The following is a 144,179-nucleotide window of genomic DNA, read 5'->3' as shown; positions in this document are numbered from 1 at the left end:
CATCAGTGATGTCACTGACCATGTCATGAGTGATGTAATATGTGACGTCATCAGCAGTGCATTGCGGGGGCGCGAGTTATAGTTAGCTGAACTAATTATAACAGGGGAATTTCTAGGATTTTGTACGAGGGAAATGTCCAGCTAACTATAACGCCCCTGAAACCTATGGTTTTTTCAGTGAATTTCTAATGTTTTTTAAATGCTAATTCCTAACTATAATGTGCCTGAAACCTATGGTTTTTTCAGTGAATTTCAAAGGTGTTTTTAAATGCCAATTCCTAACTATAACGTGCATGAAACCTATGGTTTTTTCAGTGAATTTCGAAGGTTTTTTAAATGCTAATTCCTATCTAGAACTTATCTCTAAAGATATCATGCAAAGCATTGTTTTTGAAAAGTAGGGTGCACATTAGTTTTGTGGAAAAGCATCTTTGTGATTGGTTAAGAAAAAGCAGTTTCAACGTGGAGTACATATCATAGGATAAAATTTGCTCAGCTCAACCACACCTGCTACTTGCATTTGGAAGGCACTGTTCGAACTTAAAACAATCGTCAACTTTTAACCTGCACGTGTCGTTAAATGTTCAAGAAAATGTTCCAAAAAATATCGTTAAGTTTAAAAAAATTGATGAACTTTGTTTTTCTTTTTTTTATTTTTAGTCCTCATACATACCACCAGTCACCAATAATCTCTAGATGGGATTCCCCTGCGCCTTCAAATCGGACATATTCGATGTCCTCCCTTGTGGATATCCTGTAACAGGCTAGCAGCGTTCACCCAGAGGTAGGGCTGTCTCCTGGTCCAACTCCCGTTCACCGCGCCTGCCCAACCCTATGTTACTAGGGAGGACCGGACAACAATCCTCTGGCATAATCATCGGACCCATCTTGATTGGCCCTCCAGGTCTCTAATGCCGCCCAGATTTGATTAACGCTTGATTTATCACAGGCCATATCTGATTGACTAATCATGATAATGTTCCTGAGACAATCTGTAAATGAGGGTGAAGTCTCAGATTTCCATAGTTTACAAATTTCCCTTCTGGCAATAACTATTACATAGAATACAAATTTCGAAGCCAGAGCACTAATACGGAAGTCCGGCAACAAACCGAAAAAAATTAGTTTGGGGCTTACTTCAATCGGCATCTGCAGCACTTCCTCCAGGAAACCACATAACTCAATCCAGTAAGGGCCGATCTTCGGGCAGTCCGCAAACATATGTTGATCATCGGCAGCAGGGAACTTACATCTGGGACAGTGATATATCTTCGCAGACCACTTAGACAATGTCCCAGGCGTCCAATATACTCTATAAGCAGTGTACAGTTGATTTTTCCTGAGAGACGCTGGTTTAATCACTGTCTGCGACATAATAAAAGAGCCACACCAGATTTTCCGTACTCCCTCCCCATCGACCATAAAAACACTGCCCCAGCGATTCCCCAGTTCAAGGTCTAGAGATCATCTGCACCCACCATTGCCCCATACCAAAATGAGACTTCACGTTTCCATGTGACCTTTCTAGAGACAAGATTAGTGATCATACTAAACACCTCGTTGTCCCAAGACTGTGATGCCCACCATGCAGATAGCTGATAAAACTTAAATCTAGTTAATGTCCCCTTGGTCAAGTTGCGCAAAGACTCCCAACTTATAAGTTGAAAATCCTCACTCAAATCACCCCACAGCTCCATACCAGCTAATTTAAGTGGCTGACATAATTGGTCCTGTAAGCATTCCGGGGTACCCGGTGAGTCCCAGATTGGAGCCTGTGCTGTATAGTATGGTATTTTCAGAGCTCTCTTTATATACCCCCAATTGTTAAGTGCAGCCAACAAAATCTTAAGCCTGACTTTTTTGTAAAACTTGGGATCACCAAAGAACTCTTGTCCCTGCGGAACATCCTGTAGCATTGCCTGGAATAGAAGGCCCAACGAGGAAGAGTCTAATTTATTTGCCAATATTCTGAAGTTCTTGAAGTGGAAAGCATGACAATAAGAAAGCAAATCTGGTAGGGCCAACCCCCCTAACCTTAATCCCCTCCTAAGTTTTTTCCATGCTATTCTGGGCGTTTTTGTAGCCCATATAAAAGACCCGATTTTACCTTGTAGGGTAGCTAGGTCCCTAGTGCTAAAAGGTAATGGGATTGTATTAAACAAAAAAGTTATTTTGGGCAAAATTATCATTTTTACAAGATTGACCCGCCCATATCTATTTAATGGCAAGTTTGCCCATATCAATAAAAGCTTGCCAATCTCTTTAGTCACCTTCTCCCAACTGTTCTTGGATATATCTGTCAACTTTTGGGCTAAATAAATCCCCAGATATCTCATCTGCCTCTTTGCTCCCTGAGTTATGTTCACACAATTCCATCCCATTATTTTGTTTTTTTCTCTGTTGATTTTATAACCCGAGATATTACCGAATTCCTCAGCCAGTTCAAACAACCGAGGAATTGCTTCAGTATGATTAGAGGTATACAAAAGAAGGTCGTCAGCATACAGAGCGATCTTAAGATCTAAATCAGCAATTCTAAAAGGCCTAATACTAGGGTCCGCTCATACAAAGGGTTCAATATATAAGTCGAATAGTAAAGGTGACAGGGGGCAACCCTACCTAGTGCCTCTTGAGATGTCAAACCAGTTGGATAAGGCGCCATTAACCAAAACTTTTGCCCGGGGGTTCAGATATAAAGATTTAACCGCCTCAACAAAATTAGTTGGAAAGCCAAACTTATCCATAGTGTCCCATAGATAACGCCAGCTCACCTGATCGAATGCCTTAGCAGCGTCAATTGCAACGATAGTGAGTGACAGCTTTTTTTCTGTTGCAACGTCTATTGCCCCAATGACTTGAACGGTAAGCTCGTTAAGCTGTCTTCTGGGTATAAACCCCCTCTGATCCGAATGAATAATGGTTTTAATAATTTTAGCCATCCTAGTGGCCATTATCCCAGAAAAAATCTTAAGGTCCGAATTTAACAGCGAAATTGGTCTGTATGTTTCAATTGTTTGAGGGTCCTTGTTCTGTTTGGGAATCAGTGATACTGTTGCTTCGGACCATGACGGGGGAATGCCCTCACCTTGTAGATATATCTTATTGAAAAGTGATCTTAATACTGGCACTACCCTATCTACAAGAACAAGATAAACTTCAATTGGTAGCCCATCTGGGCCGGCGGCTTTACCCCTATTCATTTTTTTAAGTTGTTCCCTAATCTCCCCCTCAGAGATACTGGCGGCTAGGTACGGCCGGTTGGATTCAGACAATTGAGGGAGGTCCTTCTGTTCCAACCATGCCTTAACTTCATCTGATCTATATATAATATCTTCCTGATATAGATCATGCATAAAGGATCTTGCCTCCTCTCTGATTTTATCATCCTCCTGAAGCAGGACACCTGAACCCCTCTCTACCAGACACTTAATCTGATTTCTCACCCTATCTGTTCTTGACTTCCATGCCAAAAGGGAGCCGCTTTTTTCGCCATAAGCAAAATGTTGTAACTTGCTGGCACCCCATTTATCCTTCAAGATCTTATCAATTCCTGCCTGGAAGTCTGCCTGTAGGATAACCAATTCCCTCTCCAGTTTAGGGACAAGATTGCGGAAGGATAATGCTGCTTGTTGCAGCTCTGTCTCCTTATCCTTAATCTTCTTAAGGCCATCTTTTTCTGCTTTTTTAATAGACTTTCTTTTATAGATCATGAGGGAGCTCAGAAGCCGCCTCAAGTATGCTTTAAGAGTCTCCCAGACTATTTGATCGCTGGCAGAGCCTTCATTGAAACTAAGAAAATCTCCTATTTTACCATCCAACCCCGCCATCGCGTTTTCATCCAATAACAGGGCCCTATCAAGGGTCCATCTCCTCTCACACATTTTGAGCTTAAAATTCAGCGCCAACTCAACGGCCGAATGGTCAGATAAGGTCGCCGGGGTATAACTAATGGATTTAAGATCTGAAAGCATACTCTGATCCACCAAAACATAATCTATCCTTGAATACTGTTTATATTTTTTACTATAGAAAGAAAATTCTCTGGCACTGCCGTTATTTAATCTCCAAATATCTAGCAGGTTAAATTCTTTAATTACGTTCTTAAGAACAGAAAATGTCCTGGTTGGAGCATTATACTTAACTTTTGAAGTCCGATCTACTATCTTATCAAACACCAGGTTAAAATCCCCGCCGAGTATAACTGGGGCAGATGTCTGTAACAGGCAAGCCTCAAGATTTAAGAGAGGGCCCGGATTATCGTCGTTAGGTCCATAATAAACCGCACAAGTTATTAATGATCCACAGAAAGACAGAGTTGCCACCAGCCACCTTCCAGACTGATCTGTATCCCATTTCTCCAACTTAACCCCGGAATTGGCTCTTATAATTATCGCTATCCCCCTTGTACAACCTCTTTGTTTAGAGCAAACTACCTCTTGAACCCAATTGAGCTTACTAAAGCCCTGTTTACATTCCAGGGCTTCTAAGTGAGTTTCTTGCAACAAATAAATATGGGCCTCATTATTTTTAAGAAACTCACACACTCGGGATAGTTTCCTACACCCCCTAAGGCCATTCACGTTCCAGGAGAGGAGTTTGATCTCAACTGATCGACTCATGACCTACCCATAAGACTACCCGTCTAGAGCGAACAGTACCTTCTATGTGTTGTATAAGGACACATTTTTCATTTTTACCCCTCTTGCCCCCCCTACCCCCCTTTCCCTGTGTTTCCCACCCTTTCCCACCCACGAGGAACCCACCTTCCATACCTGGCGTTGGAACCGCCTTTTGGGACCTCTCCTGAGAACGGCACAACATCTTAAAAATTGTTTTATTTTTTTAAATGAAACTTTTAATTGGATTTTCAATTACTAATGGTATTACCCATCACCCGTGATGTGCAAGGATATCCTAGTTTCTAAAATACACAAATTAAACCCCTTCTTCCCAATTCGGACCCCCCCCCCTTTTTTTTCCTATTTGTTCCTCTTTCCCTTCCAGCTTTCCTGCTTTCATTTTCCTGATTCATACTAACTGAGATTCATCAGGACCCCCATCTTCACCTATACTTAGTGTTGACACTAACCCTAACATCAGATACTAGCTTTCAGTACGTAACGTACCATTGAACTCTTAACTACTCTCTCATCTGCGACAAAAAAGTATCTACGTCTTCAGGTATACTGAAGTTGTGCATCTTATTTTTCCACATTACTTTCAGCAATGCAGGAAACTTCATTTGAACCTGTGCCCCCAAACTCCTCAATTCAGGCATTCTGGAGCCCAGCTCCCACTGCCTTTGTGCTGTTCTTCCACCTATATCCGATCGAATTGGTAGGGTCGGCCTGGTGATGCAAGGTTTATGTTAATGACCTTCCCAAAATCAATTCTTTAACCGTGTGAGACTGGAAGTTGACTAACATTTTTCTGGGGGCCTTCCTGCCAGGATGTAGCTTAAAGGGATCCCGATGCAATCTCTAGATCTCAACCTCTAAGTCAATATCTGGTCGGTCTTTCAGCACCCCCTCCCTCAACAGGTTACACACAAAACCCTTAATATTCTCCTTCTCTGCCCCTACTGGTATCTTGAGAATCCTGAGGTTATTTCTACGGGCTTGCATTTCTAACCGCTCCATGTCTGCCTGTAGTAATAGGTTCTGGGCCTTTAGAGTATCTATATCTTTCGAATTCCCCTGGACCGACTCTGACAGTGTTTTAACCTCAATCTCAAGTAGTCCAGTACGTGCGCAAATGTCGTCTAATTTTGATTCAAGGGCTTCACACTTATCATGGATTCCTTTCTGATTAGCTTCCGAAATCTCAAATTTAGTCAACAGGTCCCCTCTCAGTGTAGAAAGAAAAGCACCTAGCTCTTCTCTGTTTATTTCTTTCTTTCAAAATGCTTGTGCACTGTTGTCGCTATGTGGTAGTGGACCTGAAGGACTAACCTCCGCAGCTGCCAATGCCTGTGCTTGCAAAGTCCGTGGAGCCTGTATAGTAGATGTAGGTGTAGGAGAAGAAGAGACCGCAGTGGGGGCCATAGTGTCAGTGGTACCATTATTACTAATAATGGTGCTGGGACTGCCAGCGGAGTCCAAGTAGAGGGGGGCGCCCTAAAAGGAGGTCACTGGTAGACTTACTAAACCATCAACAGTTGTTTCGGGGCCAGAAATCTTCATAAGGGGCAGAAAGCGGTTCTCCAGTGGGACTGGAGGGGCCTCGCATTGTATGATCGAAGTTAACTCCGTTGACCCCACAGCCTGCTCCATAATCTTGAAGTAAGCTTTGAGTGATGGAGTGACTTTTTGGGAAGGACGAATTGCTTTCGGCCCTTTCAGCTTTTTAGTATCCCCGGGTTTCACAGCTTTCCTTTTGCGTGGAATTATAGGAGCCACCCCTCCCGAATCCTCTATGGGGTCCAGAATGTTCCTAGTTTTAAACTCCGATTGTAACTGTAACTGCGACCGCAGCTGGTATCTATTTTTAGTGAAGAGAGACTCCCCCCTCTGCAACCCTTTGTACACGTACTCCACTTCCACTCCTCGTGGATCGTTGAGCTAAAGTGTCAGGCGCTAAGACAGTTACCAAACCACCCCTCGCGGAGATCACTGGACCAAAAATGGCAGAGTCTGCATCCATATAGTCTCTACCTCCCCACACACTCATTATCAGCGACCGCCTTACCGCATCCGGAGGGTGCTGAAGAAACGAGTAAATGCTGAATTACATAGGGAGTCACAAAAGACAAATCCTCTGAAGCTGACTCTAGCAGCTTCCGACCGTGCTCACCTCCAAAGCTTCACTCGGGGGTCTCCTGGGCCATCGCATGCCGACGCTGACTCCACCTCTCTGCCCATCAGAAGCTCCCGCTCCCGCTCCCGCTCCCTCTCCGGCCCTAGTGCCCACCGCTTTCGGTAAGAAAAATAGAAATTGTTTCGTTTTAATATTCCCCGAGGTATCCTCACTTATCTAAGACGCGGGTGTGTTCTACGCGTCTCCATTTCGCATTCAGTTAATTGTGCATCTCAGTTTTAAGTATCGATGTCGCGCCGTCCTCGGAGATCAAAGCTCCCGCGGCCGACATCAGTTCCTCCTCCTCAGTCCCAAACTTTTAACCTGCACGTGTTGTAGAATGTTCTAGAAAGTGTGTTCATAGAATACGTTGCACTTCTGACTTCTATGTGTTGTTGAATAATAAAAAAACGGTTCATATGGAAAATTCAAAAGAAACCAATAGAGAAGTTTTGAAACCTAAAAGAATCAAGGAACTATTCTTATTTATTCTTTACATGTATTTATGTGTGCAGCAACAAAATTATAAAGCAAAAACCAAAGGAAATGATGGACGGAGTGTTGAACATTGCAAGCACTCACCCCCAGTCAACTGATCTGGGTTTAATCCATCACCGTTCTTTAGCCCACTCTGCCACCACAGTTCAGACATGGCCATCTGCAAATCAGTCTGACCCTGTGCCTCATGGGAACAGTCCAGCCCGAACTGCCAAGCCATGTCTTCCCTGGACCGGAAACAAGCTTCCTAGGACCGGTTTCTGGCATTTCAGCCGTCTTCAGCCAGGCTTGCTTGAATCCAGCGGCAAAGTGAGCAAGGGACTCACGTCTGAGCATACCCTGCCAACTTGTGGCGAACAAAGCAAAAACCAAAGGAAATGATGGACGGAGTGTTGAACATTGCAAGCACTCACCCCCAGTCAACTGATCTGGGTTTAATCCATCACCGTTCTTTAGCCCACTCTGCCACCCCAGTTCAGACATGGCCATATGCAAATCAGTCTGACCCTTTGCCTCATGGGAACAGTCCAGCCCGAACTGCCAAGCCATGTCTTCCCTGGACCGGAAACAAGCTTCCTAGGACCGGTTTCTGGCATTTCAGCCGTCTTCAGCCAGGCTTGCTTGAATCCAGTGGCAAAGTGAGCAAGGGACTCACGTCTGAGCATACCCTGCCAACTTGTGGCGAACAAAGCAAAAACCAAAGGAAATGATGGACGGAGTGTTGAACATTGCAAGCACTCACCCCCAGTCAACTGATCTGGGTTTAATCCATCACCGTTCTTTAGCCCACTCTGCCACCCCAGTTCATACATGGCCATATGCAAATCAGTCTGACCCTGTGCCTCATGGGAACAGTCCAGCCCGAACTGCCAAGCCATGTCTTCCCTGGACCGGAAACAAGCTTCCTAGGACCGGTTTCTGGCATTTCAGCCATCTTCAGCCAGGCTTGCTTGAATCCAGTGGCAAAGTGAGCAAGGGACTCACGTCTGAGCATACCCTGCCAACTTGTGGCGAACAAAGCAAAAACCAAAGAAAATGATGGACGGAGTGTTGAACATTGCAAGCACTCACCCCCAGTCAACTGATCTGGGTTTAATCCATCACCGTTCTTTAGCCAACTCTGCCACCCCAGTTCAGACATGGCCATATGCAAATCAGTCTGACCCTGTGCCTCATGGGAACAGTCCAGCCCGAACTGCCAAGCCATGTCTTCCCTGGACCGGAAACAAGCTTCCTAGGACCGGTTTCTGGCATTTCAGCCGTCTTCAGCCATGCTTGCTTGAATCCAGTGGCAAAGTGAGCAAGGGACTCACGTCTGAGCATACCCTGCCAACTTGTGGCGAACAAAGCAAAAACCAAAGGAAATGATGGACGGAGTGTTGAACATTGCAAGCACTCACCCCCAGTCAACTGATCTGGGTTTAATCCCTCACCGTTCTTTAGCCCACTCTGCCACCCCGGTTCAGACATGGCCATATGCAAATCAGTCTGACCCTGTGCCTCATGGGAACAGTCCAGCCCGAACTGCCAAGCCATGTCTTCCCTGGACCGGTTTCTGGCATTTCAGCCGTCTTCAGCCAGGCTTGCTTGATTCCAGTGGCAAAGTGAGCAAGGGACTCACGTCTGAGCATACCCTGCCAACTTGTGGCGAACAAAGCAAAAACCAAAGGAAATGATGGACGGAGTGTTGAACATTGCAAGCACTCACCCCCAGTCAACTGATCTGGGTTTAATCCATCACCGTTCTTTAGCCCACTCTGCCACCCCAGTTCAGACATGGTCATATGCAAATCAGTCTGACCCTGTGCCTCATGGGAACAGTCCAGCCCAAACTGCCAAGCCATGTCTTCCCTGGACCGGAAACAAGCTTCCTAGGACCGGTTTCTGGCATTTCAGCCGTCTTCAGCCAGGCTTGCTTGAATCCAGTGGCAAAGTGAGCAAGGGACTCATGTCTGAGCATACCCTGCCAACTTGTGGCAAACAAAGCAAAAACCAAAGGAAATGATGGACGGAGTGTTGAACATTGCAAGCACTCACCCCCAGTCAATTGATCTGGGTTTAATCCATCACCGTTCTTTAGCCCACTCTGCCACCCCAGTTCAGACATGGCAATATGCAAATCAGTCTAACCCTGTGCCTCATGGGAACAGTCCAGCCCGAACTGCCAAGCCATGTCTTCCCTGGACCGGAAACAAGCTTCCTAGGACCGGTTTCTGGCATTTCAGCCGTCTTCAGCCAGGCTTGCTTGAATCCAGTGGCAAAGTGAGCAAGGGACTCACGTCTGAGCATACCCTGCCAACTTGTGGCGAACAAAGCAAAAACCAAAGGAAATGACGGACGGAGTGTTGAACATTGCAAGCACTCACCTCCAGTCAACTGATCTGGGTTTAATCCATCACCGTTCTTTAGCCCACTCTGCCACCCCAGTTCAGAAATGGCCATATGCAAATCAGTCTGACCCTGTGCCTCATGGGAACAGTCCAGCCCGAACTGCCAAGCCATGTCTTCCCTGGACCGGAAACAAGCTTCCTAGGACCGGTTTCAGGCATATCAGCCGTCTTCAGCCAGGCTTGCTTGAATCCAGTGGCAAAGTGAGCAAGGGACTCACATCTGAGCATACCCAGCCAACTTGTGGCGAAGAAAGCAAAAACCAAAGGAAATGATGGACGGAGTGTTGAACATTGCAAGCACTCACCCCCAGTCAACTGATCTGGGTTTAATCCATCACCGTTCTTTAGCCCACTCTGCCACCCCAGTTCAGACATGGCCATATGCAAATCAGTCTGACCCTGTGCCTTATGGGAACAGTCCAGCCCGAACTGCCAAGCCATGTCTTCCCTGGACCGGAAACAAGCTTCCTAGGACCGGTTTCTGGCATTTCAGCCGTCTTCTGCCAGGCTTACTTGAATCCAGTGGCAAAGTGAGCAAGGGCCTCACGTCTGAGCATACCCTGCCAACTTGTGGCGAACAAAGCAAAAACCAAAGGAAATGATGGACGGAGTGTTGAACATTGCAAGCACTCACCCCCAGTCAACTGATCTGGGTTTAATCCATCACCGTTCTTTAGCCCACTCTGCCACCCCAGTTCAGACATGGTCATATGCAAATCAGTCTGACCCTGTGCCTCATGGGAACAGTCCAGCCCAAACTGCCAAGCCATGTCTTCCCTGGACCGGAAACAAGCTTCCTAGGACCGGTTTCTGGCATTTCAGCCGTCTTCAGCCAGGCTTGCTTGAATCCAGTGGCAAAGTGAGCAAGGGACTCATGTCTGAGCATACCCAGCCAACTTGTGGAGAAGAAAGCAAAAACCAAAGGAAATGATGGACGGAGTGTTGAACATTGCAAGCACTCACCCCCAGTCAACTGATCTGGGTTTAATCCATCACCGTTCTTTAGCCCACTCTGCCACCCCAGTTCAGACATGGCCATATGCAAATCAGTCTGACCCTGTGCCTCATGGGAACAGTCCAGCCCGAACTGCCAAGCCATGTCTTCCTTGGACCGGAAACAAGCTTCCTAGGACCGGTTTCTGGCATTTCAGCCGTCTTCAGCCAGGCTTGCTTGAATCCAGTGGCAAAGTGAGCAAGGGACTCACGTCTGAGCATACTCTGCCAACTCGTGGCGAACAAAGCAAAAACCAAAGGAAATGATGGACGGAGTGTTGAACATTGCAAGCACTCACCCCCAGTCAACTGATCTGGGTTTAATCCATCACCGTTCTTTAGCCCACTCTGCCACCCCAGTTCAGACATAGCCATATGCAAATCAGTCTGACCCTGTGACTCATGGGAACAGTCCAGCCCGAACTGCCAAGCCATGTCTTCTCTGGACCGGAAACAAGCTGCCTAGGACCGGTTTCTGGCATTTCAGCCGTCTTCAGCCAGGCTTGCTTGAATCCAGTGGCAAAGTGAGCAAGGGACTCACGTCTGAGCATACCCTGCCAACTTGTGGCGAACAAAGCAAAAACCAAAGGAAATGACGGACGGAGTGTTGAACATTGCAAGCACTCACCTCCAGTCAACTGATCTGGGTTTAATCCATCACCGTTCTTTAGCCCACTCTGCCACCCCAGTTCAGAAATGGCCATATGCAAATCAGTCTGACCCTGTGCCTCATGGGAACAGTCCAGCCCGAACTGCCAAGCCATGTCTTCCCTGGACCGGAAACAAGCTTCCTAGGACCGGTTTCAGGCATATCAGCCGTCTTCAGCCAGGCTTGCTTGAATCCAGTGGCAAAGTGAGCAAGGGACTCACATCTGAGCATACCCAGCCAACTTGTGGCGAAGAAAGCAAAAACCAAAGGAAATGATGGACGGAGTGTTGAACATTGCAAGCACTCACCCCCAGTCAACTGATCTGGGTTTAATCCATCACCGTTCTTTAGCCCACTCTGCCACCCCAGTTCAGACATGGCCATATGCAAATCAGTCTGACCCTGTGCCTTATGGGAACAGTCCAGCCCGAACTGCCAAGCCATGTCTTCCCTGGACCGGAAACAAGCTTCCTAGGACCGGTTTCTGGCATTTCAGCCGTCTTCTGCCAGGCTTACTTGAATCCAGTGGCAAAGTGAGCAAGGGCCTCACGTCTGAGCATACCCTGCCAACTTGTGGCGAACAAAGCAAAAACCAAAGGAAATGATGGACGGAGTGTTGAACATTGCAAGCACTCACCCCCAGTCAACTGATCTGGGTTTAATCCATCACCGTTCTTTAGCCCACTCTGCCACCCCAGTTCAGACATGGTCATATGCAAATCAGTCTGACCCTGTGCCTCATGGGAACAGTCCAGCCCAAACTGCCAAGCCATGTCTTCCCTGGACCGGAAACAAGCTTCCTAGGACCGGTTTCTGGCATTTCAGCCGTCTTCAGCCAGGCTTGCTTGAATCCAGTGGCAAAGTGAGCAAGGGACTCATGTCTGAGCATACCCAGCCAACTTGTGGAGAAGAAAGCAAAAACCAAAGGAAATGATGGACGGAGTGTTGAACATTGCAAGCACTCACCCCCAGTCAACTGATCTGGGTTTAATCCATCACCGTTCTTTAGCCCACTCTGCCACCCCAGTTCAGACATGGCCATATGCAAATCAGTCTGACCCTGTGCCTCATGGGAACAGTCCAGCCCGAACTGCCAAGCCATGTCTTCCTTGGACCGGAAACAAGCTTCCTAGGACCGGTTTCTGGCATTTCAGCCGTCTTCAGCCAGGCTTGCTTGAATCCAGTGGCAAAGTGAGCAAGGGACTCACGTCTGAGCATACTCTGCCAACTCGTGGCGAACAAAGCAAAAACCAAAGGAAATGATGGACGGAGTGTTGAACATTGCAAGCACTCACCCCCAGTCAACTGATCTGGGTTTAATCCATCACCGTTCTTTAGCCCACTCTGCCACCCCAGTTCAGACATAGCCATATGCAAATCAGTCTGACCCTGTGACTCATGGGAACAGTCCAGCCCGAACTGCCAAGCCATGTCTTCTCTGGACCGGAAACAAGCTGCCTAGGACCGGTTTCTGGCATTTCAGCCGTCTTCAGCCAGGCTTGCTTGAATCCAGTGGCAAAGTGAGCAAGGGACTCACGTCTGAGCATACCCTGCCAACTTGTGGCGAACAAAGCAAAAACCAAAGGAAATGATGGACGGAGTGTTGAACATTGCGAGCACTCACCCCCAGTCAACTGATCTGGGTTTAATCCATCACGTTCTTTAGCCCACTCTGCCACCCCAGTTCAGATATGGCCATATGCAAATCAGTCTGACCCTGTGCATCATGGGAACAGTCCAGCCCGAACTGCCAAGCCATGTCTTTTTGCAACAAAATTATAGGCACAACAGCACTAGGAAGAGGAAGGGGGAGGGGGGGATGGGCAGAATGGCACACATGCACAATTAAATACAACACACATATAGACAAACAATGGCCAAAATGAAACACACCAACAAGGAGCACAAGTCACACAACCCGCCAACATTACACCACTGAACGAGCATAGAAGTGAAAACCACGCTGCATTCATACAGGATGTGTACAAAGGCCAGTCGCTGGTGTTGTGGGATGTCTGCGACCGTGGTCATCATAGATGAGATGCCCAGCATGTGGCACATGGTCGAGTTCACTGTGTGTTATGTTGCCAAACGGCTGCTCTTCCCTCCCACGAGCCCCCACACTTTTGTACGGTGCGCTGTTGTATCTCGTGCACTCGTACAGTACACCATTGTAATGCCTATTTGCGCATGTCCTGCTACATTCCAACTACAACATCACAGTCCCGTTTGGAGGTGGTGCATGCCACTTTACAACATTGACTGCTGTGGCTCTTGTAGCAGGCCACACCAGAACACAGAGACACACTAACCGCACTTCCTGTACACGGACATGTCTGAGACACCCCGTTCCCCTTGCCGGATAGGCACACCCCTGCACTGACCTGTGAACCCCAGACCAGCACACGCCAGTTGTGCATGCAGGAGGATGCGTGCGTAGCTACACATCCAGCCCCGCTGCCAACGCTGAGGTGATAGCACACTTTGATGTTGCAGGGCTCATGCCTATCATGCTAAGACAATGACCACAGGGACACACTTACTAAGATGTGGGTTTGGGGGGCATTGGCGGTCCTGGAGTTGTTGAGATGAGTCTTCTGGCCCTCATGGGTATCCCTGTATCATGATCATTGACTCTATGGCACCTGTGGGTGTTCTGGTGTGGCTCTTGGCTGTGTTCCCTTTCATGGTGCAGGTAGTTGTCCTGCTTAACACCAGCAGAAAGCCGGTGTAAAATCCCTGGTGCTAACGTGTCTTATCGACGGAATTTGTTTTGCATTGCAATTGGTGTGAAAGTTGTGATGTGATTTTTTTCGTGTGCAGAAAAATATACGAACTGAGCAGTGTATCTCGTCAAGATCCTGCACCTGATGCACTATTCCCAATCAATATAAATACAATGAGATTTCTTAATAGATTTTGTGTGTACACTGTAATTGCAGCCAATACCTCAGTGCAATTCACTACAGGATTTTAGTATTTAGAATAAATCGGAAAGGTGCACCTCGTGTCTTTTTGCACGGGAACGGCTACTCTCCATTTCATTATCAGCACTTTAACGGAAGTAAAGTTGAGATAAATCTAACACACTATTCAGAAGTTGGTGCAAACTGCAGATATCACTAGTATTCCAGCGATAAGTGCCCCAAAATTTAACACCATGGTGGACTCCATCAAATAACAGTAATAAGAACAAGAAAGAGTCACACAGCAGTTAAGAGAACAACCAAAAACGTTATTAATTTTTTTTCAAACTTTATTTTTTATAATAATAAATATATAAACGATAAACTATTTTCAAACTTTATTTTTTTATTAACATATATATGAACAATAAACTAATAAACAAAATGTATCAACAATAATACAAAACAACAAGGCGGAACACTCCTGTGGGGACCATGGATGTCGACGACAGACCTGGAAAATCAGAAAGATTGTTAATAAAAACGAACATGGTATTTTCAACAAAATACCACAAGAAACAAATCACAGATATATAAAATGCATACAGCTAACAACATTTTATAAGTTTAACTTACAAAAACTGTAAATGTTGCCACTTTAAAATATTTACAGAATCTGAGGAAAAATCTTTGCAGAAGGCACCACGCCCACAACGTTTTTCTTCAATGGTGAGGAAATTTTTTACTTTTCCGAAGGCGCAAACAAAGACCAATGCCACCTTCGTCACTCGCAAGATTTTCCAAAGAGTTCTTCGTCCAAACAATCTTGCACGAGAAGAGTGCAAACAGATGAGAAACACTCCTGTTCTGTATCTGTAAAAAAGAATCACAAATAAATGTATATTAATAACTTTCAAATTTATACTATTCCATTACTGTACAAACACATTTTATATAAACACTGACTAAGAAACTATAGCCCTGAACCACAAGTGTGACGATCGTTAAAACACTACATGCATAGTGCATACTACTTTGAAGCAGTTCATGCCCTAAAGCCTACCTCACTAAGGGCCTTATGTAGGTGGGCTGGCATTTACCACTTAATAAATACCGAATCATACCGATTCGGTATTTATGAAGTGGTAAATGCAATGTAGGTAATGAGACGGTAAATATTAACGAATCGGAAAAATTCGGTAATTACCGAATCGGTATTTACCGATTCGGTAATGAGGCATACCTTCCCATTGATGGGAAGGTATGCCTAATTACCGAATCGGTAAATACCGATTTGGTAATGGGGGAGCACATGCAAGGGTGGCAGGGTGTCACATTGACACCCTGTTGCACCCCTGATTCGGCCATGTGTGCACATGTGGCGCACATACATGCCCTAAGGGCATGTATGTCTGCCACATTGCACACTTAAACGTGCACAAAAATGCTTTTTTTCACCTATTCGTCATTTACCACCAACCTTTAGTTGGTGGTAAATAACAAATCCCCACACCCACCACACACTCCCCCTACATCTCATTTCATGATTCGGTATTTACCGAATCGGTAAATTTACCGAATCGGTAATATTACCGATTCGGTAATTTTACCGATTCGGTAAATACCGAATCATGAAATTCTCCCCCTACATCTCAGAAGCCAAAATACCGGTCGGTAACGGTATAATTACCGAAAATCGGCCGTTACCGACCGGTATTTGGCTTCCTACATGAGGCCCTAAAAGACTATGCTAACGGACTAAGGGCCTTATGTAGGTGGCCTGGCATTTACCACTTCATAAATACCGAATCATACCGATTCGGTATTTATGAAGTGGTAAATGCTATGTAGGTATTTATGCAGTAAAAATTACCGATTCGTAGAAATTCGGTAATTACCGAATCGGTATTTACCGATTCGGTAATGAGGCATACCTTCCCATTGATGGGAAGGTATGCCTCATTACCGATTCGGTAAATACCGATTCGGTAATGGGGGAGCACATGCAAGGGTGGCAGGGTGTCACATTGACACCCTGTTTCACCCCTGATTCGGCCATGTGTGCACATGTGGCGCACATACATGCCCTAAGGGCATGTATGTCTGCCACATTGCACACTTAAACATGCACAAAAATGCTTTTTTACACCTATTCGTCATTTACCACCAACCTTTAGTTGGTGGTAAATAACAAATCCCCACACCCACCACACACTCCCCCTACATCTCATTTCATGATTCGGTATTTACCGAATCGGTAAAATTACTGATTCGGTAATTTTACCGATTCGGTAAATACCGAATCATGAAATAATCCCCCTACATCTCAAAAGCCTAAATACCGGTCGGTAACGGTATATTTACCGAAAATCGGCCGTTACCGACCGGTATTTGGCTTCCTACATGAGGCCCTAAAAGACTATGCTAACGGACTAAGGGCCTTATGTAGGCGGCCTGGCATTTACCACTTCATAAATACCGAATCATACCGATTCGGTATTTATGAAGTGGTAAATGCTATGTAGGTATTTATGCGGTAAAAATTACCGATTCGTAGAAATTCGGTAATTACCGAATCGGTATTTACCGATTCGGTAATGAGGCATACCTTCCCATTGATGGGAAGGTATGCCTCATTACCGATTCGGTAAATACCGATTCGGTAATGGGGGGAGCACATGCAAGGGTGGCAGGGTGTCACATTGACACCCTGTTTCACCCCTGATTCGGCCATGTGTGCACATGTGGCGCACATACATGCCCTAAGGGCATGTATGTCTGCCACATTGCACACTTAAACATGCACAAAAATGCTTTTTTACACCTATTCGTCATTTACCACCAACCTTTAGTTGGTGGTAAATAATGAATCCCCACACCCACCACACACTCCCCCTACATCTCATTTCATGATTCGGTATTTACCGAATCGGTAAAATTACCGATTCGGTAATTTTACCGATTCGGTAAATACCGAATCATGAAATGATCCCCCTACATCTCAAAAGCCTAAATACCGGTCGGTAACGGTATATTTACCGAAAAACGGCCGTCACCGACCGGTATTTGGCTTCCTACATGAGGCCCTAAAAGACTATGCTAACGGACTAAGGGCCTTATGTAGGCGGCCTGGCATTTACCACTTCATAAATACCGAATCATACCGATTCGGTATTTATGAAGTGGTAAATGCTATGTAGGTATTTATGCGGTAAAAATTACCGATTCGTAGAAATTCGGTAATTACCGAATCGGTATTTACCGATTCGGTAATGAGGCATACCTTCCCATTGATGGGAAGGTATGCCTCATTACCGATTCGGTAAATACCGATTCGGTAATGGGGGGAGCACATGCAAGGGTGGCAGGGTGTCACATTGACACCCTGTTTCACCCCTGATTCGGCCATGTGTGCACATGTGGCGCACATACATGCCCTAAGGGCATGTATGTCTGCCACATTGCACACTTAAACGTGCACAAAAATGCTTCTTTACACCTATTCGTCATTTACCACCAACCTTTAGTTGGTGGTAAATAACGAATCCCCACACCCACCACACACTCCCCCTACATCTCATTTCATGATTCGGTATTTACCGAATCGGTAAAATTACCGATTCGGTAATTTTACCGATTCGGTAAATACCGAATCATGAAATGATCCCCCTACATCTCAAAAGCCTAAATACCGGTCGGTAACGGTATATTTACCGAAAATCGGCCGTTACCGACCGGTATTAGGCTTCCTACATGAGGCCCTAAATGATTACAGTACTATAAGTAGACACACTGGGTGAGTGACAGGGTGTTTGCTAGAAGAGTATGAATACTAACTAGGGAATAGAAGGTGTGAAACACAACTGTGTAGGTGATTAGAGGACTGCATCCATACTGCATAGGCATTTAAAGCAGTCCATGTGCTAAGGCCTGGCTCACTGCTTGACTACTTGGGTACTGACTGAATGAATAGAGTACAGCAAGGAGAGTGCCTAGGTGAATTTATAAGTGCTAGGCTTTTCACACAGGGAATGGATTAGTACTTGGTACTGAATGGGTCACTAGAGGAGTGCAAAGGCAGTGACAAGTGCTGGACTGTATGGATACTGACTAGGAAATTGAAAGTGTGAAAGGCAAGTGTCTAGGTGGTTAGAATACTGCATGCATAGTGCATAGGGGTTTAAAGCAGTCCATGTGCTAAGGCCTGGCACAGTGTATGAATACTTAGGCACTGACTGAATGATTAGAGTACTGCAAAGATAGTATCTTGGTGAATTTATAAGTGTTTGGGTTTTAGCACAGTGAATGGATTAGTACATGGTGCTGAATGGGTCACTAGAGGACTGCAAAGGAAGTGACAGGATGTTTCCTGGAAGTGTATGGGTACTGACTAGGGAATTGAAGGTGTAAAAGACAAGTGTATAGTATGTTAGAACACTACATGCATACTGCATCGACATTTGAAGCAATCTATTTGATACTTAGAAACTGACTAAATAATCAGACTACTTCTAGGACAGTGCTTAGGTAAAACTTTTACATTTTCAGTTCTGCCACAGTGAACAGAATAGTACATGGTACTGCACCTTAGTGTCAAACCCTGACTCATTTTATCAACGCATAAGCAAAGACTAGCTTCTAATGCTAATAAACTTGACAACATGAGAGGTTTTAAATTAGTTATCTGTCAGCAAATACACGATGTTACCAAATGCTTCTCTCACAGTGGTTCCCAAATGCACACAGACTCACAGTGTGATTCTAGACAACAACCACTATACCTAGGAGTTTACCAAAAATCATTCACTACTGTGGAAGTGGTAAGGGAACTGCACACAATCTTCATATTTCAGGACTGCACTTTTATGTCAAAGCCTGACTCATATAATCAAAGCATAAGCAAAGACTGGCTTCTAATGCTACTAAAACTTGACAACATGACCGGTTTTAAAACAGTTATCTGTCAGCAAATACACGATGTTACCAAATGCTTCTCTCACAATCCTTACCCAAATGCACACAGACTCACAGTGTGATTTTAGACAAGCAACACTATCCTAGGAGTTTACCAAAACTCATTCACTAGTCTGGAAGAGTTAATGGTACTGCACACAATCTACATATTTAAGTACACCACATCAGTGTCAAAGCATGACTCATTTAATCAACGCACAAGCAAAGACTGGATTCTAATGCTACTAAAACTTCACAACATGACAGGTTTTAAAACAGTTATCTGTCAGCAAATACATGATGTTACCAAATGCTTCTCTCACAGTGATCCCAAATACACACTAACTCACAGTGTGATTCTAGACAAGCACCACTATCCCTATGAGTTTACCAAAACTCATTCACTACAGTGCAAATGGTAAGGGAACTGCACACAATCTACATATTTCACAACTGCAATTTACTGTCAATGCCTGACTTATATAATGAAAGCATAAGCCATAACTGTCTTCTAATGCTACTAAAACTTGACAACATGACATGTTTTAAAACAGTTATCTGTCAGCAAATACACGATGTTACCAAACACTTCTCTCACAGTGGTTCCCAAATGCACACAGACTCGCAGTGTGATTCTAGACAAACAACACTATCCCTAGCAGATTACCAAAACTCATTCACTACAGTGGAAGTGGTAAGGGAACTGCACACAATCTACATATTTCCCGACTGCACTTTAGTGTCAATGCCTGACTCATTTAATCAACGCATAAGCAATGACTAGCTTCTAATGCTACTAAAACTTGACAACATGACAGGTTTTAAAATAGGTATCTGTCAGCAAATACACAATGTTACCAAATACTTGTCTCACAGTGGTTCCCAAATGCACACACACTCACAGTGTGATTCTAGACAACAACCACTGTACCCAGGAGTTTACCAAAAATAATTCACTACTGTGGAAGTGGTAAGGGAACTGCACACAATCTTCATATTTCAGGACTGCACTTTTGTGTCAAAGCCTGACTCATTTAATCAAAGCATAAGCAAAGACTGGCTTCTAATGCTACTAAAACTTGACAACATGACCGGTTTTACAACAGTTATCTGTCAGCAAATGCTTCTCTCACAATCCTTACCCAAATGCACACAGACTCACAGTGTGATTTTAGACAAGCAACGCTATCCTAGGAGTTTACCAAAACTCATTCACTAGTCTGGAAGAGTTAATGGCACTGCACACAATCTACATATTTAAGTACAGCACATCAGTGTCAAAGCATGACTCATTTAATCAACGCATAAGCAAAGACTGGATTCTAATGCTACTAAAACTTCACAACATGACAGGTTTTAAAACAGTTATCTGTCAGCAAATACATGATGTTACCAAATGCTTCTCTCACACTGATCCCAAATACACACTAACTCACAGTGTGATTCTAGACATGTGCCACTATCCCTAGGAGTTTACCAAAACTCATTCACTCCAGTGCAAGTGGTAAGGGAACTGCACACAATCTACATATTTCACAACTGCAATTTACTGTCAATGCCTGACTCATATAATGAAAGCATAAACCATAACTGTCTTCTAATGCTACTAAAACTTGACAACGTGACATGTTTTAAAACAGTTATCTGTCAGCAAATACACAATGTTACCAAACACTTCTCTCACAGTGGTTCCCAAATGCACACAGACTCACAGTGTGATTCTAAACAAACAACACTATCACTAGCAGATTACCAAAACTCATTCACTACAGTGGAAGTGGTAAGGGAACTGCACATAATCTACATATTTCACGACTGCACTTTAGTATCAATGCCTGACTCATTTAATCAACGCATAAGCAATGACTAGCTTCTAATGCTACTAAAACTTGACAACATGACAGGTTTTAAAATAGTTATCTGTCAGCAAATACACGATGTTACGAAATACTTGTCTCACAGTGGTTCCCAAATGCACACACACTCACAGTGTGATTCTAGACAACAACCACTATATCCAGGAGTTTACCAAAAATCATTCACTACTGTGGAAGTGGTAAGGGAACTGCACACAATCTACATATTTCACAACTGCAATTTACTGTCAATGCCTGACTCATATAATGAAAGCATAAACCATAACTGTCTTCTAATGCTACTAAAACTTGACAACGTGACATGTTTTAAAACAGTTATCTGTCAGCAAATACACAATGTTACCAAACACTTCTCTCACAGTGGTTCCCAAATGCACACAGACTCACAGTGTGATTCTAAACAAACAACACTATCACTAGCAGATTACCAAAACTCATTCACTACAGTGGAAGTGGTAAGGGAACTGCACATAATCTACATATTTCACGACTGCACTTTAGTATCAATGCCTGACTCATTTAATCAACGCATAAGCAATGACTAGCTTCTAATGCTACTAAAACTTGACAACATGACAGGTTTTAAAATAGTTATCTGTCAGCAAATACACGATGTTACGAAATACTTGTCTCACAGTGGTTCCCAAATGCACACACACTCACAGTGTGATTCTAGACAACAACCACTATATCCAGGAGTTTACCAAAAATCATTCACTACTGTGGAAGTGGTAAGGGAACTGCACACAATCTTCATATTTCAGGACTGCACTTTTGTGTCAAAGCCTGACTCATTTAATCAAAACATAATCAAAGACTGGCTTCTAATGCTACTAAAACTTGACAACATGACCGGTTTTAAAACAGTTATCTGTCAGCAAATACACGATGTTACCAAATGCTTCTCTCACACAATCCTTACCCAAATGCACACAGACTCACAGTGTGATTTTAGACAAGCAACACTATCCTAGGAGTTTACCAAAACTCATTCACTAGTCTGGAAGAGTTAATGGTACTGCACACAATCTACATATTTAAGTACACCACATCAGTGTCAAAGCATGACTCATTTAATCAACGCATAAGCAAAGACTGGATTCTAATGCTACTAAAACTTCACGACAGGACAGGTTTTAAAATAGTTATCTGTCAGCAAATACATGATGTTACCAAATGCTTCTCTCACACTGATCCCAAATACAAACTAACTCACAGTGTGATTCTAGACAAGCACCACTATCCCTAGGAGTTTACCAAAACTCATTCACTACAGTGCAAGTGGTAAGGGAACTGCACACAATCTACATATTTCACGACTGCAATTTACTGTCAATGCCTGACTCATTTAATGAAAGCATAAGCCATAAATGTCTTCTAATGCTACTAAACCTTGACAACATGACAAGTTAAAACAGTTATCTGTCAGCAAATACACAATGTTACCAAATACTTCTCTCACAGTGGTTCCCAAATGCACACAGACTCACTGTGTGATTCTAGACAAACAACACTATCCCTTGCACAATAACAAAACACATTTCTTCATCTAGAAGTAGTACTACATTTTAGTATAGAAACATAACATAACTCATTTCACAAATTCATAAACAATGACTGGTTTCTAATTCTACCAAAATATAAAAACGGCACAGTTATCTATCTACAAACACATGAAAAACACAAATGCATATCACAGAATGGTTTCTACATGCACACACATTGTAGAGAAAAAAAGTACTCCCTACACTGTAGCAGGAGAAATACATTAGTCTGATTAAAATCAAAATAGTCTACATACATCCCCTCACAATTAAATAACTCATCTTTCAAGTTCTTTTGTAGATTAAGAAGTATATCAATCACTCACCATATTTTCTTTTACAGAATCTCTGCACTCTGCACCTCTCAGCAAAAACAAATAATGGAAACGTTTCCCTTTCATTTTCCACACATATACATGTAAACATCAAATCACAATCCTTCACACATAAACTCAAAAGCAAACACACATTTCTATTGGTTAAACATTTCAACCCTTTCCAACTGAAATACATTTCAACCCTTCCCCCAATCTGCCTTCTGCCTGTTACCATAGAAACAGGTCATGGAACACTGCACTGAGCTCACTGGTCACAAGTTCAGCACACAATGTTACTAAACAAGACAGGAAGTGTGGTTGACTTTTCAACATATCAGCTTATCATATATAATGTTCCTTACAATCAGTTTTTGTTAACCAACAAGAATCATACCTTTAAAAAACAGAAATATACACCCTACCTTTCAGTGTAGAAAGTAGTCATACAACCAATGATTTCTTGTCTTTTTTCAAAAAACATTGCAGTGGATCCGCGCACCAAACGCGTGAGAATCCGTGCACCCAACGCATTAGGATGCGCGCACCGTGCGCGTATTTCGCCATTTTAAAAAAAAAGGGGGGCCTCAGGGGGTCCTTCTGGGACCCCCTAAGCACCTCTAGAGGGTCAGAGTCCACTCTGCCCCCTTTATATGTTTTACACACTTATTCCCCTTGCTTCTTCAGCCTCGTTTCTACCGAGGGAGAAAATGGCCGCCAACAGTTCCTGGTTTCGAATGTAGAGAGACACTCGACAGCCAATTAGCATTCAGCACGCGATCAGGAGGGTGCGCGCTCGGTTCGGGGAGGGTGCGCTTACGGTGCGGATAGGGTCCGCGGATCCTCCCCGGCCATAGATATCACTAACTTTTTTACCCTCATTTTCTCAGGAACTACTGAACAGATTCACACCATTTATGCAAAAGGCACGAGTCTGAACTGAGGACTACCTCTTTGCCAAATTTAGTGTCATTCCGTTCAGCGGTTCGGGCTGTAGCTGCGACAACAGATCCTAAGGGAAATTGCATGGGGAAAACGTGTTTTGGGACCCCCATTTTTTCTCGGCCCCCGCTTGATGAATCACCACAAAACTGTCAGGGTAGGAGCAGAGCGGAGCTGGCCAAAAGTTTGGAAAATTTCGCGAAGATTCGTCAATCGGCGCCAGACTTACTGGGAATAGAATGTTGCGGATTTCCTATGGAAAATAGGTCCTAACTATAACTATCTACTGGTGATGTCATCAGTGATGTCATTTGAGATGTCATCAGTGATGTCATGAGTGATGTCACTGACCATGTCATGAGTGATGTAATATGTGACGTCATCAGCAGTTCATTGCGGGTGCGCAAGTTATAGTTAGCTGAACTAACTATAACAGGGGAATTTCAATGGTTTTGTACGAGTGAAAAGTCCAGCTAACTATAACGCCCCTGAAACCTATGGTTTTTTCAGTGAATTTCTAAGGCTTTTTTAAATGCTAATTCCTAACTATAACGTGCCTGAAACCTATGGTTTTTTCAGTGAATTTCAAAGGTTTTTTAAATGCTAATTTCTAACTATGCCTACAGAGATAGGACATGTGAAGAAAGAAGAAAAAACGCACAGAAATAAAAAAAAAGAAATGCAGAAAGAAGCAACAGAAGTCCTCAAAGACGAAGAAAAGTGCAGGAAGAAGGATAACGTGCAGAAAGAACAAACAGAAGAGCAGAAAGAAGCCTTGTTGCAAAATCATCCTGTACCCTCAACTTTTTCAGACGGATACTGAGTCTGACTAACCAGTCCTAGAGCCAGTGCTATGTTAACAGACACTCAGAATACAGTGAAAACACCTACGTACACTAGGGAACACAATGTGTTGGGGTCCTCCTCTGATTAGTATGACCTCCTCTGTAAGCCCCTAGTATATAATAGGGCAGGGGATTAAAACTACCTCTTAAAACGCGCCACAGGGCGTGTTTGCACACGTCACCTCAGGCCCGTCCCCTCCCTTCCCCACTGTGTAAACACGCCCTGTGGCCATTTTAAGTTGGGAGATTAAGTCCCCTTGAATCCTGAGGGTCCCTAGGGTCCAACTAGACCACTAGGTACCTCCAGTAAGCGACACAAAGCTGCGTTGCAGAGAGATGTAAAAAGGGGCACGGCCTAGACCACCTCCCTGCAATGCAGAGCAGTGGCGCTTAATGGAAGCACCTGGTGGGCTAGTTGGGTCCAGTGTCCCTCAGGGGTGAAGGGGAATTAGTTCCGCAACTTAAAACGCGCCACAGGGCGTGTTTGCACACGTTAACTCAGGCCCCGCCCCCTCCCTTCACCACTGTGTAAACACGCCCTGTGGCCGTTTTTAGTTGGGAGATTAAGTTTATTTGAATCCTGAGGGTCCCTAGGGTCCAACTAGCCTACCAGGTACCTCCAGTAAGCGCCACAGAGCTGCGTTGCAGAGAGGTGTAAAAAGTGGCACGGCCTGGACCACCTCTCTGCAACGCAGCTCAGTGGCGCTTACTGAAAGCACCTGGTGGGCTAGTTAGCCCCCAGGGGCCCTCAGGATTGAAGGGGAATTATTTCCCCAATTTAAATGCGCCATAGGGCGTGTTTGCAAACGTCACCTCAGTCCCCGTCCCCTCCCTTCCCTACTGTGTAAACACGCCCTGTGGCTGTTTTAAGTTGGGAGATTAAGTCCCCTTGAATCCTGAGGGTCCCTAGGGGCAAAATAGCTCACTAGGTACGTCCAGTAAGCGCCATTGCAGAGAGGTGTAAAAAGGGGCACGGCCTGCACCACCTCTCTGCAACGCAGAGCAGTGGTGCTTACTGGAAGCACCTGGTGGGCTAGTTGGCCCCCAGGGTCCCTCAGGATTGAAAGGAAATTATTTCCCCAACTTAAAAAGCGCCACAGGGCGTGTTTGCACACGTCACCTCAGGCCCCGTCCCCTCCCTTCACCACTGTGTAAACGCGCCCTGTGGCCATTTTAAGTTGAGAGATTAAGTCCCCTTGAATCCTAAGGGTCCCTAGGGTCAAACTAGCCCACTAGGTACCTCCAGTAAGCGCCACAGAGCTGCGTTGCATAGAGGTGTAAAAAGGGGCGTGGCCTCAGAACACCTGTCTGCAACGCAGCTCCCTGGCGCATACTGGAGATACCTGTTGGGCTAGTTGGCCCTCAGGGACCCTCAGTATTGAAGGGAAATTAATTCTCCAACTTACAACTGGCCAGGGATGCAAGGAGGGGGCGTGGCCTCCTGCGCTATGCCGGTCTTTTATTATTTTATTTTTTTAAGAAGGAGGGTTGTGTGGCCCCCCTTCGTTTTCTAATTTATTGGCCCTTGGGACCCCATCCCCCAGGGCCTGCACCCTAATTTTTTTTGTTGAAAAAAATAAATTTGGAAGGGAGCCATGTGGACCCCCTCCCAAGGCCTTAATCGGCCCCAGGGAACCCAACCACCGGGTCATGGCCTTTTTTTTTTTTATTCTTTAGGAGGGGGGCTGCATTGCCCCCCTCCTCAGGCCACTTATGGCCCCGTGGACCCCATCCCCCGGAACCGGCCTTTGTTTTTTATTATTTTAAAAAAATATATATTTATAGAAACACCTAGGACATGCTGGACAAACCGTCTGTACCTCTCACCATGACAATTTGCGTGATATTCATTAAAAGGCGACTATGCATACAATGAACCCACGTGGAATGTATTTACACCGCTAGTGAAGCTCTGACATGTCTGACGCCCTACCATGCCTAATCCCGGCGCCCCCACCGGTGGGTACTCTCCAAGTAGACACCCTTGTCGTTTATTTATACAAACATGGGTAGCTTTTGACGGGCACATTTAATACACACGCACACCAAGCCATTCAAAGGGGATTCGACAAAAATTCAACCAAACTATGCAAGAAACCCCCCACACGGTTAATAAAACACACATCCACCGCCGGATGTGTAATACATTTTATTTTACTCTCTGGAAAGGAGACGAACCTCACTTGAAAGTCACAGCGTGCTCCTGGCTGAGCCCAATGCTGTGTTACACCGACCAGTGCCCGCCGAGTGCCACACACCTCTGTGTTGTATTACACCAGCTAGTGCGTATGCTATGACACTCTCTAGCCCATTTGCACCGTAACACCACCCCGTGAAAATGTCATGCCACACTTGCCTTCGCACGGGTTATATTGCCCCATCTAATGTGCCTTCCTCGATGCCTATGTTATAACGCACAGCGCTATGCCATACATATTATAATCTGGGAACCATATCTTTGTCACAGTGCATATGCAACGTTACACTCCCCAGCACATATTTTATATTACAACTTTAGAGACTAGTTAGGTTACACAACACTGTCCTGTGCATATTACACTCCAAGGCGCATATCGCATAGCACGCGCTAGTGCCTGTGCTATCTCGCACTCTCCAATGAATCTGTCATTGCGCACAATGTATTGCATATTATATTTCACGCCCCGGTTCATCTTATATTACACTTTTTGGTGCATAGTTTATACCATATACTATATCTAGTGTTCATTTTCAATCGTACTCTCAGGAATATGTTCTATATAACACTGCGTCCACCTGCCCTTTTCACAGGCATTACATTTTGCGATGGGGGGTGGAGGGTCAGGGGGTGATTCTACCAAGTGAGCCCGGAGTCACAGTCACAAACGTCCTCTTCTTCCTGAATAAAAGTGAGATTATGCTGCATACTTGTTCATATTTTAAGTAGTTCGCACAGACACACATTTTAAAAACAATAAAGTTCCTAATACCCACCTTCTCTGAACAGTTAGCTTGCTACCCCATCCACCTCCTCCCTATCCTCTGTTGTCTGAATCCATGGACTAGCCTCCTCCCTCCTGCCATGCATGGTCTGATGTGCTGCCACTGCCCTCCATTTAGCATGATGTACCAGTCCACTCCTCCTGCCCTCCATTGCCCAATTCTATGGCCCATCATTGACCTCCTGCTTAGCCTCTGTGCTTAGCTTGCTGCCCCTATTCTCCTTCCCCCTGCCCTCCGATGTCTTTGTGCATGCCCTTGCTCCATCCTTTTTGCCCACCATGTTCCATGGACCTGCCACTCCTATCTACTCTGAGTGTTCTGTTGAGCTGCCACTTCCCTCCCACCTGCCTAGCATTGTCAGATGATGGTAACCTGTCCCTGCCACCTCCACCCTACCTGTCCACATGCCATGCCCCTTTCCCCTTCCTCCTGTCCTCCATGGTCCATTTTACTGCCACACCCTTCTGCCCTCCCTGGTCTGTTGTGCTGCAACTGCCCCTCCTGCCTGCCCCGCGCGGTCTGTTGTGAGGCCCCTTCCCCTGAACTCTCTTGTCTGTGCCCAGGTCCTGACCCTCCCTTCTATCCTCCATGGTCCTTTGTGCATGCCCCTGCACCCTCCTTCTTGCCCCTCATAGCCACTGTGCTGCCACTAACCCACCCGCTTGCCATGCATGGTCTTCTGTGCTGCCACAGCCCCTCTCACCTTCCCTGTGTGGTCAGCGAGCTGCCACTGACCCCCCCCACCTTCCCTCCATGGTCTGTGTGTATGCCATCATAGTCTCACTGTTGCTCTCCATGGTGTATCTTGTTTCTAGTGCCCATGCTGCCTGACCTCCATGGTCATCTTGCTGCTCCTGCCACGCCCCCTTGCCCCCAGACCCCTGTTTTTATGTGCAGACCCCTATTCCCTCAATCCTGGCTTGTCTGTTCCATTGTAATGCCCCTGAGCCGTCCCTCCTGCACTTTATGGTCTGTTATGCTGCAGCTTTCTCTCCTGTCTGTCCATTATGGTCAGCTAGCTCTGTTCTCTGTTGTCCATGTGCATGGTCCTGTCCCCTCCCTATTGCTTTCTATGGATTGTTGTGCTGCACTCCCGTCCCCCATGCCCTGTGTGGTGTATTTTGCTGCGGCAAACCCTGATGCCTGCCCTGTAGGGTCAGTTTGGTGCACCTCTCCATGTCCCTCCTGTCCTCTGTTATCCAAGTCCATGTCCCTACCCCAGTTCCTCCTGCCTTCCATGATCCAATGTAGCATACTTGCGAACATTTTGAACTTGGTAAGAGGGAGATTTTGAAAAGAAACTGGGGTATTGATTTTCCCCTTTGAGTTACATTGCAAAAGAGGAGATTGTAGACAGGAAACAGATCAAATAAAGCCCATTTGAGCTTAAAAACATTGGACGTTTCCTGGCTGAATCGTGTCTGTTGGCATGTATGGTTGTACTACCACTGCCTCTTCCTTCTGCCCACAATGGTCTATTATATTTCCACAGCCTCTCTTGCCAGTCCTGTATTGTTGGTTTGTTGCCCCTGCCCCCATTTCCACTGCCCTCCATAGTCTGTTGTGCTGCCACTGCCCTTCCTGCCTGCCCAGTGTGGTCAAATTGTTGCCTCTGCACCCTCCTACCTGCCTTCAATATTCAGAGTCCGTGCCCCTGGCCTCTGAACAGTATCCTAATGAACAATTTGATTGCTAACATTCTATATTTATTACAAAAGTGTGGAACGCCTGATGTCATCTTGATGTAATCAAAACTGTAATACCTAGAGCATTTCCTTTAGAAATTACATGTATGAGAGGGTCTTATTTGCATCACAATTGTGGTTAGTGCTCTAAAAAACTAAAATGAGGACATATTTTCTGAGTTTTCAAATATCGACAAATTACTTTTAAATTATTTGTTATCTTGATTTTTTTTATCCAGTTGACCACTTGATTAAATGTTACACTTAGGGGAGAGGATGTGGTGTTACTTCCAGAGCTGCAGACTTTGCAACTGGGGAACCAGGTTGGAGTTTCTGCTTCAGCTCAACATACTGTGATTCTGGTCAAATCACTTAATCTCCCCATGTCTACAACCAAAATGAATTTGATCGGGTGTGATGTAACCAATGCTCATGTAAAACACTCCAATACCTGACAAGTCTGCACTATATAAAACTGCAAAAACACAAAAAATAAGTGTTTTGCACATTTCTGTCATTGGGCTACATGTGGGCTACATCTGGACGATATCTGTGCTGCATTTGGGCTCTTTTGTCTCTGGTGTTATGTTATGTTATGTTAGAACTATATTTCTTGAGCGCACGGCTACCCAGAACGGGTGTCCCGGCGCTTTGGCAGAGAGTCCTGAACACAACCAAGAAAAACCCAGCGGCAGAAACACTGTAGGCCCACTGGTTAGGCGGAGAAGAGGAGCGTCTTGAGCTCCTTTCTAAAGGCCAGAAGATTGTTAGCCTTGCGGAGTGACAGAGGGAGCTCATTCCACAAACTGGCCGCCATAAACTGGAAAGACCGGCCTCCCATCCGCACGCGTTTGATCACTGGTACCTCCACTTTAGCCAGGTCAGCAGATCTCAAACTCCTCCGGGGAACGTAGAGAGCAATCCGCTTCCTGAGGTAAGCTGGGCCAATGCAGTGGAGGGCTTTAAACGCCAACGTGAGGACCTTGAAACTAATTGGTGGCCATCTTGGGAGATTTATTTGTTATGAAGTTTCCTAATTTCCTCATTTACTGCAGTCTCCTCAGTAGGAAATGCTTTCAGTTTTTTACTTTGAATCCATCAAGAAGGTATTCAGATATGTCACACATTTGCCATAAATTCTGAATGTTAGCACTCTAGTTGCTCATTAGATCACTGTAGTAAAGCTACTGCTCACCACGGACGTCTGCTGCTGGTATTAAAAGTGCATGTTTCAGTCTGCTTGTCAGAATTTTTTAATGAAATAGAAGAGGATTTGAGAAGTCACTCAAAATGTGCCCTAATATATCTTTCTGCACCACTAATCATAATTTCTATGGCAAAATGAACCCCCTCATTTTGTTCTGTTGCAAATTAAATGTTTTAAGTGGTACCACTTTATTCCAATCAAGATGGCTTCAGGTGTGCCATACTTTTGTCATAAGTAAGACTGTTAGGTCTCTAGTTGTTCGTTAGAACACTCTGGGACATTCTGTCATTGGGCTATAATTGGGCTACATCTGGGTGATATTTGGGCTACACTTGGGCTCTTTTGTCTCTGGTGGCCATCTTGGGACACTTATTTGTTATGAAGTTTCCTAATTTCCTCATTTACTGCAGTCTCCTCAGTAGGAAATACTTTCAGTTTTTTTACTTTGATTCCATCAAGAAGGCATTCAGATGTGTCACACATTTGTCATAAATTCAGAATGTTAGCACTCTAGTTGCTCATTAGATCACTGTAGTAAAGCTACTGCTCACCAGGGAAGTCTGCTGCTGGTATTGAAAGTGCATGTTTCAGTCTGCATGTCAGAATCTGTTAATGAAATAGAAGAGGGTTTGATAAGTCACTCAAAATTTGGCCTAATTTTTCTTTCTGCAGCACTAATCATAATTTCTATGGCAAAATGAACCCCCTCATTTTATTCTGTTGCAAATTAAATGTTTTAAGTGGTACCACTTTATTCCAATCAAGATGGCTTCAGGTGTGCCATACTTTTGTCATAAGTAAGACTGTTAGGTCTCTAGTTGTTCGTTAGAACACTCTGGGACATTCTGTCATCGGGCTATAATTGGGCTACATCTGGGTGATATTTGGGCTACACTTGGGCTCTTTTGTCTCTGGTGGCCATCTTGTGTCAGAAGGCACCTCAAGTTCCACAGAAGCAGAAGTGACGATTACTCCCAATGCCCCTGCATCAGTGCAGCCACCAAGCAAGGGTAACGGCACTAGCACGGGGGAAAGGGGAAGTGGAAGAGAAGAGAAGAGACTGCCTCAGGATGGTGTATAACCTCTAGGTGGTGATTCTGCCTTCTCTGCTGATTCTTCTGTAGTGTATGGTTCTTCACTGGCACATCTTAACGAGGTACACCTAATGCACAGAGGTGAAGAGGGAATTACAAGAACATCCTACTCTCCTAATCTTCCTAATGACTTTTAGATTCCTCTGCTCCTACCTTTTACTCCTACAGGCTTGCTACTCTTCTATGTAGTGATATTCTTTGTAATCTTTTAGCTATACAGACTTGCACATTTGCAAGTTTAAGAAATAGGTTCCATCTTCTGATAAAGAATTTGATATGTACATAAATAACGAATTAACGAATACTCTCCTATCTTGCAGGTTCTGTAGTGAAGAAGGACTGGGTCGGTTCAACAACTTCTTCAACAAAAGATGCGCGCAAAAAGGTACAGGGAAAGGTAAAATAGGGAGGAAAGGAAAAGGAAAGGTCGCCAAGGGGAGGAGAGGAAATTGGAGGTTGGGCGCAGACGCGCACTCACTGACTTTAGTCGTTGGCTCAGTCTTGGTTTCTTTTAGTTCACTGGGAAATCTGATACTCAGCCACTCCGGGTAACAGCTTCCTTCTCAGATGAACAAACGAAGATTCCAGCCAGAAGAATTCTCAGTAACTTTCTTGACTGAAACTTGGGTAACCAAAAACCGCTAACTTGATTATTCGGCTACTAGCGGTTGATTCGGTTCTGTGGATTATTCCGAAAATATCTCTCTCAAGTTCTAGAACAGTTCTCCTCAGGATTCTGGAGCACACAGAAAACACTAGCTTCTCTCAGGACATCTCGATTGAAGTGCGCAGTTTGCCGCGCGCCCAACCGTCAAGTCAAAGATGTACAGCAAATGACGGCAAGAGCCGCGGCCATCTTGGAAGGTCCAACTGTACATAGAACATTATAAGTCTCGATATAGGTTCACCACTTGCGGCTTCACAAGAATCCGCTGTCTCTTTGGTTTTTGCCACATATGGTGCACCGCTGACACCACATGAGTCTGCTTCCTGACAGTACCCCCTCTCAAAGGTCGATTCATCGGCCCAGGTTTGAAGGGGTATCGAATATGAAATCTTTTTAAGAGTCGAGGAGCATGAATGTTCTTAGCTAACTCCCAGGAGCGATCTTCTGGTCCATAACCTTTCCAGTCTACTAAATAGTAAAGCCCTACTCTAGTTCTTTTGGAATCTAATATATCTTTGACCTCATATTCAGGATGTCCATTAATCACTAGGGGCGCTGGAGGCTTCACTATTCTCGTGTTTGGAGTGCATCTTTTAATCAGAGAGACATGGAAAACTGGATGAATACCTGTATTTGAGGGCAATTTTAATTTTACCGCTACAGGGCTTAGTACCTTTTCGATTAGGTAAGGTCCCACAAAACGTGGCTGAAATTTCCGATTACCCTTGAGATGGAGATTACGTGTAGATAACCAAACCAAATCACCCACCCTGTAATCTGGAGCCTTTTTTCTATGTTTGTCTGCCTGTTTCTTATAATTCGCTTTAGCCTTGACTAAATTGGATTCTGCCGATCTGCGAGTGTTAACAAGATCTTGCATGAGGTCTCTGACTGCTGGAACCCCCATATCTCCCTGTCCCATGAAAGGGTTTGGATGTCTACCATAATTGAGGAAGAAAGGAGAAAACCCAGTAGACACATTTTTTGCATTATTACATGCAAACTCTGCCATCCATAAAAAATCAGACCATTCACCCTCCTGATCCAGAAGGAACATTCTCAGATATTGTTCTAACTCTTGGTTGACTCTTTCGGTCTGCCCGTCTGTTTCAGGATGATAACTGGTGGAAAATCTGGTCTCTACTCCCAACCCTTGCGTGAAGGCTCTCCAAAAATGGGATACAAACTGAGACCCTCTATCTGAAATCAGGATTTTTGGGACCCCATGAATCTTAACAATGTGCTCACTGAATAGTTTGGCTAACTCCCTCGCAGTAGGAACCCCTTTTAAAGGTATGAAATGGCTCATCTTAGTGAAGGTGTCAACAAACACTAACACAGTGTTATACCCATGACTCGGAGGCAGATCCACTATGAGATCCATGGTGACTGTGTGCCAAGGTTGGGAGGGGGTGGGCAAAGGATGCAAAAGGCCTGATGGGGCTTGTCTCATGGCCTTTCCTTGGGCACAGGTTGGACACGTTCCCACATATTGTATGACACTGGACCGAATCTCTGGCCACCAAAAATATCGTTGAATGAGCTCGAGAGTCTTTTGAATACCTTTATGCCCAGCCAAAGGTTGATCATGGCATGCTTGCATTGCTTTGTGCTGAAGTTCTGCAGTGGGTAAATACAGGGCACCTTGAACGTAGGGTAACTGTTCGAAGATTTCTCGTATAGAATCCTGTTGAACCCAGGTCTGTATCTCTTCTGGAGACAACCTTTTCTTTACTTCTTCTTTGAAATCAACCAAATCAAGCGTACAAATGATCTTGGTTTCTGGGATGATAGTCTTTTGAGTCATTGGAGGCTCTTGAACTTCTGTCTGAATTCGGGACAATGCATCCGCCTTTCCGTTCTTATTTCCTGGGCGGTAGGTAATCACAAAATCAAAGTCTGCAAAATAGAGAGACCATCTTAAGAGACGAGGGGTCAAAGTTCTAGCAGATTTCAGAAATTGTAAATTCTTGTGATCAGAATAAACTGTAACTGTATGACGAGCTCCCAGCAAATAGTGTCGCCACTCTTCAAACGCATCTTTCACCGCCAACAATTCCTTCTCAGCAATTGTATAATTGACTTCAGCAGGCGTAAGTTTTCTAGAACGAAAAGCCACTGGATGAAGCTGTCCCGTTGTCTTGTGACGCTGAGACAGCACCCCACCAATGGCTAAATCTGAAGCATCCGCTTCCACAAAGAAGGGTTCTGCCGGATCTGCATGTAGCAAAATGGGAGCAGTAGTAAAGCTCTTCTTGAGAAACTCAAAAGCCATCTCAGCCTCTTCAGTCCAATGAAATTTCTGGCCTTTCTTCAAAAGTTTGGTGATAGGAATGATTCTCTGTGAGAATCCTTGAATGAAGCGACGATAAAAATTAGCAAATCCCAAGAATCGCTGTATCTCCTTAACGTTTCCTGGAGAGGGCCAATTTATAACTGAGTGAATCTTCTTTGGATCCATGGTCACTCCTGCTGAGGAAAGGACAAATCCGAGAAACTCCACTGTTTGCACACTGAAAGCACATTTTTCTAGTTTCACATACAATTGATGCAAACGCAGCCTTTCCAAAACCCTCCTTACATGGGTAGCATGTTCTTGTGGAATCTTGGAGAAAATCAAAATATCATCCAAATATACAATTGCAATCTTGTCAATCAAATCTCCCATGATATCATTAATAAAATGTTGAAAAGCGGCTGGTGCATTACAAAGGCCAAACGGCATAACTTGATATTCAAAGAGCCCATATTTAGTTCGAAATGCCGTTTTCCACTCATGGCCTTCTTTGACACGAATAAGATGGTATGCCCCTCTTAAATCTAATTTTGTGAAAATTTGAGCTTCCTTTACTTGATCAAGAAGGACGGAAATCAAGGGTAACGGGTATCGATTCTTGATGGTCACTCGGTTGAGGGCACGATAATCGATGCAAGTCCTAAGAGATCCTTCCTTCTTGGGGATGAAGAATAAAGGAGAGGATACTGGGGACTGTGAAGGCCTAATAAAACCATTAGCCAAATATCGATCTAAATACTCCTTGAGATAGCGATTTTCACCTTCAGTTAGGGCGTAGATCCTTGAACAAGGCAGAACCGCTCCCGGTTCCAATTCGATGGTACAATCATATGGACGATGTGGAGGTAATTTTTCTGCATCTTTTTCACAAAAGACTTCTTTAAACTCTTGATACTCTGGGGGAATTTCTGTAGTACTGATGACACAAATTGATTCTCCTCCGCCAGATAACAAGGTTGCTTGAGAGGGTTCGGTACCTTCCTCAGAATCATGGTAACAATGTTCTAGACAATATTGGGAATTCATGAATACTGTTCGGTTTTCCCAATCTATAGTAGGATTATGGATAGTAAGCCATGGAAGCCCCAAAATCATCTGGAATTGAGGTGCATCAATGAGATTAAATTGAATGGTTTCACTATGGCCATCTGCTTGAATCAACTTCAAAGGTTCAGTGTGCTGAGTGATGGGTCCTGAGGAGAGATTAGTTCCATCTACTGCCCGAACTACTTCACTTCTTTCTTTACTGATGCCTTTTATTCCCATTCTTTGTGCATATTTTATGTCGCAGAAGTTTCCGGTGGCTCCAGAGTCGAGCATAATGGCCACCCCAGAAATTTCTTGCTCCCGAAACTGAATAGTCATATGCAAAATCAAATGAGGTGTCATGGTTTGTAAAGTGTTCATCACATAATGGGAATTTGGAGCCATCTTTTCTTCTGACACCACCAGTGTGCTCCCCTCTACTGGTGGTGTTGCTCGTTTCCCTTCACCAAAGTTTTAGGCCTTTTCGGACACTCTTTTACAAAGTGTCCTGAATTTCCACAATACATACACAGTCTTTTCTGTCTTCGTTGTTCCTTCTCTTCTTTACTCAGAGGGCCTCTCACCATCCCAATTTGCATCGGTTCCACACCCGAAGAAGGCGTCTTATTGATCTCTTGTCGACTTCTATCAAATCTAGGAGGTTGGAAACGAAATTCTTTTCTTCTTTCACCTTTCCGTTCTGTCCAACGAAAATCGATTTCTAAAGCCAGATCCACTAAAGCTGATAATTCTGTAGGACGGTTAGGAATTTGAGCTAATGTGTCTTTGATTTCTTCTCGCAATCCTCGATAGAAGAGAGCCGCTCTTTTCTCTTCTGGCCACTCCGTTTCCACAATCAACTTATTAAACTGGGTTAAATAAGTTACTAAATCCTTACTTCCTTGACGAAGTTCTAAAAGTTCATTGTCCGTGACTTGAGAGATCTTTCTTCTGTCAAAAATCCTCAAAAATTCGGCCTTAAAACGCTCCAGGTCATACAAAAATGGGGAATCTTTGGACACCAATGGCATTGCCCAGTTAGCCGCATCCCCACTCAGATAAGAGAGAATAAACGCAACCTTGGATTGTGCGTCAGGGAATAACGCTGGTCGACACATGAAATGGAGGGAACATTGTGTCAAGAATAATTGCGCTCTCTGTGCATCCCCAGAATACCTTTCAGGAGAAGCTAATGGAATTAGTGGGGAAACAGAATGGACCACTTGTGCTACAGTCCTGGGGTTGGACTCTGAAGACAAATTGGGGGAAGAGGTCTGAGCTAACGGAGTGGCTCCCGATGCTAACCCATCTACTCTTCGAGTTAGCAAAACCGTTTCCTCCCTTACCGCTCCTAAATCCCTTTGAATGGCCTCCAACATCTCCCCTAAGGATTTTAAACTAAAGCCTTCCGCCATTCCGCTTGGGTGGAAATTACTTCGTGGGCACTTCAATCTGTCAGAAGGCACCTCAAGTTCCACAGAAGCAGAAGTGACGATTACTCCCAATGCCCCTGCATCAGTGCAGCCACCAAGCAAGGGTAACGGCACTAGCACGGGGGAAAGGGGAAGTGGAAGAGAAGAGAAGAGACTGCCTCAGGATGGTGTATAACCTCTAGGTGGTGATTCTGCCTTCTCTGCTGATTCTTCTGTAGTGTATGGTTCTTCACTGGCACATCTTAACGAGGTACACCTAATGCACAGAGGTGAAGAGGGAATTACAAGAACATCCTACTCTCCTAATCTTCCTAATGACTTTTAGATTCCTCTGCTCCTACCTTTTACTCCTACAGGCTTGCTACTCTTCTATGTAGTGATATTCTTTGTAATCTTTTAGCTATACAGACTTGCACATTTGCAAGTTTAAGAAATAGGTTCCATCTTCTGATAAAGAATTTGATATGTACATAAATAACGAATTAACGAATACTCTCCTATCTTGCAGGTTCTGTAGTGAAGAAGGACTGGGTCGGTTCAACAACTTCTTCAACAAAAGATGCGCGCAAAAAGGTACAGGGAAAGGTAAAATAGGGAGGAAAGGAAAAGGAAAGGTCGCCAAGGGGAGGAGAGGAAATTGGAGGTTGGGCGCAGACGCGCACTCACTGACTTTAGTCGTTGGCTCAGTCTTGGTTTCTTTTAGTTCACTGGGAAATCTGATACTCAGCCACTCCGGGTAACAGCTTCCTTCTCAGATGAACAAACGAAGATTCCAGCCAGAAGAATTCTCAGTAACTTTCTTGACTGAAACTTGGGTAACCAAAAACCGCTAACTTGATTATTCGGCTACTAGCGGTTGATTCGGTTCTGTGGATTATTCCGAAAATATCTCTCTCAAGTTCTAGAACAGTTCTCCTCAGGATTCTGGAGCACACAGAAAACACTAGCTTCTCTCAGGACATCTCGATTGAAGTGCGCAGTTTGCCGCGCGCCCAACCGTCAAGTCAAAGATGTACAGCAAATGACGGCAAGAGCCGCGGCCATCTTGGAAGGTCCAACTGTACATAGAACATTATAAGTCTCGATATAGGTTCACCACTTGCGGCTTCACAAGAATCCGCTGTCTCTTTGGTTTTTGCCACATATGGTGCACCGCTGACACCACATGAGTCTGCTTCCTGACATCTTGGGAGACTTATTTGTTATGAAGTTTCCTAATTTCCTCATTTACTGCAGTCTCCTCAGTAGGAAATACTTTCAGTTTTTTACTTTGATTCCATCAAGAAGGCATTCAGATGTGTCACACATTTGCCATAAATTCAGAATGTTAGCACTCTAGTTGCTCATTAGATCACTGTAGTAAAGCTACTGCTCACCAGGGAAGTCTGCTGCTGGTATTGAAAGTGCTTGTTTCAGTCTGCATGTCAGAATCTTTTAATGAAATAGAAGAGGATTTGAGAAGTCACTCAAAATGTGCCCTACTTTTTCTTTCTGCACCACTAATCATACTTTCTATGGCAGAATGAACCCCCTCATTTTGTTCCTTTTTAAATTAAATGCTTTAAGAGTTACCACTTTATTCCAATCAAGATGGCTTCAGGTGTGCAATACGTTTATCATAAGTAGGACTGTTAGCGCTCTAGTTGTTCTTTGGAACACTCTGTGAAGCTGCAGTAGAACACAAGGAATCAACTGACAGCCTCTGCCCTTGTTGGATGTACATGTTCTACTGAGAATGTCAGACTTCATTCTCACATGACTGAGAAAGATAATGTGAATTTACAGAAAATATGCTCTCAGTTTAGTTTATAGATCACCTTCCAAACCTCTGTGGGAAAAGCATGAGAAAATAGTTTTCTCTCAAACATGATTCATGATATCACAGCAGAAGGCTTTTTCACATGGTAAAATCACCTTAGAACACACCACATTTCCTAAAATGAGGAAGGTACCATCAACAAATGATTTATAATGTAGCTAAAGTCTTAAAAACTTCTATTAACTGCAATGCTTTTTAATGAGGTGCTATCATGTATATTGGTCGCAAGATGGCTGCCAACACTTCTTGGATGAAGTACTGACAGCCAATCAGATCTCACGATGAGATGTGTGGTTAGGCTCCGCCCAGATATATATGTGATTTTGATTTTCTCAGGAACTACTGAACAGATTTACACCATTTAAGCAAAAGGCATGACTCTGAACCAATGTATACCTTTCTGCCAAATTTGGTGTAATTCCGTTCAGCAGTTCGGGCTGTAGCTGCGGCTAAAGGACCTATGGGAAATTGCATGGGGAAAACACGCTGTGGGACCCTCCCTTTTTTCTCAGTCCCCGGTACACAAATCATCCCGAGACTTAACTACCTATATATATCATTTTTCCACACAATTTCATGGTGGATTGATGTGAATATCCCCAGCCACTAGACCTGGTTAAAAGCTGAACACACAGATATAAGGGTTTTCTCTAAATGGGTGATATGACAGAACCCTCCCTGAATAAGAGTCCATTGTGATTAAAGGCTGCTTTACAATTGAGAAATAGAGTGTGTTTGTTCTATCAAGGGCATTGTTGTAATTGGTTTGGTCTGAGTGGATGGCACCCTTGACATAGATTCCCTCTCCAGCTCCTAGAATATTGGATTCCAATAAGAAATTGTTAGACATCCTTACTCTTTTTGTAAGAGGACTCTGCCTATCAAAACACCAACTGTAGAAGACATTAAGCCTGGGCAGAGTCTGTGGAGTTGCACTACGTGGAACTCCACAAAGTGACAAAAAAACTCCAGAAGCTACGCGGAGTTTCGCAAGTCACAGAGTGGGATGCCTCGTACCGTTTGGACTGATTTTTAGTGCCGGGTGTTTGTCCCGCACTGTAAAATCAGTTTGAACGGCATCTCGCACAGTTCAAGAGGGCACTGCCTCTTTCTGCCGCTCGAGTAGAAGTTCTACTTGATTGGCAGCTTCCTCAACGCAAACGGAAGGTTTCTCAATGCGAGCGGTAGCGACCATCTGCGACCGCCTACGTTGAGAAATCTCGCAGGGAAGTGGTCTAGCGTTGGATTTTCCTTGCATGCACTATCGCGGGAAATAAACTCCACTTAGCGGAACTCCGTGAGCTCCGTGGAGTGCAGAGTACAAAAAACTGCGCAACCGGAGCAGGGTTCACCGCCCAGGCTTAGAACAAGTTAAAGATGCAATTAGGAGATCAATAAAAAGTAATGAACACTTGACAGGGTAATTCCTCTTCTATTTAACACTTTAAACTCTGCATTGCTAAATAAAACAATATTGGAATCATGGCACCACATTAATAGTGTGTTTTTAAAAACAAGAAAATCTTAAAGAATGTGGTTTGCAGATCCCAATTTCACTTCTCATTTGTTGACATAAAGATGTTTTCAAACATCCCGTTAAGACAAATACATGTAGCATAAAAAGAAGCAATAAGTCAAGAACAACATGGATTTATAGGAGTCAGAAATGTATACAAACACATTAGATCATATTATTGATTTAGATATAGCCAGAGAAAATAAATTACCTCTCTCAATTGCAATGCACGTTGCTGAAAAGACATTTGATAAAATGTGATGAAGATCAGGTGAAGTGTGTTACAAACATGGGTTATCATACTAGATGTATTCAATGGGTTCAGATGGTGTATCAAAAACCATCAGCTGCTGTTGCAGTAAACAACGAAAAAATATACATTTGAAATTTAAGAGAGGGGCTAGGAAAGGGTGTGCTTTGAACCATGCGATGTTTACTATTTACACTGAACAACTAGCTATGATTCATCAAACACTAAAATACAAGCACCTAATTTAATCAATTGGCAACCTAAATTTGCACATGATACTGATGATTTACTAGTTTGTACCAAATAACTCAATAGTGAGCATCCAATTATAGAAGAAATTTTAACACATTACTCAAAAGTATCCAGATATACAATAAATATTGAAAGACAGAAAAAATAAGTGTGGACTGCAATATAACGAAAGAAAAGACTAGATAAAGAAGAAAGCCAAGAATTTAGGACTTTGTATAACATCTAATTTGCAACCAATTAATAAAATGAATTATGAAAATAAATATCTGGAATGATTAATTGTGTTAAAATGTCAATACACCCTAAACTTCTGGCTGTAATGTATTCTGTATTACTATCAGTTCGTGAAAGGTACTTTTCTAAACTTAAAATCAAAATCACTAAATTCATAGGAAGAAAGAAGACAGCACAAAAATCATATAAATTAGTTTCAAATAAAAAGATGGTGGGTGGGCTCAGGCGTCCCATTTCTTTACCTATAACCAAGCTTCAACTTTAAAACAATTTCATCATTAGTGACTGCTATATTTTTTTACACTGCACCACTGTTTTATTAGATGGGAAAAGTTTATAAATTCTGCCCAACAAAATTCTTTAAAATTATTTGTTTTAGTTTTTTAGATGTGTGCGACCAGATAACGATTGGGAAGAAAAATCAGATGAAAATGAGCAAGCATGTACCAATATAAGGAATTCAACAATACCTCAGGTAATCTATCATCCACTGTTCTCAGTTAAAGCTGTTGAAGCTGGGGTAAAAGAGATCAGATACTTCTACCATGAGGGAGGGATGATGAACAAGAAGAAGAAAACAAGGACATACATGCATTTCAATACACTCATTTGTATTCCTTTTATTGGATATCCCAACCAAAGAACTTCTTGGGAGGGAAGTAAACTCTGCGGGACCACTTCCACTCATTCCTCTGCTCATTTTCTCTTTCTTTCTTGCAGTCTAGACATCCTGAGGGATATATAGGTGACAGCAGTTGCTCTTTTGTGATGCAATCCCAAGCCGATTCCCATCGTAGTTCCATGGCCTTGGAAAACTCAAGAAAATGAAAGTACAGCTTCATATCAATTGACAGATTCACCCTGTTGCTCAGTGGCACTGCAGAGTTGCTTTTCATCTACAAGAGCTGTAGAGAAAGAGTTGGAAGCGTTCTTAAAACATGACATAATTTAATGCTCTATAGGCCCCATGCCATGGGTTTCACCCATAGTAGTAGTGCTAAAAAAGGACAGTAGTGGAGCGGTGCGTATTTGTGTTGATATGCACCAGGTAAACAAAGCAATTGAGAGGAACAGACACCCTGGTCCACACATAGTGGACATGATCATGCAATTTAACTGGGCCAAAGTGTTTTCCCATCTTGACCTGAATAAAGGATACCATCAACTCGATTTGAAGGAGAACTGTAGGTACATTACTATCTTTACGATTCATGCTAGTTTGTTCAGATATAAGAGACTGAGCTTCGGAGTGTCTTTGGTGGCTGAGATAACTCAGGATAGTATTCGCCGGGTAAACCAACCTGTTACAACATGCTTTCAATAAAGTGATGACATACTAGGTTAAGGGGAGAACACAGAAAGAACACAACAAACCCCCGTACCCAAGTGCGCCAGTTACCGGCTCATGCAGGTCTCACTCTGAACACCGTAAAGTCCAAGTTTCACAAAACCAAACACAAGCTTTGTAGTCACATATTCTCTGATGGGGGAATGGCTCCAGACCCAGAAAGGTGCAAGCAGTCATCCATTCTCCCCCCAGGAGGCTCCCATTCTGAGATCCTTTTCAGGCATGGTCAGTTATTGAACAAGATACATTCACAACTTTGAGAAAGTGAGTGCCCTACTAAGAGACTTGAAAAAGCAAAATGTATGATTTCAGTGGTCTTTGGATTGCGACCACAGTGTCAAAGACAATAAATATGCAATTGACAATGCAACTGTAATGGCCTACTTCAACCCCAAGTTACATACCAAAATAACGGTTGATGCGAGCCCGGTAGGACTCGGGGCAATCCTTGCTCAACACAATGGCCATCTGAATTCTCAGAGACACATTGTGACCTATGGCAGTTGAAGCCTGTCTGAGACATAACATGCCTACTCTCAGCCAGAGAACAAGAGTGTGGTGTAGGCCTGTGAACATTTTAATGTATTCCTCTATGGAAAACGATTCACTCTCATCACAGATTGCCAGGCGTTATTTACAATTTTTGGAAACCCAAAGGCTAAGATGCCCCCTTACATTGAGAGGTGGGGGTTAAGCCTGCAAGAGTAGGACTATGAGATCGTGCACAAACCGGGGAAGGATTAAAATCCAGCAGATTACTTTTCACAAGTGCTGCTACATTGTCACAGTTCAACATAAAAGACGGCTGAAACATATCTCAACTTCATTGTGAGATCCTGCACCCCAGAGGCTCTGTCTGTGGAACGCATCATTGCTGCCACCAATGGAGATAAAGCCAGGACCGTAATCAAAGAACGTATTACCACGCAATCATGGAGAAGAAGAACCCGTCCCCTTGCAGATCTTGTTGAATTTTAGAAGTTCAAAAATGTACTGGATGAGTTAGCAGTCACCAAAGAGTGCGTTATGCTGTGAGTCTCAAGAATGGGTCATACCTGGAAACCTAGGACAGCAGGTCATCTGAAAGAGCCATAAAAGATGGAGTGTGGTTCCCTCAGCTAGAGGAGCGAATCAAGAAGGAGCTGAAGACGTGCCACATTTTCAGTTGTTTGTCCCCCAAGGTGACACTGCACCCAGTGGCAATGTCTGACCTTCCTTCCCATGCCTGGGAGAGGGTTGCAGTTGATTTTTTTGGGCCTTTAGGAAATTGACATATCTCATGGTAATCATAGATGAATATTCACATTTTCCTTTGGTGGGAGACATATCTCCAACAACCCATGACAAAGTCTTAGAATGGCTTGATGACATCTTTGCAATGTGGGATATTCCCAAAATCCTCAAATTTGATAATGTCCGGCCCTCCAATAGCAAAGAGTTTTAAGAATTTCTTGCCCGACTCAACATCAAACACCAAAAGTACACCCCCCAGGCCTCAAGCCAGTGGTGTAGTTAAAAGATTCAGGGGCACCCTCAAGGAGGTCATTCATCGAGCGTCTATGGAAAGAATTGATCTGAACCATGTCATGTTCCAGGCCCCCCAGGACTATAGATCAACTCCTCACTTTACAACTGGTGAGAGTCCAGTCGCCTTTCTATTTGGGAGAGCCATCAAAAGAAAACTACCTCAATGGACCCCGGACCGATCAATGAATACTGACAAGTTTCGAGAGAATGACACGACTCAGAAAAGGAAAATAGAAACGTATGCAGATTAGGGTCTGCAAGCCCAGGAGACAGTCTTTGACTAAGGAGACTGGGTACTGGTTAAGCAGAGATGAAGATGGAAAACGGACACTCCTATTGCCACTGATCCTTTACAGGTTGTGTCGTGCAAGGGACATATAGTGACAGTACATCGTCCTGGATAATCGATCACTAAGGACACATTACATTTTAAACCACTACCACGGCACTTGTCAAGTCCTGAAACCACGCATGGGGCTACCCCACCAGCACGTCTGATCCAGGGGGGAGGTGGTGTCACCATTTCCCGATCAGGGTGGACTTCGATCACCTCAGATCACCCGATTCAGCAAACAAGTGTGAGCGCCTTGCCGACTAGTCGAAGAAATTTGATTTTAGTGATGTCAGACAATTTTTTTATTTAACAAAGGGGGAGATGTAGCACATTGACATTAAGAGCACTAGGACCCTCGTGCTTCTGGGTGGACTCTGAACAGGAAGTACGTAATATTAGGGGAGATGTTAAGGTGTGGTTAACGGAAAGTATGATGTAATGCGCAGTGTGTGAGTGTATGCTGAAGAATATAGGAATGCTTGACTGCAGCTCCCCTGGGGTGTAATTCATCTGAATGCACCTGGGCTGAGGAGGACACTACACTTACCTCACCTCATTCAACATGTAGCCAAATTTCTTGCATTTTTTCACTTAGTCCTTCGAGAAGGTTTAATCTTCTGAGATTTACCAGGGAAAAAATCGGGGGATAAGTTCATGCTTATCTCACAACTCACAATTGTGATCCCACTGCAAACAGAGGTAGCACAGAATTTAACAGCTTACTCGGAAGATGCTAGCATTTCACGTTTTAGTTAGTGTTTACAATATTTTTAAATTAGGTTACAAAGCGTAAGAGCAGTCTGTGATAATCCTTTCTTAACTGCATACCCATCCCCCATGCATGGGCAAAAGTACTTCAAAACTTCTTCTTTCTGGCAGATCCTACTGGAACAATTTTATGAACTTTAGACAGAGTGCACCAATGTTTGAGTTAAATATGTATTAAGAAAACCATCGGCAACAACTTAGATTTCAGTTTCAGAGGCAGTTTTATATTTACCTCCTCATCTTTAAATAGTTCATTCGCAAAATGCTCATTCAAAGAAAAAAATATTTATTTCACAAATATACAGTTTAACGTTTGAGTTCAAACTCGTGGCTCCTGTTCGTTTTTTTGTATGGCTTTCAGAATTTAATGACACAAACATTTTAATGGAATAACAGTAATAGGAGAGAAATTAGAACTCAATTGTATATAAATGATATATGAAAGCATGTTTGTCAGGTGTGGAACGTTAGTTGTTAAACAGAAAATTATTTTGGCCCTATATCTAGCTAAATACTACAATGTCCCTATACTTTCCAAGCTTAAGCATGAAAATGTGGTTATCTCTCAAATGCTTTGTTTTGGACAGACGTACAGTAAAATGATCCCCTTTGTAATAATACAATGTAAAACACATCCCCAACCTACTTTAGATATGCAGGGAGGCGTTTGGACAATTGACTGCGCTCAAACCTTCTGAAAAGGAGACAAGTCCTACCTCCCTAAAGACTTATGAACAACCTGAGATTAAAACCCTAATGTCACCTGCTTAAAAAATGGGAAGGGAGGAGGATGGCAATTACCAAGGTTCGTCTCATTGGAAAAATGTATCTCACTAATGTAAGTGCATGGAATTCAGAATTCACAGATGTATTATGTGGTTCTGTCCTTACGGAAAAATTACGGGGTAGGGCTCAAAGCCTCCACTAAAGATTGAGCTCGGATCTGATGAGAGACTAAGATCAAAGCACCATTAGGGAACTACTGAACTAGAGATTGGAATGAGTTGGATCATATGATTATACAAAAAAGTCTCTTCTCCCGGAAGGGATTTTCTGCAGCGGGCACTGGAGTCATCAAGGGGTCTTCCTTGGCATGGGTTTCACAGTAGGCCAGTAGATCAGCAGCTGCTTTTGAGACCTGGTGGAGGACAAATGGGAAATCATTTAAATTAGTGCCGATGTACCATTCTCTGCCTCGGTCCCACAACTGTGCAGTGTACATCATTCCATTCAGCCCTCTTCGCTACATCCTCTTCCACAGCTCCACCACACCCCACAATACTGGCCACAGCACAGTCCACCGCCAGTATTTTTACGCTCTTCCAGTAGCGGCTGGCAGGGAACAAGAGTGGAAAGGCAGGGGTAGGAGGAGGGCACGGGGAGCCGTCGGATGTGTACAAAACAAAATACACTTACCTCCTGCTCGCCGCCACTGTCATCCCTCGGTATATAAAGTAGTGGTCCCAGTATTATTACATCAAAAAGTGTAAGAGACAAACATAAAAAACCATATAAAACGGAAAATCAAGCGATAACTCTACTTGAGCTGCAGTGTTGTTTAATCACACTCAAGCGATGATACAATTTTGAAAAAACATTTAAATGATCATATTTTAAACCATCATTAGAGTGCCCAAATAGAGAGGTGAAAAGGAGTGGATGGTGACTCAAGTGAGGAGGTGAAGTACGTAAAGACAAGTAATAGTGAATATCACAATCAAAATGATTAGCATGTTACTCAATGCCACAAGTAAATAATTACAATAAATCATATAGCCATGTACGACTGAATATCACAGCAAGGCAAGTGCTGTTGAGGAGGGGAACAACCTTTACAACGCAACTTTTACAACGCACTACCATTACAACGAAACTATTACAACGCAAATGCTGTGACAACGCATGCCATTACAACGCAAGTCTTTACATCGACTTGCACTAGATGGTGTGCTAACATTAAAAATAGTGTAGTTTACTATCCAAACACCTTCCCTACTACAACGTGGACTGGAGTTAGAATAGTAAATTACCCTTTTTTAATGTTAGCACGCCATCTACTGCAAGTCGATGTAAAGACTTGCGTTGTAAAGACTTGCGTTGTCACAGCATTTGCGTTGTAAAAAATTTGTTGTAACAGCATGCGTTGTAAAAGCATGCGTTGTAACGTCATACATCCGTTGAGGATACTGGCATCGATGATGTGTCGACGTTTCGACCCCTTGATGTATGTAGGTTCTTCTAAGCCTTACTAGCGGGGTCTTCCTCAGGACTGAAGGGAAAGTGATGGGCGGGGCACCTGGGAGTTAGATTAATAGGGGATTTGTCATGTTCATTGTTAATTAGAACAAAGGCATATACATGTATTAGTCACTGTATTTACCGTAACTGGAGGAAAGTGAGGCCTCACACAAACAAATGCTGTCAGGCCGGGTGGGCCAGAGGGCTCCAAGAAGATGCGGGAGAGAGTGAAAGACACCTGTAAAAGTAAGGTGTTTGTCAGTACACCTAAAGTCAATTGGGAGTAACATAAATGACACTGACACAATGAGTAGCAAATAGTTTAGCCTTTCTTCCCTTCATGTCAGTCATACTGCAGTGGCAACTGGCATGCATCACGCTGGGTGTCACGTGGCTCCCGGCGTTCTACAGCGCGGCTCCATTTATACGGAGGTCAAGGCATCATTTTTTTCCTTGGTCCCTTTGCATGGCGAACACCTGGACAATAGCGGTGATTGCGTCTGACCCTTCCCGAGTGTTTTGTCTTTGAGAGACTCGCTATGCAGCACAGTACAACTCCATTCATTAATTTTAAGACTCCACAATAGTCGTCACCGGTCTACTTGGTGACCAATTACTACTTGTCTACCGTATGGATTTAACCACTATGTCACCTCTTGCGATACGCGTTATCACCGCAATTCTCTAGCGTTTTATTCTTGAGAGACTCCCCTCTGGAATTTTATTCTAATCGAGCTTTCATTGTGGTAATCTTTTTCAAATCGAGCTTTAATTGTGGTATCGCGCATTCTTTCATCGGCCAACTCGGTGAATATTGCCCATTCATTATCTATACCCATCCTACCATAATGTAACAGTAGGTGATGCACGCTTGAGCCACATTTTTCAAGCGTACCGTTTGAGAGACTTCCGCGCTGCAACGTAGTTCAGACCTGACCTTTCAATTGCAGAATCGCGCTATATTAAAAAAAAAAATTCACCGGTCAACGCGGTGACAAATGTTGTTTTTATTTCCTGCAACCTTTCAACAACATTAATATTCCGGGGGTAGTTTTCTTCTTCCCTTGATTTAATACCCCATTGATTACTGTGTAGACAGGGTCCTGTCTCCAGCATTGATTCTTTTTTCCTTTGACTTTTTGTTTCTAGAATAACCCGTTTGACGCAAGCAGGGTATTGGTAAAGACAACAACTTACGGTTGTATGACCACGGACTTCTAAACAGTACGGTTAATTAGAACTGCCACAGACCAGATATGTGTGATTTATTTCCTTTTTGAGTAAGTCTTTCCATATTGGGCATTCTCTTAATTTATGTTAACCCCAATTGACTTTAGGTGTACTGACAGACACTTTACTTTTATAGGTGTCTTTCACTCTCTCCCGCATCTTCTTGGAGCCCTCTGGCCCACCCGGCCTGACAGAATTTGTTTGTGATAGGTCTCATTTTCCTCCAGTTACGGTAAATACAGTGACTAATACATGTATATGCCTTTGTTCTAATTAACAACGGACATGACAAATCCCCTTTTAATCTAACTCCCGCGTGCTCCGCCCATCACTTTCCCTTCAGTCCTGAGGAAGACCCCGCTAGTAAAGCTAGAAGAACCTACATACATCAAGGGGTCGAAACGTCGACACATCATCGATGCCAGTATCTTCAACAGTACTTGCCTTACTGTGATTTTCTGTCGTACATGGCTATATGATTTATTGTAATTATTTGCTTGTGGCATTGAGTAACATGCTAATCAATTTGATTGTGATAATCACTATTACTTGTCTTTATGTACTTCACCTCCTCACTTGAGTCACCATCCACTCCTTTTCACCTCTCTATTTGGGCACTCTAATTATGGTTTTTAAATATGATCATTTAAATGTTTTTTTCAAAATTGTATCATCGCTTCAGTGTGATTAAACAACACTGCAGCTCAAGTAGAGCTATTGCTTGATTTTCCGTTTTATATGGTTTTGTAAGTTTGTCTCTTACACTTTTTGATGTAATAATACTGGGACCACTACTTTATATACTGCCTTTCACCCAGGTCCCAGTGATTTTGGGTTTACCCTTTTCTATAACGACTGTCATCCCTCGTCATCTTTCTGTGGCTGCCGGAACCAGGAAACACACAGGTTCCCTGCCCTAAGCCAATCACAATGCTGCAATGTAGCATTGTGATTGGTCTGAGCACCGTGGCTTGGCGCTCAGACGGGGAATGGGAGGCTGGGCATGTTCCCCACCAGGCTGTGTTGCAGCCTGGTGGGGAACCTGCAGAGTGCGTATTACTGTTTGGATTGCCTGAGAGGGCCGGCCAAGCAATCATGCTCACTTTGGAGTGCAGCAACCACTCCACCTCCCAGACCTCACGGAAGCCCAGCCCAGCCCCGCCCAACTTGACTGATACTGAAACTAAAATGATATTAGCAGAAATGACTTCTTGTTTTTATAATTTTATTTTTGCTTTTACACTGCTCCGAGTGCAGTGGGGCAAAGCTCCTTCGCCTTAGCGGAGGAGCCGCCACTGCACTCTTCCTTTCCTTCAGCTCTCTTAGCGAAACATTCTCCACAGCTCCAGCACACCTTGCAACCCTGCACCATGGCCACAGGACATCCACCTCCAGTACACTTGTGCTGTTCCCTTCAGCTACCTTAGCTACATCATTCTCCACAGATGCAACACACTCCACAGCTCTCTGCCATTTTCCACAGTTCTTCAACCGCCATTTCTCTTGAACCATTTCTGGCAGATCTCTTGGCTGGACATTCTCCACAGCTCCACGCCACCCCCATACGCCTGCACAATTACCTACAGTACTTGGACCTGAAGCACTCTTCAGTATTTACTTCAGCTTTCCTAGCTACATCAATCTCTATATCCTAAACACACCACATGCATTCCTGCACCATTGGTAAATGCTCTTCCATGATTCAGTGTCTTGCATCATTTCCTACAGATCTTTGCAAAATGCTAGCATCAATCCCTACAGCTCCCATTGCCGAATACCCCACAGCTAGTGGACGATGCATTGGACTAGACTGGTTCATTCACGAAAGCCACTTGTGAATTGAATTGAATTGAAGAGTCTCTTATATAGCGCATGGCTACTCGAAAGCATCCCAGCGCTCAACAAAGGGTAACCCAAGGACAAAAGGAGCACCATTAACTAGTCCCAAAGCGCGACTCTATGTCCTCGGAAAAAGCCAGGTTTTCAACTTCTGCCGGAATACAAGCAAACACGGCTCCTGGCGAAGAACCAGAGGAAGAGAGTTCCATAGTTTGGATGCATTTACTGAAAAGAGGCGCCCCCCAGAACGCGATCTCTTAATTCGAGGGACCACTACCAAACTCTGATCATTAGACCGAAGATTTAGGGGGGATTTATAGGGAATGACCAGATTTTCCAGAATGGGAGGGCCTTTCCCATGGAAGAGTTTATGTGCCAGACACAAAGATTTAAAAGAGACCCGCTCTTTCACCAGAAGCCAGTGGAGAGATTTAAGAGCGGGTTTGGCTGATGTGCGGTGGTTAACGCCCACTAGAAGTCTTGCCGCCGCATTCTGGGCGACTTGAAGACGTTTAATCGTAGAGGCTGGCGCTCCCAAATACATGGCGTTCCCATAATCTATCCTGGAAAGGATCAGAGATTGTATTAACATTTTTCTGGCCCTTTCCGGCAGTTGTGGGAGAATTTTTCGCATGGTCTTTAAAAGCCCAAAGCAGGTAGCAGCAACTTTCCTGGCCTGGGTTCTGAACGATAGTTCCGCATCGAGCCAGAGCCCAAGGCTTTTAATTTCTGGTTTAGGAGTGGGGCCCGGCCCCACACACAAAGGCCAAAAGGTAGCATTGTCAAAACTGGCCCGCCGTCCCAACAACAGCAGCTCAGTTTTCCCGCCATTCAGTCTAAGATGGGACTGATCCATCCAACATGCCACAGCTTCTAAACAGTTACGCAACTGCGGCGGAGACTGTCTACACTGATTCAGAGAGAACACCAGCTGAGTGTCGTCGGCGTAGCTCACCAGCTGGACCCCGAAAGGGGCCACTATCTCCGCCAAAGGAGCCATGTACACATTGAACAATGTGGGGCTGAGGGACGACCCCTGCGGAACCCCACACTGTAATGGAACCGAATCGGAGCAATAATCATCCTCAAAGACTCTAAAAAATCTGTCCTCGAGGAAGGATTCCAGCCACTTAAGAGCCCTGCCCGTGATTCCCACATTACTGAGACGGGAAACCAGAATATGATGGTTAACCGTGTCGAAGGCGGCACTGAGGTCCAGGAGGATAATGGCCGCGCTGCCACCATCGTCCAGAATCCTCCTGGCATCCTCCACCACCCTCAACAAGGCTGTTTCTGTTCCCTGCCCTTTCCTGAACCCAGTTTGCGATGGATGAAGCAAATTTTTAGTTTCCAGGAAGGAAGCTAATTGTGAGTTGACAAATTTCTCAATCAGTTTACTGATGCCCGGTAGTAAAGAAATAAGGCGATAGTTGGAGAAATCCCCTGGATCCAGACTAGGTTTCTTAAGCAAAGCCCTGACCATTGCTATCTTCCATTCTCTCGGCACAATATCTGATTGCAAAGAAGCATTCACCATGTTCGCAATTGATTTACTAACGGTCGGCAAGACTGCATTTAAGGTGTTCATCGGCGCGGGATCACACGGGGAGCCACTCTTTATGGTACTCAACAAAGTAGGCAAAAGATCCTCCCTAAAAGGAGAGAAGGAGGAGAGCCTGGGATGGTCCGATTGGTTCTGACTAGCAGGTGACACTTGAAAGTCGGGTGAATATAAAGGGGGGAACGTATCAATGATCTTTTTAATCTTGGTGCAAAAAAAGATCGCCAATTCTTCGCATCGCCTGCCTGCTTCATCCGAATCAGGCCGCGGATCGGGGACTTTAGTCAGCAATTTCACTATTCTAAATATTTCCCTGGGAGCATTGGCAGAGGACTCGATTTTACTGGCAAAAAAGCAGATTTGGTGTTAGTCAGGGCGGTCCTATATTTCTTTAAGGCCGCTCTGTATCTGCTTTTTTTCTCACCACTAAATTCTCTCCTCCATTGCCTCTCTTCCCTTTTACACTCTTGTTTTAGAGTTCTCAGCTCTTGATAAAACCAAGGATGCTTGGTGAGGCCTTTGTTAGTTGTGATCGGTATTTTGGGCACCAGACTGTCCAAGGACCGCTCTATCCATAGGTTGAACTCCTGATTGGCTCTCTCCACGTCCAGATGGACTGAGGGTTCAGTATGCTTCAGGATGTTTGCCCATTTAGATAGGTCAAGCTTGGACCAATGCCTAGCTAGCCCTTTGTGAGGATTTGAAAAAGAATTAGACTGAGTCATCTTCCAACTCAAAGGAACCACCATATGGTCTGACCAGGGGACCGGGACAGGGGCTTCGGAAATGAGGCCAGGAATGTTACAGAAAATAGGGTCCAGAAGGTTGCCGTTCAAATGAGTAGGATATAATACCTTTTGGCTTAAATCATAGCTACCCAGATCCTTTGTAACTTCAGAGGCAGCCCAGTCCGAGTGTTTATTAAAATGAAGATTAAAATCCCCCAGCACCAGAAAATTAGAGACAGTGGTGGCTACATCCATCACTGATTCAGCCAGTTTTTCCTGAAAAAGCCCCAGAGGGCCCGGGGGGGCGATAGATCAGGAAGCCTGAGAAGGAGGTGGCTGGGGAAGTTGAAATAACAAAATGTGCACTTTCGCTATCCGAAATTGAAAACTCAAGTAAACGACATGTAATGTTATCCTTGTAAATGATAGCAACCCCTCCCCCCATCTTTACAGGTCTGTCCTTGTGCTGGATCAGATACCCAGGGGGCAGCGACCGCACAATATCAGGGTCTGAGGTAGGGCTCAACCAAGTTTCTGTGAGAAACAAGATATCCAGGGACTTGTCGAGAAGTAAGAAAGAAATCTCAACAGCATGTTTAGGCAATGAACGACAGTTTATTAATGCCATTTTTAAGTCCCGTTCACGTGGGCTTCTCGGCTTATCACTCTCTGTAGTCCCGAATGCACAATGAGTACACGTGGATTGTCCACGGGCTAAGTTTAACGAATGGTAACAAGTCGGGAGTACATTGCCCTTTAATACTAATAGAGACTGACGTGAATACACAAGAGGTTGCATGCATACTGAGGCAGAGGATCCAAGCCCTGCGCCCGACCTGGCGCGAAAGGGCGCAAACGGGCTTACCTCTGGCGCACCTCCGGCGCTCAAACGGCGCTCCCGCTGCGCTCGACCGCTGCGCGTATCCATGAGTCGTTTAAGTAGGCTGCTGACCTGACCACCGGAGGCTAGAGCGATGACAAAAATGGCGCTCCAAAATGGACCAAAACGGACCTTCCTACCCCCCAATATGGCGGCAATGTCGAACTCTACCGGGCAGGGACCCGCTCTGGAAGCGGTGGATGCAACGATTTAAAATGCAAGAAATGCGTAACTGGGGAAATAGCGCGGACATCCAATGCCACACAATAAAAACAGGGCAAAACAAATGAGGTCCAACACAAATAAAAAACGAAGGGGTAATTTTAAAATATACCACAGCAGAGACTGTGCAATAGCGGGATGCAACCAGTAGCAAAAGCGTTTCCCACACCCAAGGGTGTACTGAGTTTTTAACTTCTGGGAGGGAGGTAGGAGGGCCGATAGAATGAAAGACTTAAATGAAATGCCTTTCCTTTTCTCATATGAAAACGATAATGAAATACGTGAAATTTAATGCTCAAACCCCAATCTTTGCTTTATGTCAACCATTCAAATTGATTAGCTGCCCATCTTCTCTGACTTATTCTAAGAAAAACCTTTTGAGTTCCAACTTCGAACACAGATCCATGCATACATGTGCACCTAACTACATGAACCTGGTCTTAAACATTCATGTTATTGCCCGCAACTGCCTCAGGGTTAAAGTGCCCACACCATTCCCACTCCCATTCAATGTCACGGCTTTGATGCCATTCCTGAGGGTTTCTCAAGAATGTTATATATCATAACGTGTATTTATAACACGCACGTTCGCCCAAGGGTATCTTGCCGCTGAATAACAGATGTTTATTGTTACCCAACTCAATGGCACTCATTTTGTCACCCTCAGAAGGATGAAAGGCTGAGTGGACCTGCCGGGATTTTAACCTGTGACTATGAGGTCAAGCACAGGTCTCTACAGTGGATGCATTAGGCCACTAAGCCACCAGACCACCAGACCATTTGCTGAAATTCAGTTTTCCTATTCTATTTGTGGAAGGCTGCATGCAGTGTTTAATTTGTGCCAGTGAGTGGAGGTAGTGGGCTCCAGCCACCCATTTTTAAGGACCATGACTTATTTTTAATCACCAGAACTTGCTCCAGGGAGAGAGAGGGAATGGCAGAGAAAGGATGGAGAGAGAAAGTTTTACAAACAGTGATAAAGGAAGAAACCAGGACTGCAAAATAACCTGCAAGAGTGAGATAAAGAGGCAGGACGTGTAAGAAGCTGGAAGAAAGTGATATGAGGTGGAATCATGACTAGGCAGCCTTCTTATTGGGAAAACCTGGCAATGCAAGATCCTAAGAAAAACTTTAGCCCTTTCATTTTTGTTTTCATTTCCCTTTTTTTTTTAAGGACAAAACACCGGCGATTTACAAATTTATGACTTATCAGAGCATGGTCACACAACCATGATCCTATCATGAAGCTCACCTTCATTCGATCAATGTTCACTTCCAGCTTAAGTTGTTCCACTGTTTTCCTCGCCTCTGCAATCTTGGCCATGTTATTTGACATCCTGCACTGCTGACTTTCTGAAACTTGGGAAGGAACAAGGCCAAAAATAGTTCAGAATGTTTTATAGTACAAGCATAACTCGCATTGATGTAATACCAGTCTAATTGTGTCCATATTGGCATTTTAAACACATAAGGAGAGCATTTGCATTATATTTCGTAAATATTTACCTGGAATGAAAACTAAAGTTGTGCTTAGGAAAAAACCCAGCAATAATGCAAGTTGTGAGCTTAAGATAGAGTGGAACACTCCTTCATGCACCAATTTACACAATCTTTTTCGTAGATGTAAGTCACTGTAAAAGTGGCATTGGTTCAGCTTTGGCCGTCCGTACAGCCGGACGGACCACACTTCCCCGCCTTTTCCCCAATAGGAAAAAGCATCAGTCAGGCTGAGCAAGGGTCAGCCTGACAGCCACTCTTCTTGTTCAGGTCAGGCAGCCAGGAGATAGACATAAACTAAATGTGCTGGTGCCTGGCTGGCTGGGCTGAACGTTGCCAGGCTGTGGATTTCACAGCCCTGTGGGTGGACCTGCTCTGCCTGGCAAAAGTGCCTCAAGGCCCTCTCCCTTGTGATGAGGGGGAGGTGTCACCGATTGCCTCAGACCTGGGCGCTTCAGTTTTAAGCCCTGAAATGCCCAGGGCTGAGTGTCAATCAGTGGCACCTCGTCACAAAGTGGGGTGGGGTTAGCAGTCTCACTGACCCTCATCTCACTCCGTGACGAGTGAGAAACTCAGGGGCGGCTCCTCTGTTGGAGTGGAGGAGTGTCGACCCACTTAAAAAAAAAAAACTCCAGAGATGAAAAGTAAAATGGTAATTTATTACCATTTTATGTTTCATTCCCCGTCCCGAACAGAACGTCAGGACGGGGGCGGGCCGCTGCTGAGTGACGTTTATTCTAAACAAGGGAACCCGTAAGATAGGAAGGACCTTGGGTACTTACTATAAAACAATTGGTCCTTCAAACATACATAAGTTTAAGAACAATGAATATAGACCAGAATCAGTGCTATATTAAGTGAAAAATGTCCAGCCGGATATATAGATTTAATATATTAACTGTAATTAATCGAAATTACACAGAGCGTAATAGAGTGGGACACAGTCCTGTATCCTTTGACAAACAAAACATGAGAGAAAATCACATATATTTAGACATTTTTCAGGCGAAACAACCAAGCTTAGCGCCGATCCAGATAATAGGGGCAAGCTTTTTAGAAAGTAAACAGTAATGCACTTCTTTTAACACATGAGTTTAACGTGCATGCTGTACAACAAGTCGACGACGTTTCGATCAATACCAAGATACATAGATCATCATCAGGACAAAGTAATGACAGGCCTGAGAGCACACTGCCGGAATTATGAGTGCGCGGGACGAAGGCGGAGAAGGAGCCGGTCCGGGGGTTTGAGACCTTTGCTAGCTGTGCGTTGGTAGATAGAGGCTCACTAAGCGGGTGGTTTCCGAAAATTACTGAAGTGGCGGCGCCGGTAGTTGAGTATTACCAATTGGGCGTCCGTTGCGGTGTAATTCATCTTACCGATCACAAGGGTAGCCGTATAGTCATGATGTTCAAGACTAGCGACTCTAGACTAATTTCGCTGCTTATTCACTAATATCATTTTACTCAGTGTCGTCCAGCCTTTTATCTTTTACAATCATTATCTAATGAATTTGTATGTTTTACTGTGGCCTCATATCTACTACTTTCATAGAAGACTAGGCGGCTGGACCATTTCGTCCTATGAATTATGAATTTATTTTTGTTTTTAAACCTATTGTCCTAAACAATTCATTGTTACCATTTGAATTATGAAAGTTGTATTTTTGGAATGTATATTTTTATATTGTGCTTTCTGTACTTTTATGATCTTAATAATTTTAAGTAGCGCATAAAGTGATGTGACTACTGACCAGTAGGAACTGTATTGGTTATTTCAATACAAAAACAGAAATGTGAGAAACTAAGAATATCCTTTGGAGTATTGCAGGTGGCCCATCAATTTACCAAGTAGGTGGAGGTCCTCATTTCCCCCCTTCTGGGGCAATACCACTTGCCATACTTAACCTCTCTGGTGGGGATCTCTGTGCCTTCAGCACATTCTGATGTCCGCACTGATGAATGACGATTGGGCACCATGTTTGTTTCTCAGCTCTGCATTCATTTTTTTGTATTTCTAAAACAAACTCAAAAGTGGATGGAAAAACATAAACATTGATTTTTCTGTATGTCGGGCCGTTGATTGGTTTCTTTGCCAAGGGCAGGGAAATTCAGTGATGGTCGCACCGCCCTGTGACCTGGCGGTCCAGTGGCGTAGGGCACCAGATTTAAGGCTACCCTCCTGTCAGAAACCCTGAAGTTTCGTCACCTGAAAATGGGTAGGGTAAAATCAAATTCGCGCATTTTTCGGTGGAGCCCGCATCCGCCAAATTATAGATGAACTCATAACTGCAGCGAAAGAACTTGACCCGCCATTATCTCTGATGAAAGACGGCAGCATTTGACTCCTCTCGCTGACCCAGGAAGTCAAAGAAGGTCTCGAGCTGCATTCTCACGTAAAGCAAGCCAAGAGAAAGCAATTAATATTTATTAAAGGTGAATGAGGCAGACAATTCATGGGGAGAGCCAAGCCAGGGATGTGGCTTGGTTCTCTAGGAGCCCAAGTGCGAGGCAAGGCCACAAAACTAAATTATAAAAAATCAGCAGCTAAAACGACCACATGACAATCGGAGAGCAACCAGGAGAAAGATGGCGAATGAATGTACAGGGCACCTTTGTCCCAGTCCTTGTCTCACTCCTACACAACCCTCCATCTATCCCCTCTCATTTCAGGTGCACCATTGTGAGGGTTGTAAAATGCTTTATTCCAGTGGCTGTGAATGTTCTAATGATGGAATGGAAACCAAGGGAAAGGCTGGCATGTTACACTCTCTTTACGTTTCTGCGGAGCCAAGGGCTCTGCAAAATCCATCATTCATTTTGTCTGTAAGACTCTTTCAAGGAAAATCTGACTGCCCTTTTGAGGCCTATCAATGATAATTTTCACACAGTCCAGACCCGAGAGGCAATCAGGGGGTAACTGAAAATTCAAAGGGCCTCCCACATTAACACTGGCTTCCACATGTTGCCACCTTTCCAAAGGAAAAATACTGCCCATTTGCCCATGTTTTAAGCCTGGAAAGACCCGGTGGTAAACTTAAAACAAGCATTGGAAATGCAATAGGTCTCGCATTTGTTGGAGCTGGAGCTATTGGTATTGTAAATGGCAATGTTTTGTACTTTGAAAAAGGTCTTGTGTTTGTCGGAGCTATTCACATTGTAAATGGCAATGTTTTTTATTTATCCTTAGGGTTCTATATAGCACGAACTTAACAGCCTCTGTTGTGAATTTCGATTCATCAAAGTTTTGTGAGCCCTGAAATTTGCAAAAGTAAAGTGCTAACAGTATAAATATGGGCCCTGTTTAATAAACGAAGCCACTGCAATACAAGAGCAAAGGTGACCGAGTGACTGCTTCTGGGTTTACGGAGTTGCTTACACTCACTGCCCGTTAAAGCTAGCTAGCCCGCTACTATGAGTTTATCAAACTTAATGCTATGTTTTCTTATGTTATGTTATGCTATGCTATGCTATGTTTTGTTATGCTATGCTATGTTTTGTGTATGCTATGCTATGTTTTGTTATGCTATGCTTTGTTTTGTTATGCTATGCTATGTTTTGTTATGCTATGTTTTGTTTTGTTATGCTATGTTTTGTTGTGTTTTGCTTTGCTATGTGTTGTTTTGTTAGGCTATGCTATGTTTTGTTAGGCTATGCTATGTTTGGTTATGCTATGCTATGTTTTGTTGTGTTTTGTTAGGCTATGCTTTGTTATGCTATGTTTTGTTTTGCTATGCTATGCTTTGCTATGTTTTGTCATGTTCTGTTATGCTATGTTTTGTTGTGTTTTGTTATGCTATGTTTTGTTATGCTATGTTTTGTTTAGCTATGCTTTGTTATGCTATGTTTTGTTATGCTATGCTATGTTTTGTTGTGTTTTGTTATGCTATGTTTTGTTATGCTATGCGTCGTTATGCTATGTTTTGTTATGCTATGCTATGTTTTGTTTTGTTATGCTATGCTATGTTTTGTTTAGTTATGCTATGCTACGTTTTGTTGTGTTTTGTTATGCTATGCTTTGTTATGCTATGTTTTGTTTTGTTATGTTATTTTTTGTTATGCTATGCTATGTTGTGTTTTGTTATGCTATGCTATGTTTTGTGATGCTGTGCTATGTTTTGTTGTGTTTTGTTATGCTATGCTTTGTTTTGTTATACTATGATTTGTTTTGCTATGCTACATTTTGTTGTGTTTTGTTATGCTATGCTTTGTTATGCTATGCTGTGATTTGTTGCGTTGTGTTAAGCTATGCTATGTTGTGTTGTGTTTTGCTATGCTATGCTATGTTTTGTTATGCTATGCTATGTTTTGTTATGCTATGCTATGCTTTTTTATGCTATGTTTTGTTTTGATATGCTATGCTATTCCATGTTTTTTATGCTATGCTATGTTTTGTTTAGTTATGCTATGCTATGTTTTGTTGTGTTTTGTTATGCTATGCTATGTTTTGTTGTGTTTTGTTATGCTATGCTATGTTTTGCTATGCTATGCTATGTTTTGTTATGCTATGCTATGTTTTGCGATGCTATGCTATGTTTTGTTGTTTTTTGTTATGCTATGCTTTGTTTTGTTATGCAATGTTTTGTTTTTCTATGCTATGTTTTGTTATGCTATGCTTTGTTATGCTATGCTGTGATTTGTTGTGTTGTCTTATGCTATGCTTTGTTGTGTTTTGCTATGATATGCTATGTTTTGTTATGCTATGCTATGCTATGCTTTTTTATGCTATGTTTTGTTTTGATATGCTATGCTATTCTATGTTTCTTATGCTAAGCTATGTTTTGTTTAGCTATGCTATGCTATGTTTTGTTATGCTATGCTATGTTTTGTTGTGTTTTGTTATGCTATGCTATGTTTTGCTATGCTATGTTTTGTTATGCTATGCTATGTTTTGCTATGCTATGTTATGTTTTGTTGTGTTTTGCTATGCTTTGTTTTGTTATGCTATGCTATGTTTTGCAATGCTATGCTATGTTTTGTTGTGTTTTGTTATACTATGCTTTGTTTTGTTATGCTATGTTTTGTTTTGCTATGCTATGTTTTGTTATGCTATGCTGTGATTTGTTGTGTTGTGTTATGCTATGCTTTGTTGTGTTTTGCTATGCTATGCTTTGTTATGCTATGCTATGTTTTGCTATGCTATGCTTTGTTATGCTATGTTTTGTTTTGATATGCTATGCTATTCTATGTTTTTTATGCTATGCTGTGTTTTGTTTACTTATGCTATGCTATGTTTTGCTGTGTTTTGTTGTTTTTTGTTATGCTATGCTATGTTTTGTTATGCTATGTTATGTTTTGTTATGCTATGCTTTGTTATGCTATGCTATGTATTGTTTTGTTATGCCATTTTTTGTTATGCTATGCTGTTTTGTTGTGTTTTGTTATGCTATGCTATTTTATGTTTAGTTATGCTACGTTTTGTTTTGTTTTGTTATGCTATGTTTTGTTATGCTATGCTGTTTTGTTGTGTTTTGTTATGCTATGCTTTGTTTTGTTATGCTATGTTTTGGTATGCTATGCTATGTTTTGTGATGCTATGCTATGTTTTGTTGTGTTTTGTTATGCTATGTTTTGTTTTGCTATGCTATGCTATGTTTTGTTATGCTATGCGTTGTTATGCTATGTTTTGTTATGCTATGTTTTATGCTATGCTATGTTTTGTTTAGTTATGCTATGCTATGTTTTGTTGTATTTTGTTATGCTATGTTGTGTTATGCTGTTATGTTTTGTTTTGTTATGCTATGCTATGCTTTGTTATGCTATGCTATGTTTTGTTTTGTTATGCCATTTTTTGTTATGCAATGCTGTTTTGTTCTGTTTTGTTATGCTATGCTATTTTGTGTTTAGTTATGCTACGTTTTGTTGTGTTTTGTTATGTTATGCTATGTTTTGTTATGCTATATTTTGTTATGCTATGCTATGTTGTGTTTTGTTATGCTATGCTATGTTTTGTGATGCTATGCTATGTTTTGGTATGTTTTGTTATGCTATACTATGTTATGTTATGCTATACTATGTTATGTTTTGTTATGTTATGTTATGATTTGTTATGTTATGTTATGTTAGGCGAGGCTATGTTTTTTATGTTATGTTATGTTTTGTTAAGTTATGGTATGCTATGCAATCGTTGTGTTTTGCTATGCTAGGCTTTGTTTTGTTATGCTATGCTATGCTATGTTTTGTGATGCTATGCTATGTTTTGTTATGTTTTGTTATGCTATGCTTTGTTTTGTTATGCTATACTATGTTATGTTATGCTATACTATGTTATGTTTTGTTATGCTATGTTATGATTTGTTATGTTATGTTATGTTAGGCGAGGCTATGTTTTGTTATGTTATGTTTTGTTAAGTTATGGTATGCTATGCAATGGTATGCAACGCTACGCTATGTTTTATTATGTTATGTAATGGTGTGTTTTGTTATGTTAGGCTATGTTCTGTTATGTTATGCTGTTATTTTATGTTAGGCTAGGCTATGTTTTGTTCTGTTATGCTATGTTATGGTGTATTAAACTACTGTGGATTTTATAACATCCAAAAGCTGATGAATGGAGGGGGCTTGCACGTCTTTGGGCTTGTGCGCGCTCCCCTCCCTCCCCCACCACAGTACTTTGCATTTTGCCCTGTGTCTGTGTTTAGTTAAGCTACGTTTTGTTGTGTTTTGTTATGTTATGCTATGTTTTGTTATGCTATATTTTGTTATGCTATGCTATGTTGTGTTATGCTATGCTATGTTTTATGCTATGCTGTTTTGTTGTGTTTTGTTATGCTATGCTTTGTTTTGTTATGCTATGTTTTGTTATGCTATGTTTTGTGATGCTATGCTATGTTTTGTTTTTTGTTATGCTATGTTTTGTTTTGCTATGCTATGCTATGTTTTGTTATGCTATGCTATGTTTTGTTATGCTATGCTACGTTTTGTTGTGTTTTGGTATGCAATGCTTTGCTTTGTTTTGCTATGTTTGTTTATGCTATGTGTTGTTGAGTTTTGTAATGCTGTGCTATTTTTTCTTATGCTATGCTATGTTTTGTTATGCTATGCTATGTTTTGTTATGCTATGCTATGCTTTGTTTTGTTTTGTTATGCTATGCTTTGTTATGCTATGTTTTGTTTTGATATTTTTTGTTATGCTATGCTAGTTTTTTGTTGTGTTTTTATGCTATACTATGTTTTGTTATGCTATGCTATGTTTTGTTGTGTTTTGCTATGCTAGGCTTTGTTTTGTTATGCTATGTTTTGTTTTGCTATGCTATGTTTTGTTATGTTTTGTTATGCTATGCTTTGTTTTGTTATGCTATACTATGTTATGTTATGCTATCAATGGAAGCAAAGCATGAAGGCGATACACTGAGGACAAATGAGTGCATGGCAAAGGAGCAGAGAGTGATGTAAAGTTAACTAAGGACAACATAGGAGGAAGGGAGGGATGGAGAAACATGATGCAAGCGTCGATGTATAGTCATGAGCGAGGAAACATGAAAATCTTCTGCGCGCTGACAAACACACGTGCTGAAGACAAAGTTGAATGGAAGCACAAGCGATTATCCTTACCGTTTGTCTGAGCGTGCCTTTACATATTTTTACATGTGTTAGAGGACACGCGCTGTAGATGATTTGAAATGAAAGTACAAGCGATAATCCTTCACGCTTGGCTGCATGCTGTTAGATGAAGATGGGTAAGACTTCCCTTGAAATCGGAACAAGTGCGTATGAATCAAGGCTCAGCAAAATAAAAGAAAATCAAAGGCGGTAAAAGGCTTGAAAAGTTTGTAGCGGCGAAAGTGAAAGTAATCGAGCAGAGCATCAAAGGGCTGGGTGAGAAGGGAGGGGGGAATGCAAGGGTCAAAGCGGCTAAAGTGAAAGAAAGCTATAGAGAAGGGAGGGGGGAGTGGGAGCAGCTGTGCACGTGCATGTGATCGTGCACTCAAGGTTTAGGCCAGCCAAAACTGTGGGTAGCACTTTGAAAATCCCACATACAAAATGTCTCTTCGAGCCTTTGGCTCGCGAGACCTAAAGCACTTCATATAAAGTCTGTATTCATTTATAACATGGCCTTTCTGTTTTGTGTGCTTTATGTGTCAGTCAGGGGTCATACCAGCAGCTCTAGATCATGTTTGAAGGTGCTTTTCTTTTATATTTTCAGAGTAAAGTATGTATTGATAAGGGGGAAAAATACCAACGGGCTGGTCCGTCCTTTCACTTAACCTCGCTCTGTTTTTGTTTTATTTAGCATATGTAGAGTAAACTCGACCTGACTGTATTGTAGACCTTTACATGAGCACTAGTTGTGTGACACAAGGTCACATTCATTTTTTCTAGGTACGGGGAAATTAAGTGATTTACCCAGAATAACAGGATGTTGAGTTGACGCCAAGACTCAAACCTAGTGCCTCAGCTCCAAATTCAGCTCCTCTGGCTCGAAAGCTACATTTCATCTCCCTCATTGTTGGTGTTTTTAAAGTTTTAACACAAAAATGGTTTTCATGGCCTCTAAAGGGCAACATTGAGGTAAACCTCTAAGAAACATCAACATAGTCCTGCGTCTACAAGTTATACGGAACATAGCAGTACGCCTCATCTATAGGCTACCTAAATATGCCTCAGTATCTCATTTCCGTGAGAAGCTTCATTGGCTTCCAGTGTGCAAGCGCATAATGTTCAAAACTATGGCACTGGCCCACCAGGCCCTGGTTACTTAAATGAGAGTACCAAGGAGTACAGACCAGGAAGCCTGCTACACTGTAGTTTCACTGTCCTGTTAACAATCCCCCGTTCCTGAAAACTTCGTAGAGGGGGTCCTCCTTTATGGTCAGAGGAGCAAGTATGTGGAACCAGCTGCCTGATCACCTGAAATAAATAACCGAGGAAGCACTCTTCTAGAAGGCTCTGAAGACATCTTTTAACCTTTAGGACTCTGGAACACCTTTGGGTACTCTGCTAGTCCTCACCTGTTCTTCTATGCTGAGCGCCAGAACACTCTCCGAGTAGCTGCATTCTATATAAAAAACATTAATTCATTCATAGACTCGTTGGGCCCGATTCACTAAGACTGAGACGAAAGTCTAACGTCAATACTTTGAGTATTCACAAAGGGCATTTTAAACTAGTAAAGTTTGACTTTTGTCTCACCTAAACTTCATTTTTGGTTTTAAGTTTAACTTAGTCTGTAAAAACCAACATTGTATTAAAACTCTAAGGGCCTGATTCACAAAAGTAAACTGAGACGAAAGTCTAACTTTAAGACTTTTGATATACACAAAGGGCATTTACGAGTAGTAAAGTTGGACTTTTGTCTCAGTTTTGGTCTCAGTTAAACTTAAGATCAAAACTTCAATAAGGGGGAACCAAGACTACCATACCCAGAATACATTATGTTATCACAAGAAATCGCGGGATTGAAATCAGTGCCCATAATGACACAGAGTGAGGTAGTTAACCTGATCTGATTCTATCATTTTTTGTTTTGATTTCACCAGTAGCTCCATTTGAATTGCATCATTTATTTCCAAAGATCCTAAATAATATGTTTTCAGAACATGAACCTTCCCAAAAGTAGAAGTAAATGAAGAATTGTTTTTATGGTCCCAAATCCTTCTCCTTCAGGTCCAGAGTGGCTTCACATGACACTTACCACATAAACCCTTGTTCCGTTCAAAGTGGTGAATATGATCTCGAATGACCACTGCTGCCCTGCTAGGCACGCATGTCCAGTCTGCCTTATTTAAAATAGTGGTACTTTTCAATAGTATTGTTGAGCACCTGCCACACTCATCTCAGCACCCCCTGAAAGAATTTGTGTAAATTTTTAGTTTCTGGCAGCAGCTCTTCTTTTTTTCAGGGTCGAGCTGCTAGCACATGCGTCTCGCTTGCGGGACCCTCTTGCATACAGAAAAGGGCTTGGAGTTGCTTACCATTTGTTGGCTTGCATGGCACTCTTCATTACAGCCTCGTAATTCGTCAAGGCAGGCCTAACATAAGCTCAGTTTATCTCTGTGAAGTAGGGACCAAGCACCGATTAATTCAATTTAATCAGTACCTGTCCGCTGCTCCAGAGGTGATCATGGGACTATTTTTTTTTTTTTACTTTTCGTGCCGTGAAAACAGTAGGCATGAGACTGGCAAAAGCTTGCCCAGCTGGACAAACAAAATTGCAAAGATTTATTTCCTATGGTAACTTTCTTTTATTTTGGCAAGTCTTCTTTTCTTACTTTGCACTCATGTTTTCTTTTTTTTTTATCGTGGGTGCTGTTCTCAAAAGATGAGGATATTGGTTTTGCAAAGCTACATTGTGTTTTACTTATGTGTAATTTCTGAAACAATGCTATAACACATAATCATGCAGTACACTTCAGTCCAGTACACTCCCATCCTCCCTACTCCAATCCACGCCATTCCACCACACCTCATCCCACAGCAATCCGCCATACTCAATCCAATCCACACCAGATCAATCCAATCCACCCCACTCAAATCCATGCCACTAACCCCAATCCGCTCCAATCCACTGCACTCTAATCCCCCAACCCACCATACTCCACTCTGCTCCACTCAAATCTGTCCACTCTAATCTTCTTCACTCCAATCCAAAAAAAATTGCCCTACTCCAATCCAAAACAACCTGCCCCACTTCAGTCTTCTGCACTCCAATTTGCGCCACTCCAATCTAAAACACTTTGCCCCACTCCAATCCAAAACAATCTGCCCCACTCCAACACAATCTGCTCGACTCCAATCTGCCCCACTCCAGTACAAAACAATCTACCCACTCCAATCCAAAACAATCTACCCCACTCCATTCCAAAACAATCTGCCCCACTCCAATCTGCCCCACTTCAATCCAAAACAATCTGCCCTACTCAATCCAGAACATTCTGTCCCACTCCAATCCAAACCAATCTACTTCAATCCATTCTGCCTCACTCCAGTCCTCCCCACTCCAATCCAAACCAATCAGCCCCAGTCCAAAACAATCTGCCCCAGTCCAATTTGTCCCACCCCAATCCAAAATAATGTACCCCACTCCAATCCAAAACAATCTGCCCAACTCCAATTTAAAACAATCTGATCCACTCAAATCCCAAACAGTCTGCCCCACTCCAATCTGCCGCACTCTGATCCTAAACAATCTGCCCCACTCCAATCGAAAATAATCTGACCCATCCAATCCAAAACAATCTGCCCCACTCCAATCCAAAGCAAGCTGCCCCACTTCAATATGCCCCACTCCAGCCTACCCTACTCCAGTCTGTCCCACTCCAATCCACCCCACTCCAATCCAAAACAATCTGCCCCAATTTAATCCACCGACTCCAATCAGCCCCACTTCAATTCAAAACAATCTGCCCACTCTAATTCAACCACTTCAATCTGCCCCACTCCAATCCAAAACAATCTGCCCCACTCCAATCCATCCAACTCCAATTTGCCCTACTCCAATATGCCCCATCCACCCCACTCCAATCTACCCTACTCCAATCTGCCCCACTCTAAACCTGCCCCACTCCAATACGCCCCACTCCAATCCACCCAACTCCAATCCACCTTACTCTAATCAAATCCACCTCACCCCAATCCACTCACTCCATCCCAATTCACCCCACTCCAATCCACCACAATCCACCTCACTCTAACCCAATCCACCCCAGATGAATGCACCCCAATCAAACCCTATCCAATCTACCCCACTCCGATCCACATCACCTCAATCTAATTCACCCCACTCCCTGCCCAATTCACCCCGCTCCCTCCCCAATTCACCTGCTCCCCAATCCACTCCAGTCCACTCCACTCCACCCACTCCAAGCCAATCCAATCCACTCCAATCCGAACCAATCTGCTTCACTCCAATCTGCCTCTCTCCAATCCAAAACAATCTGCCCCACTCCAATCCAAAACAATCTGCTGCAGTCCAATTTGCCCCACTCCAATCCAAAACAATATACCCTACTCCAATCCAAAACAATCTGCCCAACTCCAATCTAAAATAATCTGAGCCACTCCAATCCAAAACAGTTTGCCCAACTCCAATCCTAAACAATCTGTCCCACTTCATCTTCTCCACTCCAATCCAAAACCGTCTACCCTACTCAATGCAAAACAATATGCCCACTCCAATACAAAACAATCTGCTCTGCTCCAATGTGCTCTACCCCAATCCAAAATAATCTGACACACTCCAATCCAAAATGATCTCCCACACTCCAGTCTTCCCCACTTCAGTCTATCCCACTCCAATCCAAAACAATATGCCCCACTTTAATCAAACTGACTCCAATCGGCCTCACTCAAATTCAAAACATTCTGCCCCACTCTAATCCACCCAACTCCAATCGGCCCCACTCCAATTCAAAACAATCTGCCCACTCTAATCCACCCACTCCAATCCAAAACAATCTGTCCCACTCCAATCTGCCCCACTCCAATCTGCCCCACTCCATTCCACCCAACTCCAATCCGCCCTACTCTAATCCACCTCACTCCAATTAAACCCACCTCACCCCTATCCACCCATTACATCCCAATCCACCTCCTTCCAATCCAATCCACCCCACACCAGTTCACCCCAATCCAATCTACTCCACTTCAATCCAATCTACATCACTTCAATCCAATCCACCCACTCCATACCCAACCCACCCCATTCCAATCCAAAACAAGGTGCCCATTCCAATCTGCCCCACTCCAATCTGCCCAACTCCAATCCAAACCAATATGCCCCACTCCAATCCAAAATAATGTGCTCCAATTGCATCTGCCCTGCTCAATCCAAAACAATATGCCCCACTCCAATCCAAAATAATCTTCCCCAGCTCAATCTTCCCCCTCCAATCTGTCCCACTCCAATCCAAAACAATCTGCCCACTCCAATCTGCTCCTCTCCAATCCAAAACAATCCACCCACTCCAATTCGCCCCACTCCATTCCACCCAACTCCAATCCGCCCTACTCTAATCCACCTCACTCCAATTAAACCCACCTCACCCCTATCCACCCATTACATCCCAATCCACCTCCTTCCAATCCAATCCACCCCACACCAGTTCACCCCAATCCAATCTACTCCACTCCAATCCAATCTACATCACTTCAATCCAATCCACCCACTCCATACCCAACCCACCCCATTCCAATCCAAAACAAGGTGCCCATTCCAATCTGCCCCACTCCAATCTGCCCCCTTCCAATCCACAATATCTGCCCCAATCCAATCCAAATCAATCTGCCCCACTCCAATCCAAAATAATGTGCTCCAATTGCATCTGCCCTGCTCAATCCAAAACAATATGCCCCACTCCAATCCAAAATAATCTTCCCCAGCTCAATCTTCCCCCTCCAATCTGCCCCACTCCAATCCAAAACAATCTGCCCACTCCAATCTGCTCCTCTCCAATCCAAAACAATCCACCCACTCCAATTCGCCCCACTCCTTTCCACTCCACACCAATTCAATCCACCTCAATCCAATCCACCCATTCCCCACACCAATCTAGGTCATCTCACCCCAATCCAAACTAACTCAATCCAATCCACCCCACTGTAATCCAATCTACTCCACTCCAGTCCACCCCACCAATCTAATCCATCCTATTCCATCTCACCCACTCCATTCTACCTCACTTCAGTCCACCCCATCCACCCCACCCACTCCAGTCCAGCCCACCCCAGACCAATCCACGCCACTCCAATCTACTCCACACCAGTTCACACCACCCTAATCCAATCCACCCCACCCATTTCAATCCACCCCACTCCAATCTAATCCACCCCTTCCAGCCCACCCCACTCAAATTGACCCCACCCTACTGCAGTACAATTCAACCCACCCCACCCCACTCCAATCCACCCCACTCTACCCAATCCAATCCACCCCACCCCAGTTTAGTTCACCCCACTCAGTCCAATCCATCCAGCCCACCACACTCCAATCCACCCCATTCTAGTCCAATCCACACCACTCCAATTCAATCCACCCCAGTGCACTACAATCCACCACATCCCACTCCAATCCAATCCAATCCACCTCACCCCATTCCAATCCAATCCAATCCAATCCACCCCTCCAGTCCAGTCCAATCCACCCCTCCACTTCACTCTAATTCACCCTACTCCAAACCACCCTACTCTAATCCAATTCAGCCCACCCCAATCCAATCCAGTCCACCCCACCCCAAACCGATCTAATCAGCCCCACTCCAATCCACCCCAATCCAATCCACCTCACCGCATTTCGATCGACCCCACTCCAAACCACCCCATTCAGTCTCTCCACATCAATCCACCCCACTCAGTCCAAACTACTCTACCCCAATCTTCTCCAGTCCATATCACCCCACTACCTAAATGCACTCCAACCCACTCCACCCTATTCCACCCCACTCCACTCTATGCCACTGCACTCTTTGACAGTGCACTCTGCAACACTCTCTGCCACTGAATCGCTGAACTCTACTCCACTCTACTCAACTCTATGACACTCTACTTTCCCCACTACACTCTACGGCACTCTACTCCCAGAAATCCAGTCTATAACACTCTACTCCCCCCCCTACTCCACTCTAGGACACTCCACACTACTAACTTTTAACCATGCTGAACAGCAGCCACACTGGTGGGCAACATGGCACCCTACAGTACCAAACCCAACAGCTCTATATAGGCGAGACTTATTGACTTTGCCAATGCTTGTTCTAATTGCAGCTCCTTTACTCATTGAAGTCAGAATAAATGGTCACAAAGGCCCTCATAACAAGTGGCCTCTTAATTCCAATAGGGTCAGTAACTATGACTTAACAAAAGGGTGCTGATGTAAGTCACGTACAGACACGTAAGTGGCATTTTGCGCAATCCGAAGATGGCAAAGATATTTAGGTAAACTAAGCAAGACACAATTCCATTAATCCAAACAGGATGAGAAAGCTGCCTGGATCCCCAACCTTTTCCTTTCAACTCAGAGGCATGGAACTATTTTCCTTAAGCTCTTCAAAAGTGAGTAACATGTACCAGTGATCTTGTTGACATACGGGCAGAAAGTAAGATTAGAGTTGATAGTAACACCAACATTTTTGGTTATAGTATCAGGGGCTGGGAGTTGGACAAGAGTGAGTGACTACAAAACAAGGTCCAGCTCTAAGAAAGATTCCCTACAGCTAATGCCTCTGCTTTATCTGCATTGAATTTCAAAAGGTTATTGATCATCGATCATGCACTTGACACAACACATTCCCAAAATGTAAGGGGAAAGTTAGAGTTACTATCTCTTTATTGTATCAGGAGTCGAGTATGATTCATGTAGCAAAAGCAAGTGAAGCCAAAATAATGAATAAAGGCAGTGAAGGGGGTTGAAAAACTTTAAAGAACTGCACAAAGTGCATAATAATTCTTAATTATTCAATATATTTGCTTATGTTTAAGAAGAAAAAGCAGTTTAATTAACACACAATCAAATACTAAGCATACAATTACAAATGAACACAATGAAAATGAGGCCTCTCTGGCACCACTCATAGATATGTGTCAGAAGAGCTCTTAGAGCCTGACTATAAGTTTTGATGTTATTTGAAGCACCTGAATAATATTGATAGCATGGGGTATGTTATTTATTGTGTGAGATAAATAACACCTATTACGAACTCTAGGGGAATAGTATGTGTATTTTGGTGTTTAACACACCAAAATCTGCATGATATGGTAAATACCTTATGCTTTTCTCTTGTCAAATTTCAGCAGGTTTGACCTACTGAAATTTGTTGAGTTATTTAGAACATCCAATAATTATCTGATGTGTTAAATACCTTCAAACTCGGATTTCCGACCCATGCGTAAACAGGGATTAAGCATGTATCTAAATTAACCGGCCCAATCTGCGTAATCAGGCCCTTAGTGTTAAACAAGGTATAGCCCCACCCTACTATGTTTGTCAATGAGTTCACAATAGGATGTTCTTCACAGAGATGTCAACATAAAACCCATTCTTCTTGTATTTGTCAAAGATTTCACAATTCAAACTCCCACCCTAGTGTATTTATAAAAGACATCACAATGTAAAAAACTGTCTCGTCTCTCATTGTATTGAGTTAGACAAATCCACGACTGAGTCAGGGAGGTGTTGTAGACTTCAAACTTGGAACCGAGCTGTACACAAAAATACCACACAATAACTCAATGCCCAACCAATGTTTTTTCTTTTGAAATGAAAGTACTTTAATGCACAGACAGCTAAATACTAATGATTATACTCAGAATGATTAATATTTACAAGTCTTCAGGCAGAATTTCAAATTGAACCACTGCTTTAATGGCCTCACAGATAATTCAGGGTGTAAATCATTCACCCTAAAGATATATCACAAAGACCAACTCGCCTTATAAATCTAATCTGCACCCATCATCTGTGAGATATCATGCGTCAATTTGAGCACCACCAGGCCTTAATCCTAAAAACTAGCAAAGCTCCCATGAGGGCCTAATGGAAAACTTGAGGTTTTTCATAATCAAAAAGGTCGTCTTCAGACCTTCCCAATTCATTCACGTCTGTCTTTGTACTCACATTTTATATTCAATAAAGCAAGCCTGTTGGCTTTAACTTGAATATAAACATGGCCATGTCATCTCTACCAAAAGAGATTAATGAGATCATTTAGTTGAAGTGTAAAAAAGTGATGGGTGAAATGCTTTAATTAACCTCAGCCACTGATATTTACTTGGGCCTCATACCAGTCCATTATTATTTAGCACACCATATCACGTCTGTTAACCCTGCTTCAAAAGGGACTGTCCATCCCAAAATGCCAGGTTCGGGCCGCATCCCAGTCCATTGTTCTTTTGTACACCATGCCACCTCAGCTTGGACCAAGCTCCAATAGGAACAGCCCAGCCTAAACTGACCGGCTCGGTCCTGCAGGAACGAGAATAGATGAAACCGACAAGCTGTTTTGTCATTGTTGTGGCTCTTTAGATGGGTGTAGCTTAGTTCCAGTGGTACAGTGAGCACAGGACCCACAGCGGGCATACCCGATGCAGTTAGGATTTTGCACAGGAATATACACTAAAGTGATGGGTGAAATGTTTGAATTAATCTCAGTCAATGGAAAGTATTCAGGCCGCATACCAATCCATTACCTGGTGGTTAGGGCTGGAATGTTCCTTTTGGAGCAGCGTCAAAACTGATTTGCATATGGCTAGGCCTAAACTGAGGTTGCGTGGTGTGCAAGAAACAATGGACTGAATGTGCCCCAGAGTAATTACTACTTGCTGAGATTAAATCAAGCAATTCACCCATCACTTATTTGTGTACTTCAGTTTGATGCCCTAAGAGCGACAGGTATGCCCAAACGTGGGTCCCGTGCTCACTGAACCCATGGAATTATGCTACACCTGACTGAAGATACCCTGCCAAGGCAAACTCAGTCCTGGGTTGCTTGTGTTCTGGTTCAGGAAGGACCTGGCCTGGCAGTTTGGGATGGACTGTTACTATTGGAGCTGGCTCAAAGCTGAACAGGCATGGTGGGAAAAATAGCAATGGACTGGGATGAGGGCTGAGTAATTATCAGTGGCAGAGATTAATTCAAGCATTCCATCCATAACTTTTTTGTATGAATCAAAGAATTTAGGCAGAACCAAAATAAACATTGAGATGAACTTTAACTTTCCATCTGGAGATGCCACACAGTTACTGTGACTGTACTTATTAAGGGATATATGTACTGAGCTGCTTACTATTGCATTTGACACAAAGAGTTCACTATGTAAAACTTCACCCTATTGCATTTGTCAAATTGTTAAAAAATATAAATCATCTGTTTATAATGTTTGTCCTGCAGTTCACAATACAAACCCCACCTTCCTCTGCATTTATCAGGGAGTTCACAAAGTAAAGCCCCTACCTATTGAGTACATAATGTTAAGTACGGTTTTTGGCAAGCAGTTCAATGGAAAATGCCTTCCTATAATATTTGTCAAAGCTCACATTGTGAAAACCCTACCTCCTTTATTGGTGATAGGGTTACACCTTGCAAAGCACGTCCTATAGTATTTGACCTGGGGCCTAAGTTATCAAGGTCCCTCTCAGTTATGAGCAACACACCTAAGTACTACTTAGGCAAACCAACACACCTATTTGTCAATCAAAAGCTTGTAACGATGAAGGTTAACTGTGCATTACAAGCACACCTTTTGCAGCAGAAGTAGGGCACACACCTTTAGCAGCATCATATCTACATGTGGGTGGAGCCAGGGCCCCTCTGTCAGTAGTGCTTCCTACAGCTCTTTTTCTGTTGATCACATAAGGTCACGCGACAGTGGCGCTGTCAGGCCAGTCCTTAAAATGAAGATAAAGATAGGAAAACAGAAACTGAAGGAGAACGCAGGGATGAAAGAGAACCTTAGAGGAGAAATAAAGAAGAATAATGTAAAACTCCTTTACTTATCTGTTTTAAAAAAAATAGCCATTGGGTCACTGCTGAATCTGCCTCGAATCGGCGTTTGCATCTGGGCGCTGTTGAGGATCCCTCAGATTTTTCTAAGGTAAGGCAAGATGGGGTTTCTATGGATACCTCTTATCTCTTCTCGTGTCCTCTTCAAAGATCACACAAAATGTTCATCCTGTCCAGGGCATCTCAAATGAAAACTCAAGAGAGAGACATCGTTCTGCCTAATTTTAGGATACAATGATCCGATTTTTGTCCATATGAGACCGTTTTTCGGGTACCCCTCCAGTCCTCCCCGGTTGGGACTGTTGGTATCGCACTGCTTCAGATGCCTGTGTCTCTCACCCTCACCGCCTGCTCCAGCAGCTGTGCTTGATTGCACAGTTGGTCCCTTCACAACAGGTAAATTGCTTTCTCCAGCCCCAAGGCTGAAAAACAGGTTTCTGGAGCCCATGGGATATTTCACGCCCTGATGCAATTTCATCCCCAGGAGCCAAGGCAGTCAGACAGGTATAAGGGAGAGATGTGCATGGGTAGATGGAGCGACATGAGGGGGGGGGGGAGGGGGGTGCTGCGAAGACCAATGGTGGTCCCAAGCGCTGCATGATTAGCTTAGGTTCCATTTACAGGAAAAGGAACATTTTCATAATGTTATTGCCATTCTTTGTACAGATTACCATTAATCGATTTTATTTACATATGAATAGCTCGTATAAGTATTAAGGCGCCGTGATGACAGATCTTAAGTTTAACTAACCCACGGGAACGATTACACTTCCCCCCCACCCCGAAAAAATGAACCATGAGTAGTCTGCTGATATTCAAACCAGGGACCTACACATCATTCACAGATTGCTTGCAGTAGGAGGATCACCCGCTGAGCTACCTTAGCAAATCTATGTTCGATGTGTGGCAAAGTCTTCCCTGGGAACGTTTCATAAACCTGGGAATGAGTCAAAATCCTACGCCTCCTCAGGGGAGGCATAAGGGTTGTGCAACGAGAAGAAATATTTTTATTTCTCCTCGTTTTTTTCTCTTTGTATGTGTGCTGCATTATGTAGCACACATAGAAAGAGGAAAACGCCATCAGATTAGTTCTTCTCTTCTTAGGGCCTCATTCAGAGTAGCCTGGATCTAAAGTGGATGCAAAAAGAACAATTGATGGGCAGAATGCTGAACGTCAAACATTCCCCCCAGTACAGAGATCTGGGCCTACATCCATTATTATTTTGCACCCTATGCTAATCCAGTTTAAAACCTGCCATGTGCAAATCAGTTTTACTCTGCTCCCCATGGGAACAGTCCAGCCCAAACTGCCAGGCCAGGTCCCCCCTGGGTCGGAAGCAAACATCCTGGGACCAGTTTAGGGGTATCACCCCTCATCAGCCAGGCTTGCTTGAATGCAGTGGCATGGTGAGCACGGGACTAACATCTGATGCTTGTTTCCGGTCCAGGTAGGACCTGGCTTGTTAGTTCGGGCTGGACTGTTCCCATGAGGAGCAGGGTCAGGACTGATTTGCATATGGCTGGGTCCAAACTGGGGTGGTATGGTGAGCAAAAGAACAATGGATTAAACCCAGGTCTCATGACTGGGGGTGAATGTTTCATTTGTTCAGCATTCCCGCCATCATTTGTATGCACAGGAGTCATTCTGGGGCCAGAATCACAGATTCCAGGTGGTGTCGCTACATCTAAATCCGGCCATTACTAGCTCAAATGGAGAGTAAAATGCAGCACCCAGAGTTACCTGATATTTCCATGCAAGATTTGCTGATTGCGTGTATTTTACCCAGATTTACCCCCTATTCTGAGTAGTTGGCAAATGTGAATGAGTGGGCCAGGGTGTCACTGTGCAGTTCTCAGAAGGTCAGGGGGGGGAGGGGGTCCAGCATCACTGCAATCTTCGGCTGGCCTGAGGGAACGTTATATGCTCTCCCAGTGTTGCTGGAGTAGGCATGTGATGGCTTGTGTTAAGTCACCTCTGACTTCAAGACTGTGCTCTGTCCGGTGGTTTTACCACGTGATATTCCAAATCCGAGTTCAGAACCAGCCTATGGGATCAGGTGGCCGCCACAGACTGAAAGCGAGCCAGAGCCACCTCGAGGAAGCCGAACTACAGGATATCACCCTGACTCCGGAAATGACGAAACTTCACTGGATACCAGTGAGTAAAAGAGATGAGTGTCATATGTTATACATCTTGCACTGGGTCATTTGTGGCAACTGACCACCATACCTAAGCAGAGCTCTCTTAATACCTGCTCCCCCTCGAGGAACGAATACCAAACGAATGGTGGCCAAATAACCTGGGAAGAAGAGGTACTCTCCAGGCTCAAGAATCAAGACGCTAGGACGATTTTACAGCGATCCCGGGACCACATTCTGATCACATAAGCTTCAAGAAACTCCTAAAGTTTGGAAGCTGAACTGTCCAGCCATTAGTATGGCAGAAGTACTTCCATCACATGGTTAGAGAAAGACCTGCCCCATTAAAAAACTGCAGTGATATAAAATTCCTGAAACTACATGACTTACGTAAACCTAATTTGTCCCAGGCCTTGTAAAACCTCCATCACAGTGTGGCTAGAGAAATATACCCTTGAAAGAAAGGAAGTTACATTTACGCACAAGACAAAAAAGTCCCTGACATGCAGAAAGGTTTCTCCCAGCATGTCAGAGACACTAGCCAGGCTGCTGTGCAGAAAAATCATGGGGCGCAATTCACAGAACTAACTTCAGACAAAATCCTAAACTTACTACCATTTACTCATTTTGATATTCACAGAAGGCACTTACTCATTTTGGTATTCACAGAAGGCACTTACTCATTGATGAGTAAGTGCCTTCTGTGAATACCAAAATTAGTATGTGCCTTCTGCGAATACTGTGAATACCAAAATGAGTAAGTGCCTTCAGTGAATACCAAAATGGTAGTAAGTTTAGGATTTTGTCTTAAGTTAGTTCTGTGAATCGGGCCCATGGTTCTTCCCCTGTTGTACAGAGGTACCTGGAGGAAATGCATTTCGGCACCTTATCAGGGCATGAGAGGTTATATATAGGCAAGATCAACTGGTATGACCAAAATTGCACTGAGAACATTAAGAGGCATCCAGGCAACAAAAAGGGAATGGCATAACAATTTTACGTAAAGAAGTTAGTGCAAATCATGAAAACAAATACGGTTTAGAGCATAGAAATCTTTATCGTGCATGTAACAAAGACAGCAATCATACTGATTTACCTACTGGCTGTATAGGGAATGATCAAGGTTTTACATTTTAGAAAAGATGACTTCCACCTACATTGGAGAGGGTGTGGTAAAGTGGGCACATTCTCACATGTAAATCAAGAGGCTTATTTACATGCCCAAGCGCTGCCGATGTAAAACTATTTTGACGCACCAGCGGCTCAGTGTGCTGGCCTATATTTACAAGACCACGCAAGGCCACCCTGCCTAGCTTTTCATGGCTTTGTAAATATGGCTTTTTTCATGCATTGCTTTACTTGAAAAGAGTGTGCCATGGGTGTTGCTGTGGGTGTTCCCACGCAACACCCATGGATTTTGCCGCATTCCCAGATTTACAACGTTTCATAAACCTGGGAATGAGTCAAAATCCTACGCCTCCTCAGGGGAGGCATAAGAGTTCCGCAACAAGAAGAAATATTTTTATTTCTCCTCGGTTTTTTTCTTTGTTTGTGTGCTGCATTATGTAGCACACATAGAAAGAGGAAAACACCATCGGATTGTTTTTGTGCAGGAAGGTGTCCCTTCCAGCATAACAACAATCATTCCTGCAACACAGGCACTCTTGCAGCACAGTGCAAGGGTGCCTGCAGCGGAGCATGGCTGCTGTTTTAGCGCCGGGCCAGGGGAGAGCACAGTGATGCGCCGTATTACTGTAAATACGGTGCATCCATGTGCTTTTAAAATGACACAGCTCATCACAGCAAAATAGCTTGCAGGCCATGCTGCGTCATTTCCTCGTAAATGTGGCCTTAAGTCTGCCCAAAGCTGGGGACATGCTCACGTAGCATTGTTGAGGACACGGATTACTTTAGTAGGTGCTATAGGTTATGCAGCTTTGGGATTCAGCCTCCAGCGAAAGGAAGGTTCCCACTGACTCTGAGGAGGGGCGGTGTATGGTACTTTTCCAGCTCTTAAAGGCGGACAGCCAAAGAGCTGTCTTGCCTAGGAACTCACCACAGGTGATCTTACCTAGAAACTCAGCACAGTTGATAAGATTGTGAAACATGCTTGCACATGCAGAGTTTAAAGATGATGGCCCATTTCCTTAAGTAAGAGTGCAGAACAATGTCTAAACTAGCAGAGGGTGATTTAGAGCAGTGGGGCTACTGAAAATGTGTAATCAATCTGGGCCACAATTTATGCTCTTTCATGTTCCACTTGATGCTCTTTAAGCACTATTTAAAGAATGAGGTTCAGCATTATTTGATTCTGTGGTGATATTGGGTTAAGTGGGCCCTTGACATAAAACAGCTCTATGGGAATATGGATTATTAGTTGTAGGGAATGGGAGTCCGCTCCAAGTAATAAGGTCACAATTCTGGACCAGGTCCAGTTGGAGATCAATAATTTAAACCTGAGCTCAACCCTTGGTAGCTGTAGTAAAGAGCAGACAGCCTTACTTAGAAGAAGTGTGTAAAGCATTTATAAGTACCAAAACAGTTACAAAGTAGAAACCATAACACAATAAAAACCCACTGCATAAAAAAAAATAGAACAAAAGAAATGAACGTATGGACACTGAAATGACAAAAAACGGATGTAAGGAACCGGAAACATGATTTTTTGACATTTTAATTCAAAATAGCGTGCAAAAGTTCATAGCGGCAATGGCTGTTATCTGCTCGTGCTAGACCAGGTCCAAGCCAAATATTAGAGCTGACCACGAGCTACTGGCTGTCAGGTACAGGGATCGGGTTTATGCTATTGGAAAGTTTACCTTTTGACTTAGAAGATTTTCTGGAGAAAAGTCCGTGTTGACGGGTCATTGACAGGTTGGGCAGCAGGCTGGGTCCGAAGGAGGGCTTAATCATGGCAGCCTGTTGCAGTGTGGGTCCTCAATGGGATCCCGGGCTCCGACTGAAAACTTGGCATGGTTGTCATTGATGGTGGAAATGCTCCAAGTAGAAAATTACAGAATCTGTTCCCAGGAAGGTCTCGTGGGCAGTGGGATGCTCTTCGACATCGACCTCGGTGAAGCCTCTCTACATTTGCACTTAGAAACTTTTCTGGAAGTTGAAATCCTTTCATCGTGTGGAACCAGCAAGTAGAATCCCACTTGTAATTCAATGTTGGCGGCCAAAGCTTCAGTGTTGACCACAGTCTCTGCTGGTTCTCTGGAGGGAAACGCTCTGAAAAAAATATCTAGGTGTCCAGTCTTGCAGGTTTTAGGGTCAGAGTAGTACACTCAAACACTAGCCAAGGCTCCTGGACCTTGTGTTCATCACTTGGGTGGTAGCACTAACTCCCCCAGAAGCCAACAGAAGGGTCCAGGCAAATCTAGTTGGAACTGGTCAGTTGGGCTTTTTGGAAGGTAGGCTTCTTTCAGTTTTTTTGGCCCTGAATCTTAGCAGAAGGTCAAGCAAAAGACCCTTGGAGTACACTTTTGTGTCCTGGGTACAAGTTGGAGCAGTTCATGCCACTCAGGTCTCGCTTCACAGTTTCAACACCAGGTGCAGTTCATCTTCGATCTTAGATAGGTCCAGATGTGTTCAGAAAAAGGTATCCAAGTGTGGCACTAGCTTGTGAGTGGGGAAGACGCCATGACCAATGGGGGAAAAGAGCCCAGTGGCAACCCTACCCACTTTGACATCATTTCCTGGAGTTTGGCTCTAAACAATCCTACAATGCACAGCTCTTCAAAAAGTCAACAAGACAGTACCTTTCTTCTCCTTGGCAAATCTCTGGGCACACCCCTGAGGTGCATCTACAGAAATGTGAAATTCCCCTGCAAAGCTGAAACAGGTATTCACCCCACCAGGTTTGTGTCATCCTGGCTACCTTGACAATGGAAAGGAAAAGTACTAGATGTGAGTTACATCGGACTGTGACAGGGGACGCTCCTTTGAAGCTTGTGCAGTTGAATGGCATATCCCAGTCAGGAGGAGGTCACACCTCCTCCCACCCAAGTCCCTTTTGTTCACTTTCCTAGGATTCATTCATACCACCCTGGCAGGGGGCAATCAGGCTGCGACGTGCCTGCTGCAGATTATTGAGGAAAGGCTACCAGAGGCTTTAAACAGGTACACAGGGCCAGATGTACAATGTGCTGGTTGTAAAACACTGGTCGAAATTTGCAACCAGCATTTTTGTGACCAGTGTAGTAGTTTTCATACCGACATATGTACTACTAGTTCAGTTCACAAAATACTGAACCATAGTGGATCTCAATTCGTCCTGTATCATTAGTATAAATGCTTCATAGCTGGGGTCAACAGACCACCATGTCTGTGATGGGTTATAATAAAGCAAACTCTTTTGTTTTTTTAGTACATCCTGTTTTTCTTAAAGGAAACAGGTTTGTGTTGTAAAAGGACCTGGTTCACCCTGATCAGGCTGGTTTTATGCCTCACTATGCCACTTATACCATAATATCCGTCGCATCTACAATGCCTTATCTCTCACAGATCGATTGGTGGGGCCTGTGGTGTTACTACTAGCAGATACAGGTAAGGCATTTGACTCTGTGAGCTGGGAATATGTATTCCTACCACTCCACCAGTTAAACTTCGGCTCCAGATTCCTTTACTAAATAAAGCTCCTCTACACAGACTTGACGGTGACGGTACGCATTGCCGGGACACAATCAGATCCCTTTCCAATACAGCGGGGGATGGGGCACAGTTGTCCTCCATCCCCTCTACTGTTTGCCCTCACTATGGAGACTCTGGTAGTGTGAGTGAGGATAGCTGCTCAAATTTATGGCTTCGAGTGGAGGGGGGATTATCTGATAGACTCACCCTATATGCAAACAATGCTTTGTTCTTTCTGCCTGCCCCTGGGATTTCTGCACCACATATTATGCAAATTATGTGCATCTTTTGTGAAACATCGGACCTCTACTTGAATCAGTCAAAATCAATAGTGTTTCCGGTGGGAGGTTCTGTACACAATATGACCTGGGGGACTGGAATGACGAATGCTGCGGGAGGGTTCAAGTACCTAGGCATTTGTTGTGTCCCCAGATTCAGCTGTGGCCTGGTCCCAAAACCTAGAGCGGGTAATGACCCAAATGTGGGAGGAGGTGAAGGTTTGGTTGGTCCTGCCCTTACCGGTCAGCAATTTTTAAAATGGCATTGCTGCCTCGGCTACTGTAAATGCTACAGAACTTCCCATATGATATCCAGCAATCCTGATTCCAGAAGCTCAATTCCTATTCTCAGCTGGTCTCTCTGGTGGAACGGTGCGCTACGTATGGACCTATTGTGTAGGTATCTCTGCTGGGGATATAAGCTCTTACTATTGTGCGTCGCACCTGCTGATTATTATTGATTGGTGGTATGGCCTCCGAGTTGACCCAGCCAATGTGGCTGAGAGATGGATGATCGCCCATTTGTATGGTGGGGGTAGTTTCAACACCCTCCATTTGGCAAACAGAATGCTCTTGAACCTGTGGAAACTGTCCCTTCATCGGATGGGTTGGTGGGGGAGGTTGACAGAGTGCACACAGCTCTGGCAGGGACGTGTGCTCCAGCAGGTGGCTCAGCTGGAGGGCTTCCGAAGTTGGGATCTCCTATCTGGAGCACCTGTTTGTCATTCTGTAAGACTTAATACAAGCAGACAGAACCTAGCTAAATCCACCGACATCCCCCCTCCGGTGGGAAGGGGAGCTGGGCTTCCAATTCTGAAATGATCATGTCAAGACTCATTGACCATGGTGTGACCACCTAAGAATAAATATCTCTGAACTGTGACATCTTACCAGTTTTGTTTATTTGTATTCAACAGCTCAGCTCTGACCATATCAGGTCATGCTGTTTCTGAATGCTTTACAGCATGTAAGCTTTATCTTAAGTAAGACAAGACAGTCGAGGTGCCAAGCGGCTGAGGGACCCATGAACAGAGGATCCAAAGGTCCCCAACTGTGATATAGAGCTGCAGGGGACTGTGTTATTCCCAGTGCTAAATTTGCAAAAATAAATATGTTTCAAGGCCCCTATAATGCTACCAATGCCAGTTCCAACACAACTGCTAACCATCACACTCCTACAAGTTTGACAGTTCAGACTATCCCAGGCCTCCACAGCTATAAGAATGGCTTGGGAAGCAGGTATTAACAACTGCTGCTGTGCTCATCTGTAAATTAGGCAAACAGTGCCACAATGTGGCCGACCATCATAAGTGCCAGTGTTGACAATTTGTGCTGATGCCAAGCAACAGAAACCACCGGCCCAAATTAAACACTGGTTATTCCGATGGGTGCTAGAGATCTTTGGCCTAGCTTGAGCTTGCTTACAAGTCATAACCAGCCCAGCCCTTCTCAAGTTGACCAATTCGACTTTGGTTTGCACCTAGAATAAAAGAGAAAATCAAACTGTTTCCTTTTCGAAGGTTGCCGAGTGATTTGATTCCATTTGTGATGCAGTCAGTCCTGGTTCTTTAGCCAATTGCTTGTTTTATGCTGTGACTTGTAATTTTGCTATTAGGACTGTGAATATGTGCTAAAATAAGCAGGAAAAAAACGAAAGCACAAAATGATGTTGACTTAAAAGCTAAGACTTTCTAAAATGCAGCAAACACAGTAGAAAGCAACTTTTGCAGAACTGTTTCCAAATTGTATAAAGCGGGCTAGCGCATTTCAAAGACCAGCAAATTGCTTTGCATTCAAAACCAAAGTGAACTTGGTTCACATGTCTTCTGAGGAAACTGGCTTTCAAATACATAGAGCATTCATACAATTATTGACAATGTCAGTCATTTTGGCGTTTGTATGAGCAAGGGTTCACATCAAACTTCACTGACACAGGCATGTATGTTCTGACTTACACACAGAGCAAGCACAACATAGGTAACGAGTGTAAACAGGCACAGTTTGGCCACTGCATAGCAAGCTTTTCTTCCTTATAGGAAAGTTACCGAAGGGCAGAAATGATGAAAGGTCCCCTCCCCATATAACAGGTACAACTTGGACAGGAGCAATAGAAATGTCCAGTGCTTAATTTGTAAAACAATAAGTGTCAGAGCCTTTGTCAGGAGACCACTGCCGCTTGCACCACAAATTGCTCCTGCCCGTTCTGTCAATGACGGTGCCAACACAACTAATAACCACTACATTCTGACAAGTGTGACAATTCGGACAATTCTAGGTCATGGATAGCTATAAGAAAGGTGAGGGCGGCAGATACTAATTTTTAATGTATATTACGTTATTAAACACTGTTGTTGTGCTCATCTTACAATTAGAGAGACAGCACCACCATATGATGGACTGTCATTAGTGCTGGTGTTGAGAATTAAGTACCAGTGCCGAGCACTGTAAACTACCGACTCAAATTAAGCACTGGAAATGTCCCTCAGTTAACTATAATATTGGGAAACTGGGGTTTCTTGTCACACAGAAGTCAGCAGCAGTTCAAACCTTCTCTTCCCGGCAGAACAGACACACAATAGCAGCAGTAAGTGCAAGCTTACATTCCTTGGAGAACAGGTCAGGTATTTGTAGCATGTAGGTTACACAGACGGATCCCTGCGGAAGGTGCTTATTTTACTTCAATGATAGTGGTACAATGTACAGGTCCATACTGAGATGCAAAGTGGGAGTCCTGTAAATATCTCAGTACTGGGACATTACTGTAATGTGCAGGTCAAACCTTGTGGATCAATCAATACATAATGTCTCCTTCACTGTGCCAGAACATCAACCACAATCCAATACAACGTAAAAACAATGCAACGTAAACCAAGTTCGAAATTATCTCTGAAGAAGTCATAGAAGTTCTTACATCCATGAATCTGGCATCATAACTAATTGACCCCCTTCCCTCATCAAAAAACTCAGACAAGTCATCTCCCCAAAATGGAATAAAATCGTTAATTTCTCCCTATCCAGTAGCCTGGTGCCAGCGTTGCTTAAACCTGGCCATGTCGCCACCCTCATCAAAAAGCCAGGCGTCGACCAGAATGACCTTAACAACTACAGACTCAAAACTATCCTCCCTCTCCTTTCCAAAGGTATAGATAAATGTGTGCTCTAACAACTCAACCGCTGCATTAAAAAATGTGACCTTCATGACACCTCTCAATCTGGGTTCAGGAAAGGTTGTAGTATGGAAACTGCGATCTTGAATATCACTGATGACTTACACAGATCTCTCAACAATGGTTAGGCCTGTCTCTTAATACTCCTTGACCCCTCATTGGCCTTCGATACTGTTACAACATTATCCTGAACACCCAATCACAGCGTGCAGGCATCAACAGTACAGTCCTTCAGCAGTTTACCTCATACCTGACACAGCGTTCTCAACTAATCATACTGAACAAATCCACCTCACCAGCAGTATCAGTCCCACAAGGACTTCTCCAAGGATTAACCTGTCCCCTGCCTTGTTCAACCTCTATATTGACCCACATGCAGTAATCCTGACACAAGCCAATATTGCCTACCATATCAATGCAGATGACACCCAACAATACATTAAAATGGCATCTCCCAAAGACATTCAACACCTAAACAACTTTCTCGCCATGGTACAATCCTTGCTGATCAACAACCACCTAAAGCTCAACCCCAACAAAACTGAACTCCTCCTCATCCAACCAAAAGGAAAGTCCTGTCCTATATACAACTGGCTTAACAACTAGACTGCACTAAACTGCAAACTTTCAATCCCCAAATCAGTCAAATCACTAGGGATTACACAGGGCAAAAACCGGAATGTGAAGGACAACAATTACGTCTCAGCTAAAAGTGCATTCTTCATGCTGAAACACCAAAAAATCAAATTCTTCACCCCGCTTGAAGACCTAAGGAACATAGTACAATCCTAAATCCTCTCTAAGCTGGACTATGGTAACGCAACAATCACTGGGCTCCCCAAAAACACCTTTTCCCCATAAAATCCACATGATACAGCGGCCAGACTTCTCTCTGGAGAGAGCCACTACAATCACATCACTCCCATATTCAAGAAACTCAACTGGCTACCAGCCGAAGCGAAAACTATATTCAAAATTGCCTGCATAACCCACAAAGCTCTTTACACTGGAAAACCAACCTACCGAACAAACACATTTTAAAAAGCTGGACTAAAGAGGCTCAAACACCCTACTCTTGATTTCACCCAAATTTAAAAAAGAAAAAACACTCACCGTTCATTCTCTGGGAAAGCGATTAGAATTTGGAATGCCTGCCACAGGATCTATGTGACAATCAGTCATTTCTACACTTCAGAAAAAAACTAAATTGCTCCTTCTCTCCAAATACTCGAACCCACCTTTCTAAATTAACAGAGTTCCCTGACGACCTTTCCTCTGCTACAAGCAAAGTACTTGAACAACTCTACCTCTGCATTTAACTGTTCACTCCCCTTACTTTTGAAACAACCTACCAGCGCTACCTGCGAACTATATATCCAGTTCTACCCCACCATCATTTACATATTTTTATTTCCATGTATGCCCATTGCTTCACTTTTTTCCTTGCATATTGTCTGTGAATGTATTTCACTATTCTGCTTGTATATTGTCTGTAAAGGTTGCTGTGCACATTCTGTAAAGTGCTCTGATACCCACGGGTCAAGTTTCAACTATATAATACTCAAAACTAAATAAATAAATATGCACAATATGAGAGCTCTGTGAATGTTGTAAGACATAGTGAAAGTGAAAATAAAGGGGCACTGTGGAAGCCTTATAGTTGCCTTAGTGCAGGGTTACTACTGCATGCAGGTGAATTGTGAGGCCTTGCTAGATACACACACATCAAAAGTAGGACAAAAACTGCTTTATAAGAGGTACATGGATATCTCAGTACTGGCATAGTTGATGATGGGAAGCCAGGATAGTGGTGCACTTGTCGAGTTTCTAGGATGTCTCAGTTCTCATATAGCATTTAAAAGTCCCATGAATATCTCAGTAATGTAATATCAGTGTCTGATGTGCGTGTCAAGCACAGTATGGGGTGTTTGGGTGCTACCTTCTCACAAAGATAGGGCCTGCTTTTGTTTGCATCACCTTATTATTTTAGTTGTATGACTGAAGGATCTAGAGGGCAAGAGTGACAAAAGAAAAATTCTCTCAGAGAAAAAACAAAATGGTGGAAAGAAACTCTGAAGAACTGCTGTAGGCAACGTTCAAGACAAAAAGATGCAGTTGCCAGCTTGGATTGGCAAAAAGGAACGGAAAAGGTCCACAAATCTGTCATACAAAACAAATTCCATGGTTTCAGAAGAAACCCTCCTAAGGAGGGAATGTTTACAATCATGCATTCCTTTTTTATTTCTTCCTTCTCTTACTAAAATGTTCCCCACATATATATATCCCTCGCTAAAACGTTATGTGTATTTGTAAAGCACAATATCACCCGCGAGGGTGTCCTGGCACAGAGTAGGTGTGTGTGCCTAGCCCTACTTATGGTAGGTTGGTTAATTAAAAAAAAAAAACGTGTCTTTCAGCTTCTTGCAGAATTCAAGAAGAGAGGAGGAGGCTCTGATGTGGGGAGGGTGGTTGTTCTATGCTTTAAGAGTGATGTAAGAGAACGCTCATCTTATTGAGATTTTTCTGTGTATGATGGGATGTTAGCGAGTGGGAGTCCTGTAGAGCAGAGGTGTCTCTGTGGTTGGTGGAAGGAGATGCGATTGTTCAGATAGGTGGGGTCTGACTTGTGGAGTGCCCTAAATGTGTGTGTGAGTTTGCATTGAACGTGTTTGCGTATTGGAAACCAGTGTAGTTTCTTGAGCTGTGGTGTGGAATATAGCATGTCACAACGCATGCGATTAGCGATTACATCGCTCGCTATTACAACCGCTATTACGACCACGTTGTTAGTACACAATAACTTTACATCGCAAGTCATTACAATGACTTGCTGTAGGGGGCGCGCTGGACTTAGGAATAATATTATTTACTATTCCTACTCCAGTTTGCACAACAGCAGGCAAGGGGTTGGATTTTATATCCAATACCTTTGCGCCCCATACAGCAAGTCATTGTAATGACTTGCGTTGTAAAAGCATTGCGTACTAACAACGCGGTCGTTGTAACAACCGTGTTGTAATAGCACTGCGTTGTGGAAACAGCCTTGCAAATGCTGTTTCCCGTGGTGTTATATGAGTTCTGTTTCGGAGGTTGAGGATGAGTCTGGATGTCAAGTTCTGGATGGGCAGTAGTCTTCTAGTGACTTGCTTGGTATTCCCTACACTAAAGGTGTTCCCATAGTCCAACTTGCTGGTGGCTAGGGCAAGAGTGTCAGTGATTATTGTGCACACTCACCTGACCCTTTCTCAAACACCAGGACATGTCTTTTTTGCAGCAAAATGTGTAAGGATGTTGGAACAGTCATTGAAAAAACAGGACTATTGGGGTAATCCAGGATGTCTGGTCACCCTACAGTTAAAGGGGCAGAGGCACAAAGCTGCAGAAAGTGACAGTGGTGAATCTCATTAACTTAAACATGTGCAATACAAAGCCTTGGAATGCAAAGCCATGGCATATGCCTATGCATTAAAACATGTTCAAAGAGATAGACAGGTGTGCCTCTTACTATATGAGCTGCATACCCTCATATCATATCTCTTTCACATTCCTTTCTTTCATGCCTCCTGTTTGTCACACACATTTTAACACTGCTCACTCTCTCACACTCACACAGATATGCACACCAGGAATACCCCGGTTTCTTATGCGGCCAAATAACACTGAAGTCCTGCTTTAGAGTTCTGTGAATAGGTACTCCATCACAGATGTGACGGATATTCCATCTGCTGTATTACAAGTGCATTCGGATATTGTGCACTTGTAATACAGTGGAAGAAATATTAATTACTTTTGTGACAGAGTATCCATCCGCCAAAATCAAAATCAGGCCCTAACTCACTGAACAATGTAGATGAGATGAGACTGACGATATCCAGAATGGTTTCCTACCTTGCTCACTATGTATCTAGTAAATCAAAAGAGGAACATGCACTCCAAACCCCACAGTTTGTGTCTTGCCTATACAAGAAGTCAGGACTGTTTTATTATAGCCCATATGGTACCTATTAAAAAGTGCTTGAAACTTTCATCCACATAGTATGGAATATATAATCATATGGGTCTACATCTAGCTGAGTGGCTCAGAAAATAGAATACGCTGTGTTTAAGGAATGTACCTACAATGTGCTCTCAATTGCACACTAAACATTCAAACTCCTTCTCAACATTTCCTCAGGGTTTAGCAGACTTGGAAGGATCACAATGGATGTGATTGAAATATATCTTGTTTTTCGTCTCTGAGTGAAGTTAACTGAGATTACTCTAAAGATATACTTAAATGTTTAGCCCTGATGAAGGTGCCAATCATTTCAAGGAGTGCTGAAACATGTTGAATTGGTTTTATGACATGACAAGTATCAATTTATAGAACTGTCTTGTTAATCATGTATGCAGGGGAGAGCAAATCATTTTCCTTTGCCCATTTTCAGACATTTTCATTCCTACAGTATTGAAGTAAATACTAATTGAATCAGTAAAGAACATGTGATTTAGAGGTAATAGGGAGGGAGAAACGACCGTTTAGTTCGACACTTATCGTTCTTCTTTGGTTCTATCTGACCAAATACAGACTTGCTGATAGATACATAAGTATCCATATAACAGCTTCTCTTATTTGTAAAGAGAGATCCCTATGATGGAAGCATGCCACTTTGTTGTGCTGCAGGGCGAAAAACACATTTGGATAGGTGTCACTTGGGATATGTTAAACAGCCCTAACATATCTCACTGACAAGGCTTGAACTGCAGCTTTTGGACTGCCTGTTCCTCTATGGTGCAACCAATGACAGTGCAGTTGTTCAGCTGCCTGTTTTTTCAGATTTGTACTTGTAAAAATAGAAAGCTGCCTTCGACAATAAAGCAATCAACCAGAGGCCTGGCTGATGATGTCTGTGGAGAAAATCCTGCTCAGGATGCTAGACTTATATCAACACATTGATGATTTTAAAGCGGAATTTGACCATTGCAATTCATTGCTAATAAATGTGCGAATGATGGTTTGGTTAATTTAGCAGCATCAGTACTTTATCTTGAATCTTTAGTTTTACATTTATTGAGGAGTATTACATGTAAATCTATTATGTAACTTGGAAGCGTCCAGGCATTCAGCTCATATAGTAAGATGCACACCTGTCTATCTCTTTGGAGGTGTTTTGAATGTAAATGAACATGGCATGGCTATGCATTCCAAGGCTTTGTGTTGCACATGTTTACATTGTTGAGAACCACCGCTGTCACATTCTGTGGCATTGCGCCTCAACCCCTTTAAGTGTAGGGTGACCAGATATCCAGATTAACCTGATCAACCCTGATTTTCCAATGACTGTCCCAAAATACTGATACTTTTTCTGCAAGAAAGGCATATCCAGGTGTTTGTAAAAAGGGTCATGTGAGCGTGCACGTTAAGGATAGCGTGGTGCAGGTGCAAGTTTTTCCGACTCTCTCCTCACTACAGGGAAAGAAGTTGAGTTGTTTTAACAGTCGCCTGCTGTGCTGCCTCACATCGCTCATGCAGCAGCGCAGAATTTAATGAGGGATGAATCAGTGTACCATCACCAAAAGCCACCCTAATCACTGGCAGCCTGCTCCTGGGTATCATTGGATAGATAGATAGATAGATAGATAGATAGATAGATAGATAGATAGATAGATAGATAGATAGATAGATAGATAGATAGATAGATAGATAGATAGATAGATAGATAGATAGATAGATAGATAGATAGATAGATAGATAGATAGATAGATAGATAGATAGATAGATAGATAGATAGATAGATAGATGAGAAGTGTGGCTCAATGGTTAGAGAAGCAGACCCTGATGCAGAGGTCTGGCCTGGGACCAGGGTTCAATTTCCCCAGACCTGATAATTCTCGCCACGGAGCCTATTCTAATCATGGGTCCCACTGTGCAACTCTGGGCAATAGCTTGCTTAATCTCCACAACGGCCCACACAGCACTAGAATGCCTGGCTTCACCTTGGGGGGGTGCCGAGGAGTGGACATCTCACAGGAAAACCAGGAAGGATTCCACAGCGGTATGAATACAGCGCTACGAGACCTCTGGGTTGAAGTGCGCTATATAAGTACAAATACATTTACATAGATAGATAGACGTGCAAGCACAATCTGCCTGGCCAAAATGAAGTCTTATTCCTATGTCTATGGCCAAGCCAGTTTTTGATTCTGAAAACCTGGTCACCCTATTTAAGTAACAGAGGGCGCAAGGAGAGCTCATTGTAAAATCAAATGCTAAGACATAGACAGGCCTTCCTGTCTCCATTAGCTGCAGCGTGCGAGGCGGCATACTGCTGTTACCTGATTTTTAATGAGCTCTTGTGCCTTAATGTGCCTCATTACACATCCTCTTTGCTCTTTGTCCAATTTCTATATCAGGTTCATGGCTAAGCATTACTCTTCTTATAGCGCCCAGACATGCAAAGTCCACACAGCATTGCTAGATGCCCAGTTGGTGCTTATTATGACATGTGTGTAGCTCGCCTGCAATATATACAAATTAGGCCACGCAAAATTTCCATTATAAGGGTTCAGTCTCATATAATTTCTTCAATTTGCGTACACTTGCTACGTAAATTTATACTTTTACTCCACGTTGCATAATTTCGAGCTGCTTGAAGCAAAAATTTAGCATGAGTGCACCGGAACAACGCGAATGACCAATACACGAGCAGTTGCTGTTTGAGAAAATGTGGGACAGATTTACAAGCCCCTTGCGACACTTTTACACCGCTGTTGTGTCACTTTTGTGACGCGGCGGCATCGTAAACAATGCCCCACCTTGCAACACATTTACAACTTGACGCATTTAGGAAGATGCGTCACGTTGTAAAGCCCTGTGTCACATTTTACCTGCGTCAGGTATAATGTATGCAGGGTGGGCGTTCCACCGCAAGAAAGCCTCGTAAAAGTGACGTAGTGAAATCTACAAGATTTCACGAAATCACTTTTATGACGTCACTGCATCAAAACATTACGCCTGCTTGAAGCAGGCGTAAGGAGTGATGCAGCACAATAGGAATAGGCATTCCTCAGCATTGCTAGAGTTGCGTTGTGTTTGCGACACAATTCCAGCAACAGCCGCGGACTGTGCAGGTAAGAGCAATGGGGCGGTGGGGCAGGGTGGAGAGGAATTTCTACAGACGACGAGGGAAAATGTATTATTTATTTATTTTTCCCTCTTGGTCGTCTGGCGAATCCCTCCTCAACCCCGCCCTACCGCCCATCCGTCCCACGGCTCTTACCTGCACGGGCCGCTCCAGCAGTGCGTTTCCTTTAAGCCAACAGATGCGTGACTCATCTGTCGATCCTTGCGCCGCATTCTAAATGCGATGCATTCATCGTGGTGCAAGGGTTTTTTGCGTGGCGCAACTGAACTGACGCATCTCTGCTTATATGCAGAAATGCGTCAGTTCTTGTACATGAGGCCCTGTGTTTTATGCACATTTTTCTTGCGCAAAATGCATTTGCCACGTGGATGCATATTGCACTAAAATAAATATATAGTCAAATGCTGGTTTTGTTTTTTGTGTCTTTTTCTTAAAGGTCCCATAATCAAGAAAACAGAGATCATGTGAATTTGGCGCACTCCTAATACAGATGTGATTCCACTATATTATATGCAATAATTTGATCAGGCTTTTGGGTAGTACGTTTTTAGTTCACTCTGCACACACAATTACTCAACATTTAATAGTTAATGGAAGGCTTGGGCCGCAGTGCCTGGTCCCTAAGAGAGGCCATGGCAGTTATGAAGTGGGCCTGCCCAACCCCTCACAGTTAAACCTCCTTGTTGTTCCCTGGGAGCCAACAGAGGCCAGGCCGAGCCACCCGTGCAAATCCCTGAAAACTAAACCCAGCCATTCCCTGCCACTCACAGCTAGCTACCTGGCATCCCCAGTGCGGGCCAAGCTATCAATTAATGCCACTTCAAAAGAGAAACAAATTGCCGGGGCCCCAGGTGGGCCAGTGTCTCGGAGGGGAGCTGCTTATTAGAGGCCTCAGCAGCAGGAGGCCTGCCCGCAGCCTCCCGTGCCAGGGCTTAATTAGAGCGCGCAGCGCCGCCTCCCACTGGCACGGCCAGGTGAGGGCTAGGGAGGCCCGGCCTAGTTGAAAGGCATCAATAAGGCGGCGTGCACCGGGCTGGAAGCCCTGAAAGGTCCCTTCCTTCCTGCTGGCACGCGGCGTCCGAGGCCTGGTTCTGACGCACTGTGAATGAGACGATGAGCGCGGCTAATTTAAGGGACGCAGCTGTTCATCGGGGCCTCGGTGTTTCATAAGAAGTGTTGTAGAGGCCGGTCTAGTGTTTTTTTAAAAACCTGTTTTATTCTAGCAAAGTCTCTTTTTGCGTAATAGACTTTTTTATTTATTCTGTTACCGAATTAAGGGCTGTTTAGCAGTTTAGCTGCGGCAAAGTGGTTGGAATGGAGTGGCTTCAGTTTACCTTACACTAAATTATAAAAGCAGAACAAATGTGCGCATTTAACTATCGAGGAAAGACAAGGAGCACTTTATTAATTTCACCTCCTGCACAAAGAGTTTGCAGCAGCACAAAAAAAAGATTAAAATGTACATAATCCTGATTTACTTACATTTTGTTGTCTGCTCGGATTTTGAATTAAGCAGTCAAACGCCTAGAATAAAGCCTTTTTAGAAACAAAGGAGAAAAAAAAGTGTCATCAGGCTGGTGGTAATTGTGCGGGTCAAGTGGCAAAAAGCAGCGCATTAATTATGTCGCCACCATTATGGGCCATTTTTACAGGCACGTGCAACGTTTGGGAGGTAATCCCCGTGCAGCCAGTAATTAAGCTGCTGGGTGTTGCCCTTTGAAAGGCTCTGGCACGATTGATCTCATCAGTATTTTTCTTTCACTGGTTCCCTAAATTACTATTTAACTCACATGACCACCCTGCTATCCCAGTACTGAGCCCAACACTAAGTGAATGTACCTGAGTGGTGAGCTGCAGAGCTCCTTCTGTGTCCTACATCTGTGGCAAAACCCATGCTGTCTGCAACAATGTGTACTTGCATTTGCAGAATTAAACTGCCTGGATTATATTCACACATGCTGTATTCAGGTGACTACTGATTTATGCCTAATTGATTTGATTTGAGATTGTAACTGTGCTAATTCTTTAAAAAATTTGCAGGGTTTACAAAATACTTTTCTCTGTCGTTCCTGTGGGGTAATCTCTGCTTCCGTTTTATTGATCTATTGCTCAGTTTATGATTTTAGCCTCAATTCGATATAAAGGTCCATCCCGGGTAACATAGTGGACATTTGAGTTTGTGCCAAGTTTGTGCAGTGCAAACACCACCCTCATCTCTCACCAGGCACACAACGCCCATTGGGCTCAAAGGGTTTCAGTACCCCCCCCCCCCGTCGTGTGTGGCAGCCCGGGCTGAGACAGATTCCCGGGCACACACAGCCGCATCCGAGTACTTCACAGTCCTTTAAAAGACCAGAGGCTTTTTGTTTTGTCACCCCTTCTTAGAGCCCCTGCATCTCCACTCTGCCTATTGCTGGAAGAATTGGCCCCCCGAAATTTTCTCTAAGCCTCCCTCCCCGAGAATTGTCTCTAGTTGCGCCTCTGTCTCTCACGCTATCACTTCCCAACTCTAATCTGGAGCCACTTTTGCAACACTTGCCTACACCCATACCTTAGTAAGCCATCCTTTTACTTTTATAGGATGTCTTGTTCAACTAACTTCTCCGTCTGGGAGACTGCTCTTGTCTGTCGTTCCTGTGAACTGTCTGTAAATTGCCAGACACTTCCAGTATTTATTTGCCCTCATCAGTGCCAGTGCGTGATAAACTGGTTGTGATGGGTCTGGTGTAAAGTTGCCAACCAACAGTGAGACTTCTATGCTCGAAGAGGCCCCATAAATTGGTCCCAAGGAGGTCCCAGATTGGCTTACTCAAGACCCACATGCCAATAACATTGTTAGGGCTTCACGCTCTGTTTAAATATCATGTTTTCCTTTAGCCTTAGCAGAGCTATGCACCCATATCTAGAAGGGCACCTCTTGTTGCAACAAGGAGATGGGGGCTTGTGACTTGAAGCCCAGCAACTATTTTGTCCGTCCACCTTCTCCACGCCAAGTCTCTAACAGAAGCTGCTTCAAGTGATTTCAGGATTCAGATCTCACTTAGTTTCTAGTTGTTATGGTTGTATTAGTTTTGGATATGAAGTAAACTTGACATTTGTATGAATTTAAGTCTTTAACCACATTCCTCATGAAATGTACATCGCAAGTGAAGATAACATCACATTTCACATAAAATACAAAACAACAGTTGACAAGCTGGTTCATCAATTTTTTTCTCTACAAAGTACTAACTATAATATAAGCTACACAATAAAAATCAGCAGATAACAAAAAAAAACATAGCTTTGTCTCTAGTGTGAACATCATGTTCATACAAACATTGGCAAACAAATTAGGTCTGGCAATGGCAGTCATCCATTTGGCTTTGCCAAAGCTTGCTTGGTTTTGTTTTGTTTTGGTCTGGTTTTTGCAAAACGTTATTACTGAGAAGCTACCATTCCCTCATCAATATGGAAAAAAAATGGTTAAAAGCAAAAATAGTTTTTGGCCTCACAAACCATACTTTGCAATAGGAGCCCCAGGTATTGAAGGGAACTCTTTTGTGTGGATGTGCTCTTTATGAAATATGTAGGTAGTTATAGTTAGGACCAAAGTTGCCATAGGAAAAGTGTTTTTTGTTTTGAAATAGCTTTTTGGTGCTGCTTGACGAATCTTCATGAAATTTTAAAAAACATCCCCTTTTTGGTTCAGCTGCTGTGTTGAAAGTTTTCCCCATGATAACACGTTTTGGGCCCCCCTTTTTTCTCTGCCACCCCAATGGTATTTTTAATTTTTTAAACACAACTTTGGAAAAGCGTGAACTTTAAGAAAGCGTGCCATTAGGATCCGGCACCCTGGGATCCAGGCCACGCCCTCCTCACTTCAGGGTCATCTGAGTGGCGGCGGTGAGGAGGGAAGTACTTTCGGGGCAGGACGTGATGTCACTTCCTGCCAGGACCGGCGATGAGGGGGAGGAGTAGGTGGGGGCCTATTTAAGGCACCTTGCCCGGGCCCTCATCCTCTCTTTCCCCTGCGTAGCGATAGATAATTTTGTATATAAATAAAAGCAGTCCTTTCTTACAGATGGTTTATGGTGCTAGGATTAAATGTAAAATGTAAATATTGCTTAGTGATCTAGTGGATAAATATGCATCTTAGGAAATGTGAATTTGATTAGATAAATATTGTCATGTTTATGTGTGATTGTTTGGAATAAACATGGCCTGTTTTTAACCACAACTCTAGTAATCAAGTCTTGATATTTGGGTTCCGTGGGGGCGAGGCCGGGGGCAACCTGGGGGGTCCGGGTCCTATAGCCCAAGCCGCTGGACTAAATTACACCAAATTTGTCAGAAAGCTAGATGCTGGTCCAGAAAGCGTGCTTTTTCTGAGTTGGTGTAAATATGTTCATTAGTTTCAAAGACATTTATGGTTAAACAATATAGATATCTGGGGACGTGAGTCCTTGCAGTGGACTCGTGGATCCTACTAAAATTTGATTGGCTGCCAAAATTTCAACCATGAAGTGTTGGCAGCGATCTTGGAACTTGGTTTAAAGCTGAGTCTCAGAAAAATAGTAAAAAAAAATAAAAAGGAAAGGGGGCAGGGCAAGAATACCCTGACCCCCAAATATGCTGAGGGGGATAAATGCATTTTGTTTTTTATTTCAAAGCAAATTCATGGCACATCTTTTTCACTAAGCTCCCAGGAGGGCCAAATCCCGGGCCATGAGGCTTATGAAGGAGGGTGGCTCATGCGCTAGACTTACCCGGGTCATTTAATTATACATAGGTAGGGGACCTGGCTGACCCCCTGCAGCCTTGGGGACTGCCACCTCCCTGGGACACAATAGTATACAAATGTGGGGGGGCTCACACGTCCCCCGCAGCCCCTGGGACTGCCACCTCCCCGGAGCACTGAACAATAGAAATGTGGTGGGTCCACTCGACCGCCCGCAGACCCGGGGACCGTCACCTCCCCAGGGCAGTAAATATAAATTAGGGGCGGGGAGCATGCAGCTCCGCCGCTGTCCAGGGGACCACCACCTCCCTGGGACACATACAATATTTTAAAAACAATGCGGGGGAGCCCCTACGTCCTCTCCCGCAGCCCAGGGTACCGCCACCTCCTCAGGGCAGAAATGATATATTTGTGGGGAGCCACACGGCTCCCCCGCAGCCCCAGGGACCACCGCCTCTCTGGGGCACATACAGAATAATCAAGGGGGTCCGTTGTGGTCCCCCAGCCATGGGACCACCACCTTCCCGGGGCTAAATACTTGAGAGAGGAGGGCCACGCAGCCCCCCTAGTAGAGCCATAGACGGCCCTGGGGACTGCCACCCCCCAGGTCCGGTATCCATCAATGTCCCTGGGTGCCCACCCCGGGACATTGCAGTTTGCTATGACTTGGCAAGAGCATGGCTGCCACCAAGCAATAGCAAATGCTGCTCTGCTTTGAATAAGCAAGAGCATGTAAGATGCTCTTGCTTGCTCAAAGCAGAGCAGAATGGTTTTGGATAGAGGAAGCTGCATATTTAGCAGTTTCCTCTGTCCAAAAGCAATGCCGGCTGCCTCAGGACATGGGGAACCGGCTAGGACCATGGGGGCCTTGAGACTCCCCCGCGATCTCCAACAGATAAGAGTGGGTGCCCTGGGTGGGACCTGGTTGGGATCAGAGCACCCGCAGTAGAGGCCTGGCTCCAGAAGATGGGGTTCATGGTGCCATAATCAGCCCGGGGGGGTGCATGGCCCCATCTATTTTCTTACAAAAAACATTCAAAAGAGGCAGGACCGGGGGGTGGTGTCACCAGGGAAAAGATAGGCCAGAGAGGACCCCTAAAACAAAAGACATAAAAAAAGAAACGATAGGTCCCAGGGGATGGGGTCCCCCAGGCAGAAATCAGCCCTAAAAAAAGAAAGGAAAAGCTGTGTTTTTAAAAATGGCAACTCGCTGAGGCCCACCCCCTTTCTCCACCACTGTGCAAATGCACCTTCTGGGGCCCTGCTGGTTGGGAGATGAAGTCCCCTTGGATACAGACGGTCCTTGGGGGGCCAACAAGCCCTCCTGTTATGTCTAATAAGTCCCACACAGGGGGATTATTGAGAGGTCTTTGGAAGCCACGCCCCCCTTGGGAGATGAAGTCCCCTTGGATACAGACGGTCCTTGGGGCCAACAAGCCCTCCTGTTATGTCTAGTAAGTCCCACACAGAGGATTGTTGAGAGGTCTTTGGAAGCCACGCCCCCTTTCTCCATCACTCTGAAAACGCACCTCCTGGCAAACTACTGGTTGGGGAATGAATTCCACTTTACTCCTGAGGGCCTCAGGATTAAAGTAGACTAAACCCCAAATAGTAGTATGACAGGAGGTGCGGTTGCAGAGAGGTCTTCGGAGGTCCCGCCCTCTTTCTCCACCACTCTGTAAGCGCACCTCCTGGTGCACTACTGGTTGGGGGATGAAGTCCACTTTACTCCTGAGGGACCTGGGGGAGCAAGAAGCCTTCCTGGTACCTCCTGTAAGTCCTACACAGCGGGATTCCTGAGAGCTGGTCCGAGGCCCACCCCCCTTTCTTCACCACTTGCAAACACGACTACTACTTAAAAAAAACATAGAAATTCACTGAAAGAACCAAAAGTTACTGAGACTTATAGTTAGGAATTAGCGTTTAAAAAAACCTTAGATATTCAATAAAAAAACAAAGGTTACAGGTATGTTATAGTTCGGAAATCGAATAGAAAACCTCAGAAATTCATTGAAAAAAACAAAGGTTACAGGGACGTTATAGTTAGGCTAAGGTTTCACTCATACAAAGCCAGTGAAATATAGCAGTTATAGTTATCTGAGCTAACTACAACTAGTGCCCCCCGCAATGCACTGCATGTGTCTTTACATTTTACATCACTCATGACATGGTCAATGACATTACTGATTACTGATGACATCTCAAATGACATCACCGATGATATCATCCACAGAAACACTGACACACCCACTCGCATCTCATACAACCTTTCATACACCCACTCCCAGTCCCACACAACCATTCACAGATCCATACCAGTACATACACACACACACTCACTGATTCATAGATCTACACACACATCCACTCACTCACCCATGCAGCCACTCTTACACCCTCTCGATCACTAATACAGCTATTGACATATCCACTCATACACTCAAGCATCCACTCACACACTGAGTCAGTTACCCATGGAGCTGAGCAAACACCTAGTCACTTACCCATATAGTCAATCACACAGCTACTTACTCACCCATACAGATACATACACACCCACTCACTTACTCATACAGAGACTAACATATACTCACTCACCTATGCAGTCACTGACACAAGCACACACTCAACCATACAGCCACTCTCACATTCACTCACTCACCCATACAGTCACTCACATACCCCATCACTCACCTATACTGCCTTTCACATACCCAGTTACTCACCCATATACCACTGACACATCCACTTACTCACTCACTCACCCACACTCAGTCATCCGTACAGCCCCTCACACACTCTTTCACTAACCCATACAGCCACTGACTCACCCACTAGCTCATCCATACAGGCAGTCCAACCCACCCACACCCACCCACACAGACAACCAAGCAGGTATTTAGCCAACCAATCACTCATTAATACAGCCACTCACATACCCACTCTCACACCCATACAGCCACTTAGACTCCAACTGACAGGCTGAAATAGACATTCAAACAAGCAGTCACTCACCAATACATTTACTGAGACACATAATCACTCACATATACAGTCAGTCACTCACATACTGAATCATCCAGGCAGGTACTCATACACCCACTGACTGACCAATACACCTTTGTATGTATATTTAACACGTGTTAGACCTGGCCCTTTGGCGTGAGTTTCCCTTCCACTTTTTGCTGATGTGCCTCATGTGTTTTGTTGGTGTTAGCTGCTCAGGGCACTGTGCCACTGCCAATCAGTGCCACAGTGCAAGTGCTCCCTATGAAAAGTGTATACATTCATTGGTGTCCATGTTTGGCTTATTTGGTTTACTATCAGCCCCTAGTAAAGTGCACCAGGAGTGCCAGGGCTTGTAAATACAAATGCTGCTGGTGGGCTTGCAGCACTGGTTGTGCCACCCACAGAAGCGGCCTAGTAAAATGTGTCTAAGGTCTGCCATTGCAGAACCTGCGTGCAGTCTGGTACTGTCATGCTGACTGCGCAAGTGCACCTACTTGCCAGTCCCTAAACCTTCCCTTAACTACATATTAGTCACCCCTATGGTAGGCCCAAGGGCAGGGTGCATTGTAGGCATAAGGTAGGACATGCCCTGATGTGTGTGGCATGTCCTAATAGTGAATTACAGCCATTTTCGTTTTTCACTATTGAAAGGCTACCTGCTCTCCATAGGCCAGAATGGGCTGCTGGAATTATTACACTCTATAATCCCAGCGGACTCAGAGAGCATGGTAGAAAGTCAAGTTTAGTATGCCTGAACTCAGAATAATAAAATACTTCTTTTAGTAAAGTTTATTTTAATATCCTGTGTTTGTAAATACTACTTTTAGAAAGATAGTATTTACTTGCCTAAGCCGTTTCAGTCCGCCTCTGCTGTGTGTGTGTGCTGCCTAGGTTCAGTGAGGGGCAGGGCTGGGGAATTCCAGGAGACAGGCTGGTTGCCAGGTGGTGGGTAGAGAGATTACACCAGGATGGGTGGGAGGAGTACACCTTGACTCTGAATAGACCTGTGCTCTGCCACCACAATGCTGGCTCCGCCCCCGGTGGAGCGGCTGATGTCTCTGCCCTGTGCACAGAAAGGAAAGAGCAGAGACACCACAACAAAGTGCTCCAAAACCGGACTGAGCCAGGCACAGGCCTCCTGGCCACAAAGAACAAAAGAAACTTTGTAGAAAAGAAGGAGCCCTGCTCCTAAGAAATCAGATCCTGTTTACGCCAAGAAGAAACTCTGCCTGAAGAGGAGGACCTGGGAAAGCTACATGGAGGACTACTGTCTCTAAGCCTGAGAGACTGACCTGTGGTGGGTGCCTTGCTGCAAGAAGGAGAGGAAAAGACTGAGAAAGACTGTTGAATCAACTTGTGCTTTGTGAACAATCTCCAAGGGCTTGTGTAGTGAATCAGCCACTTTTGTGGTCTGACACCCTATGATGACCCTCAACCACCACCATTCTTTACTGAATTAAGTGTGTTCTGCCTTTTAGTGGAATAGTCTTTCCAAGAATAGAAGGTATGGGATGTTGAGGTGCAGTCTTGTGGGTGATGGTGCACACATGTGCTCAATGTTGTGTACTGAGGGATTTAGTGTATAATGTTATTTGGGTTAGGTGAATTATGACTTTGACCTATTGGCTTTGACGTGGTCTAATGTCATTCTGCCTTCTGACTTTACCTTGCTTCAAACTTTTCTGTGTGCACAGTGGTGCTTGTAAGTTGTGTGGATGAGAATTATAGGTGCTCCTTGCTTTTTTGATTCCATCTTGCTTTGGGCCTTTGTGTGCATGGCTTAACTAACTCTGAAGCCATTTTCTGTGAAGAAGAGGGCATGTTTTGCTTTCCTGCTGTTTTTCGCATTTTACTGACTAGAGAGAACTGGTTCTTATCAGAGGAATGTACATGGTTTGACTTTTAGTCATAACAGGGGCCTGATCAACCCTTGGTCTGACCTTGAAGCAGGCTGGTACTGGCTCTCATGAGAACTAGGGGGCGTGGCTTGCTAGAAGCTTCGCTGTGTTTTGAATGTGTATTAAAAAGGGGAGTCTACACTGGCTCGGTGGAAGTTCATCCGTGGAGCAGACGTGCTGTCATGGAGGAGTAGAGGCTGGTGTCACCTCTGACCTTCACCCGGTTCAAGCAATGGACTCCCCTTGAGCAAAGCGGGGTGAAGTGATGGAGCATTAGGTGAGGTGTCTCTGCTACTAACTGTCTCTTGATTCTTTACTGATTCTCTCCTTTCCTTCTTATTTCTGATTCTTATATCCATACATATATATTTCTCATATATATATTTGCCTTGATTGTATGTTCAATCATATTATTGATATGTTAGAGTCTGCTATGTTAGGTGCATTTGGCTTACTGTGTGATGCTATTTACTAATAAATACATCCCAGATATACCAATTTGTCTTTTCCTTGTAGCAGGAGGTGTGGACTCTTCTTGGCCAAGTATTCTGTTGTAGAAGGATGGGTGAATTCCCTTCTGCAGGTAATTGTGTTATAGGAAGTTGGCGCTTCTCCTCACAAGTGATGCGCAAATTATTGTTTTCTTGCCTTGCCTTTGGGGGAGTGTTGAAAGTTTGCCCACCTTAGGAAGTGCTGTGTATATGTTATATTCCATAAAATTGGAACTGATATTCTCTCCCTGGGAAAGTGACGGTACATTACTTTGTCCAGGGGAGATCTAAGGTTTGTCATTACAGCTTGCTAATGAACTGTTGCCCCCTCGAGCCGGAGCTCGCACCGTAAGGAAAGACTATCTGATTCCAAGCCCCGAGCCTCTGCGACCCCGAGCCGCAGAGACCACTGCGAGGATCGACTACATGCAAGTTCGCCACGTCTGGTTGATGCCGACAGCGCTGCGCCGCTGAAATCACCCCCAAGCCGCCCCTCCTTCCACCCACCTCGAGGTGTGCCGTGAAGTCCCGAGGCGCCCCACCAAGCACCGTTGTCCCCGGTCAAGCGGGACTGCAACGCGACGCGGGATGCCCCTCTGAAGACTGCCGAGGCCGCCTCGAACTACCCGTAAAGAATAAAGTACTGTGCGCTCCGGACGCCCCTGTGCGAAGCGTAACCTCCGCTGTACGTTCCGTACTGTGCAGTACGACACCGTCCCCGTATGCTGCTCACGCGGGAAGTGTGAGGCTTAGAAGGATTCGTACCCAGCCCGTACGGAGCGTACTTGCAACTGTACGGCCCGTATGGTTTGGATCTCCGTACCCTTGCTCACCCGGGAAGCGCGAGGCGAAGAAGGAATCGTACTTGTGGTGTACAAAGCGTACCGCAGCCGGTACGATGCGTACCGACGCCGGTACGAAGCGTGCCGACAGTGCTACGGTGCGCACGGACCCCAAAGAAGCAGAAATTGCACCTAATTTTGCCCTTTTGAGAACTGTGGCCTCCTGGAACATTGCATACAAGTAACTGGAACTCTCTTTGAAAGTTAAGGATTGTATTTTGAAGCTTGCTTGAAGAGTCTACCTATAAAGAGCTTTATTTTTGATAAATACAGTCTTGTGTCTCTGTGTGGTGGGTTGGTGGTTATTGTGGGACGCCCTAAATGCTTAGCCGCATGCCCTCTGGAATCTAGCCTGACTGCTCGCGCCACGTTACCTAGAGGGTGAGCAGGGGTTATTTTTCAAGAGTAATCCTTTGCCCTGACGTAGAGGAAAGGGTCCCTGCTTGTCGCAAGTGCATACCTGCGCCAACCAGAGACACCGGATTCTAACATTGGTGGCAGCGGTGAGGATCACGGATTTGCATTTGTGGTGTCTGCGCAGTGATTACTAGCCATTGCACAGTGAGGACATTCCAGTAGCTTAAGCCACAGACTTTTAATTTTTGCTTGCCAAGAAAGAAGATCCCTTGTGTTTGGAGTCATGCCTGGCCCAAACAGCATAGAGAAAACAGTATCTGAAACCTCTGAGATAGAAGGAATTGAATGGGATGAGTCAAAACTGGACAGCTACACAAAAGTCGAACGCAAGTACTTCTGCAAGAAGCTTAAGGTTCCACATGTAGGATGCAGGAACAAATCGGATCTCTACAAGGCACTGAAAGCCTGGATTGAATCAAGGGGTGCAACTGAGGAAGTTGTACCATTGGAACCAGCAGAGAGCGTTCATAGTTTTGGCAGAGGCCTGTTGCCAGAGGAGCTGGCAGACAGACAGGCCACCAGGGATCATGAAATGAAGTTGGCAGAGCTGAAAGTTAAAAGCCAATTGGAGCTAGAAAGCAAGTAGATGGCTCTGGAAGAAAGAAAAATTCAGATGGAGCACGACATGAAAATGAGGGAGCTGGAGCTGAAAGCCAAAAGTTTGGAAAACGCTCCCTCTGGTGGCAGCGCAACGCCGGTGCAGGTAGAGTCAAGGGTGTACATACCAAAAGATGTAGTGAAAGAGTATTTTAAGAATGACAACATAGGGCAATGGTTCAAGGCCTATGAGGTAGCCATGTCTTCCCCCCGGGTCCCTGAGAGAGATTGGGGAGCGGGGTTGTGGGGGCGGTTCCTCACTGAGGGGCGGGACACACTCTTAGATTTGCCCTCTGAAGTCTATAACTCTTACCCCCACATGAAGGAAGCTTTAATGACCAGATATGGGCGAACTCCTGAATTATATAGACAGAGGTTCAGGGGGTGTACCAAGATTGCGGGGAGTACGTATGTGGAGTATGTAACCTTTTTCTGCAGAGCACTGGATGGCTGGGTGAAGGGTAGCAAAGTGACCAAGGTCTCTTTGATTTAATTGCATGGGAGCACTTGTCCCTTAATTGTTTTCCTGAGCTACGCCAACACCTGATTGATAGCAAGCTGACTAACCCTAGGAAGCTTGCTGAAGAGGCGGACCGCTGGGTCAGCACCAGGGTCCACAAGGGTCAAGTGGTAGACTCCGCCAAGGGTGGGCAGGGTCCCCAGCAGAAGAGTGGGGGGGGGACAGGGGAAAACAGAAAGGGTTCCCAAAAGGCCCCCAAAGTAATACCCAAGGGAGCCAGCAGAAAGGTTCTCAGCCTCCCCCACCCCCGAAGCAGACCGGGGCCCCGACAGTTAAACCTGTTCCCAAGGAGCACCCTCAATTTTATAAATTTGGTGAACTGGGTCACTTTGCCAGTGATCCCAAGTGTCGCTAGTATGTGAAACCAGCACTCACTGGTGCTCTACCCAAGCAGATGGCTACAGTAGCCTTTGGGGAGGAGATAGAAGTCGAAGGTGTGTGGGACCCCGTCCAGCTGACCCTAGTCTCATTGGGAGACAGTGAAATGGTCCCTGAAACCTACTTGCCCTCCAACACTAAGAAATATGGGCAAGTGGTGACCGTCAATGGGAGGAAGGTAAAGGCTCTTCGAGGCACAGGCGCCAGTGTGACTGCAGTGCGGCAGCACCTGGTATATCAAGAGCAGGTTGTACCCCATGCCTATTGTCGGGTTGTCAATGCTGACAACACAGCGAGCCATTGTCCAATGGCTCAAGTTCCTTTTGAGTGGGGGGGTCTCTGGTACTCTGCAAGTCGCTGTGAGAAATGCCATGCCTGTAGACTGTCTCCTAGGGAATAATTTGGAGAGCTCCCCTTGGGAAAAGGTGGAGAAGACAGCTCACCTGCGGATGGTGGGTTTACCTGACTGGGCGTGCGTGACCACCCGGTCGATGGCAGCCAGTAGGGGTGTTCAGGAGATCCTGGAGCCTGAGGGAGAGGCCCAGGAACCGGCCTTAGGGAGAGGGCGCAGGAGGCGCGGGAAACCAGCCCTTAAAGTTCCCACGGCCCAGGAGGAAGCAGACCTTGAGGGGGATGCCCTGGAGCCTACCGGGGAACAGATAGCCGAACTGGGGGTCCTGGCTGAGCTGACCCATTGCCAGCAATAAGGAGGCCCCTCCAGGGAGGAATTCTGCAGGGAGCAGAAAGAGTGCCCCTCTCTCGTGGGTATGCGGCAGCAGGCTGCAGCCCAGGCCAATGGTGATCAGTCTGGTACACATTTCATCTACTGGGAGAATGACCTCCTGTACTCAGAGCCTAAGGTTGCTGAACCTGGGTCAGCCCGTGCGCTGGTGGTACCCCAGAAGTTCAGAGCCTTCCTACTGGGGCTGGCTCACGATGTGCCATTAGCAGGGCATTTGGGGCAGGACAAGACCTATGAGAGGCTTGTCACCCACTTTTATTGGCCTCAAATGCACAAGAGCTCAGATGCTCATTGTAGGACCTGCCAGACTTGCCAGGCAAGTGGTAAGAGTGGAAGGAAGCAAAAGGCTCCACTTTAACCTTTCCCTGTGGTCAGTACCCCATTCCAGCGAGTGGGGATTGACATTGTGGGGCCACTGGACCCCAAGACAGCCATGGGCAACAGGTTCATCCTGGTCTTGGTGGACCATGCCACCCGGTACCCTGAAGCCATCCCTCTGAGGACAGTGACGGCCCCCGTGGTGCGACGGGCACTGATGGGAATTTTCTCACGAGTGGGATTCTCTCTAGAGATGGTGTCTGACAGGGGCACCAATTTCATATCAAAATATATGAAATCCCTTTGGCAAGAGTGTGGTGTAACCTACAAATTCACCACCCCTTACCATCTCCAAGGAAACGGGTTGGTTGAGAGATTCAACCGAACCCTAAAGGGCATGATTATGGGTCTTGAGGAACCCATGAGGAGTAAGTGGGGCGTCCTCTTACCATGCCTTCTCTTTGCGTACAGTGAGGTGCCACAGAAGTCTCTAGGGTTCAGTCCCTTTGAATATCTGTATGGCCACCCAGTACGGGGACCTCTCAGGCTGGTCAAGGAAGGCTGGGAGCAATCTCCCAGGAAACCTCCCCAGAATGTATACAGTTACATGCTGGCCTTCAGGAACCAGACTAGGCATTTCAGGCAACTTGCTGAGGCAAATGTTGAAGCCAGCCAGGAGGAAATGAAGCGGTGGTACGACCAGAATGCCACTCTGGTTGAGCTTCAACCTGGACAAAAGGTATGGGTCCTGGCCCCTGTGGAGCCTTGTGCACTCCAAGACAAGTGGACCGGGCCCTTTGAGATTGTGGAGCGCAAGAGTTCTGTCACCTATTTGGTGGACTTGCAGTCTCCCAGGAACCCCTTGAGGGTCCTACATGTCAATCGACTAAAGCCCCATTTGGAGAGGTCCGAAGTGGGCATGCTCTTGGCCACAGATGATGGGGCGGAAGAGGATTCCGAGCCTCTTCCTGACCTCCTGGTAGCCTCAGAGCGAGACGGGTCAGTGGATGGAGTTAACCTCTCACCCACCCTAACCCCTGAGCAACAGGATGACTGCCGCCAGCTGCTGGGGCAGTTTCCTGACCTGTTCTCCCTAGTTCTTGGTGTCACAGAATGGTGCGTCCATGATGTGGACACAGGAGACAGCTTACCTGTGAAGCACAAGGCTTACAGAGTAACTGACAGGGTCAGAGCCTGCATCAAAGAGGAGGTCTCAAAGATGCTTGCTCTAGGGGTGGTTGAGTCCTCCAGCAGTCCTTGGGCCAGCCCAGTGGTCTTGGTCCCAAAGGCTGCAGCGCCGGGTGCCACACCCGAACTCCGGTTCTGTGTGGATTACAGAGGACTCAACTAAGTCACCAAGACTGACGTGCACCCCTGCCCCAGAGCTGATGAGCTCATCGATCGGTTAGGGGCTGCCCGGTATCTCAGCACGTTTGATTTGACGTCTGGGTACTGGCAGATCGCCTTGACTGATGGGGCCAAAGAGAGGTCCGCATTCTCCACACCAGATGGGCATTTCCAGTTCCGGGTTATGCCATTTGGGATGAAGAATGCCCCTGCCACCTTCCAGAGGTTGGTCAACCAGGTGTTGGCTGGGCTGACCGAGTTCAGCGCCGTCTACCTAGATGACATCGCAGTGTTCAGTGGCACATGGAAAGAACACCTGCACCACCTCTGGGAAGTATTGATGGCACTGTGCAAGGCAGGCCTCACGATCAAGGCAAGCAAGTGTCAGATCGGGCAGGGTTCCGTGGTGTACTTGGGACACCAAGTGGGCCCCTTCAACCCAAGATTGAAACCATCCTGGCTGGGGACCCCCCAAAGACCCAGACAGAGGTGAGGGCCTTTTTAGAACTCACAGGGTACTACAGGAGGTTTGTCAAGGGGTATGGCAGCATTGTTGCTCCCTTGACAGAGCTGACTTCGAAGAAGCAGCCCAGGAAAGTGATCTGGACTGACACCTGTCGGAAGGCTTTTGACACCCTGAAGACTGCCATGTGCACCGCGCCCGTGCTCTTGGCTCCTGACTTCTCCAAAGAATTCCTAGTGAAGACAGACGCATCAGAGCATGGTGTAGGGGCTGTTCCCTCACAGATAACGGAGGAGGGCTGGGACCAACCTGTAGCCTTCATTAGTAGGAGGTTACTTCCACTGGAGCAAAGGTGGAGTGCAATCGAGCAAGAAGCATTTGCTGTGGTCTGGGCGCTGAAGAAGCTAAGACCCTACTTGTTTGGGTCTCACTTCCGGGTTCAGATCGACCACAGGCCCCTCAGATGGTTGATGCAAATGAGGGGTGAGAACCCAAAACTGTTGAGGTGGTCCATCTCCCTACAGGGTATGGACTTTACGGTGGAACATCGCCCTGGCACAGATCACGCCAATGCTGACGGTCTGTCCAGGTTTTTCCGCCTTAGTGAAGAGGAACTCCCTGGGGTAGGGAAATTCCCCCCACATTTCAGCTGGAGGGGACATGTGTTAGACCTGGCCCTTTGGTGTGAGTTTCCCTTCCACTTTTTGCTGATGTGCCTCATGTGTTTTGTTGGTGTTAGCTTCTCAGGGCACTGTGCCACTGCCAATCAGTGCCACAGTGCAAGTGCTCCCTATGAAAAGTGTATACATTCATTGGTGTCCATATTTGGCTTATTTGGTTTACTATCAGCCCCTAGTAAAGTGCACCAGGAGTGCCAGGGCTTGTAAATACAAATGCTGCTGGTGGGCTTGCAGCACTGGTTGTGCCACCCACAGAAGTGGCCTAGTAAAATCTGTCTAAGGTCTGCCATTGCAGAACCTGCGTGCAGTCTGGTACTGTCATGCTGACTGCGCAAGTGCACCTACTTGCCAGTCCCTAAACCTTCCCTTAACTACATTTAGTCACCCCTATGGTAGGCCCAAGGGCAGGGTGCATTGTAGGCATAAGGTAGGACATGCCCTGATGTGTGTGGCATGTCCTAATAGGGAATTACAGCCATTTTCGTTTTTCACTATTGAAAGGCTGTCTGCTCTCCATAGGCCAGAATGGGCTGCTGGAATTATTACACTCTATAATCCCAGCGGACTCAGAGAGCATGGTAGAAAGTCAAGTTTAGTATGCCTGAACTCAGAATAATAAAATACTTCTTTTAGTAAAGTTTATTTTAATATCCTGTGTTTGTAAATACTACTTTTAGAAAGATAGTATTTGTTGCCTAAGCCATTTCAGTCCACCTCTGCTGTGTGTGTGTGCTGCCTAGGTTCAGTGAGGGGCAGGGCTGGGGAATTCCAGGAGACAGGCTGGCTGCCAGGTGGTGGGTAGAGAGATTACACCAGGATGGGTGGGAGGAGTACACCTTGACTCTGAATAGACCTGTGCTCTGCCACCACAATGCTGGCTTCGCCCCCTGTGGAGCGGCTGATGTCTCTGCCCTGTGCACTGAAAGGAAAGAGCAGAGTCACCACAACAAAGTGCTCCAAAACCGGACTGAGCCAGGCACAGGCCCCCTGGCCACAAAGAACAAAAGAAACTCTGTATAAAATAAGGAGCCCTGCTCCTAAGAAATCAGATCCTGTTTACGCCAAGAAGAAACTCTGCCTGAAGAGGAGGACCTGGGAAAGCTACATGGAGGACTACTGTCTCTAAGCCTGAGAGACTGGCCTGTGGTGGGTGCCTTGCTGCAAGAAGGAGAGGAAAAGACTGAGAAAGACTTTTGAATCAACTTGTGCTTTGTGAACAATCTCCAAGGGCTTGCTAGTGAACTGCTGCCCCCTCGAGCCGGAGCTCGCACCGTAAGGAAAGACTGTCTGATTCCAAGCCCCGAGCCTCTGCGACCCCGAGCCGTAGAGACCACTGCGAGGATCGACGACACGCAAGTTCGCCACGTCTGGTTGATGCCGAGAGCGCTGCGCCGCTGAAATCACCCCGGAGCCACCCCTCCTTCCACCCACCTCGAGGTGTGCCGTGAAGTCCCGAGGGGCCCCACCAAGCACAGTTGTTCCCGGTCAAGCAGGACTGCAACGCGATGCGGGACGCGGGACGCCCCTCTGAAGACTGCCGAGGCCGCCTCGAACTCCCCGTAAAGAATAAGGTACTGTGCACTCCGGACGCCCCTGTACGAAGCGTACCCTCCGCTATACGGTCCGTACTGCACAGTACGCCACCGTCCCCGTACGCTGCTCACACGGGAAGCGTGAGGCTTAGAAGGATTCGTACCCAACCCGTACGGAGCGTACTTGCAACTGTACGGCCCGTACGGTTAAGATCTCCGTACGCTTGCTCACGCGGGAAGTGTGAGGCGAAGAAGGAATCGTACTTGTGGTGTACGAAGCGTACCGAAGCCGGTAGGACGCGCACCGACGCCGGTACGAAGCGTGCCGACAGCGCTACGGTGCGCACGGACCCCAAAGAAGCAGAAATTGCACCTAATTTTGCCCTTTTGAGAACTGTGGCCTCCTGGAACATTGCATACAAGTAACTGGAACTCTCTTTGAAAGTTAAGGATTGTATTTTGAAGCTTGCTTGAAGAGTCTACCTATAAAGAGCTTTATTTTTGATAAATACAGTCTTGTGTCTCTGTGTGGTGGGTTGGTGGTTATTCTGGGACGCCCTAAATGCTTAGCCTCATGCCCTCTGGAATCTAGCCTGACTGCTCGCGCCACATTACCTAGAGGGTGAGCAGGGGTTATTTTTCAAGAGTAATCCTTTGCCCTGACGTAGAGGAAAGGGTCCCTGCTTGTCGTAAGTGCATACCTGCGACAACCAGAGACCCCGGATTCTAACAACACTCAAAAACGTTTTTAAAACACTCACAGTCACCGGATGATGTAATCAGTAACGTCATTTGAGATGTCATCAGTGATGTCTCTAAACATGACCAAATGTTAGAGGGACATTATAGTTAGGTTCAGATTTCACTCGTACAAAACCAATGAAATTCAGCAGTTATAGTTACCTGAGCTAACTATAACGTACACCCTTGCAATGCACTGCTCATTTCCTCACATATTACACTGATGATATCACTGATGACATCTCAAATGACATCACTGATGACATCACTGATGACATCACTATTTCAGATCACCCACAGAACCACTCAAACACCCACTCACACCTCCATGCAACATGTCAAATTCCCACTCACACACCCACACAACTACTCACAAACCCATTCACAAACTCATATAAATACTCATGCATTCACTCACTTATCCATATAGCCATCCACTCAGTGACTCATACAGGCACTCACACAACCAGTCACTCACGCACAACTACTCACAAACCCATTCACAAACTCATATAAATACTCATGCATTCACTCACTTATCCATATAGCCATCCACTCAGTGACTCATACAGGCACTCACACAACCAGTCACTCACGCAGACAATCACACACCAACTCACTTACTCATCGAGATACTAAAATGTGTACTCAGTCACCTAAGCAGTCACTGAGACAACCACATAGTCTCCCATAGAGCTTCTCTCACACCTACTTACTCACCTATACAGGCACTCACACACACAGTCACTCACCTATACATCCACTCACACACCCACTGACTCACCCATACACTCAATCACACACCCATACAGCCACTGATGCACGCTCACACTCACCCATACAGACATTCATGCAAGTGCTCACTCATGCATACAGCCACTCATGCACTCTCTCATTAACCAATTATAGCCCCTCACACACTGGCTCACTCACCCATACAGCCACACATGCACCCTCTCATTCACCATTTACAACCACTTACACACCCACTAAATCACCCATACAGCCACTCAGCCACTCATAAAGCCACTCACTCATCTATATAGTGTCTCACATACCCACTCACTCATCCAAGCGCTACTTACACACCCACTCACTCACCCCTACAGACACTCACACACCCACTTGTTCATCCAAACGGCCAACACATATCCACTCTCACATAGGGATACACAGTTACGCAGATACTCACATAATATGTTTTAAAATAGAATCACTCATTAGTAGTACACAAAGAAAACTAATTGAACATTTGTGATACCATAGTATATACGTGTAACACTCAGAAACTTTTAGAATGTCATCAGTGGTGTCATCAGTGATTTCATTTGAGATGTCATCAGTGATGTCATCCGTGATATCACTGACCATGCAATGAGTGATTTAATATGTGAAGTCATAAGCAGTGCATTGCAGGGATGTAAGTTATAGTTAGCTCAGGTAACTATAACTGCTGAATTTCTCTGGTTTTGTCAAGTGAAATCTGAGCCTAACTAGAACATCCTTTAACCTTTGATTTTTTTCAGTGAATATATATGTATAAATATCTTTAAGGTACATAGATATGGGGTTAACAATAGTAAATCTAAACATGGCTATGTGCACTTACCTTTCGATATTTTTTCAATCAATATTTTTTCCATGATATTACTGTGCCATGAAATTCTTGTAATCGATATTCCAGAGTACAATTGTATCTATTCTGTCTATCTTTCTCCCCTCCCTCTTTTGCCTTCCCTCTCTGCATCATCTTTTCTCCTTTCTATGTCATCCTTTTCCACTTTTCTTCTTCCTTTACTTCTGGCTGGAATCCTCCTTTCCTCCCCACAGTACAATCCCTCCTTAGTGAGATTTACAGATTTACAGTGAGCAAAACAATCTGTAGCTTCAAGAAACTTCACACTTAAGAGAGAGTGGATGGGGACATTTGGAAACGGTGCATGATTTTAACATCTACAGTGAGCAAAAATCCCATGGCGGGTCTTAAATGGGCTTTACAACTCATGGCTTCAATTGAGCATCCCGTACTTTGTCAAGGTTCTTTGTAGAAACACAAACTAAGTAGAACTTTGTAGCCAATGTCATACTGGGAAAGAGTCATTATATAAAGAGATGACGGACGTAGGTCACTACCAGCCCTACTAAAATCAGTTGAATGACAGGTGCTGCATATGAGTTTTTAGACACAAAGGGCCTCATTTAGATATTGACGGATGGGTTACTCCATCACAACAATGAGGTGTATCCCATCCACTGAAATCTAAATTCCATAGGATATTGTGGGATTTATATTTCGGCGGACGGAACCCATTGTGACGGAGTAACCCATCGGCCAGTATCAAAATCAGGCCCTATTGCTGCATTTGTAACTAATATCACTGAGTACAACAAGAAAGACAATCTAGATCAGTGAACCCTCTCGATCAGAAACAGTAACTATGTTACTTTTTTCAATATTACATGAGCAAGCATGCCTCTCCAAAGTGTTTCACCACTACAGACTTGGTTCACTTTTGCTAGTATTCTTGATTTCACATGTGCATCCAACTCCCACGGAAGACTCTTGGTTTGGGATTTTTACCAAATCTGATGACACACAATCATAGTTATAACCAATGCAAAAACAACAGTTGATGGACAGAATGCAGAACAATGTCATACATTCACTCCAACACAGAGATCTGGGCCTAAATCCATCTTTTTTTGCTCACCATGCCATTCAAGTTTGAACCCAACCATATGCAAATCAGTCTTGACCCTGTACCTCATGGGAACAGTCCAGCCCAAACTGCCAAGCCAGGTCCTCCCTGGACTGGAAACAAGCATCCTAGGACCACTGTGCCACTGGAATCAAGCTATCCTGGCTGAAGAGGGGTGAAACCCCAAAATCGGTCCTAGGATGCTTGTTTCCGGTCCAGGGAGGACTCGGCGTGGCAGTTCGGGCTGGACTGTTCCCATGAGGCACAGTGTCAAGACTGATTTGCATATGGCTAGGTCTAAACTGGGGGGACATGGTGAGCAAAAGAATGATGGATTTAACCCAGATCTCTTGACTGGGGGTGTATGTTTTGATTTGTTCTGCATTCCGTCCATCCATTGTGTGTCTTTTGCTTTCTCGCCCTAAGTTATAACCAATGGGCCAGTAGGGCTATGATAATTCTTGCATTAAAAGAGAATGGCCCAGTGTTGGTGAACGATGAGCGTTGTTGGAATAATCAAAGACTGTCCCAAACATCTGTGGTGGATCAGCTCCTCGTGCACCACAGTAGGGCAATTCTCTGTTAAAGTATTTTAAAAACAAACTGAGATAGGCTAAATTTAAGAATGAAAGATGTTTCAGGCTACAAACGTCTGAAGCCTCCTGGTCTCTTCCTACCACAGCACTAACGTGGCAAACATGTCCTTAATGCTTTCAATGCTAACCAAAGTCAGTGTTCGAAGTGAGCAAATAACTCTGCTCTGCTGGTGGAGTTTGCAGAGTGTTGACCACTTTGAGTTCCCCATGAAACGAGGACTCCCGGGAAAACTCCACCACCCTCCGCGTGGTAGAGTTTTTTCTCACATGAGGCTCACCAGCATTAAGTTGTCGAACACGAGCAAGAATTTGCATCCACTAGCATGATTTTCGGGTGCTAGAATCCCTCCCAGCGAGATTTCTCAATGCGGGCTGTTGCAGCATGTTGCAACCATATGCATTGAGAAAACTGCCTCTCGAGTAGAAAATGTACTCGAGAGGCCCTCTGGTGTGCCTCATGGTGCCATTCTCACTGATTTTACAGCACGGAACAGGGCCCTGCTGCTAAAAATCAGCACGACGTACTGATTTCCACCAACTCGTGGAACTCCATGGAATCTCACTGAGTTTTTATATAACTCCCCAGTGAAACTCTGTGAGTTCCGCCTACCCCTTGTCAGAGCCACTTTTATTATGCAACAGGGGATGAGCGCCAAACTATGCTGCATGGTTAACTAAATTATGCAGCAAGAAAGCTCAAATTATGCGACATAATGCAGCACATTTTTTGATAGTCATTCTTAATTATTTGGTTCTTTTTACACATGTTATCACTGCCTGTCCAAATGTTTCACCTAATTGATATCAGTTCAACATAAAAATGCAGCAATAACCAACTGAGTGTTTACCACTCAACCTTTCAAAGAGCTTTCACTGCCTGGCAACACGGCTGCAAGTGTAGTAAGTTTTGACATATTTGCACTAGAACTTTTTTTTGTTACAATCCGCAAATTATGCAGCATGTGATAGATAATGTGACACATGCCTCAAGTCCATAATTATGAACAGACGCAGAATCGCATCATTTCAGTGGCCCTGACAAGATCTTAGATCCTGATTGTGTCTGTGACCCCAATTGACTATGCAATAGCATGTAAATGAAGTTGAGAGGACCAGGGGATGTAAATTGTGTTTGTTTAGAATAGTAAGCTCTTCTTTGCAGCTGGAGTATCTTGCAGTTGTGTGAGCTTAGTTTATATTTGTGTATAGTCATATCTATATGAGACTCACAAAACGTAAATTGTACTACATATGCCTGGAGCAAAAAGCAACAGAACTATCGAAAGTTAATCGACAAGTCTAAGAAAACATCAATGGTTGCATTAGGGATCAGAACAATGTTCACATGTTTTCTAAAGCATGCAACTTCACAAATCCAGGTTATCATACATGTTGTGTGCAAGCATCAACCTATTTTCGGCTTTTGCTCCCACACGCTGACATCTACAACATGGGAGGCAGGCTTTACTTGTCTACCGCCCATTGCATTGGAAGGGAGACTTAGAAACGCCAGTAACTCCCCATAGAGCCAAGTCATTGGTGCAACACAGTCAGTACTCCACTATAAAGCTTAGTAGTCCTGGGTGCCCTTTAACCCCTTCGCCACGGCAGGTATTCCGCCACAGCGCTGTGGGGGTTTGGGGGCAGGTGCGGTGGCGCTGTGCTCGTGACGGAACCACTCCGTCACGAGCCACGGTTGAGCTGTGCTCATGACGGAGTGGTTCCGTCACGTCTCCGCCCACTGCGCTAATCGCCCGCACAGGCGGGGAATTAGCGCCGCGTGGGCGGAGCGGCCGCCAACGGCCGCAGCATGACGGAACCACTCCGTCATGAGCACAGCGCAACCGTGGCTCATGATGGAGTGGTTCCGTCATGAGCGGGGAAGGAGTTAAGGTTTAAGTGCTAAAGACATCAACTAAGCAAACAACTCCCCATATGTTCTCCCCCCTCTTTTCTTTCTTCTTTGTCACAACCTTCTCTTCTTTTTCTCATGTCCTTATCTATATCTCCTCTGCATCTTTCCATGCCCCTGTGCCATTTCTGACTACTCCACTGTACATTTCCTCTCTGTGTGTCCTAATGCATTTCTTGGTATCCTTCTAACTCACCTTTGTCTGTCTCTCTCTTTTTGCCCCTATAGCCCTCTCCATCCATTGCTCCATCTCAGACCGCCCAAGCTTATCCCATCTCTTTTTTGGATCCTTATCATCCTCTTCTTATTCTCCTTGCATCCCATACATTTCTCACTTTGACCCCCATCTGTGCTCCTACATGATTCTGTTTTTCTGCACTTCATAACTCTTGTCTTTGTTGCTCCCCTGTCTTTCTCTCTCTCTCTCGCTCTCGCGCTCTCTCTCGCTCCCTTATTCCACTTTCCCCTTCCACGTCTTCTCCCTAGGGTTTCTTCCACCGTTGCAGTCCTCTTTGCTCTCCCTGTGCTCTTACATATCACTCCAATGTGTCTTTGCTCTCCCTGTGCTCTTACATATCACTCCAATGTGTCTTTGCCTTTCCCTGTGCTCTTACATATCACTCCAATGTGTCTTTGCCTTTCCCTGTGCTCTTACATATCACTCCAATGTGTCTTTGCCTTTCCCTGTGCTCTTATATATCACTCCAATGTGTCTTTGCCTTTCCCTGTGCTCTTACATATCACTCCTTTGTCTTTTTCTCACTATGCAAGTACATGTCACTACTCTGTATCTTTGTTCTCCTTGTTCCCTTACATATCACTACTCTGTGCATTTCCTTTTCCCTGTACCCATCCCTCCCATCCCCCTTTGCCTGTATCCACCACTCCTAGATCCTGTGCTCTCTGTGCCCCCTTCTCAATCAATCTCTGTGCCTTTCTCTCTCCCGGTGTTCCTATCTGTTTCACTTTTGCCTGTAACTCTATCTCGTGTCCATCACTCGGTCTCTTGCTCTACTTGGGACCTTATAATAAACTGGTCGTCTCCTTCTTCTCCCTGTGCACTCATGCACCTCTCCAGAAAACTTAACTGAAACCGTCATACTAAGGGACCGCAGGGCTAACCGCGGCTACCGGCCCAAAATACACCCCTATCCCACAGCAATCTATCTTCCACCACCTCCTTCATCACACTCTACGTCCTGCGTCCTCAGACCCCTCTGATCTGTCACAAACGACAAAAAAACACACTTCCCACATAGGATCACAACTATTCACCCCCATCGCTCGCTGTGTAGCATGCTTCCCGTCTGAAAATGCGCTTCCACGCCCTGTGCGGTATATGAAGCGCTACGTGAATGACACAATACAATGACACCTTATCTCTTCCTATCCGTCACTTACCCTTCTCTTCCCTGCTTCCTTCCCTCTCGCTGTGCTGCCGCGCGCCTCTTTGTCATTTTGCCTCTCTACCCCCCTCCTGTCCTCTCAGCTCTCTCCCTCAACGCCCCTCTTCCACCCTTCACTCTTCTCATTCACCCCCTCGCACCCGTCCATCTCTTTATGTCACTCTTGCCTCACGTTTATCCTTTCCTCTCAATGTTCCATGGCGCTCTCAGTGTCACGCTAGTGTTTTGTTTCTTTTCTCTTTCTCTGCCTCTACTTGCCCTCCTCTTTGCCTTTCCCTTGTCCATTAGACCCCCAGTCTTTTCTCTCCTTTTTGTCCCTTCCTCACTTTTCCCTCTCCAAATGTAACTCTTACCTCTGTGCCCTTTCCACACACGCGGGTACTCGCCCACAGACCACTGCGTCACGCCTCAGAGGCACCATACCATGGCAGGGGGCACCACCAACTCACATATTACTTTCTCAGAAACGCACGTCTTCAGCACTGTAAACCCACGTGCTGCCTTCTCCTTCAGAAAACGCGCACAAACCACTATAAATCCGCCACTCCCCATCCTACACGCAGAGACACTGCACTGGTCACTATTGCATGGGTGCGGATTACAAATATGGATTATTATGATATATCCCCGTCACCACAGCAATCAAGTGGCCACGTCCACGCGTGGGCAGCTCATCTAGTCACCCAGACCACGATCTTTCTTTGTATTCTGGAACTGGTAGTTCTGTATCTCTAATTAACCCGGGACTACAAACCCCCGAATGAAAAGACTAAACCTAGACTGTGAGAGCGCCTAGAAGTGTGAAGCGTGTCAGCTCCGCGCTCCTTAACCATGAAAGACACCGAAAGCTGAACTCCCCCTGCTGCCTTCTGTAGAGCACCAATGCGTCCGCCACCTTAACCCCCACACACTCGCTTCCCTACACCCACCCTCACCTCGCCAGAGAAACTATTCAACGCCTCTCCAACAAAGACAGGAGCAGGCAGACAATAGGACTCTTGAGGAGGAGCAGGCAGCAAGGAGAAGTGTGAGGGATGCGAGACGAGCAGACAGAATGTGATGGGGGAGACAGGCAAGAGAATGGCTGAATGCCAGACAGACAAACAAAAGGATGCGGAGGCAGATTGACAAGGTGATGCTCGACAAAGAGAAGTCGAAACAAACAGGATGATGTTCAGACAAACAGGGAGATGTGCAGACGGATACGTAGACACATGCAGGATAAAAACGGACAGACAGACGCGCGTTGAAGCAGGCATGAGGAAAGGAGAAAGGATGCCAGGTTGTCTCTGTCTCACCCGGTTTGAAGGCAGCGGGTTTCCCAGGCTGTGGAAGAGACGAGTCGAAGCAGCCGGCTCAGAATTCGTCACCTGTTGCTCTGAGGCTCATGGTAAAGTTTTTTTGTCCCTGGTCTTTGTGAGCAGAGCATCCCTTTAGACCGCTGAGACATGCGGGGCCCCTCCCTTCTCAGCAGGTCTGGGCTCAGCTGTCTCTGTGTGAGGAGTCACGCGGGCATGCCCGCAGTCGCACGGGTAATCACAGCATTATGCAAAGAGCAGACACTCAGAAAGACCCAGAGCAATAGCTATACTCATGACAAGCACGCGCGAAACAATAACAAAACAAAGACACACACAAAGATATATACCAACAGGGACAAATACAAAAGCACACGGATTCAAACTTGTCTAAACACACACACACACACAGGGCCTGTCCCCTCACACAGCGGACAACAGAGGACAGCAGTAAGAAATGAACACACAAACTTGCACAGGGAGACAAAAACATAAACTGGAACAAATGCACCCACGGAATAAACAACTATGGTTACTCTCACAGACACAAAACAGTCGAATGCAAGTAAATAAACATTTACACATACAAAAAGACCCAAACACAAGACGAAAGATTCATGAAAATAAACGCAGAGGCAACACACCTACAAGTATGAGGAGAAAGCTAATAGACAAAAGAGACACACACAGACAAAAACTGTTACAGTGCAACACACAATTATCAACACATATACATAGGAACACTGTGGCAAGTACACAGAGGACAAACACACTGGTAGATGAATGCACATCAATACAAACATGCGCAAAGAAAGAAACACAAATGGGTGGATATACAGACAAACACCAAGAGAAATACACAGTGAACAAGCAATCACAAAGAACTTACAATCAAAGGCATAAACACATGGCGGTAAAGCAATTCAATGAAAAAGGTATAAGAGTGATTTAAATGTTGGTGAGAAAAAGTGGATGATTAGTTGAAGGGGATAATAGTCCTTTTCAAGTAATATTGGCAATATTTCTTAATCAGAAGAGAAAGGTCTCAATAATTTAAACTGAGCGCAGCCCTAGGTAGCTACAGCACAAAGCAGACAGGCTTAGTTTAAGATAAATGGGTAAAGCAGTTATCAATTCCAAAACAGTTAACAAGTAGAAAACACAATACAATACTGTTGTGGTTTGAAGAAAACCATGAAGTCAAGAAGACGAGGTAAGTAAAGCATTTATTTCCTGTCATCCACTCTCCTGAACTGAAGAGCTCACCTCAACATTCTACTGTCACCTCTCAAGGGACATACCACCAGGGTGGGAAACAGAGGGGTGTGCGGAGCATACCATTTAATACAGAACTGAGATTACAACACATCTCCCTATATATGTATTAAGTGAAAACATAACATGACATATGCATTTTTGGCATCCCTGATACACCAACTACAGTTGCGATGCCACAGCGATTCTGTCCTTGCTCCACGTCTGACCATTCTCTAGGCGTACCACATTCTTGCCATCTTTATCCACTTTTTGTTGTGTCTGATACTTGCTCAACCCAGGTTGTACATGTGTGGGCTTCTTTACAACTACAGTGGTACCCCTCGTGTACTCTTGTGTTTTGACTCCCTGACTATGATCATACCAACCCTTGTACCTACTTTGATGTTGGGATCTCAGCTGCTTACTGACCCCCAGGTCTGGGTTCACCATTTTTCCACCTCCCAGCCAATGCGGGACTAGTTTGGTACACGGTTCCCTTCCCCTTAAGTTGACAAACGGAGACACTCCCGTGACCAGATTGGGGGTAGTGTGGTATGCCCAAATGCACTCTCTCAGGGAATCTTCCACGTTGAACCCGCTAGCAATGGCCAACTGAATGTGCTCTTTTATGAACCTGTTAGTTCTCTCCACCAACCCATTAGCTCTCGGACAATAGAGTGCAGTTCTCTCGTGTTTTATGTTCAACTCTTCGAGAAAAGTGGTCATGGCCTCTGAGGTAAACTGCACTCCATTGTCTGTAACCAACGTTGCCGGAATGCCTTCATATACAAATACATTTTTCAAGAATGTGATGAGGTTACTCGTGGTAGTCTGCGGTGTGAACTTTACGTTTACCCAATGTGACGTGTAGTCCACCAAAACAAACATAAACCTCTTCTGGGTGCCAAGAACTTCCATGGGACCAATTATGTCGACTGCCAATTTGGTCCACGGAACTTCTGGCACTTCTACAGGGGATAAAGGTGTCTTACGTGTAACCTTGCTCTTATCACTACTAGCGCAGCTGTTGCATTCCTTTACTTTAATCTCAATCATGGAGTCCATCTTTGGAAACCAGAAATCATTCCTGACTTTGCATTTGGTCAGGCTCCTCCCCAAATGGCCCTCATGGGCCAGGTCAATTATTTTGTTTCTCATGCTGTAAGGAGGAACAACTCTTTTCCCCCTATGTATTATATCCGACATAACTGATAATTCATATCTCACTTCCCAGAAATCCTTAACTTCTTCTGGAACTTGAGAACGGTGTTCAGGCCAACCATTGAGAATAAGCTCTCTGAGGATACTCATTTCCTTGTCCCCCGCCATGCTTTTCTCCCACTCTTCCTTTGACAAGGAAGAAAGATGCATTGAAAAAATAGGAGCGTCTAACTGTTCTTCTTTTGCATACTCCTGCAGGGGTGCCCTTGACAAGTAGTCTGCAATTATATTCTTTGGACCTGGTAAATACTCTACCTTGAAGCAATAGTTTTGTAACCCCAGGACCCATTTAGCAATTCGTGGGGAATTGTTGTGTATATTTTTTGGTTTAAACATGAAGGTCAAAGGCTTGTGGTCAGTGTGTATGACAAATTGTATCCCCCACAGGAAAAATTTAAAATGGTTCACTGCCCAGAAACACGCCAAAGCCTCCCTCTCAATCACGGAATAGTTCTTCTCCGCTGAGTTGAGCGTCCGTGATGCAAATGCAATAATGGTGACCTTCCCTTGTTCATGTTGAGATAGCATTGCTCCCAACCCTTTGTTGGAAGCATCTGTGGTCAGGACCGTATTCTTGCATGGGTCGAATGCGCCCAACGCAGGTGACTCAAGAATGCTCTTCTTTATTGCCTTAACCGCCATGCTGTGTTTTTCCTCCCACAGAAATTCCTTGTCTTTTTTTAGCATGTCACGCAACTCATCACACATGTCAGCAAAGTTCCTTACATATTTAGACATGTATTCGGCAAGACCCAGGAATGATTTAAGTTCTTCCTTGTTGGTAGGATCATGGGCGTCCATAACTGCTTGGACCAAACTATACTTAGGTTTGAACCCATCTTTGGAAATAGTATGACCCAAATAGTCAACAGAGTCTACTTTAATTTTACACTTTTCCAGTTTCACGGTTAACCCCGCCCTGGTCAATCTTTGACACACCGTGTTGAAAATGGCATCGTGTTCTTCTTCCGTAGCCCCATACATCAAAATGTCATCTTGGAAACATAACGTGTTTTTGACACCTTCCAACACTTGTTGCATCACTTTCTGGAAGATAGATGCCGCCGAGGCTAAACCAAACGGCATCCTTACAAACATGTAAGCACCAAACGGCGAGGAAAACGCCGTTAGCGGCCTAGAATCGGGGTGTAACTCGACTTGGTGGTAGGCCATGGACAAATCGATGACTGAGAAAAAACACCCTTTACCCATTGTGCTCAACATTTCATTTATGTTGGGTAGAGGAAACCTCTCCACCCAGATGTTGTCGTTTAGGCTGCGTAAGTCAACACACACGCGGATACCCTTGTCGTTGGCCTTGGACGCTAAAACCAGGGGGGCCAACCATTCAGATGCATCAATGGGTTGTATAACCCCCATGTCGCATAGTTTGTCCAATTCGTTTTTTAGAACTTCTCTCAAGCGCAACGGCACGGGGCGCGCCCTATGAACTACTGGTTTTGCGCCTTTCTTAACTCTGATTTTGTGCTGGAACTCCTTCAGTTTACCTAGTTTGTCTGTAAACAGGTCAGGAAAGGCCTTTTGTAGACGATAGCATTCATTGTTGTCAAGGGTGTCTACCAAAATGACTTGTTCCTTGTTATTAGGATCAAGGATGATACCTAGTACTTTTTGGTGCTGCCAACCCAAAAGGTTCGCCCCTCTTTCAACCACATACACTTTTCCCATCATAGATCTGCCTTTAAATTCTATGTGGCTATTCAACATCCCCACTAAGGGAATGGGGTCTCTGGTGTACCCCTCAGGAGAAATGTCAGGGGGATGTAGCATGTTTTTGCTGCAACCTAGGATTTCCCCGAAGTCCTTTTCATTTATTAGAGTATACGGGGAACACGAATCAGCAAACACTTCAATGGCTTTGTTGTCTATATGTATTACACATTTGGGATAGTTGGGCTTGGACGATTCATCACTGTCCTTGACTTGGAAAACGAATCTTGCCTGTGTTTCTCCACTGGGATTGCTGACCCTGGAAGTATTACTAGTCCCCTCCCTGCATACTCTGGCCAAATGCCCTCTTCTGTTGCATTTTTTACACATAATACTCCGTGCTGGGCAAAATGGGCTATTTGCTAAGTGGTTGCTGCTTCCACACCTGTAGCATTTCAAATTTTGACCCTCCTTGTGGACGGATAGATTTTTCGCACTTTCCCTATTATGCACCTTCAGCACTTCTCCATTTCCCACACCAATTTATAGAAATGGCGAAAAAATCAATGAAGAAATGGACATCAAACCGGCAGGAATCTGATGGAGGAAACCAGAGATATGATTTTTCAAAGTTTTAGATATTTCTAGAGCTGAAAGTACAAAGCGCCTGTAAGAAATTGGGTTACTGATCGAGCGGGTGAAATGCTACTCAAGCAGTAAACACAATTCCTGTCAGAATGAAGTCACAAGTGATGGAGCATGATTTCTTAAAAATAAATCTGCACAGTTTAATCCGCCTAAGAGTGTTAATTAACAAAAATTACTAATATTATAATAGAAAATAGATTAAAAAGTGGAGGCAAAGATTATAAGTGTACAACGTTAAAATGTGCAGAAAGATTCTACAAATAATTTTCCTTAGTTAAAAGAATGATAACCTGAGAAAATTGTATAGTGTTAGTTGAAAAATGAAGATGGTTGCTAATGAATGATTAATGGAAATTATCCTGTCTGTCTAACTGGATGTGATTTATGTCTCTTAAATTGCAGAGACAAGATAAACCCAGAAGTAATGCTTTACTCTTCCTAACAGTTTTCATAAGCCTTTAGAAATAAAGCTCTCTTTTGCTAAAATAAATGTAGGCCTTAGAAAATGTTAGGGGATGTGCTTTCGTGCTCCTGTCCTTTAAAAGTTTCAAGTGCTCCCTTAGAATGCATATATTTGTCTGTTTCTGAATTAACTTTTCGGATTTTTAATGTCTAGGCGAGAGATGAGGTAGTTCTAGCATAACTGTTTCAATATTTATTTACAAATGTAACAAGAAGGACCTCCTTTTCCTTCTTTAGACTTACGGAGAAGAATTAAAACGATAGTTGTTTAGAAAATGTATGAAGGAATTGACCCGCTTAGGGTCACCCAGGTTACTCGCGACCACCTCTCAGCCTTCGATACAAATAAAGAGTCGGTCAGACAGTAGAGAATAGAAACCAAAGTTATTTATTAGTATACGCTCTACCGGAGTCCGGTCTGACCAGCCTCCTCAGAATGCTGCAGAGGGACTGACCTTAGATAACATGGTAAAGCAAAAAGTACATTTCCAATACCCCTGACGACACACCCAGACAGGAATATTCCAGTCTGGGAGCTGGTGAATGTTGTAATCCATAAATAAAATCTCATAGATGGTTGATGCAGGATAAAATATGTACTTTATTCAGAGCACAAGAGTAGCGTTGGTGTTCCCAATACAGCCAGCATACAACTGCCAGTAAAGGAACACTTCTATGAGGCATCCCATAGCAACCTTAGAACATAAACTGGAATGTAACATTTAAAGGGCGATAACCCATAAAACATTTCAATAAGTGCCAAATATAACATATCCTCTTCCCTTTATCTCTTTTCCCAATAACCATACAACGTACATCATATGAGTTACAACATTAGGAAACAAGCAGATTAAATACTTATCTGTCACCACATACATAATCTTGTAGACACCTTGGTGGGCACCTAGATCTCTGCGGCACCATTCTATCATTGGCACCATCACCCCGATCCTCACTAATAACAGTGGGTCGATTTTTACATATTTCTTCATCACTGATGAATAGATAAGGATTCAGATTGCTATCCTGCTCAACTATCTCATCCTTTCCCTGAATGGCATCTTTCTTGTACAGAGCAACTCTTCTCAAGTTCCAATTCTCTCCATTATACAGTGTAACATGCCTACTGTGCACATTTTTCACTTTATATGGACCTCTAAATTTGGTAAACCCAGCCCCAATCCGTCCAGGCTTAACCTTTACCCAATCATTGGGTCTTATAGAAGTATTCTGTGGAGGTGTTTTACCCTCCTCCACTTTGTCATAATCCAAACTGGCTAAACCAATACACTCTTTCATCCATGCTGGGATTAATTTGGTACTGGCAGGACGCCCTCTCATGACAGCAAACGGCACCTTTCCAGACACCGTATTCACTGTTGTGCGATATGCCCACACCAAATCATTAACCATAGATTTCACATCTTTCCTATTTACTATTGCCATTTGGATAACTCCTTTCACCATGCGATTTGCCCTCTCCACCACCCCATTTCCCTGTGGGTTATAAAAAGATGTTCTAGTGTGTACTATTCCACATGACTTCAAATAATGAGTCATCTCCACAGATGTCAATTGCGTGCCATTATCAGTAATTACCCTAACAGGGTATCCTTCTTCTTTGAAAATATTAGACAAAACTCCAATAGTATTCTTCGTGGTAATTTCCCTCACAAATTCAACAATTAACCACTTGGACATCACATCAACAATGACTATCCCAAATCTTAGTTCTGTACACAAACCGACAAATGGGCCAATGAAATCCAGGCAAATAGTATGCCAAGGTAACTCAGGAACATCTATCTTACCTACATAATGTTGATTGCCTACCTTCAGTCTTTTATCACTCTCTACACACTCTGCACACCTCTCAACCCAATCAGACACCTGTTGATCCATTGCAGGCCACCAACAATGCTCCCTTAACCTTATCTTTGTGAGAGTTTGCCCCATGTGGCCCTTGTGAGCCAATTTAAACAAAGAAAATCTTAGACCTTGTGGAGGAATACATTTGTCATCCTTCATTATGATATTGCCTTCTTTATCAAACATGGACAGCTCTTCCAAAACCTTCACAAAAGGTCTCACATCAATCGGAAGTGTGCTTTCCCTCCTATTTCCCTTGATAATTAAATCTTTAACTGCCTGAAGAACCTCATCCTTTGCCATACCATCATTCCATTGATTTCTATCTATGGCCCCATTACATAATTCCACTAACTCATCAACTGCCGCAACCGTACCTTCATATTGGAGTGCTTCAACCTTCATTTTATCAACTTCATTCCAAGGTAAAGGTAGTCTAGACAACCCATCAGCTTGACAATTTTTCCATCCAGGAATATACTCAACTCTGTATAGATATTCCTGTAAACGAGCTGCGAGCCTCGCCAATCTTGCTGACCCCTTGCCTGCCCCACCAGGAGATAAGATCTTAAGAAGGGGTTTGTGATCTGTCTGTAAAGTAAATTGAAATCCCCACAGATGCATACGAAAATATTCAGGACCCCAAGCCGCTGCCAAAGCCTCTCTTTCAATTACCGAGTAATTTCTTTCAGAATTAGTAAGGGACCTTGAAGCAAATGCCACTGTCTTAATACCAGATGTGTGTATTTGTGCCAATACGGCCCCTATACCTACCGCACTAGCATCTACCGTAAGAACTGATTTTAATTTAGTGTCAAATGGGGTTAGAATCTTCGCCTCACAAATCTCTTTTTTGATCATGTCAAAAGCTCTTTGTTGTTCTATGTCCCAGGCAAATTTGTATCCCTTCCTTAGAAGTATTTTAATTTTCTCTGTCTTTTCCGCAAAATTATGTACAAATTTTGCATAGTACTCAATGAGCCCTAAGAAAGATCTAAGCTGATCCTTGTCTGATGGTGCTGGAGCCTTTCTTATGGCCTCCACAAGATCACGTTTTGGTTTAATACAGTCATACGACAAGGTATAACCCAAGTATTCCACCTCTTCTACAGCAAACTTACACTTCTCTTTTTTAAGTGTTAAACCTGCATTATCCATTTTGTGCAACACCTCCTTTAAAACTGCATTATGTTGTTCTTTTGTTTCCCCAAATACCAAAACATCATCCTGAAAATAAACAACATTCTTTGTATCTTTCAAAACTGAACCCATCATTCGTTGGAACACCCCAGCAGCGGATGCCAACCCAAACGGCATCCTAGTGAACTGAAAGATCCCCTCAGTCGTGATGAATGCCGTCAGTGGTTTTGATTCCGCATGTAATTTTATTTGATTATACGCACTGCGTAGATCTAATTTTGAAAAATACCTCCCTCCTTTCAGAGATAGGATAAGTTCGTTTATATTTGGTAACGGGTAATTGTCAACCACAATATTTTGATTTAGTGTGAGCAAGTCCACACAGAACCTGTAACTACCATCAGGTTTGCCTGTGATAACAACAAGTGAAATCCATCTTGATGTCTCAATCTGCTCTATAATACCCTGTTCTACCATTTCACATAGCATTCGTTTAACCTCCTGTCTAGCAATAATGGGCACTTTCCTAACCTTATGTTGCATTGGTATTGCATCAGGTTTTAATACAATTTTGTGAACATAACCTTTGAGTTCACCAATCTTATCTGAAAATATATTGCTCATTCCTTCAACAATTGTGTTGGTTGTAATCTCATCCACCACCATCACTTGGTGTACAGCCCTTGGGTTTATGATTATGTGTAGGTCATACTGGTGTGCCCATCCCAATATAGGTGGTCCACTGTGAGCCACATACATTTTCCCCCTTACACATCTTTCATGAAAATGGATATCCACTACCATAAATCCTATGATATCTATTTTCTCTCCTTGGTACCCCCCAGGGTTGATGTCTTTTGGGAGTAATTTTCCATTCGGCCAATTTTGTTCAAACAACGCCTGGGGAATGATTGTCCAGAAGGAACCCGAATCCACCATTAATTCAACCTCTTTTCCCTGGATTGTGAATATTGCTTTAGGTCTTGATCTCCTTCCTACTGGATCTACCAAGTTTTCTTCATCCACACACAACATTTTATTTATCCCTTCCACTTCACATAATGATGTGATATTTCCTACCTCACTTTGCACAACCGATACCTTAGGTTTGTATGTTTTACACATCTTATAAAAATGACCTTTACGGCCACATTTCTTACATTCTTTGTCGATGGCATAGCACCTTTTATAATCTGCTGTATGGTATGTGCTTCCACACCTAGTACACATTCTTTCAGACGATTTGCTGGTATCCAAATTCGAACTAGAGTTATTAGTGTATTTTTTCCCATATACACCCTTTTTACCATTCACATCAGTATTTTTATTAGCACTTAGTGCTGCCACATCATCTTTATCTATGTACGTTACTGCTGCCGAATCCCCTTTCTTTTCCATCTCCTTCATGCATGTCTCGGATTGCTCCACTACCTTAGCTATATCAATAGCATTTGACAATGTGGGATTCTTTGCCGCCCATAACCTTTCTTGCATTTTTTTGTTTCGACATTGTACTATAAACTGATCTCGGATCATCTCTTCCCTCATGCCACCAAATTGACAATTTAGAGACAACTCTCATAAGCGTGTTACAAACTGATCAATAGTTTCATCACATTTCTGTGGTTGCGTATAAAATTTACGCCTACACATTACTATATTTATCTCTTTAGCATATTGTTTCTTTAGCCTTTCCTTTGCTTCTAAATATACATTAGCTATTGCCCTTCCTTCTGCATCCACCCCGACTGGAAGAATTTAAAAGCGTGTTGCCCCTCCTTTCCTAATGTACTTAATAATAAGGCCTTTTTCCTTGCTGCACTGAAGTCTTTACCATCAAGAGCTTCTATATAATTTTCAAATATCTCTATCCACTCATCCCACTCAATAGGAGGATCACCAGGTTGTTGTAGAAACAACGGTGGTGCTATTACAGTAGCATTATCCATTATACTGTATTGTTGAATTTAATTCAAACTAATAATATCACGTATGCGTATTATTAACAATACCGTATGGTGGATTAAAAATTTTACTATTTGTCACTATCAGTTTAATCTCCCGTTGTTCTAATTTGAACCTGTTGAAGTAAAGATTGGTAAAACTTGCTTTTTTTTTTAACTGAGACGATATCTAAGACTCTTTTCAGTCATACAGGAAAACACACTCATATTCAAAAATTCTTTAAAGCTGCCTCCATTATTCATGTAGGATGAATGTTAATTCCTATTTCCTCAATCCAGGCTTGAATGCGAAAAAAACGATGTTCCAATGTCCTCAATCCAGGCTTGAATGCGAAAAAAAACCGATGTATGCGTGATAAATCCCTGCTCTTTCGATAAAGAGTTTGCTTCCCTGGTAACCACACCACAAATATAGCCGTAACCCTTGCGTGAGTGCTTACGAAGAGTTCGTTTCCTTGGTGACTGCACAACAAATATGGCCGCACCCCTTGCGTGAGCGCGTCTCTACATCTCAGCGCTTGCGTTTCACTGATTTCCTACGCATCACTGCTGCTTGAGAACGCCGGCACAAAGACGCCCGTCAGACTCTTCTCATGGAACTTTCACGCCACGCGCCGATGTAATTATACGAAATCAAGGTAACCGTTGTACTCGTAGTTTTTTAAAGTCTGTTTTCTCGTAATGGAACGACCAAAAAAAAATCCTAAAACCATCTCACAATCTGCCTCCGATCGACGAATCACCTCTCCGGTACTGGAGTCAAGTTACACCCTCGCTCCCGACCTACTCCACATTTCACGCATGAATACACCTGGAACTAGCACTACGACCATAGATGTACACTTAACAGTGATTTCCTTACTGTTAGTGCTTTCGTCCTTTGTTCGATCCGCTTAGTTCCCTTCTCCAAGTATTTCTCGTGTTAGGTCGATTCCTTAACACAGCATGAGTTCTTCTACCAACGCTGTCTTCACTCTGTGCTCATTTCATCACTTGCTGGCCAATCGTCGCCATTTGTTGTAATCCATAAATAAAATCTCATAGATGGTTGATGCAGGATAAAATATGTACTTTATTCAGAGCACAAGAGTAGCGTTGGTGTTCCCAATACAGCCAGCATACAACTGCCAGTAAAGGAACACTTCTATGAGGCATCCCATAGCAACCTTAGAACATAAACTGGAATGTAACATTTAAAGGGCCATAACCCATAAAACATTTCAATAAGTGCCAAACATAACAGTGAACAAAGGAGGTACAGGAGGATGAGCTACGATCCTGGGACCGGGCACACATTATCTTGCATTCATGGTTACTCTGCCTGTCCACACCATTCTGAGCAGTGGGAGCAGGTCTATCTCGACAGAAAGGTATACAGTGATATAGGCACTTTATTCATTAGCACAGCAAACTCAACCTTAAAGAAATACACGTGCAGAGGGCACATTGGCAGATGCTTTTCGATGAGGCAGACACGAGATGAGATGGACGTTAGTTTCGATCATTACACAAAATAGTGGCTAATACAAAATGGTGCCGCAAATGCTAAAAAACGTACAATGCTAGAAGGAGTCGACCAAACACATTTTCAGTCCAACAGACCCACCTTTTAGCATTTGCTAACAATTTTGTCTAGTGTTAGGAAATGAATAACTTCTTGTAAAATAAGAAGGCTACTATTACATGTTAATACACACAGTATCAATATTCAAAAATACCTTCATCTATTGACATTGGACAGCCTGCATCATCATAGCCGTAGGCTTAGTATCATGTACTGAGGTCTTCGGTGTGGGTGTCAATTCTCCAACACAGTAAGCACAGCAAGCAGGAAGGCAATGTACACACAGGCAACATGTGAACATGTTACCCGCAATTGCTACCAGAAAGATAAGGATCTTCCACCCCCAGGATGTTAGTAGACCCCAGAACCAACCAGGAAGACTCCAATTACCGTTCTCTTGGTGGAAGTCAGATGCAAGCCTATGCAACTTCTGTATAGCAGCATATTCATCAGGGGCGTGATCTTGTATGTACAAGCAGCAACTGCTGCCAAAGATGCGACAGGCCCCTCCCCGTTCAGCAAAGATGGCGTCTAACACCATTCTGTTCTATAGAGCGAAAGTATTCAGTGACGTTGAACCCCTGGAAGTCCAAGATTTCATTTTGAAGCCATGTTACATTTTTTTCTCTCTCATACACATTCATGCAAGCTGTCGGGGACAATGTATCAGGGGTCCTTTGTTCTCTCGGGGTAAACCCTTGGTGGACAGGTATATATTCTAACATTGAGTGATAATCAGCAGATGTCATATTCATAGTACAAGAATGATAATGAATGTATATCATAGAGAACAATTCAAACCAACCCTCACAGCTCTCCAGATACGACAAGGGCAAAATAACAGGCTATCAGTCTTATGTGTAACTGAAGGGAGCAGTCTGCATATCCAACAATTAGTGACATTAGACGTATCATGGGCTTGGTGGAGCGTTTGTAAAAACACATTATTTACATATGCCTTTCTGTGTTCACCTTTATGAGGGGCCAAAGTGACAAACATGTGTTCAGGGGGAATAGGCGTTGTGCCAATCAGAGAGTGCACAGGATATTTCTCTTCACGGAACCATATAATTCCAAGTACTGCTATCAGGGAAATCAGAATAATCACCATGAAAACGATTTTACTCTTTGTGGACCAATTGGACCAACCAGACTCATTCCGCCCAAAAACGTGGTGCTGCAAATGGCTGTTCCTCCTCAATAATTGGGCGACCAAATGGGTACATTGTAGCCAGAGTCAAGGAAATGCAATGGACCCGATGACAAGAGAACACAAAGGGGCAAATGTTTCCAATGTCCTTCTGAGCCTCACTGGTAGACTCCTGTTGTTCATCAAAGTTGGCGCTGTTGAGCACCGGTGGTGGACATAGGCGATCCCAGCTCTTCTGACGAAATCCCATGTCGCTCAGGATAAGGTACCCCCTTCCAGGGGAGCACGCTCTATTTGTCCTGTCCAATGTTTGAACAATGCACCAATTTAGCTTCTCCCTCTTCTACTGTGGCTTGACTTACGAGTTTGTCCCTGCTAATCTGATTTTTCCTTTGGTGCACTGTTCCTCCTTCAGAGGTCCAGATTGTACCTAGCTACTCCAGGCACAGAAGGGTCAGGAACAAGGGGCTCAGACACAGAGGGGCCAATGGGCTGGGACTCAAGCACAGATGGGCCAGCAGAGAGGGGCTCCTAAATGGCTCGGACCTCAGGGGGAACTGCTGCAATAAACACTGCAGCATTCTCTTCCTCCGTTTGGGTCCACGTTAGCTGGGCATCCGAGAAGGAGACAAAGCGGGGCACCTGTTCCCCCTCAGAGTCCCCGATGCCATCAAGAACCCATTGAGCATAAGGCAGGGGCAAAGGCACTTGGCGGCAGTTATTGGTATGAATCCAATTCTTTCAGCCGGCGACCTTCACAGCGGTGCGGGTGGCAAGGAGCACCTGTACTGGCCCCTTCCACTGCGTCTCCAAACTTCCTTTCCTCTGGAAATGCTGCACCAAGATGAAATCACTGGGCTGAATATCGTGTTCTGGCTCCTCAGGTGCTGGTGGAAGGGTGTCTTCGATCTGTTGGTGAATAGAACGCAGACTTTTAGTTAACTCATATAGGGAATCTACCAACAGCGGATATGCAATGTCCGAAAAATTACGAGCCCGCAGTACACCCCACAAGTTTGCTGGGCGTCCGAACATGACCTCCTAAGATGATAATCCTGTCCTACAGTGTGCCGTGGCTCTGGTAGACAAAAGGGCTAATGGTAAATCATCTGGCCACTGCAACCCTGTGCTACCTTGAATCTTTGCTAATTTCAGTTTGAGAGTACCACTGTACTTCTCAATTAAGCCTGCTGACTGGGGGTGGTGTGTGGCATGGAATTTCTATTTAATATGTAGACCTTCAAATAATAACTGAATGACCTTTGAATTAAAATGGCTGCCATTATCCCTCCAGATCAAACGGGGCAAACCGAAACGAGGGAAGAACTCCTTTAGGAGTGCCTTTGCAGTCGCCACGGCTGTGTTCTCTTTAGTGGGGTAAGCCTCAACCCATTTACTGAAGGCACAAACAACCACTAACACATATTTCAAATTGTGGACTCGCTCCAGTTTGATGAAGTCCATCTGAAGGACCTCAAAAGGAAAAGTGGGAGATGCAAAATTACCAGGAGGTATAGGGGTACATTTCCCAGGATTATGCATCATGCATACCATACAATATTTGACCAAGTGGGCAGCCATCTCTGGGATATTGTCATTCTGCGATACAGGGTCTAGCAATTTACAAACGTGTTTTGCACTGCTATGGGCTGGCCTGTGCACCATAGAGACTACAGGGAGGACATATGCATCTGGTAGCATCCATTGATTTTTCCATGACTTATCCGTCCAACATCCGTCCTCATCCAAACATGCTTTGCTTTCCTGCCATACTGCTAACTCTTCAATCGTTGCTTCATTCTGAATCTCTTTCACATTGTCCAGCATATTCTCAAACATAGTAACCTCGGGCACCCACCTAGCAGGACCTGCTACCAACATCTTTCTCATCTTCGTTCAAGCTGTCACCTTGGTTGTCTGATCTGCAAATGCATTCTCCTTACTCACGTTGTCAGTAATTGCCTTGTGAGCACTGCATTTTATTATGGCCAATTTCTTAGGAAGAGTCAAAGCAAACAGAAGCCTATGTATAAGAGGGCCATGCTGGATGTGTGTCCCATGGGAAGTAAGCAACCCTCTCTCTGCCCAGAGCCGCCCAAAAGTAAGGCGTACTGGCTGTCAGTATAAATATTAACAACCAGTCCCTTGCTCAATTCACAAGCTTGAATAAGGGTGACTAGTTCAGCTGCTCGGGCGGGCTGATAGGGAACTCGTGATGTCTCAACTACCATGTGCAGCATAGTAAGTGCGTACGCTGCAGTGATGGTTCCATCAGGTAATTTGAAACAAGAGCCAATCGACATATAGTTCCCCTTGGGAGTCAGATAAGGGAACATCAGTCAGGTCTACCCATCCCTTTGTTTCCTCCTTCGTCCGAAAAATGCAATCATGTATATCAATTTCCAAACTCTCGGAAGGGAGGGGTAGCAACGTGGCTGGATTTAGAGTGGTACATCTTTTAATCGTAACAAAAAGGGTCAATTCGTAACAGGTCAGACGTGCATTGGCGAGATGCTGTTTCTTGGTTTGATTCAAAAGTGTATCCACAGCATGTGGTACCATGACTGTGAGGTCAGTATTAAGTACGAGCCCAGCTGATTGCCTTATAGAGATGGCCACTGCCGTGACCGCTCTTAGACAGCTCGAGAGGGCTCTTGCGACAGGGTCTGTGAGAGCAGAAAAATAAGCACACAGCAGTTGCTTACCTCCAAAGGCCTGTGTTAAGACAGAAAGCATGCAACCATCCGTCTCGTGTACATACAGCAGAAATGGCTTTGCATAGTCAGGCATACCAAGCACAGGCGCAGAGCAAAACGCAACTTTTAATTGCTCAAAAGATTGCTGACAGTCAGGCATCTAAGGCACGGGTTCATGCACATCTTTAGTGGTAAGCACAAGCAGAGGTTTGGTTAGTAATGAATAATTAGGGATCCACTGTCAACAGAAGGAAGTAATGCCAATAAAAGCACGCACATCCCTCTGAGTTTCAGGGATATGCATTTTCACAATAGTGCCGATACGCTCAGGGGTAAATCTTCTACCCTCCTTCGACAGTAGGTTCCCTAAATAGGTGACCTCCTGTCGACAATATTGAAATTTAGAAAGGGACACTTTATGTCCACGGTGAGCCAAATGTAGAAACAACTTAACCGTACTGTCTTTGCATCCCTGTTTAGTGTCAGAAGCAATTAGTGTATCATCCACATATTGAAGCAATACAATACCTGAGGGAAGCGTGTGGGTGAAAATTGGGATTTGAAGGCTTGGCTATATATACTAGGGCTCTCAGTATAGCCTTGAGGAGCTTGACAGAATCTAAAGTTTCTGCAAGCTAGGGTAAAACCGAACAAATATCTGCTGTCAGGATGGGTCGGAATACTAAAGAATGCATTTTTCAAGTCAATGACAGAAAATAATTTAGCAGAGGAAGGAATCATTGTTAGAAGGACAGTAATGTCAGGGATCACCAGGAACTGAGGGGCCAATTTTGTATTAACTGCGCGCAGATCAATCACAAAACGATAAACATCTGGGTGCTCATCGGGGGGGTCTGAAGATGCCTTCTTTATAATGGGAAGAATAGGGCTATTACACACATTTGCCATTGTCTCTTCAACCACTCCTGTCTCAATCAGGTACTGTATAATCCGCAACAAAGCTTGCTCCCCCGCTTGTGGAATTTTGTACTGGGGAATACGAGGCAAAACTGCATTGTCTTTAACTTTATTGGAAACCGGGGGACTTTGCAACAGTTCTACATCCATGTCACCTGTTGCCCACAAAGTGGGCGGCACATCCTTAAATCAGCAGGAAGGAGCGCATCTTTGGACAGACACCACTTAGAGCTGACTACGTTCGGACCCATTGTCATGTAAACACCTTCTGGAGATCAATAAATGATTGAAGGCAACTATTTAAATAAATCTAGGACCATTACATTTTACCCACAGTTTGACGTCAACAGGAACGGTGAATCCACAGTAAAAATACCTATAGCCAATGTAGGAGGCTTGGAAATGGTGCTTACAACCGCTACAATTAGAAAATCCTACCGAAACTTTATTATGGCCATTGGCCGAGGCACCGTCCGGTCAGGCAGACGGGACAGCTGCGAGTACCAGACTCTCTCATGCAGGGATCCCCGGTCCACCCATCCGACCAGACGTGGCCTAACCTCCTCAACCATCCACGGGCAAGGAAGGGTCACTCACCCGATGGGTTTCCTGTTCGGGTGCCAACTGAAGCAAGTGACCCGATTAGGATCACCCGGGTCACTCGCGACCACCTCTCAGCATTCCATACAAATGAAGAGTCGGTCAGACAGTAGAGAATACAAACCAAAGTTATGTATTAGTATACACTCAAGCTGAGTCCGGTCTGACCAGCTTCCTCAGATTGCTGCAGAAGGACTGACCTTAGACAACATGGTAAAGCATAAAGTAAATTTCCAATACCCCTGAAGACATGCCCAGACAGGAGTTTTCCAGTCTGGGAGCGGTGAACAAAGGAGGTACAGAAGGATGAGCTTCGAACCTGGGACCGGGCACACATTATCTTGCATTCAAGGTTACTCTTCCTGTCCACACCATTCGGAGCTGTGGAAGCAGGCCTATCGAGACAGAGAGGTATGTAGTAATATAGGCAGTTTATTCATTAGCACAGGAAAATCAACCTTGAAGAAATACACGTACAGAGGGCACATTGGCAGCTGCTTTTCGATGAGGCAGACACGAGATGAGACAGACGTTAGTTTAGATCATTACCCAAAATGGCGGCTAATAAAAAATGGTGCCACAAATGCTAACTTAAATCGTACAATGCTAGAAGGAGTCGACCAAAAGCATTTTCAGTCCAACGTGGAACTAGGATGACTGTCACTTGATGCGACACGACCAATCGCGGAATGAAAGGAAGAAGGGAAAATAAACATTTATCAAAGATAAGTATGAAAATGTACTATAAAGTATTCTATGGAAAACTGTTTGTCCGCTCTTTCACAAGATCAGTGACCTGTCCCTGCGTTTGTGGTATGCTGTAAGCCGTGCTGTTTTTTATATCCTGGCTGGCGTGCCTGCAAAATTCTAAAGACTCTCCTAAAGACTTTGCACATCATAGGCTCGTGATGCTGCTCATGCCATATCTTAACAGCCGTGGGGTTAGCTTTTCAGACTAATTGCATGCTGTGCATTAGCATTTCTGAATTCCTAGGTTCGTATGAGAACTGTGTTTATGCAAATAATTTTTCCCTCTCCTTCTCACTCCTCTATACCTGGTATTTTGACGTTTATAAATATCAAATCGTTATGCTTTTTGTGAGAATACCTTGTAACATTAAAAATTGAGAGTTGACATTCTAACTTGTACGTGTGTTGGACCATTCTTATAATGAATAACAAAGAGAAATAATAGAAAATAATAGTGTTTGTCTTTATTCATGAACTATTGAATTATTTTGCCATGATAATGTTGTGTACTGCTGTTTAGCCTATTTCTTCATTGTAGGTCCTCGTGAGGGAATAGCAATACATCTTTCATTACTTAGTCCCTTTTAGCTCTACCGAAGATCCGTTGGAGGACCTTTGATACTACTAACTGATTGATAATGACTTATGGGCCCGTCATTAAGTTACGTTTCCGTTAGTCTTATGGTGTATGGTGTGGGACGTAAGATGAAATAAAACCCACACCGCTTCCGCTGCATCACAAGCAAACTCCACATTAATCTGTGCTCAGCACACTAGTAGCTTGGCACAGAGCAGTCAGGCTTAGAGGCAATATGTAAACTATTAATGCAGCAATTCACACAGTAACAAAGTGAAAACCAAGACAAAAAAAATCCAACATTAATTTAGTAAAATAGAGTAATATATAATTAATAATTTAAGTTCAATACTACAAAAATTCAATTGCATCAATAGAACCAGAGATATGCAGTTTTAAAGTTTTAAGTGTAAATAGCACCAAAAACATCAACTGTGATTATCTGGTCATGCCAGACCAGAACAAAGTCACAAGTTCAGGCAGACCATGATGGAGCGCCGGCTGGCTAAGGTGTCCATGTTAGGCTCGCTGAACAAGAGTACCTCAAATCCTGGTTGCGGAGCGTTGCATAATTACTAGGCGCAGCATCCCAATTCATCATTATTTTGCACACCGTCACCTTAGTTTGGACCCAGCCATTTGCAAATCAGTCTTGACCCTGCTCCAATCGGAACAGTCAAGCCCAAACTGCCAAACCAAGTCATCTCTAAAGCAGAAGACAAGCAACCCAAGGCTGGTTTAGCCCTAGTTATGGGCTCATCAATTGGGTAACTCCCAGTGATTGTGATTAATTCAAACATTTGATCGCTCACTTTTTGTTTACTTTAGAGCATAGCCCTAGAGGGATGGGTATGCCCAGACATGGGTCCTGTGCACACTGTGTCACTGAAACTAAGCTGTACCCGGCTTTTGAGCCCATAACTAGAGCGAAAGTGTTCCTGGGTTGCGTGCGTTCAGGTTCAGCGAGGACCTGACTAGGCAGTTTGAGCTGGAGTGTTTCGATTGGAGCAGGGTCGAGACTGATTTTCATATATCTGGGTCCAATCTGTAGGGACATGGTGTGCAAAAGAGCGATGGATTGAGATGTGGCCCCAAGTAATTACCAGGACTGAGACTAATTCAAGCATTTTTTGTATACTTTAGTGTGTCGCCCTAAAGTGGGACAGGTATGCCCAGATGTGGGTCCCATACACAATGAGTCACTGGGACCAAGCTGTACCCTGCTGATGAGCCCATAGCTAGGGCGAAACCGCTCCTGGGTTGCTTGTGTTCTGGTTCAGGGAGAATCTGGCTTGGCAATTCGAGCAGGGCTGTTCTGTTGAAGCATAGTCAAGATTGATTTACATATAGGTGGGTCCAATCCGAGGTAACGTGTTCAAAATAATGATGGATTGGAATGTGGCCTGAGTTATTACCAGTGGCTGAGATTAATTTCAGCATTCCATCCATCACTTTTTTGTATACTTTAGCAGGCCCTCTAGTATCATCTACTTTACTAGCCCTAGGTACTAGTAGCACCAAATTACTATGGACTTACAGGGAAATTTACTGTGCCAAACAGGTGCAAGCCAATTTTACAATGTTTGAGGGAGAGAGCACAAGCCCTTTAGCACTGGTTAGCAGGGGTAAAGTGTGCAGCGTCCTAAAATCAAAAAATCTGGGTTCAGAAAACACGAGGGGCAAAAATAAGTTAGGGGCTGACCCTGCAGAAAAGGCCAAGTTCAAAAGTGCCAAATATGGGTATCTGATCGCATTAGACAGGGTCAAAGTCGTAAGTTAAGGCCAACCACAATGGAGCATGGGTCAGATATAGGAACCATGATGGGCACTGCAGAAAGTTTTACTCTCTGACTTAAAATGTGAGCTAGTGCTTTTCTATAGGAGGGCAAGCCTTCCAACAGTGAAAAGCGACCTGGAAGATTCTTCACTGCCAGGACATATAAAATATAAGTACACATGTTCTACTTTTTAACCACTATGCACCATGCACTTTGGGCATTTAGGCCTACCTTGTGGTGACTTATCAGATTTAAAGAGGAAGGTTTCGGTATGGCAAAATTTGCTATTTTAAAATGGCACACTCAGGCTGCAGGATTAATCCTAAAGACAAGCCTTGCCTTATCACTTTAGCGAGGCACAATAGGTGCTGTAGTCAACTTGTGACATTTAATTTACAGGCTATGGGTACACAGAGTACCATATACTAGCGACTTATAGGTAAGCCAAATATAATATAATAATAATCCACATTTGTAAAACGCAAACAATCACCCGTAAGGGTCTCTAGGCGCTGGGGGCCGTCGGGAAGATTAAGCAAGCTATTGCCCAGATTCACAGAAGTGGGGATTGGTCTGGAAGATACAGGCCTCAGCGTGCAGGAAAGGAAGATAACCATCCGGCAGTAAAAAGTGACAGCAATTGAGAGACTGACAGCGAATAGCCAGAAAACAATCAGGCAACAGATAGCCACCAGGGAGCAGGCAGCAGACAGCGGGGAGAAAAGAAAGAAAAGAGAAAGCGGTCACCCCTATCGGCCTAGTGCGTGACGGGCATGGTCAGCCTATCAGTCAATCAGTAACGAACCCTGATCTCATTGTCATCCCTCCATTCTAGTGCGTCTGGCCCTGCAACCCCTACGCTGCCTATACGGACTCCTCGAAGGCCCAAGACGGGGTACCTTGGCTTTTTGCTACAAAACCAGACAAAGCCAAGAATGCGATCAGGGAAGCAGAGGAGCATAGTCCCGCAAAGGAAAAAGAAACAGAAAGAAAAACTAGAGATTCCCACTGCTGACACAGTTTGGATACTTGACCTGTCGCCAAGTGCACCTGGAAGTATTACAGCCAGCACCTCCCATCTGCACTGGCAGGAAGCTGGCTTTGCTCACCAAAAATTATCTAGCATTCAACCAAAAATAACGTCAAAAGTTGCCATCCTAAAAGACGCAGGGTCAGCCGTCTTCTCGAGTAACACAAAAATCAAGGGACTACCTATCCCCCTGGGCCCCACAGTAACCATTTGCAAGGGCAGCTCAGGCGGCAACCTTGAGATAGGCAAGCCACAAATCAGCAAAGCCATAGACATAAGAAAGTTTGATGCACAGGAACCATCACAGGGGGGAGGCGACCCTAATATAACTACGCTGAGCAGTCTAGGGGTTCCACCTCCAGTCTTGGCTGCTGTTGGGAGTACTCATATTACGACCGTATTATCGCACCTAGAGATAATGAGTGACTCTGCAGTCAATTATGCAGCCTTCCCCCACGTCAGTCCAGAATTTACTCCCAAGCACATTGACTCACCAACAAAGACAGGCATAAAGGGCAGCCCAAGCGATACAATGGAAGGGAGAGCGTCCACTTCCGCTATTACACCATCTTCTTCACAAGAGTACCCACCACATTGGGGGGACGGTGGAAGACATCTTGCCCAGCACTTACATCATGGGCAGAGCTGGACTAGGCCTTTGCGATGCGATGAGGACGCTTGTGCCGTGGAGAGGGATCTCTCCTTTTTAGAATCAAAAGAATGGGAAAACATGCTCTCATCATATGGCAAAGATGCTCCCGACCAACCCAGGCCCTCACCGGCCCCAAATGAGAGGACGAAGGAGGACCTCAAACAGGAGACGGCATGGGCCACAGCTCTGGACATTTTACAAAGGTCGGCTGATGCCATGACTTATCAAGCCAACAAAATGGACATACAAATCAGCCTTTTGAACACACTGGCGGTGTATGTCGCTAATATAGATGATAAAATCACCAATCTAAATAACTTGATTAGACGGGCCCAAGCAGACGCCGACCTCCCGTCACAAAGAAGCGACTGCTCACCAATAATTGAGAAACTAAGCACGCTTCCAGAGATGATGGCAAACTTGATGGTGGATCTAAAAGAAATTACAATTGCAAAGCCTCTCCTCCCAAGCATAAAAGAAGGAGCCACAAGCCCTGCCAACAAAGATATGGTGGCGGCAAACTTAAGGGTTAGGGGGGCCGGAAGCAGGACCACGTCCTCATCCCCGGAAACATCAGCCATTGGCAATACTACGAACAACTTACAAAAATCCTCTGCTGCGGGCAATGCAGAGCTCATCTCATCATCCCAATTAGATCAGGATATGGAAGATCCCAATGGCAAGGGGAAAAAACAAAGAAAAAGGAAAGGTCGCATCAAGATTCGCCGGTCTAAGCAAGATCTGAGTCTCTACCCATTATTCAATATCCATAGACGAGCAGCCTCAACCGGGCACAAAGATCAAATAAGACCAGACGAGGCAACCAAGGAAACAGAGATTGGAACAACTTCATCTGGCAAGGCCAAACAAAATCAGACTGGCTCCCCAACCCTTGAGAAGGAAAAGGATGTTGCCAGGGTTGACCCTGAGCATATGAAAAAGGGGGGAAAACAGAGCCAACTATTCACATTCAATTGGATCATTTGGACCCGAAGTCTTCGCCAAGGGCAGAGGGCCATAGGAACACCAGGCCTATAGAGCTGCCTGGTAGCACCAAAATACCAAATCAGGCCCAGGCCAGCTGATTGCATAAAGATTATCTGGGCAACTTTACTACACTTGCGCAGGGCAAGGGAGGCGAAGCGCCAATTAGCAGCGGTGCAAATAAAAAGAGTCAAAAGAGCCCTAGAATACTGAACACGTCGACTTCCACACTGATGCACAAAGTAACGAAGGAGGCAACCCTCGGACCCTTGGCAGGAATTATCCCAATGGACTGTATGCCAGGACCGGAGACACTATCCGAGCCTCCCGAGGTCCTCTCTCATGGAGCTACAACTTCCACGCTCTTTTATCCGGAGTATAAGTCCAAAGGAAGTTGCGACATATTAAATCGTGGAAACATCATGAAACTGATAGAAGCTATAGGCCTGTCAAACGCTGTAACATTACAAGACATCACCTCAATAGAATTTATTGCACCAGGCCAGGGTCAAATAAATGAAACCACGAAGATCTCCTGGTGATCGATTGAGGCAATGAATAAAATCTTAGGGCACACGGAAACCTTTAAGCAGTGGGGTATTACTATACTCCCCGGCAGGGAACCAGGCTACCCACATGTTCTGCAGAAAACCCGAGCCATTGAGCGCCCTAGCGCAGGATAAAGAGCGGTCAACTCGGGTTTGAGGAGTGCCCGGGATAAAAGTCCCATCTCCGACTCGAAAGAAAAAAAAGTAAGAGAGGGTCATCACATTCTAAACAGGGGACTGGAACAGGCCTGCACATGGTCATGGTTGGCGGGATCATTAAACTCAACCCGGCTGCTACGCTGACAAAACAACGACCAAATGGCCCAAGAAGCTTGCCCATTAAGGATCTGCTCATGGAACATAAACGTGCTATCTAACAAACTGGAGGACGATGCCATGATCTCCTACCTACAGACATTTCACATCATATTGCTTCAAGAGACATGGCTCGCAGAGCCGCAGCACCTGGAAGGGTTTAAAACTCACCATACTCCAGCTTTGAAAACGAAATCCTCCGGACGAGGCAGCGGAGGCCTAGCCATTTACATATCATCAAACAACGCAATTTCCTCATGGGACTTTGCAAGCTCTTCCCATTCTCTCCAGTCTGTGGGAATTTCTTTCAGCACCTACAAAGGCCAGTCCAGGACAATAACTTTATTGAATGTGTACATCCGCCCAAACTCCACGTCCAGGCAAACCCTCTCAGATGAGGTGATAGCGACGGTGCTGGGAATGATATCTGGATCCTCGGACGCAGATATTATACTATCTGGTGACTTTAACATGTGGCTAATGTCTGACCGACAAAAAAATGAGGTAATCAAATCACAGGAACGCGACTGGGCCATACCACCGCAGGACCATCCCGGATGGACCAAGGAGGACCCGAAAGGCCGCACCTTACAAGGAAATTTAGAACATCTTGGCCTTAGAGCCCTTAATGGGTGCTTTTTTCCTGACAAGCCACCTAGCCTCTCATTTTTATCAAAAACTGGTGCATCCTTAATTGACTATACTTTTCATCAGCCTTCCCCTCTTGGATCAAATCTCCGGCTTCGGGTTTGGCAACAGACTAGAAAGCGACCACAGCCCTCAAGAAATACTTCTTAGCACAAGGCTGGTACAACATGCCAAGGCAGGGGCACAATCTTTCGAAAGCTTTACGATCAATTTAAAACGAATTAAGTGCTCGGTCAAAAACCTAAAGCAGACAGCAATGGAGGCAAAATGCATGATTGAGAACACCAGCACAATAACCGAAGACCAAATTGTAAATTGGACAAACTTCGCGAGGAAGCTGTCTGCCAAACACGCAAAACCAACAATGCATGTAAAAGCGACAGGGACCCAACAGTCGACCTCTTGGGATCCTGTGATACGATCGGCGAAAAGAAAGATGAACCGGTTATGGCGGGAACTAAAAATAAAGCCAATGGACTCACCAACTATAACCCAACTGAGAGAAGTTCGAAGACACTTAAAGTCTGTAAAAAGAGAACATCGGAGGGCTCATTGGAACTCCTTTTGGGCCAAATTATACAGCGACATCAGGACAAACAACTCTGCAAAGTTCTGGTGCACGATAAACAGTCTTGGAGGATGCGTCCAGAAAGCTGCCTCATCAAACATACTGGAGTCAGAGTGGTTCTTCTTTTTGTATAGTCACTTTAACGATCAACAAACCCTCACCCTTAATCAGGTTATTGGTATAGAGGGCAGCAATGCAGCAACAGTGGCTAACTTTCCTCCGGAACACTTTCGCAAAGGGCTAAACAGAGAAGAGCATTTTCATAATGGACTAGCAACCGAAAAGCATACAGACAGTCAAAACTATGTCGACAGCATTGAGCACAGTACAGTCCCTGCGGACCAAAACGAAAAGCTGTCCAAAAATGGTTGGAAAGATATCAACAAAATTGAGCACAGTTTAGTCCCGGAGGACGAAATTGAAAAGCTGATCAAAAAGGGTCAGAAAGATGGGGCCCCAGGACCTGGAGGCATTCCTCCAGCCTTGTTTAAGGAAGATCCAGCCTTCTGGGCCTCCAAGCTAGCTCCACTCTTCACTTCCATCTTAGAAAATTACACCATCCCACCCTCTTGGCAAGGATCAATCCTCGTTCCAATTTTTAAAGGAGGGGACAAAAAATCCCCAGAAAATTATCGGTTAGTCGCCCTAATCGATAACGAGGCGAAGTACTTTGCAGGGATGCTGCTCAATTCTCTTCGGGCATGGGCCGAGGAACACTCAGTAATCCCTCCAAACCAAACTGGATTTACAAAAGACACTGGCACTACGGTCAATCTCATGGCTCTCTCTTGCTTGATAGATCAGGCAGAGTCTAGCACTAGATCACTCTACATGGGATTCATAGACTACAAATCGGCGTTTGATAAGGTTAATAGGGTCAAGCTATGGCAGAAGCTCTCCTTATTGAACATACCAAATGGACTACTAAGAGCAGTACAGCTACTACATCAGGACACATGGGTCAGGATCAAAACTGGGGACAGTTCTAGACTGTCTCGACCAATTTTAACAACGCAAGGACTCAAACAAGGATGCGTCTTGGCCCCCACACTTTTCAACTTATTTTTATCGGATCTCCCGGAAAACTTAAATACAGTCAATTTGCATGCTCCTAAATTAGGCAGCCTACAGCTGTCAAACCTACTATACGCCGATGATGTGGTCCTCCTAAGCAATACAAAGATAGGTTTACAAAGGCTCATGGATGCAACTGCCGCATATTCAATTAAGAACGAGCTTCAGATAAACAATAAGAAAACTAAAATCTTGGCGGTTCGTCCGGGAAGGCCCAAGAAGTTGGCATGGGTCTTAAATTCGGAAAGCATCACAGAAACCAACTGCCAAAAGTACTTAGGAGTCCTCTTCAACAACAACGGAAGATACAAAAGCCAATTGGGAGAGCAAAAAAAGAAAGGCACAGCGCTAGCATTTGCACTCAGCTCTATCCACA

General features: G+C 44.4%; 1 protein-coding gene across 5 annotated transcripts; it reads right to left on the bottom strand.

Moving 5' to 3' along the window:
• Window positions 1-45,413: 45,413 nt before the first annotated feature.
• GNG8 (G protein subunit gamma 8) lies at window positions 45,414-117,857 on the bottom strand. 5 transcript variants are annotated; one of them, XM_085627960.1, is made up of 5 exons: window positions 117,720-117,857; window positions 92,596-92,649; window positions 55,095-55,201; window positions 47,525-47,620; window positions 45,414-46,282 (listed from the first exon to the last, which is right to left on the bottom strand). In XM_085627960.1, exons 3-5 carry the CDS (start codon window positions 55,176-55,178, stop codon window positions 46,154-46,156), a joined length of 309 nt encoding a protein of 102 aa, XP_085484086.1. In that variant the 5' UTR covers window positions 55,179-55,201; window positions 92,596-92,649; window positions 117,720-117,857; the 3' UTR covers window positions 45,414-46,153. The 5 variants fall into 5 exon arrangements, with proteins under 5 accessions (XP_085484086.1, XP_085484085.1, XP_085484087.1 ...); XM_085627959.1 differs by lacking the exon at window positions 92,596-92,649; XM_085627961.1 differs by lacking the exons at window positions 92,596-92,649; window positions 117,720-117,857 and adding an exon at window positions 116,417-116,456.
• Between the last annotated feature and the right edge of the window lie 26,322 nt (window positions 117,858-144,179).

This window comes from Triturus cristatus, chromosome 9 (assembly GCF_964204655.1).
Source record: "Triturus cristatus chromosome 9, aTriCri1.1, whole genome shotgun sequence".
Lineage (NCBI taxonomy): Eukaryota > Metazoa > Chordata > Amphibia > Caudata > Salamandridae > Triturus > Triturus cristatus.
This window is presented reverse-complemented; position numbering and strand designations above follow the sequence as displayed.

Bases quoted from the DNA above. Each gene is read 5' to 3' on its own strand.
- GNG8 (XM_085627960.1), bottom strand. From the start codon at position 55,178: ATGTCAAATAACATGGCCAAGATTGCAGAGGCGAGGAAAACAGTGGAA. The intron at 47,621-55,094 runs GTGAGCTTCATG...TTACTTTTACAG, and splicing joins TGAACATTGATCGAATGAAG to GTGTCTTTCACTCTCTCCCG. The intron at 46,283-47,524 runs GTAAATACAGTG...GTCCTCCACCAG, and splicing joins CTCACTTTCCTCCAGTTACG to GTCTCAAAAGCAGCTGCTGA.